The 144,179-nt window shown below is 35.2% G+C and overlaps 2 protein-coding genes, 3 long non-coding RNA genes, 1 other non-coding gene and 2 pseudogenes across 7 annotated transcripts; 3 read left to right on the top strand and 5 right to left on the bottom strand.

Annotated features, from left to right (window-relative positions):
• The first annotated feature begins 27,903 nt into the window (after positions 1–27,903).
• LOC140021788 (uncharacterized) lies at positions 27,904–28,762 on the top strand. The gene is made up of 2 exons (XR_011825768.1): positions 27,904–28,028; positions 28,505–28,762. It is a non-coding gene; the product is annotated as an uncharacterized lncRNA (long non-coding RNA).
• A 4,751-nt stretch (positions 28,763–33,513) lies between these two features.
• LOC113694307 (phenylcoumaran benzylic ether reductase POP1-like) lies at positions 33,514–35,251 on the top strand (annotated as a pseudogene).
• A 9,798-nt stretch (positions 35,252–45,049) lies between these two features.
• On the bottom strand, positions 45,050–47,174 carry LOC140021331 (replication protein A 70 kDa DNA-binding subunit B-like). The gene is made up of 7 exons (XM_072072094.1): positions 46,839–47,174; positions 46,215–46,388; positions 45,862–46,132; positions 45,574–45,783; positions 45,404–45,482; positions 45,179–45,308; positions 45,050–45,055 (listed from the first exon to the last, which is right to left on the bottom strand). Exons 1-7 carry the CDS (start codon positions 47,172–47,174, stop codon positions 45,050–45,052), a joined length of 1,206 nt encoding a protein of 401 aa, XP_071928195.1.
• Positions 47,175–49,758: 2,584 nt separating this feature from the next.
• LOC113693039 (uncharacterized) lies at positions 49,759–54,635 on the bottom strand. Its single transcript, XM_027211626.2, has 4 exons — positions 54,443–54,635; positions 54,241–54,326; positions 52,596–53,010; positions 49,759–52,403 (listed from the first exon to the last, which is right to left on the bottom strand). Exons 1-4 carry the CDS (start codon positions 54,633–54,635, stop codon positions 49,759–49,761), a joined length of 3,339 nt encoding a protein of 1,112 aa, XP_027067427.2.
• A 34,645-nt stretch (positions 54,636–89,280) lies between these two features.
• Positions 89,281–90,656, bottom strand: LOC140021010 (uncharacterized). The gene is made up of 2 exons (XR_011824971.1): positions 90,624–90,656; positions 89,281–89,516 (listed from the first exon to the last, which is right to left on the bottom strand). It is a non-coding gene; the product is annotated as an uncharacterized lncRNA (long non-coding RNA).
• A 5,261-nt stretch (positions 90,657–95,917) lies between these two features.
• Positions 95,918–96,024, bottom strand: LOC113694375 (small nucleolar RNA R71). Its single transcript, XR_003449331.1, has one exon. It is a non-coding gene; the product is annotated as a small nucleolar RNA R71 (small nucleolar RNA).
• Positions 96,025–106,149: 10,125 nt separating this feature from the next.
• Positions 106,150–110,847, bottom strand: LOC140020993 (uncharacterized). Of its 2 annotated transcripts, none has more exons than XR_011824950.1 (4): positions 110,557–110,847; positions 110,328–110,372; positions 108,067–108,440; positions 106,150–106,415 (listed from the first exon to the last, which is right to left on the bottom strand). It is a non-coding gene; the product is annotated as an uncharacterized lncRNA (long non-coding RNA). The 2 variants fall into 2 exon arrangements; XR_011824951.1 differs by having other exon boundaries at positions 108,067–108,161.
• A 9,775-nt stretch (positions 110,848–120,622) lies between these two features.
• On the top strand, positions 120,623–122,050 carry LOC113693042 (disease resistance protein RPM1-like; annotated as a pseudogene).
• The last annotated feature ends 22,129 nt before the right edge of the window (positions 122,051–144,179 follow it).

Raw genomic sequence — 144,179 nt, 5'->3', positions numbered from 1 at the left:
TTAAGCTAAAACGAAGATCCCCTCCAACAAGTAGTCCTCTTGGGAGTCTTATACTCCCCCCTGTTTTGGTATATCTGAAATCCAAGGAAGAGATTTCCTATTATCGGAAATAGCCATTTAAAGAAACAAAAACTCCCGGAATAAAATAAAATAGAATCTATTACAATTTAAATAATTTCTTCAGCTTCTCAAGCGGGCCCCACTATTTGAAGTGCCCCACGCACAACCAATCCTCTAAATCTTGATTTTAAGCACTTTTCAGCATCAAATTTGACAATTGGCATCAAAACCCTATCTGAGTAAAATCCAACCAATTAATGCAAGATTTAGTCAAATAACTGTGCAAATAGACCCCAAAATACCCCACTAAAATGCACCCTATCAATCCTTTATATTAATATACTTCAATTTAATCTCTTTTGCCTTGAAAAGCAAATTTACTAATAAGCTATAAATCCAATTCATATATAGATGTCCCTCTATCAAACACAAAAAACTTCTGCAAAAATGCTAACTGTGACGCCCGAAAGAAAAGAAAAGGGAAAAATTTTCTTCAACCAGAATTTTTACAGAATCCGGCCGTATATCCGGCCAGTTTCTGGCCGGATACTTGGCCGGATTGGTGGGCTCATTTGAAAAAAAAAATTAATTTCTCTTCTGCCCTAAATCCGGCCTAGAATCCGGCCAGATTCCGGCCAGATTGTGACGTGGCATGGTCGACAGCCAGGTTTGACTGGGTGTTTTCTTCATTCTTATCTTGCTTTTAGTTGAAAATATCTTCATTTCTTTCCTTGGCCTGGCCGAGCTTCAAGAGGGAGAGAAGAGAGAAAGAAAACTCCAACTTCATTCTTCCATTTCTTGCTTACATCTTGAGATTTCACCGATGGTTTTGGAAACCACTCCATACAAGTGTGTGTTTAAGAGGTTTAAAGCTTTTGGTGGAGTGATCTTTGAAAGGGAAACTATAAGTTGCTAGCTTTCTTGAGTTATGAGGTAAGTTGCTTGGAAAATTCCCTCGAACACTCTTTGTTCGAATAATGGTATATTGGCGGTTTGTAGAGGTTAGAAATGCTATTTTGGGAATGATTTCATGATTTTAATTAGAGTTGGACCAATTTCTGATTTATTGGGGTATTTTATGATTTTATATGATTATAGTTCGTTGGTCATGAAACGATAACTTGTTGTGGTATAAAATGGAGTTTGTATACGTTGGATACGATTGTTTTAGGAAAATTTCTAGTTAGTGCGGAAATTTCGGTTTTAGGGTTTATTTTGGGGCTTTCTTATTGTGGGTTCCTGAGATCTTAATTGGTTAAGATTGAAGAGTGTTTGATAGCCTATCATGTATATGTGCTATTGTGGTTCATAGTTATGGATTTGGTGAATGTTTGTAGGTTGGAAAAATGAACAAATTAAGGGGAAGTGCTGTCCGAATTTTGAGAGTGTTTGATTGCTTTGAATTTGTGATCTAGGGCTTGGACTTGAGCAAGGCAATGATATATGATGGATGGTTCCTGAGCCGTGATTGGTGAGTGACCCCAAACTATTTTCAAAGCTACTTATGAACTCTTTGTTGCATTATTTACTCGATTGCATATCATGTGTGCTTGCATGTGAGTTCATGACATGATTTGGCTTCAATGAGTTCTTGGGAAGTCTTGTGCTGAACACCAACGTCTCCATCACTGTTTACTTGGAGTGGCTCCCTATCACTGTTTCACTGTTACTGGATCAATTTGAGCGTTGGGTGTTTAAGTACAATGATTTCCCTGGCTCACAAGAGCAATAAACGTATTTTTGATTACTGATTCATGACATCATTGAAATGAACTATTCTGAAACTTATTTGATTACTGATTTTACTGGTTACTCGCTGAGTTTCTAACTCACCCCCAAATGTTTTTCCTTCCCACAGGGCTCGAGGCAAAGGAAGTGCTTGTATTACGTTATTTGTGGGACTGGATGGCATATATCTTGTACAGTTTGGAGTTGGATTCATTTTGTGTAAAAGTTGGGCTAGTGTGACTGGTTGGAATTGAAGTGGATGTATGTGTACGTTCCACGCTTAGAATCAGTTTTCGCTTCGCTTATGATATGTAAATTTGAGGAATATTTGATGTGTATTGGAGATTTATATTGTAATTGAATTGAGGACTATAGTGAGTAAGTGAGTCCCGGCGAGAGTTGGGCAGGCGGTCCGCCGAACCCTTTGGTTCGCCTTAGGGGGAGGTGGGGTTGTCACACTAACCATTATTAATCCTACTATTTTTCAATTTCTCTGCGTATAGTTGCTGAACAAATTATACATATAATTTTAAAACCAAAAAGTATATAAGTATATTATTAATTTGTACACTGAATTAAATTTGTTAAATGAAAAATGTAGACAATTATAAATCCAGTGACAATGACAAAAAAATGTATATTTGAAAGCTATCATTAAAAGAGGAAAAAAAAGCATCTTAATGAAATGTAATAAAGACATGTATATTTTTCTCATCAAATTTGCATGCTATACTTGGTGGTAATTTCAGTTAACATTAATGACTCATATTTTAACTAAATATTAATGTATTAATGACTCAAAAGAAAATTGACAAAAAAATGACAAAGTTCATTTGTTCAAATTTAAATATTGATAACCCAATTTCTCTCCATTTCAGTAATATACATATTTTACGTATACTTTCACACATGACACTCTACTGACAAACATTCCATCAAATTTTGCTAACCTTAAATGCTTCAAGGTGGGCACTGCATAGCCAACCCTTACTAGTATATATATATATATATATATATATATATAAGGAATATTAAATATACAAAATTATGTCAAAAGAATTAGAAGGACAAATCTTGGTATGAGCAAATTGAGTTCCTTTGAAAATGTATTAAGTGTTGATAATGTTTTACTACTATTTTCCATATACATTGAATTAATTGGATATATGATTGTTGAAAAATTCTTTGTTTTATATACTTTTTAATGAATTGTTACTGGTTCCTGTATAGTTTTAACGTTGTGGTTCTGTGGCTATTAAATTAGTTTAAAACTTAATAATTATAGTAATTATAGTAAGAAATTAAGGAGTTATAAGTGAGCTTGAGTTAAATCAGAATTAAACTTATAATCTGGATATTTTGTGAGTCAAGTATGAGTTTCATATTTATCACTTCAAATCTCATAATTCAAAATCCAAAAGTGGTACTAACTATATAGGCCAAATCTATGTTTGTTAAACCTCACTTCAGATGGCCCAATGACAAGCCCAAATCCTTCGCTTTTTGATTTAAATGAAATTAAATTTAAACCTAATGCATTACATGAGACTTGATAAACTTTCATTCTTTGTTATTTTGGACTTGATGAACATTTTAATAAGCAAAACATTTTGGTGGCTTTTAAACTATAAAAAGGTTGAAGCTAAAAGGAGAATAAATAGATCAACAATTTCAAATACGCATCTATAATTATAAGAAGCTGACGGGATTTTTTTTATATCAATGCAAGTTTAAATCCGATTTTTATACCCGTTAGCTGCAAGTGTACAGGCCGAAACTGTAATGTAGGGTATGTATCAGATCGATCCCACGAGGAGTAATTGAAACAAGTACTAGACCCTTATTTTTCTCTATTATTTAGACTTACAATAAATTTGAGCAGAGAAGTTTATTGCTATATTCTACAAATCTGATCTGCAAATCTAGTTTAACAAATGCTAAATGCAAATGAAGAATTCTTACTCAAGAAAGACTCTAGGGATGTAGATTCCACTTATGGCATAAACAGCACAAATGAATGGATTTACCTCTTGTTATTAGTCTTGTTTAACCAGAGATTCATTTCCAAATTTACCAAGTCTCATTCTCATGATGAAATGGCCTAGAGTAGTTCAGTTTTCCCTATTTTCATGGTGAAATACTACTACTACTCTGTTTTCTTTCATGAAATGCTAAGTAATCCACTTAAGTGTATCTCTATTTTCATGAACATACAACTTAAGCTCTACTCATGTGTTTCCATTGTTACTACCAATTCTCACTGAATAATAACAACTATAAACATGCTATTGGTGATCAATCAATAACAAGTAATCACAACTACACAAGTAGACAAGTTAATACAAGATATAACAAGTGTAAATCACATTCAATTAGTATTATTTAGCCATAAGTTTCATTTACTCCCTAATTTAAGGAGTTTAGCTACTCATGAATGATTTAACAATCAAACTCACAAGTTTATTAATGCAAAACATCATGAAGTACAAGTACAAAAAAGATAAAAGAAAGCTTAGCTAATTGATGGTGAAGCTCTCCAATTCCTGCTATGCTCTTGCACAATATGATTACAAGTGAAAACTCCAAATGCTTCTCCAAGAACTCTTAGCTAGAGAGAAACAAGTTACAAGAAGGAAAACTAGCTATGTATATGATATTTTTCTTCTCCCCTTGTGTCTCTGCATAAAAGGTGGTAGAAAGTCTATTCCTCTCACTTCATAATTTCCTCCACTCAGATTTTTGTAAAAAGAAGTCAAAGATATGATATTTCCTTTTGTCTACAACTCATTTGGTCTTCTCTTTTGTTGCAGAAGCATGTGCCACCGATTTCTGTCCCTCAAAATAGCTGAAAAAGTTGTGAGAAAGGTAAAGGAAAACGGCTAGGCCACTTGCTGAAGAAAGAGACAGATCCGAGGGGTGAAAATTGATCCGAACTCGGATCTTCAGGATCCGAGGACTTCCCATAATAGATCCGAGGTCGGATCCTCTGACCTCGGATACACTCCTCCAGAAGTACAAACGAGGGATCGGATCCATCTTTGCTCTCACGGATCCGAGCTCGGATCCGTGCCATTAAATTTTCAGTTTTTTCAGTTTTTTCCTTTTTCCTTCATTTTTGCTCCTAATTTCTTGTGTACTTTATCCTCTGGACGATCCTTACATTCCCTTCATCTCGTGCATGAATTTCATACATCGATATCCTTCACAATTTCACAAAATTAACACATTAATCCACTCATTTATCAAGTTTTGAACACTTAAACAATATTTAAGCAATTATCACCAAAAGAGTTCAAATATGGCTTTAATCTTCTCAAAACATACCAAAAGTTCATGCCAAACTTGTACAAAAAATACGTTAAATATTCACTTATCAGAAGCAAAGAAATCCTAAATAAAGAACATTCAAGATCTTGACAGGCAGCATATAACATTCCAAGTTGGGTAGAAAATTGGCGGATGTGCTGGGTCTAAGTCCACTCGTCAACGGAAGTCGTGACCCACCGTGGAAAATTTTTATTTTCTTGTGGACAAAATCCTTAGAGGCATATTTTCTACTGACTTAATGGAAATTTTGAATCTCTATCAGTTGGTTGTGGAATTGATTTTCTGATTTATGACCCTCATGTTTGCAATCTAAATTAATTTAAAAATGTTTGACTTAAAATCACCAAACCTATTGAAAATTTGTCACATATCCTAAATTTGATACGTCTATGTTAAAGAAGTAGGTAAATAAGGTTTCCATGAGATGAGAACAACAAAATCTAAAGCATGAAGGACAGTAGTCTGCATTTCGTGTTGGATAGTTACAAAAAAAATGGTGCACATTTGTCAAAAAATTTTTGTATAGATTTTGAATTTTTCTTTTAATGTACTTGTTCATTATCAAAATTTGATCTTTCAAAAGTTTATATTGTTGAATAAGAGGTCTGAGCTCTCAAAAAGCATTTATACTTAAAGCAAATTATACACAGTGCGACAAACAGCTTAATTGGATGACCTCTATTAGTTTCTCCTGAAGGGCATGTAAGCATAGAACTCCCTTTTTTTATTGGTCTTCTTTAAGCTAATCTATATTTCTTTCTCCTAGGAAGACACTCTTTGACATTAATGTGGCATTATAAAGTTTTTCATAAGTAAAACATTTTCGTTGCTTTTAAATTATTGAATGCAAATGGGCCTTCAAGAAGAAAGAAGGTATCGCATGGGTCGAAGATGCAAGGTATAAAGCATGATTGGTTGCAAAGGGTTATAATCAAGTACAAGATGTTGATTTTAATGAAGTATTTTCACCTGTTGTTAAATATAACTCTATTTATACTTTACTTGTTTTAGTTGCCATGTATGATTTGCTATTGGAGCAGTTTGATGTTAAAGCAAATTTCTTGCATGGTAAACTTGAAGAGAAAATTTATATGAAACAATCTCAAGGATTTGAAATTGAAGAAAAGGAAGACCATGTTTATTTGCTAAAGAAATCTTTATATGGATTGAAATAGCCTCCAAGATAGTGATATAAGAGATTTGACACTTTTATGTTGGGTCATAGTCATTCAAGGAGTATGTATGATTGTTGTATTTACTTTTGAAAGTTAGATGATGGTTCTTTCATTTATTTGCTACTTTATGTTAATAACATGCTTATTGATGCCAAAAATTTGTCAGAAATTTATATTTTGAAGTTGCAGTTAAGTAGTGAATTTGAAATAAAACATTTGGGAACAGTTAAGAAAATTCTTGACATAGAGATCAAGAGAGATCGAGGAGTTGGAAAGTTATTCTTGACCCGAGAAAATTACCTTGAAAAAGCCTTGGAAAAGTTTGGCATGAACGATGCTAAACCTGTGATTATTCCTCTTGCTAGTCATTTTCGACTATCTGTTGCTCAGTCATCAATGTCAGTTGAAGAAAAAGAATATATGGCATGGGTTCCTTATTCCAGTGCAGTCGACAGCATTATGTATGCAATGGTTTATACTTGTTCAGATATTGCACAAGCAGTCAGTGTGGTTAGCAGATATATGTCTTGTCCTGAAAAAATACATTGGCAAACTCTGAAGTGGATTCTCAAATACTTGCGAGAGATTTCAAACCGTTGTTTGGAATTTGGGGGAAATAATAACGCTTTGGTTGGTTTTGTAAACTCTGACTATGTCGGGGATCTTGATAAAAAAAAAAATCACTTTCAGGTTACGTATTTTGTATTGGCGGTTGTGTAGTTAATTGGAAAGCTACTTTACAACCTACTATAACTTCATCTACTACGGAGGCAGAATATATGGTTATGACCTAGACAATCAAAGAAGCCTTGCGGTTGAAGAGTTTGTTTGACAAACTTCTTTTATATCAAGGTATTACTACTATTTACTGTGATAGTCAAAGTGCCATTCATTTGACTAAAAACCAGATGTATCAAAAGAAGACGAAACACATTGATGTGAAATTTTATTTGATTCGAGATATTATTGTTCAAGGAAAAATTCTTGTTTAAAAAATCAGTATCAAGGAGAATCCTACTGACAAATTCACGAAACCTCTTCCAGTTTACAAGTTCAAGCAATGCTTGGACTTAGCTGGTATTCATTGTTGGTGATTTAGGCCCATTGGGGGTTTATGTGGAGAAGGTGGAGCAGATTTGCTATTGTCGGTGTTGGGGACACGCTAAGGTGGAGATTTGTTAAACTGGCTTTGTTCCACATCGTTTTTTATATAAAAGAGTCTTTCCCTTAATTGCCTATAAATATAGTGGGCTTGTGATGGGATTTAGTGCACAAAATCAAGAGAGTTTTAGTGGGTTATTTGGGTTCTTGAATCATTAAATCTTTTGTTTAGTAAAATATTTTGGGTTCCCTTGTATTTTAAGTATTAGGTGTTTTGGATTTAGGAACACTTTTTTAAGACATTTTTGTACTCTCTTGTTCATAGTAAAATATTGCTCCTCCTCCGTCTGTGGACGTCGATCAATTTAATCGAACTATGTAAATTCCTGTTTTCTTATTTTATTTATTTTTGCTTTGTTTTTTGTCTTTTTTGGGTTGTCAAAAATCATTTCATCAATTTTCTGGGTCAGACCTAACAAAATTTACTTTGGTATTGGTCATCTATAAAGTAATAAATGTTTGTAGAAATTGTAGATAAAGTAAGTACGACTGAAAGTCTTCATGGAAAGTCTGTAGAGTGATGTTTTCTTTTATCAATTGGTATCAAAATTAATGGCATGACCACTTAATTAATGGCTGGTTGAATTAGTCCATCTCCGAAATAAACCAACCAAAATTTACAAAGTAGGATCAACATTCTTTGCTAAGCAGATGATCCGGCAATGTTCTTCATTAAACTGGACGATTTACACGTAAAAAAGTTTTAAACTTTATGTCATGAAAACTCTTCGCGATATTTGTATGAATTTATATCTCGTTCTCGGGTGAAAACCGTGTTTAACACAATACGTGGGACTTGATGAACTTCCTTGCTTTGGTTTTTTTAACTTGATGAACTTTTTAATAAGCAAAACATTTTGGTGGTTCTTAAACTATAAAAAGGTTTGAGGCTAAAAGAAGAATAAATAGATCAAGAGTTTCAAATGCGCGTTTAAAATTAGAAGAAGCAAAGAAATCCTAAATAAACAGCCATCAAGATCTTTGGCGGGCACATGTAACGTTTCGAGTTGGGTAGAAAATTGGTCAATGTGTTGGGTCTAAGTCCGCTCGTCAATGAATGTCGTGACCCACCACGGAAGAAGAACTCTTATGCTGAGATTCTGCATTATCCTTAGATGTTGAAGCAAATCGAAAGCACAGGCTATCTAATGTAGAAGCTACATTATGAGACAGTGTTCTATGTAGATTCTGATTATGGAGTTGAAGTTTGTCAACGCCTACTATATTACCACCGTGACTATGAGTGGCAAGTAGTTCAGAACCAGGCGTCCAAACACCTGTTTCAATGTGACCTAATTGTGTCTTAGTAATATAACTTTGCCGCTTTCTTTTTACTTTCTAATCTGTGCTACAACTGAAGAACCTGAGTTTTCAACCTACTTGGCTTGCTTTTTTAGATCATAGGATTCTCTACACAAACAAAATAAACCCGCAGCCACTAAAAGTGCGATACTTTAATCTCCAACAGGACATGATATAATTACCACTGTCAATTAAAAAGACTAAATCTTATATATACGGACGTTATATGCATTATCACTATTGGATTTATGATACATGTATAAAAGTTGAATTTCAAATTCAAATTTTGCACAATTATTATTTGTCCAAAACTAACAGCATACACATTATCAGTGTAAAAGAGATTAATCCAAAAAAATATGCAAACAAGCCTCACACTTCTAGCTTTCTTCACTCAACCAAAATGGCAAAACAAAAACTCACGTGCAAACCATAACCAAATGGAGGACGACGAAAATCACTAGAAAAGTTCCTTAGCCACTTTGTATATATGTACATGTCTCTGTGTGTGTGTATATATAATAAATAATTGAAAGTTCTATGTATGGCTAATGATGTGTACATTTGTCAATTATTTGAGTTCTATAATATGTCAAACATTTGTTGTTAACATTTACAATTTGTCGTATAAGCATTAACATCCTACTTAATTATTGGAGGAATAAACTTGTACACAGAGAACCGTTGGTTCGTGCATGACTTTTCCTTAAGTTAATATTTGCCCCTTGCTTTATAAAATTATTTCTGGTAGCTGAAATTTGAAAAAGAAAAAACAAAGGTATGTTTGTTTGGTATTAGCGGATGAATAGAACGAATATGGCGAGACTTGAGTCAATTACGGGTGTCAGATACTTTTGAGAATCTCCTCTTTTTTGTTTTTCTTTTTTCAAAAACTAACATTTATTAAAATTTATTAATAATAGTATATCTTCATAGAATTGGGAGTACCGTTCCAATAATAAATTGTGAATATAGGACATTTGAACATTGAGAAGCTTGTCATATATCCACAGATTTTGTGATTATAGTGACAATGTCTATGGATCAAAACATGGCTAGCGCAAGGGAGTGCCAAGGAAGGATGGAAGGGTTCAGTCATTATTTCCAATGGTATATTCATGTATCGATTGAAAAGGAATTGAAAGACAGAAGATAGTGGTAATGGGGGAAGTGCAACGTGAATTAATCAATTTTTTAAAAAGAATTTGAACTGCTAAGTGAATTGGAGGAAAATTTTATGTCGATCATGCCTAATAATTGTTTCTGAACCAATGAAAAAGTTCCATGAGAACATACAAGGGTTCTACTTGATTTTATATAACATGCCAAGTGGATTCCACTTAACATGTAAATTAGTAAATAAGGTCCTCATATATCCACTTGGAACTTTTCTATTGTTCCTGGATCATGCCTAGTAGTTGTTTCGAGCAGATATAAAATTCCTCGTGAAGCAAATGATAAGTTTTTGGTTTAGTATTCAACTCCAGTTCAAACATTTAATTGTAAAAGAGAAAAGAAAATTAGTAAATCGGTTCCAGAGTTTGGATTTTATTGGTTGTGGCCGGTTTCATTAACTCTATGAATCATCCGATATATTAACCACTAAGGTGCTAAAAATAGGAAAGAGATGCCAAAATAGTAGTTGAAAAAGCAGCCAGCTTGAAGTTATAGCGTGGACTAAGTAGAAGTTAATTGTCAAATGAGCATATGAATCAACTTGGCCATAGCAAACATATACAAAAGCTCTAAGAGCAACTATTAGTAGAAAATATTGATCTTTGACAGGCAAATTAAACTTTACCCTCCCGTGGTATAGCTAATTTTTACATAATTCCCTATAGTTTTAAAAGCTATATATAATCCCTTATAATTTGGATTAAAGTGTCAAAGTGACGGAAGTGATCATCCGTAACGGAACCTATAAAAATGTCAAAATTATTTTTATTTAAAAACTAAAATAGCTGGAGTCACCAAAATATATAAACATAATATGCATGACACTCTAACCTCGTATGATTTTTATATTTTAGCATATAACCCTTTTATGGTTTAGTGTTTTACCATATAACCCCCTTATGATTTTCAGTATATATACATAACCCCCTGTGGTTAATAAATAATTTTCAACTTTACACAGGGATATTTTTGATATTTCAGTTGACTCCATTATGGATTGTAAATTCCGTCATTTTGACACTTTAATCCAAACTATGATGGGACTATGTATAGCTTTTAAAATCATAGGAGAGTTATGTAAAATAATAATAATAATAAATCATAGGGGAATAAAGCGTAATTTGCCCATCTTTGACACTAAAACTAATGATTCACTACACTCGTGGCATGAGTCTCTTCCAATTGTTATCTACCACTTTTGTATATATCTCATTTTTCAGTCATTTAAAGAAATATGGGCACATTTAATTTTAATCACTTTTCCAGTGATATATTGTCCCTTTTCAATGCCAACATTTTTTTTTAAAAAAAAATTCACAAACAATTATGAGAATTTGTTAAAAAGAGTAAATTGATTTGATTCTCACTGTTTTCTTTTCCATTGGACAACCATGTCATGTCCAGCTAATTTCTGACCTTACAAGATAATATCTTGTAAGGTCATGTAAGGTCAGAAATTATCTTGTAAGATAATATCTTGTAAGGTCAGAAATTAGTATTATATCTTGTAAGGTCATGTAAGGTCAGAAATTATCTTGTAAGATAATATCTTGTAAGATCAGAAATTAGTATTATATCTTGTAAGGTCATGTAAGGTCGGAAATTATCTTGTAAGATAATATCTTGTAAGGTCAGAAATTAGTATTATCTTGTAAGGTTAGAAATTAGCTGGACATGACCTTACAAAACATTGTAGAACCAAGAATCGAAAGTTGAATGTGACTTTTTTGTTTTTTCCTTTCAAAGCCAACTTCAGTGGGCTAATTTCTTAGAATATAGGTAAAAAAAAAAATTGTCCGCCAATTGTAGTTCTGACTCTTGGTACAAAACTACAGCTACCGTACCTAATCAATACAGTAGCAAATATATATTTTTTAAAGTGTCAGGCTATCATGCTGATTGTGCACGGGAGCTCACGGGTGATTTTTTTTTTTTTTCAAACCATCTACCGTGCACAATCAACATGATAGCAAGCAGCAGATAATTTATTTTTAAAAGTGTCAGGCTACCCTGCAGCGGAATTGATGATTCAGTTGTACATATTAGTAGGGGTGGTAATTCTTGATACGACTCGAAAACACGACACGAACCTAACACGAAATTAATGGGTTTGAGAGGTTCGGGTCAGAATTGGGTCAAACTCGATGAACCTGAAAAGAAAACATGTCGATTTCGGGTCAACCCGTGGTGACCTGATATGACCCGTTTACAAATTAAAAATAATTTAATACACATAAAAATTATTTGATCTAACTAAACTAAATCATTCTTTTTTTTCAAAGGCATTAAATCATTAATCACTTAATCCTAAATGAATTTAATTAACTTGTGTAAAGTTGAAATTATTATATTTAGACAAATAATATATTATATTATTTTTTACTTTTATGCTATTTTAATTTATTTTATATTTGGTTTGGGATAAAACACTTTTACGGTGTTTAATTTATTTTAGATTTGGTTTGAAATTATTTATTTAAATTTTTATTACTTGATGATGTAATTAATTTTGTAAGAAATTGATTTTATTAGAAATTACAGTGATAAATTAATAAATTAAAATTAAGTTTCGGGTCATTTTGGGTCGGCCCGTCAACCCGTCAACCTGAAATTTTCGGATTCGTGTCAGGTATCCTGATCCGTTTCGAATTGACGGGTCAAGTTCGGGTCAGCGGGTTTTTTATTATACTTGGATCTCAACCCGACCCGCCAACCCAAAGCCGACCTGATTGCCACCCCTACATATTATGCTACTCGGTAAAAATTTTCAATCATTTCCTCCAAATAAAGAAAAAGGAAAAAAACATTCAATCAATTAAATTGTTCTCCACTCACGGGACGTCGTCATTATTGACGGTTGGCTTGCTTTGGGCATCTACCGTCATTAAGGAACTTGTCTTTCCTACACTCAAATCTTCTTTTTTTTTTTTTTAACCCGGAACATGTCTCGATTCAAATTCTTAGGATCCGATCTGACACACCAAATCGAAGGAGTGTGCCACGGTCCCACGCAGCGACCCCGGGCGAGTTATAGGGGTTCAAGTCCATGATAAGAAATCTTTTCTTTACCTAGGTAAAGAATGAAATTATATGATTCTAAGTTGAGAAACGGCAGACCCAGACCTCACAAATTAAGTCCTATCCAGTTGAACTCCATTCATGTAATTCCTATGATTATTAGTGTTACTCCTTGAATGTAAATTTGAATTTGTCAACTAGTAGAACTAAGTTGATGATTGTACAAAAACTGTATGAATTTAGTAATAAGAATTATAGGAATCTATTTGAACCGGATAGAATTTAACTTTTAAAACTCCTAGTCTACTGAAAGTTAATCAAATTCTCTCTTGTTCTCTCTCATACTCTACAACATCTTAACCATTTTTATTAGTATTTTTCCTCATAAAAATTCAAAAATCCTCATGAAATTAAAGAATACCTCCAGAATCCAAATATTTTGCCAAACAAAATCCAAAAAAAAAACCTTGATCAGAAAATTCAAATAAAATTTATAATGTCCGGATAGGTCATAATTTGTTGCTAAATTTATAATTATTCTCACCTTGATTTTAGCCAAATATTATTTTAATTGTCGGATTCTACTTATATTTGGTATTTTGTGCTTATTTCAGGAATGGGAATGAAAAGTGCTTAAATGAAGATTTTATAGTGAAAAACATCTGATGGTTGCACGGGGGCATGCCTAAGTTCACCGCTCAAAGCCGAAAAGTCGGGATTGATATTGGGCAATCTCCAAATCTGAATCAATTTCATAATTTGATAGCTATCAGGACCTTCCTGATTTCGCGAGATCATTCTCAAGTGATTGGGAGAGTTTTTAGGAAATTAAATTGTAATAGGAAACTCCTTAAGAATCTGATTGGTACTAGGAAACCAATCATTTGAAAAGTCAGCAAGTAGAATCCGTGGGAGAGACCCATCTGTGGCAACATAGGAATTTCTTGTCTTTTCTTTCCTTTGCACGGATTTGAGGAGGAGCAAAAAGCCGGATCCTTGATTTTCAGCAAAAAGCGTGGCAAATTCGGGGAGTCTTGGTTTTCTTAGGAAGCTAAAAAATAGGAATTGAGGGGACGGCAGCCGCGGGGGGCTCTCTTCTCCTCTGAGTAGTTTTTTTCTATTGTCAAACATTGACGCAATTTCCTTTAATGGAAATGCATGAGTTACTCTCAATGGAGAGTAACTGATCTTGTTTTCTAGTAAAGGGGACAACTGAAGATTTGGTTTGACAAATACTATGTGTCGCGCTCCATTTTTTTGAAAAAAATAAAAATTAAATGTTTTAGAAAACATGAATTTTTGATTTATTTGATTAAAAAATGAGTTTTTGGTTTTTGATGAAAATGAATGAAGAAAAATGAAAAGGGGCCTAAATGGGGTTTAAAAGTGCGACGACTTGGACCCAAATTATAGTTTAAAAAGGGTTTTTGAAAAAAAATCGGAGTCGCCACTTGATATTGAGTTAAGATGTACCAAGTCACCTAAAAATGAATTTTTCAAAGAAAAAAGTAGAAAACCCTTTTTAAAGACTCTTAGTCGACGAAAATCAAAGAAAAAGGTTCGGGAGTCACATTTGAAGAAAGGAAAGGCAAGGATAAAAATCCAAGACACCCTTTCGACCTAACCAAGGCTAGTTACGTGATTTAGCCAAAAATTTTCTTATTTTTACCTAAAAATCTATCACATTTGGATGTAATATATGAATGCAAACTCTAGAACTAAGAGGGTATCGAGGGGTCAAAATATCTCTTCAAAACTTAATTGATGCCAATCACAATAATTGTGATGCGAATAAGGATTCTTTGAAGAGGTCACGAATAATGCAAAATATATGAGACTCTAAGAAAAGAAAGGAATAAAATAATTATATAAATACAAATATACATGACCTAAAGGAATGCATCATGTCGGGTACGGGGAACTAATGTTCGTGACTCAATTTTCCCTTTAATAGAGGGAATACGAGCATGCTAAGGCTAGAGAGCCAAACTCGTCCATATCTCATACTCAAGGGATAATTTCCCTATCTAATTAAGCAAATGTACTACCCTAATTCTAATTTTCTCTATATGAAATGCAAATCTAATGTCATGTCTTATGCATAGGATTATATAAAGGAAAATATAAAAATAGGGGATATGGATATAAGAGGGAATATGGGATAAGGGATGTGTGTGTAAAGGGAATATGGGAAAAATTACGTATATATAAAGGGAAGTATAGGATAAAGGTTATATTATAAAGGGAACATGCAAAAAAAATGATAAAAGACCCTAGAAAGTGAAAAATATGAAATGAAATGATTTTATCATACAATCATAATCTAACGCTCGAAGGGCTCCTAAGGGTCTAGCGTTGGATTAGTCCATATTTCTACTTCCTCACTAGCGTTGGACTAGTGAAAAATCGAATAAGGAAACCACAACTAGCGTTGAACTAGTGTGGCATCGGGAAATGAATCACTACTAGCATTGGACTAGTGTGATATTACATCATACATTAATTATAACTAAACCAATAATATAAAACAAGTAAACACATAATATCACATAAACATATAACACATAATCATGATATCTAGATGTGAGACCCTAAGAAAGCGGATAACACGTAACACATAAGCATGCAAGACATACTAGGCAAATAAAGCAAACAAGCCCTAACTATTACATTGGGGAGGGCCCTACTACAATCTAAAAAGGGAAATAAAATAAATAATTAAAAGAAATACCTAACTATTACAATTGTGGCATTTAATTGCCTTCCCAAATAATTACAAATTAAAATTAAATAAATATTAAAAAAATTGGAATAAATAAAGCATTAAAGAAATGAAATAAAACATTCAAAAGGCATGTAATTAAACACATAATGTCACATAAGTGCACATAGGGTCAAGTAAATTAGAAATAAGGGATAGAGTGTACCTCCCTTGAGTTGGGACCTTAATGACACGAATTTATCATTTATCCTCCAAAATAGCAAAAAGGGTCAAGGCACCACTTTAATTAACAATAAATGAAATGAAAACTAAACACGAAATGAAATTTAAACACAAAATGGAATCACTTAAGGTATTCACATAAAATAAACCATTCAAGTATTAAAGCAAACAAAGTCCTAAGTAGAAAGTTTTAAAAGTTAAAAATGAAATACTAAAATTGATGGCTTAAGATGAGACTTATCAAAATCAAATGCTAAAATTCACGAAAATAAATCAAAAATCACTTGTGGCAATTAAACAACAAAATACTCAAAAATTTCACTAAAACCCAAATCAAAATAATAAATCCCTCAAAAATTATTAAACCTCAAAATTTCATTCTAAAATCCACTAAAAAATTTATCCAAACGGTATGTTAAAATGTACTAAAGGAAAATTGGAATTCAAAAAGACAAGGTTGATCAAATTTCGAATTATTTGGGTCATGATAACAGCACTTTAAGACAACAGGGAGCAAAGTGCAATTCTTGGAAGGTTTTCATGCAACATGCATGCAAATGCTACGAAGGAAACAAGTTTCTGCAACAAAAAACTTTCAACAACTCATGAAGCTTTCGGCAATGTTCTGCTGCATATCTGCAGCATCAAACCACGCGAATGAATTGCCCAAAAAATGCACAAAAACTCATTTTTTATCAACGTAACTCACACACACGTCTCCACTCATCCATCAACTGAGAAGATCCAGGCCAGGAAAGCGAGGAAACACAAGAAATGCAACAAAACACTTAGCAGCTTTTCGCACCGAGAGTCTCCAGAAATAATCCAAGTACAAACCGAAAGGACATGAAATCCAAGCCAAATTTGTGCAGCTGATGCCTTTTTTATTTCGAAAACTAACGTCCAAGATACACAAGACAGAAAAAAGGCAAGAGAATCATCAAAGAGCAAACATGATAAAGCTGTGGAACAAGCTCAGCAAACCAGCGGCCAAAAGGTTTGACAGTTCATGCATCTTCTTAGCAGGAACTTCCTTTTCTTTCGCTGGTTTCTTGAGCTACAATTTCTGGGTTTTTGAATGCAATCATTTCCATCTAAACATTGCTAACGACTCAACCAACAACAGCTTGGGCCAAAGTAACAAATTCACCAAGCATTCTCTCCACTTTGTGACCCCAAAAACTGAAAATTTCATAGAAGAAAAAAAAGGCATGCGAAATCTGGAAATTTCTCCAACTTTCAACCATGGCATTCTTCCATTTCATCACGCAAACAAGTCCAACGAATATCAAAATTTTGGGTCAAAACAAACGAACAATACAAGTCTCAATCATCATCTAAACCGAATACTATGTTTTGTTGCAGGATTAAAGCAGAAAACCTGGGTTGACTGACAGTAAAAGAAAGAGAAAAAAATGCAGCAGTTTTAACAAGAAATCCAATCCCAAGTACTTGTCAAATTCCTAAACCCATCACCAAGATGTGGTGCTAAACATCTAAAAGGAAAAATCTGAATTGAGGGACTTGCAGGAACCCAGATTCATTCATTGGTTTCAAGTTCTGGGTTTTCATGTCAAAATCAAACAAGCACCAAACTCTCAAGACAAAACAACAATCAAACCCAAATCTTGTACTTTGCCCGCCTTAGAATTCGTCAGACCCAAATTACACACACAAACGAGAACCAAAATGCAACCTTTAGTTTATTAACTATACATACTTCATATACACAAGAAGTGAGATGATTGCATATGCTGGTTACTAAACACAAGAGATGTTCATGACTTCTAAATTGGATTCACAGTTAAATGGACAAAGAAGCCGACACCAAGCCTATCAATTAGCGCAACAACATCACAAAGTATAATCACAGTCATTGTCAACCACAGTCATGATCATTCATTCGAAAAAAATGCAGCCTAGACGAAGCTTTTTCTGCTGCAATTTTCTGAGTTCTTTCTTCCGCAACTTCATCATTCGACAAGGATGTCTATGCGAAATAAATCAAACCAAGCCTACTGATTCATTTAGCCAAACCCAAATGCTATAATCTCAAACCCACATTGTTAACTTCACCCAAAATACGATTGCCCATTCCCAGCAGATTCAATGGTGCAACTGAACATGAAAGCGCAGCAAAGACAGAAAGAAAGAATCTTGCGCTAGACATGTACATGGAAAACCAGTCAAACAACAAACAAATCACGAACTTCAAGCAACCCAAAAAGAAAAATGACCCCTTCGACATGGCTGTAACTCTGGATAAACAAACAGAGGAGATTTGGATATAAAAAAAACAAAAGAAACTGGTTCTGCCTTTTGAAAGCAAAGGACCGGACCTGGAGATTAACAACTGTGTAGCCATGACATCAAGATCTAACCTCTAACCATGTCTAATGCTCTTTTAATAAATCTTTTAGCCATTAAAACACAGATCTTTGAATCAAAAGAGATCAGGAAAAGGAGCTAACAGATAAAATATGAGTTGGCTAGATCAAGATGCATTTGTTACCTCCTGAGTCTCCTCTCTCGGCTTGTTCCAGAGTCTTCCTCCCCAAGCTCTCCTTTTTCTCAGCTTTTCCGTTTCTCAGCCCGTAGCTCTCTGTTTCCTTTCCCGCCGCCACTCTCAACTGCTCCCTTTCCTTCCCAAGTTCTTATCATGTTCCGCCCGTAACCTTTCTTGCTCTCCACACCTTTCTCTTCCTCCCTCGTTTCTTTCTTTTCCAGCTTGGCCGCTCTCTCTCTCCCGCTTAGGTTCTCTCTCAAAAACCCCCCCGTCACTTTTCCTTCCTTCGTTCTCTCTTTCTTCTCAGTTTCGTCCCTCAGCCACCACTCCTCTTACTTCTCCAAAATTTTTTAGCCGTCACACACTATCCCCCTCTTCTAAAACGCTTAGTTTTCTATTTATACCAGATTCAAACCCTTAAAACTTCATCTCGATGGTTCATAAACAATCTCAGCTCACCGCCTCTCTCTTAGCCCTTGATTTTGTTTCATTTCTAGATTCTTCTTGGTTGTTAGATGGAAGCCAAGTAGAATGAGGTTTGCATGATCCAACGGTGAAGGAAAATCAATGGAAAAAAGGATGGAAAATGGGAAGGAACTGAGCGCTGCATTTTCTGTACTTCTCGCATGCTGCTGTTTGGAAAATGTTTGTTTTGTTTGCAGCTCGCGCACGTGAGTTGCTTCCTCTTTTTTTTTTTTTTTTTTAATTAACAACAATAATATGGAAACAACAAATCGAAATAAAACAAGAACAACAAAAGTCAAATAAAAGCTAAAAAAGAAATTTTTTGAATTTAATTGATGATTTTTCCTTTTATTTTACTAATCTTCACTTAATTTAGATAAACAAATAATAAATTTTTTCTTAAATTGAGTCTAAAAGAAATAAAACATATCTTTTGTGAACAATTTTCTTCTTCTTTTTTTTTGAATAAATTTTAATGCTAAAATGTCTCAAATAAAAATTAAGAGACTCATGAGCGAAAATGAATAATAATTATCATTTAAAAAATAAAAATAAATAAATAAAGCTAAATTAAAAATTTGGTATCTAAAATGCTAAAATGTCTAAAACAAAATCATGAGATTAATAAGTAAAAATAGCTAACAATTATCAATAAAGATAAAAATAAATTAAAATAAAATGAAATAAATTAAAATTTGGTGTCTACACTATGAGATCTAAATTATTTTAATTGCTTTCTCCATTTATTGGTATTTATATGTTTTCTACTTTTAATTGTTATAGCTCTTGTGTATGATTGATTAGTGCGCAATAATTAATTATTCACATAGGCTATTGTGCTAATTAGGGGTAATTGAATCCGTAATTGTTCGATTATCTCCATCCCAGTAGCAACTGGCGTAATTAGATTTATGTCAGAGAAACATACGATCTAACTTAAACAAACTCTCGTAGCATGTTTGTTAGTTAGGATTGGGCCTTTCTAAATCTTAATGCATACCAGAAATTAAATCCTATGGTCGTACCTAGGGTTGTTTCCGGGTTAGAAAAATAGTTAACGGTCATATCTTAACTATCAAGAAATTAAGGAAAGGTTGGTTGTTTATCGCGTGCATGACAACTAACCAATCTATTAATAAATGTTGGAATTATCTGTGAATCGATGATTAGTGCATGAACCATTTCTGAAGTGTACCCTTGGCTAGAGTTCTCACAATTATTTCTTTTAATTAATTATTTTCTGCATGTACTTTATTTAGTTAGCATTTAATCTTGAAAACCCCCATTTATCTTGACACAGAAGGAAATAAATTTTTCTCCAGTGCCTGAGGAGACGACATTGCTTGTCATTGTCTACTAGTTAGTGAATTTAGTCAGATAATTAATTCAGGTATATCGGATTAAACAAATTCTTCAGAAACAGGGTGAATCACATAACCCATTGCACACCTATAGTCCCTGCTCCAGTACTTAAAATTGATTATTGACTGCTTTTGGTGATAGTTAGGTTTTATTTATTATTATTGCACAGGTTCGGCACCTATCAATTTTTGGCGCCATTGTTGGGGATTGGTGCCTGATTAATTTGTTTCTTTTTGAGTTCATCTTGTTTTCATTTTTTTTTATTTTTCTCTTATTTTTTTATATATAGTTTATGGCTGCTAACATTCCGTATTTTAGTAATAGATTGAATTTTATTTCTAGAAGGGGTTATGAGACTCGTACTTTTTCTAATGATCAATAGGCTGTTGTAAATTGTGGAACTTATTTTGCCTCAGATCATTCAACCGACATATGCCATACATTTCAAGATGGTCTAAGTACTCAAATCGATATTTTTGGAGATTTTCCACCTCAATATCAAACGTGGTATGACTCTTATTCAAACGGGTATGAACAAGGATGGTGGGATGATTCTAATTTTAATTATGAACAAAGGCCAATAGATTTTCAACAGCCAGAGTCTCAAGAACCGTCATCCATGTCAGGTATGTCTATTGAAGAAATAGTTGAATTAATAGCTACTAACACATATCAACTTTAACAGGAGATACATCAACTTCAATAGGAGACACATTAATTTCAACAGGAGATACATCAATTTCAACAGGAGACACAAAGGTTGATTAAAGAGATGGAAGATGGAAGGCGTGAATTGGCATCTATAATAAGCAAATTGGTTTCTCCATTTTATGAAGAATTACCCTCACAGACTAACATCGATTTTAAAGAAGATGAGAATATAATTATCCTGACAAGTGACATGAAATTGCAAGAGTCTCAAGAAGAAGAATCTAAAGATAAAGTTGAAAAGGAAATTGAAGTACAAGAAATGGAACCCCAATATCAAAAGGTTCAAGCGAATGAATCCAATGAACAATCTCCAAATACGATGACATCTTCTCCATTTCTTAATCAATACTTTCGTAACTCTTATTCTTCAATTTCTGTTAGTGAGATTGACTTTATTATACCAGAAGATTTTGAATTTCATGACAGGAATAAGCTAAGAGTTGCGATGGTAAAATATCTCGAACCAATAAGTGCTCGTGATGGAGGAGTGAGTGAAGAATTAAGGTCATTACTTGCTTGTTTGGTGCCATCTACTAGTCCATTGAAAACCATACCTCGTGTGCTCAATGATTACTCTATTTACGAGGGATATCAGGACTACACAAAAGATGAAGCACTGAAACGAGCTACACGATTTTATCCTCCGTGAACAAGCATGGCAACGTCTAGCCAAAGACGTTAAAGAAAGGAGCTGCTTGGGAGGCAACCCAAGGCCTTTGTTTTAGTTTTCTTATGTTTTTAGAGTTTTTGTTAAGTGTTAGTTGCATTTAGTGATTTATTGCTTTTGTTGCAGGGAGCTGGCAGTTAGACGTGCCCACGCCAAGTGGTCACGTCTAAGGAAGGAGGTTTTAATTTGGCGGACAGAAGACTACTTAGTAGTTAGATGTGCCCACGCCAAGTGGTCACGCCTAAGGAAGGCAATTTGCGTTTGTGGGCAGAAGACTCTCCGTTGCCGTTGCCAAAATGTTAGGAAAAAATGTGCTAATAGTGAAAAATGTGGAAGTGTTTGAATGAATTATTAGTCCGCTGATTCATGAATTTTAATTTTGAGATTTTGCTTAATAGTCGAACCATTTGCTTATGGATGCTGGTTGAATATTTTATATTCTTAGATTAGTTAGTTATAAATTAAAAGAGTTCTTGATCTTGAAAGTTAACTGGAGAGATATTGCTTGAAAATTGCCACTAATACTTGACATATGTTTTAATTGCATCTTGACAATAGAAAATTTGAGTAATAGCCATTGTTTGAATTTGATTGCTTAATTTGTTATTCTCATGCTTGAGGACAAGTATGGTTTAGGTATGGAGGGAATTGATAGGGTATAATTTGTTATTAATTTTATGGTTAATTTTTCTCTTTGTCCTTGCCAAATATTGTTTTAATTGTCAAAATATACTTATAGTTGGTATTTGGAGCAAATTACAGGTAATGGAGCAGAAAAGTACTAAAAAGGATGATTTTCTTGAGAAAATCCCGTGCACGTGGGAAGCCTTGAGAATCCTTGCAAATCCGCCACCAAGATGTGCTAAACCAACGTCTTTCCTTTCGTGACTAGTAGTTTACTAGCATTAGGAAACAAGAAAGAAGGAAACTTCAGTAGTTGCCTTATCTCTTTGTTTTCCTTATTTGGTGGAAAAACCGACAAGATGAGAGACTAGTCATTGTTTAGATTGAGGAGACTTGTTTTGGGGTCTTAGTAGTTTTCTTCTTCTATTAGGTATCTATCATGTGCGCCGCAAAGGCCATAGAGGGGAACATTTAATTATCCCTTTGGCTTGGTAGTTTGAGGAATAATTCTTATTCCATCGAGTTTTCTTCCTTCGAATTTGGAGAAGAATGCTGTCAACTAATATTTCTAAATTTTCGCATGGATTGTTCTCCATTGATGGACAACGAACTTCTTATTTCTAGTCAAGGGGGCAACTAATGATTTGGTTCGGCAATCACTGTGAGATCTAAACCATTTTTAATTGTTTCCTTCATTTATTGGTATTTATATGTTTCCTACTTTTAATTGTTATAGCTCTTGTGTATGATTGATTAGTACGCAATAATTGATTATTCATATAGGCTATTTTGCTAATTAGGGATAATTGAATCCGTAATTGTTCAATTACCTCCATCTCAGTAGCAACTGGCGTAATTGGGTTTATGTCAAGGAAACATACGATCTAACTTAAACAACCCCTCGTAGCGTGTTTATTAGTTAGGAGTGGGCCTTTCTAATTATTAATGCAATCTAGAAATTAAATCCTACGGTCGTACCTTGGGTTGCTTCCGGGTTAGAGAAATAGTTAACGGTCGTACCTTAACTATCGAGAAATTAAGGAAATGTTGGTTGTTTATTGCGTGCATGACAACTATAACCAATCTATTAATAAATGTTGGAATTATCTGTGAATCGATGATCAGTGCATGAACCATTTTTGAAGTGTACCCTTGGCTAGAGTTTTCACAATTATTTCTTTTAATTAATTATTTTCTGCATTTACTTTATTTAGTTAGCATTTAATCTTGAAAACCCCCATTTGTCTTGACTCGGAAGGAAATAAATTTTTCTCCAGTCCCTGAGGAGACGACCCTGCTTGCCACTGTCTACTAGTTAGTGAATTTAGTCAGATAATTAATTCAGATATATCGGATTAAACAAACTCTTCGGGAACAGGGTGAATCAAGTAACCTATTGCATACCTAGAGTCCCTGATCCAGTACCTAAAATTGATTATTGACTACTCTTGGTGGTAGTTAGGTTTATTTATTTATTATTATTGCACAGGTTTGGCACCTGTCAATATGCACAAAGATAGGCAAAAATTGGATAAAATTTGACAAAGTCAAACAAAAAATTCCAACAAAAATGTCTACACTTACACTTTTTCAATATAATACCACTATACTACTCCCCCTCCCCCCACACCTAAATCTTATATTGTCCCCAATGTAAGCAATAAAGAATAAAATACAAAGCAAAAAGGGACAACGAAACTTCCCTGATCGTCAAAGGGGGGTCTCGAGCAGCTATGACATAGGTGAGATTGGTAGTGTGAAGCCAACATGGTGGATATTTACTGCTCCCAAACCAAAATAGGAGATGCGCATAGATAGTGAAAATGGAGATGATCATGGGAGGTGGCTAGCAGCGGTAACATGGTGTGGTAGCAATGATGACGAGCAGAAACGGCACGAGCAGCGGAGTTTGAGGTCCTAAGGTTGTGGTCCTGTGATTGGAAAAGGAAAGAAAGGAAGAAAAAGGAAAGGGAGAGAAGAAGAAAAGAGAAAGAAAGAAGAAAGAAAGAGAAGAGAGAAAGAAAGAAAGAAAAAGAAATGAAATGAAAATTTTTTTTGAACCACTACGTTAGATGTGGGCACGCCTAGCTACCCTTGAGTCTTCTAACTAACCCACGGAAATTAAGATATTTCCTCCACACCTAAATCATGCTTGTCCTCAAGCATGAGAACAACAAATCAAGCAATCAAATTCAAACAATAGCTATTATTCAAATCTTCTATTGCCAAGATACAATTAAAACATATGTCAAGTATTAGTGGCAATTTTCAAGAAATATCTCTCCAGTTAGCTTTCAAGATCAAGAACTCTTTCAATTTATGACTAACTAATCTAAGGATATAAAATATTCAACCACCATCCATAAGTAAATGGTTTGACTATTAAACAAAATTTCAACATTAAAATTCATGAATCAACGGATTAACAATTCATCCAAACACTTCCACATTTTTCACTATTAACACATTTTTTTCTAAAATATCCCCACACTTAATTGATTTTTTCTTTCAGGGGGACTGTTTAGTTTTTAGCCATTCAAGCGTTTTGATGCGAACTATGACATTGGCCACATGAAAGAGCCCGATTACTCAGCCATCATCGCTTAAAAATCACATACTCATAGTTATCGTCGCTTTTTGACGCGAAAGTCGACACTTATGGTGAAAACCTCATGTTACTAAGCAACAATACTAGTGGAGTATAGCCGAATACTATTCATAAATAAGCACCAAATTTAAATTAAAAATCACACAAACCCGCTTCATTTCTTAAATATGGAGAACTAAAATTAATAGTTGAACCAATTTGCATAAAAAATGCTGGACAAATATTTACCATACTTAGAGAAGTTAACCAAAAGGCGCAAAAGTTACAAAATCTCAAATATTCACCAAAAAAGATATCCTTAAATTTAACCATGTCATACTTAACACCTTAGAGTGTAAAATCTTAGCAATAAAAAATTTTGAGACATCTAACCATCGTTAATCAGGAACAATCACACATATGCACAAAGATAGGCAAAAATTGGATAAAATTCGACAAAGTCAAACAAAAACTTCCAACAAAAATGTCTACACTTACACTTTTTCAATAAAATACCACTATACTATGTCCCCTATAAACTTTTTGAAATCTAATTAAACCCATTTCGGAGAGATATCCATCTATCAATCAAAATTAAAATGGGTACAAATGACAAGTTTGGGAGATGTAATATCTCCATTTACCAATCATCTTCGTCTTTCCATATCTCACTCCCTAAAATCTTCCTCATTATTCCTTATCTTCTTCACCAAAATCCCAAAATAAGGAAAAAGAGGAGGCCTGGGGGTTTTGCAGGAATGGTGTTGGTGAATGGGTAGTGAAGACCATAGGTTAATAAATCCATAGTTAATAAATATAATGAAGATTTCGACTAATGTTTTTATTGAGATATATGTTAGAACAAGGCCTTATTTATTAGAAGAGTTAGACAGAGAGCAAAAGGGGACAAAAGGCAGGACCAAGGAGCAATTTAGCTTCTTAGACAGAGACTGAATGGAACACATAAGGATTGGCTGTCCGAACATCAGTCAGAAATGATCAGAAGATCTTAGTCCTTTTTATTTTTATTTATTTTTATTTTTTTTTACGGACAACACGGTAGCAGCCGGTCTTTTGAAAAAAAAAAAAAAAATTGGCATGAGGCTACCGTGCACCTGACACTTTTAAAAATAAATTATTTGCTGCCTTACAGCATAGTAACAGGAGGCCTTTTCTAAAAAAAAAATTCGCCTGCAGGCTATAATTTTGTACCAAGACAATGGCAGAGTTACATTTGGCGGATAAATTTTTTTTTTTTACCTATCCTAAGAAATTAGCCACTTCAGTGTGATGATGAGGAAACGTGTGTGTGAAATAATGTCTCTTGTTCAATGTGGCCATGCAACCATTCCTTTGGTTTACATTTGCCACTTGCAATTTTTATTATAAAACATGAATATTACTCTAGCTTTTGGAACCTGAAGCAATTATAATAGAACGACTTTGGCCAAGAACACTGACAATTGTAGTTGACACTCAGAATTTAAAAAAAAAAAAACAAACAGCATATGAATTTATAAGGAAATAGAATATGATGCTTCAAGAGTTTGATTGAGCATTTATTTGGTACCGTAGGCATCCAATGACTGAGTCGTCCAATTGAAGATCAATATGCTTGTACAGGGAAATCCACTTGCAAAAATTAATGGGAAACTTTTGACCGCGGAGTCTATTTCATTGTCCCTTGCATTATTGGAAGATACAGCAGCACAACCATTCCTTTTTCCATTGACCATTTGCCACTGTGAAGTCTTGGCCTGTCGGCTTAGGATAAGAATCCAAGACATCCAATGGTTGGTTAAAAGAAATCCATGAAATATTTATTTCTCTTGTTATATTAGGAATTGGTTAGTACAAAGATTATTCTTATTTGAAAAGATATGAAGGGGACAGTTTTATGACTCATTACATAATTGATCAAGGACCAATAGTGAAAAAATATACAAAGAAAACAAAAAATTGCCCTTTTCATTAATTGATAATCCACAAGAATTTAGTAGCTTAAAGTGTCTTCGGTCTGTGGTAATATTTGTGGTAATATTTGGGTATGAAGATCCTCTCACAGCTACATTTTTATCCAAGTTCTTAAGTGGTGATCCCAAGTTGCTAAAGGTGTTGAAATTGGATGGAGCTGAATTGGACAACATCCCAAAGCATGTCTTCAAACTATTTCATCTCAAGTATCTTAATCTCAAGGGAACTAGAGTTAAAATTATTCCAAAATCTATTGGGAAGCTTCAAAACCTTGAACTTATAAATCTGACAAGAACCAATGTAACAGAGTTGCCTGTGGAAATTCTAAAGCTAAGAAAACTCCGTTCTCTTTTGATAGGCGGATTGGGAGATTATTCAAATGAGTATGCAATTTGGGGCTGTAAATGTCCACTTGGAATTGGAAAGCTTATTTGCTTGGAAAATCTGACTAATATAGAAGCAGATAGTGATAAAATAGTAAGGGAGATTGGAAACCTCATGCAGCTGCAGCGATTATGGATCACAAAGCTGAGAAGAGAAAATGGAAAAGAGTTGCTCTCGTCCCTCTTGAGGCTGACCAACCTTCAAGAATTGGTCATCTCCTGTATTGAAGAAGATGAGACCCTTGATCTCCAACATTCCATCTCTCCAAAGCTTGAATTCCTCACATCTCTGAGATTGAAGGGGCGTTTAGAGAGAGTACCGCAATGGGTGACATCACTTCAATCCTTGAGAACCTTACGGTTGGACAATAGTAGGTTGAGAGAAGATGAGAATGTAATAGGCTCCCTCGGACATTTGTCCAATCTGATAACACTTACTCTCCGTTGTGCTTATGAAGGGGAGACAATATGTTTCAAGGTTGGAGGATTTCAAAAACTCCAGCGCTTAGAGTTTGTGCAATTAACAAGACTGAAATGGGTGAGAGTGGAAGAGGAATCAATGCCTAGTCTGAGAAATCTGCAATTAATTGGTTGTAAACTGATGCAGGAGTTGCCTACGGGCATCCAAAACTTGACCGGACTTCAATTTCTTGGGTTCTTTGATATGTCTGATGAGCTAATGCACAAAGTACAGATTTGGATAAACAAAGTGCAGATTATCAGATAATTTCTCATATCCCCGAAGTTTGCACTGGTTACTGGATTGATGGTCGGTGGGAACCCAAGTTCCTCTAAGAGAAGAGACAACTCTTGCAGTTCTCAGCGCTATCTGATATGCAGTTAACTCATCTCTTCAAAGTACGAAGTCGCTTACTAGCTTTCCCTTCTGTTTCGTTGAGTTCCCGTTTGCTTTTTCCCTTCCACTGCTTGTCATACTTGTATCAAATCATATCATGAAATATCAATTCCTCAAAAATGTGTATGTGTACATATATAGATTTAGATATTTACCAAAAAAAGAAAAAAATAGATTTAGATTTTCTTTTCAAAGTTACTTCCATCAAACATAGAGCAGGTCTTTATTCCAAGTCCTATATAATGCGCTGTTGGAATAGTTTACTTATAATAGTTAGGGAAGAGCCAGAGAAGAGTTTTTAGAGTTTTTTCCGTTGAATTTAATTCAGGTTCTGAATCGTGAGTATTATAATTGGGACTGTTTATTCATAAATTTGCATGTAGTTTTTTGGTACTTAGAGTTGGATTTATTTAGAGTAAAGTGTTAGTTTAAAGTAAAAATCTCTAGTATGATGATGATGGATTGTATTACGCCTCAGTTGTACAGCTGAGCAAAGGAGCAAAAAGAGGGAAAGATACCGTGAAGGACGGGTGTATGGAAAGGGGGTCCCACACCATGTGACTGATGTGTAGGCTTCTGTTTATCTCGGCCGTTGGATTGGATGAAAACTGGGGTCTGCGTCACATCCAAGGGTCCAACTGTAAAGTTTTTAAAGAAACGAGTAATTGATTGTTTTGTTGATGATGGATGCTGGTGCTCTTTCTAATTTCTATAGCTTTTTCTTGCCGACACATAATGGTAGATCTGGTTATTTGATCGGCTTCGGCTGTCAATTTTCTTCATTTTCATTTTAGAAATTTTCCTCTCCAAGATTTGAAACCAAAACTTTTTGCCAGAAAGTCACTACTAGTAGTTAGTTTTGTTCTTGTCCTAAATGTGGGATGGTCTCTCAAGTTTTGATAAGTCAAAAAGAGAGTAGTAAATAAATAATAAATCGAAACACTATATTCATCTCCTACATCAAACTATTTAAGCACAAAAAATTAAACCTCTATTTTTAAGTTCAATATATGATTGGGATTGATACACATACATCTCGCATATCTTATAAATTACTTCTTTGTTTTTGGGTCAATCCACATTTTTGTTTCTTCTGTCTTTTGCAAGTGTGGTCCAAGTAGGGCGAGTCAAGTAGTACTAATTTTTGTACTATATTAGCCAATAATGAAAATCATGTAACTGAGTTTAAAGATCATGAAAAATCATATAATTGAGTAACTTTAACCACTAAATTTGGGTTAAAGAACTGGGGTAAGTAAAAGGGCGGCTTGCAGGGATGGGATAGGCTTAGCCTCTTATATTGGCCAAAGATAACCGATAGTCTTATAACTCATACGGTGACACAGATGATCGGCAAGTAGTGATATAGATAATCTATGATGATCTACAAGTAGTGACATAGATGATCTACGAGTACCAAGCAAATATTTAAGTATTAATCTGTCTAACGGGGGCTCATAGTGTACTCGTTAAGTTATGATAAGATACATTTCAGGTGTTATATTTTTGATAATATAATATTAATTTGGAAAAACAAATAAATATAAGGGGTAGTAGGCAAGATTAAATAGAAAAATTATATAAATATAAAAGAGAATAATAATTGTTAGTATATATATATATATATATATATATATATATATATATATATATATATATATATATATATATATGACTTGGAATAAACGAAATAGAGCAGGTCTTTATTAAGAGGGCAGTCTTCATTAAGTTAATACTGAAGTGTACGAAGCATAATAGATGGAGTTAATGAAATTAGTGAAGCTTCGATAACACCTTTTCAAAGTCCAAACTTGAAGGTTCAGTTGCATTTTTTTTTCCCTTCTAAATTCTCGGTTGTATGCATATTTTTCACAAATGCTTGACTGTAGAATATATATGATTTTATTCTTCAGCAAGTTTCTCAATTGTGGATTTGCAAATGAAAGAATTTTTCAAAAAAAAATAAGGGATATGTCAATAGAAAACGTGCAAAATAATATCATAAAACTGTTTAAACTTATTTACAACTTATTCCTTTCTAATGAAGTGAAATTACAGTCACCTTACTCAAAGGAAATTATAATACTTTTCTCTATCACACAAAAAGTTGCAATCAAGAAAAATAAAAAAAAAATAATAATAAGACCACCGACTTGAAAAGAGAAATATAGAAAACAAAACAAAACAAAACCCAAAGGGAAAAAAGAAGGAAGAAAGTGAAGGGTTTCATGTAGACGATCATGTTCTTGTATCAAATTTTGCCATGATTTATCCATTTTTTGTTGGCAATTTAAATGTAGTATGATGTGCTTGTTATCATATGCCAAATTCGTACACTTCAAGATTGTAAGAATTTGATTGTCATTCTCATGACAATCTCAAGATTGTCTTTCCATGCCAACTTTCTCCTCTGCCGCTGGTTTTATTTAGCCTCATAGCTATAAATTTTAGAGACAATTAATTGGAACAACACAAAATGGAATTCTAAATTACCCAAGAATGTATTGTTGGATTGTCTGTGAGAGATACCTTTTTTTTTTTTTCCCAACTTAGTAAACCAAAATTTCATCTGTGTCATTCAAAGCATAAATGGATATTTATTCTTATTTAGAAAGTGCACGCGCGCGCTCGAAACTTGTCTGAATTATGATCAACTAAGATTAGCTATTTTGATTTTATGAAATCAAAGTATAATGAATAAATAATAACATTACAATTAAAAAAAAAAGCAAATTTCATGGAATTAAAAGATGATAAACCAAAATTGATGGAATGACATTGCCCGAACTAAGGTTTGATTGAGTAAGGTGTCCTCATGGCTTCTACTTTTTAATCCTCCTAACAATTATTGCTACATTTTAATTGTCATCGAGGATTTTTCTTAGTGATTTTATGAAATGTAAGGGATAAAAAAATTCATTTTATTAAATGTGAAGGACTATCAATTAGATTATGTGAAATATGATTTGACAATTTTTTCCCTCAAACATGATCACGTGCAGGGCACGTGGTGAATTCCGAAAAAAAATTAGTTGGAAACCTAGGTAGGGACAAAATTTAACTGATATGAATTTATAAAAGACGTAAAATTACTTTTTTAGAATGAGAGACATAAAAAATCATTTTACAAAAATGTGAGTAACGATTTCAACGATTTTCCCTATCAATTATATTAATTGCATTGTCCGGATTCGTTGTACCCAAATGCCTATGAGTACAAGCTTCTACCAGTATACGATGAATATATAAAAAGAAAAATAATGTTGTTCTTTTCATTTTTTTCCTAGCACATTGTAATGTTTCCTATATATATAAAAAGGAGTTTGTAAGTGATTGTTGAAAAATTTTCATCTGTTATCTTTAGAGATAATTTAGGTAGGAAAAAAAATCAAATACAAGTGATTGATCCAAACGTGCAACATTATAATGTATAGTTGAGTTGGGTTTGACTATTGTGTTCTCCCATTTACAATTGGCTTATATTCCACGTGATTATCAAGCATTTAAGTGGTGTTTAAACCACTTACAAATGTAATTGCAATCCTCTCCATCTTCTTTTATAATTGTTGGGTAACTTTTATAACTACAATAATAAAGGGTCTTAATGCTAAAGATGGTTGGTTCAGGAAGCACTTAATAATCAACATGATTGATTTTGGTTCATATTTTCAATCCATTACAAGTATAATTGTAGTGCTCTTCAACTTGATAATAATTGATGCTTTAAATATTGAAGAATGTTGCTTCAAGTGCATGTGCTCAATTTTTTGTTGCGGGTGTTTAGATAGATATGCTCATTTACTTTTTCTCTTTCTAGAGTTTTGGTTGTTTAGCTAATATAATAAAAACTGTGAGTTTTCTTCTGCAATATTTTCTCAATAGCTATTGTGTGAATATGGAAATTTCTTTATGGAATACTTGATACATACATACGAATATCCATAGGAAACTTTTTATATCTTTTAACTATATTTCCAAAATCCGATGTTCGTGGCTGTAGGTGGTTAGACTGTGACTAAAGATTATCTATTGACTACAATTTCATGACCAAGGTAGGACCTAAATTTAACCTTATAGTTTAAGTATGTTAATTGTCGATTGAATATGGCTATGATTATGTTATAATGGTATAGGGACAAGGATAATGATATTTTTGTTATTGTTATTATGGTATGGTGTGATTATCTACTACAATCCTATTTCTTTTACTTATAAATTTTTTTCCTTTATAAGTTTGTTGATTTGGCCAATTTACTTATAATTTCATGCACTTCAATTGATTCAATTAAACTAATTAGCATGCAGTTCTAATTAAATCAATTATTGCATAGGTCAAAACTCCTGTGCTTAGCGCGGCTTTCCCCCTAGTAATACACCGGATTTTGTCTACAAACCGGATTTCGTATAAAAATTTTATTCCTTTGCTGGAACTTGAACCTTTGGTCCTTGCAGCAAGGCGCACACCACCAAGCTACTTCACCATTTGTTGATTAAGTAGCTTACTCATAATATATAAACGTTTTGTCAACTTTATCTTTTTTTTTTATTTCTCTAAAACAAATTTATTTGGAATCTTTTAATAAAAATTTATGACCCCCAAACTCTATAAGTTATAAAATGGACTTCAAAAATGACATATTACATAATTCATTTTAAAGACAAATATTATTTTTAATAATTTTTTGCACTTAAAATTCATAAATAAGTTAGATAATTACACTAAACATAGATAAAATTTTATACTTGAAATTTGGTATATTACTAAATAACTTAATATTGTATTGATTCTTATATGAATTAATTATTTTATAGCAAATTAAATTATATGAGCATTTGCTATGACATTATTTCTTATAATTTATATCATATATCTTATATCAAAAATTATAAAATATAATATTTAAATATATTTAGTGATCCACCGGTTCAACCACTCAGCCACTGGTTAAACCAGTAATCCGTTGACCCACCTCGTTCGCCGAGTTCCCTCCTGGGTTGGGTTTAATAACTATGGTACTAAGTTTATGCTCTTTTTTTTTTTTTTTGTCTTAACGGCACATGTCTAACCTACTCCTACTCTTATGGAGCGGAAGAGAGGGGAATCTACTCTATGGGAAGGCCCAATTGAGCCGGGTGCACCACACACCCATATGAATTTAGAGCAAATCACATATTGAGGCACATTGATGAGAGACAAGGTTTGAACCCTTAACCTCCCACCCCACAATTAATGTGGTGGCCAACATTATGCTCTTCTTGTTCACTCCAACATTTTGTTCAACATCAGCGCTTACTTCAGGTTTGGTCATCACTGATTTGGGGACGAAATCCTACCGCTGTATGTCCCACATGAGTAGTTTCACTTCACAAGGACATTCAATTGACTTTGAGCACCTTTCTCTTTCGCAATTGCCAAGCACCCCAAGACATTGCGCATCTTGGCCAATAAGACTCCGTTAGTGCTATGGCTTTTTAGGAAACCTCGTGAGAATGTTCAACTGTCTAATCTTCCGTTGATTGGTTCTTGGAGCATTTTAGAAATTTCAGAAGCCGATAAAGCATCAAAAGGAAATTGCAGCGACAGGGCTGCCTGCCAGTTTCAATACTTTTTCCTCTATAAATTAACCGTGCACGAAGCTGCAGCCTATAGGCACATTTCTGCATCTGTTCAGCTCATCAATTTACGGTTTCCATCCAATTTTGCAGCAGTAGTCTACCATCCTAGAGTTGGAAATGGATGTGAATAGCAAGATTTTGATCATTGGGGGCACTGGAAACATCGGGAAATATGTAGTGGAAGCAAGCGCAAAAGCTGGGCACCCAACGTTTGCACTGGTCCGAGAAAGCACAATTTCAGATCCTAAGAAGGCAGCCATCATCGAGAGTTTCAAGAGTTTGGGAGTCATATTTCTTCATGTGTGCTGTTATTTCTTTCTTCGTTGTCTAAATACTGTTTTAATTTTTTTTCAAAAAATTATAGAAACTACGCATGGACTGAACAGGGAGACCTACACAATCATCAGCAGTTGGTAAATGCAATCAAACAAGTGACATAGTGATCTCTGCAGTCGGGGGAGATTTGGTAGCTCATCAAGTTAAGATTATTGAAGCAATTAAAAAAGCTGGAAACATCAAAGTAAGCACAATACAGTGTTACAAATTCTTTCTTGATTTTTATTTTTTGCGTTTGTCCCTTTGTGAGTTATGACTTCCATATTCCTAAAGAAGGAGCAGTCTTTGGTTTCAGAGATTTTTACCTTCTGAATTTGGGGGTGATGTGGATCGTGTGCATGCCGTTGAGCCTGCTGCTAGCTTATGCAGGACCAAGGTTGAGATCCGCAGAGCTATTGAGGCAGAAGGGATACCTTACACTTATTTAGTATCTAATGGATTTGCTGGTTACTTGAATTATATCCTCAACAACTTTGGAGACTCTGGTTCTGCAAGTCCTCCCAGAGACAAAATTGTCATTCTTGGTGACGGAAATCCAAAAGGGATCCGAAAGAAGCTTGTCTGCTGCATTTCTTGATTGGTTTAGTATCATGTTTTAGAGTTCATCGTTCTCAATTTTTTCTTCAATTTTATGTTTCGTTGCAGTTGTTTACACCAAGGAAGAAGACATTGCTGCATACACCATCAAAGCAGCAGATGACCTAAGGACTCTGAACAAGAGTCTGTACATTTCACCACCTGCCAACACTTTGTCCTACAACGAAATAGTATCATTGTGGGAAAAGAAAATTGGCAAGACCCTCGAAAAGACCTACGTTCCAGGGGACGAAGTTCTTAAGAAAATTCAAGGTCATCTAACAAAAAGAAGAAAGTGCACAAGTTGCTAATTTTAATACAATAGCATCTACTATTATTAACACCTATTCCGCGTTCTAATCAAATTGGTTTCTTTTCTTGTATCTTTCGCAGAGGCTTCAATGCCATTAAAATTGCTCCTGTCTTTGGCATACACAGTTTTCGTGAAGGGAGAACTAGCCAAATTTGAGATCAAGGCTTCTTTTGGCATGGAGGCAACGGAGCTCTATCCTGATGTTAAATACACCACACTTGATGAGTACCTCAGCCAGTTTGCATCAAATTAGCTTAGATGCTTTCAGATTAGCTCTACCAGATTTTTGCAGCAGTTTCTTGTGTACTACTAGATTTTGTTCTTCTTCCAGATGAGGATTGTCATGAATGTGATCGAAATAAAATCTGCCCTTAATTTGTATCCCGTCTTTTGTGTACTTGGGTTGAATTCTTCCAACTTGAAATCATCATCTGGTTGCCTCTGAGTATCCTTTCTTGATACTTACAACTACATAGTCGAGAAAGTTGGATAACGGTGCTAACCACCTGCCTTATGATTTGGATCCCTTTTTGGCCGAGGCTAAATTCCGGACAATGTAAGGCAAATTATATACTCCTCGTCTCCTTGGTCCCGGAATTGCAGAAAATATTGAGATACACAGGCATAGTTGTGCTCATCTGATTGAGCTCTTTTGAGACCTGAGTTTTCAGGAAGTGGACCATTTCTCATCTAAACAGTTGCCTAAGGCCAAATTATCATAAGAAGCACACAGAAAACAAATTTGTAGCTATTTTGAACTCTACTAACTTCCGAATTTGAGTCAAAAGTCTTGTGCTTGATCTTGATGTTTCTCCACAGTCGCGATTTGATTTGGATTTCTATTTTTTTTTTTTTTTTTTTTTATAAATTTTGAGATTGTATGTTATAAAAAAAGATCAACATGAAACATGTTTTGAGGTTGTAACCTATTTGTTTAGGAATTAAGATTTCTTCACCAAAACAAAAAAGAATATGTCATTACTAAGCTATTAAAGTCATGATTAAGTTTCCCATCACCTAAAAAATGATATATAAAAAATAATTTGAGAGCATGAGAGCATGTGTATTCGTTTTGAGCTGATAAAAAAAACTATAAATGACCCCCCCAAAAAAACAATACCAAAAAAAAAAAATATATATATATATATAGAATAGCAAAAGGTGATATTCATACATTCCCCATGGTTAAGCACTTTTTAAGGTACACGGTTTGTAGCTACACATCCTCATTAGGGATGGCAACGGGGCGGGGTTGGGGCGGGGGACCCCTCCCCCATCCCCTGCCCCGCCCCTGCCTCCGTCCCCCGCTCCTCCCGCCCCGCCCCGCTTCCCCCGCGGGTGCCCTGTTGGGCTAATAAAAGTTTGTTATATAATTTTATTATGGTTAAATTTTAGCAAATAATCAAGTACTAAAATATCAATATATCATCAGATTATTATTTATTGTAATTTTACAATTGAAACTTATAAAAACAATCAAACAAAAATTATTTGAATACAATCCAACATGATGAAATAAATATAACTAAAGTAGTCAAGTTTTCACTTTTGGCGCAAATACAATCACTAATTCATTATTGTGCTTGTGCTTTTTTTAAGAAAAAAATGTTATTGTATTAAGTGTAATTAGGGATTTAGTATAAATGTATTAGTAAATTTAGTATAACCAATTAATAATTTGTATTAGTACACATATATAATTATTAGTATAATTAATAATATCAATTATATTATATATACTAATAGACATTATATAATACATATAACTAATAATATCATTATCATAAGTTTGTAACTAATTAAATTATATATTATATATATAATTATATACATATATATATTTTATATATTTATTTTTTTAAAGCGGGTGGCGGGGCGGGGGTACACTCCCCCGCCCCCGGCCCCGTTTCTAAGAGGGGGGAAAAAATCCCCCCTGGCCCCGCCCCAACCCCCTCCCCATTAGCCCCCCGCGGGGGGTGACCGTCCCCATTGCCATCCCTAATCCTCATGCTTATTCTTGTCATCTACCTCTGTTTGAGTAAATACTGCAGCAACAGGGTCAATACAGAAATTAACATGCCCCCCAGGCTTGATCTCAAGTCACTCATCTAGTTCCTTGTTGGCAGAAAAACCATGTTCCTTTGGTATACTAAACAGCAAAAATGGCAAAGATGTTTAGTATATACAGTATAGTTGATTCGGAAGTCCTTTGGTACACTAAACAACAAATGATCAAACATCCGAGTTCATCAATTTCCCAAATGCCAACCATGAATATGTGCAATTTCAGAACTGAACTCAAAAAACCTTCCTCACCACGGACCACTACATATGCACATCTACTTCTGATTGAGGGAATACTACATCAACAGCGTCAATATAGAAATGAACATGCTCCTCTACCTCGAGTTCAAGGCTTTCGCCTAATTCAATGATGGAAACAAAACAAGATTCCTTCTTCATCTCCTTCCTTAAGTACCATCTTCCTTCTTCCCCTGCCGAAGAGGAGTAGCAGATTGCTCCTCCACCTCAAGCGGTGAAGTGGTGAACACACTCAACCTAGCACAATGTCGTGGTTTTTGCCCCACAGTTGCGAGCCGAAGGGTAGCAAACTTATTTGGGCCAATCCGCTGTAGGGGCATTGGACTATGACCATGATATTGAGGAGGAAAAAAATGGTCAGGCAACCCCTCAACTTTACCACAGAATGGAGCATGTCCTTGAAATAAACTCCTGTAAAATACACGATAGGCAAAAACGCTAATGCCAAAAGTTGTGAACAAGTAATTCCCTTCCACACAAAAGGGATAATAATGAACCAATCATGATCGTCGACAAAACTTGAACACATTGTCAACCTCCGCATTGTAACACACAAGAACAAGTTGATCCCCAGCACCAATAGGAAACAGGATGCCGCTAAGAGTCAAATTTTTTATCCAAGGGAGGGAGGGAGAAAATGAAATTATCAGTGAGCAAATGAAATTATTATTGCATCAGTGATTAATAGAGTGAACCATTTTTGAAGTTATTTCTTGACTAGAGTTTGTTTAGTATTGATTCAATTTCAATTAATTATAATTTAGTCCTTTTTATTTAAGTTGTTTAATTATTCCCAATTTTATAAAAATTCCCCGTACTCTGGGCTCTAGAAGAAACGAATTTTTTCCAATTCCTGTGAATTCGACCCTGCTCACCGCTATATAAAAATTTATATTTTACTCGAGTAAGTATTTATTATTGCACAGATTCGACACCTATCACTGACTAAGCTCCATTTCCGCAAATCCTGTCTCATGTCCTTGATCACTTTTAATATGTAAAACCATATGCATGGTCCTAATTCAAAATTGTGAGGTACAGCATAGAACAACTCAATGGAAAGCTTATGATTTACCCATTTAAACACTAGGAGATATTGCAAAAAATTGAAATTTTAAAAAAATGCAAAACTTTGAACTATGTTACTAACTTTACCAAAATTTTTTGGTGCAAATTATGCCTAAGAAATTCAGTGTCATTTAATTAATTCAGATGTGTAATTTTTGGTTATCAAATGCATCTGAACATGTTATTATCTGAATCCATTAACTTTAAGTATTGAATTGCGTTATCAAATAAGGCCTAATATTTAACAATTCAACTATTAACTTAATGGAATTCAAACTTCAGACTTCAATTTTCAAATTTTAATTTTATCAAACGCATCCTCCTTTTACCCAAATTCTACCAAACAGAATTTTTTCTACATATTACCACCCTCACAATTCACAAAGTCATTTTAACAATTGGATTTATTAACTAATGTCAATCGATTTGGATCGTTGTGTGATATGGTGAAAAAAATCGCATGTGTGCACAAAAATAAAACAAAAAAAAGGTGCAGATTTTTCTTTTGGAAAAACGGAGAATTGTAGTTTTAGTCTCCAAGTTTTAGCATATGTGCTAAATTAGTCTCTAATGTTCCGACCAAAAATAAATTTGGTTCTCAAAGTTATTGGTAGTAGGTACATGCAACAATAACGAAAACTCAACAATGACTAACGGTCAAAATTTGATTGATGTTATTTAACAATTTTGATTTTGTACTTTTAGACCATAATGTTTGAAATTTTAATCATTTTAGTTGCTTAAGTTTTCCATAGTGGTATTGAGGGTATTAGAATAAAATAAGATGCGAATTACAACACAATTGTCTTAAATGGGCACTAGCAATTATAATTAAACTTTTTATTTTTTACTTCATTTATTCATGCCACTAATGTCTCGTATACTTCTTCCCTTTGGTATAATTGGTCTCAAATTCGGTATTGAATATGTAATTATTGTTTTATTCTATTAGTAATTAATTGATAATTAACCCATAATGAGTAAAAACACTTCATATTAGTATTTATGTTTGCTAGTTTTTATAACAATTCCTAACTATAACAATTTAAGGCCTATATGCACAAGCCATGCAAGAACTAGCATGAATGATAATAAATTTTATATTAATACTAGAATTTTCCTTTTTTTTAATTTTATATATTATGTATATATTGTCATTTGATTGTAACTTATTAAAAAAAAAATCTTTAAGTTCAACGATGTTATTATGTTGATATAAAGTGTTTTTTTGAAATTTTATAGGAATTTAGGATGACATTTGTCATATATTTAATTCAATTCACATCTTTTTTTTTTTCATTTTAAAACCCTTAACTATAACTAGAAACTTAAGAGACCATATTGATTGAAACTTCAAACATTAGGGACTAAAAATGTAAAGTTAAAGTCAAAAAACTTAGAGACCAGATATGTTTTGGTTGATACATTAAAAAACAATTTGATATATAGGTCAAGCATTGAGAATCAAATTTGTGTTTCTCTCTTTGGAAATTTTTGAGAAGCAGTAATAGAAAGATTTAAAATTCTTAAAGACGTAGAAGTTTTGGCAAATTCACATATTCCTAATATCTAATAAATTATTTGCCAAAATTTATTTGCTTACATCATTATTACAATTTCCAACACACATTTTTATCTTTCCAATTACCTTTTTATCTCATATACATCACATCACAAAAAGTGCTACAACAAAAATCTGAGAGGTAAATTACCAACCACACTAATTTACAATCCAAACGCACTCAAAATTACCAAATTAATCTATCCAACCAAGCAAGCCCCCACTCTAATCATCTTATCCCCAAATTCCCTTTCTTACTCATGTTGAGAGGGAAATGAATTAGCACAAAAATATGAGGCAATCCTTTTAGGATTGTCAATGGGGTCGAGTCAATTTAAATTTGGCTATGAGAAAAAGTCTAATGAGCCTGACCATTCATTGAGTTGGGTTAAAATTGGATCTAAATATTAGTCCTGAATTAAATATTACTAGAGTTTGGATCTTATTAGGGTCAAACTTGATATAGGCTCCATCCTTTGATATGCAGCTATATATATAATTATATATAATATATTCATATTTTGATATACATATATATATATAAATAGATAATACTAATGCTTATGAGTTATTTGTCAAAATATCTTACTATAAGATAAACAAAAGGCTATAGTTATTGTAGTAGTCCCCTTTGCTGACACGTGGCACTTTGTCTGAATTTTGAGCTTTCTCTTTTGCTTTCTTTATAGATTTGGCATTGCTTTAAATGTGCTCAATGACCCAAAATAGATTGCATCTTTCATTTCTTTATAAGGTTGAATTATTTTTAGTAGACTTTTCAATCACTATATTTTGAACAGATATAATTCAATTAGAATTTATATTTATTTCTATTTACATTAACATTTCAACTTATATTTGATAAATTAACTTAAGATTTAATTATTTCTAGTCGAGTTTTCAACCTTACATTTAAATTTAGATTTGTCAAAATAAGTTATCATTTAAAGTTAATGTAAAGCAAAAGATTATTTAAAATTTATTCTATCCTATAATAAGGAATATGATTATTATTTCTACTCAAAGCAATGTACATTTTTCTGTGTCAATTTTATTTTCATTTTTTCATGTTCAAATATTTAGTAACATTTGACTTTATGTTTATTCATATTTTTATTGCTTGAATTTTGAGCTTTCTCTTTTGCATTCTCTATGGACTTGCATTGCTTTAAATGTGCTCAATAATCCAAATTCAATTGGATTTACCATTTCTTTATAAGGTTGAATTCTTTTGAGTAGGCTTTTCAATCTCTATATTTTAGACATATATAATTCAATAAGAATTTATATTTATTACTATTTACGTTAACATTTCAACTTATATTTGACAAATTAACTTGAGATTTAATTATTTCTATTCGAATTTTCAACCTTATCATTTAAAATTATATTTGTCAAAATAAGTTATCATTTAAAGTTAATGTAAAGCAAAAGATTATTTAAAATTTATTCTATCCTATTATAAAGAACAAGATTATTATTTTTGCTTAATGCAATGTACATATTTCTGTATCAATTTTATTTTCATTTGTTCATGTTCAAATATTTAGTAACATTTGACTTTATGTTTATTCATGTTTTTATTGTCATTTAAAGTTATACAATTGAACTAACATATTGCCACTTAATAAATTCCAAGGAAAGAGATTCCTGTGCTTTGTGAAGAAAGCAACTCCAAGAGAAAAAGCAATCAAAGGAACAACTTTTAAGATTGTCACAAGTTATGAAGCTGAACAAGTCCCAGCTGGCCAACAGACTTAAATGAACCTTCACAATGATTACGCATAAAATTAGTTTCCAACAATATAATGCTTATGTGCCTCAGAATTGAACTACTTGTGTTTTAATTTAATTATCTTGTATCTATTTATTGTTGGTGTTAATGTACTTTGACTTGGTTGCTTTGACTTGCTACCTATATATGTTTTAATTCTGTTATCTTGTATTTGTCTATCCTTTATATTAATGTACTTCAATTTAATCTCTTTTGCCTTGAAAAGCAAATTTACTGATAAGCTATAAATCCAATTCATATATTAGATGTCCCTCTATCAAACACAAAAAACTTCTGCAAAAATGCTAACCATTATTAATCCTACTATTTTTCAATTTCTCTGCGTATAGTTGCTGAACAAATTATACATATAATTTTAAAACCAAAAAGTATATAAGTATATTATTAATTTGTACACTGAATTAAATTTGTTAAATGAAAAATGTAGACAATTATAAATCCAGTGACAATGACAAAAATATGTATATTTGAAAGATATCATTAAAAGAGGGAAAAAAAAGCATCTTAATGAAATGTAATAAAGACATATATATTTTTCTCATCAAATTTGCATGCTATACTTGGTGGTAATTTCAGTTAGCATTAATGACTCATATTTTAACTAAATATTAATGTATTAATGACTCAAAAGAAAATTGACAAAAAAATGACAAAGTTCATTTGTTCAAATTTAAATATTGATAACCCAATTTCTCTCCATTTCAGTAATATACATACTTTACGTATACTTTCACACATGACACTCTACTGACAAACATTCCATCAAATTTTGCTAACCTTAAACGCTTCAAGGTGGAGCCAATGGAAGTTGTAACTAAGAAGCAATACGAAAATAGTAGATAACCACACCATAGTATTATAAACAACCATAGCTTAGATCAGAATGTTTGAGTTGATAACCATACGCACAGGAATATAGGCCTAGTGATAGTTTCAGATTTAGATTAAATGCTCAGTGGCTCCTTTTGTAATAAGGTATAATAGACCACCTTGCACTTAACCTAATTTGAAACAGTCTTATTTTAGATACTTCTAGTTACATAGAATAGATAAAGGAAAAGTTCAGCCAAGATTGTTTGTTAAAGTGGTAGTACTTAGGAATAGTGAAGATCCATTCTCGAAGGATATAACTTCAAGGATGGGCTTTGGCAGTTTAGGTGCGGTGTTTTTTAGTGGGGTTGACTCTGAGTTTCATTGGGGCTGCTGCAACTGCTGCTTTTTTCTTCTTATCTTCTGTGTTAGAAGGACTTAGTTGATCCACTCCTTTGCTTTGTGCATCCCCTTCCATTATGCTGTCAACTTTTTCTATTGCCATATCTTCAGCCATGTCGGTAACAATCTTTTTGGAATGTTCTTCTTGTGCTGCTCCCCAAGTGGATGCTGTAGCTTTGTAGTTGGTGATATATTTGCTGATGACATAGTTTTCTGCTGCAGTAGCATTGTTGATATGGGCAACTATGGCATTGTACTCTTCTGAGCTCCTGGAACTGTGGATTGTATTTGATTTCTTGACCACGCAAACTAAGTTTTTGTGATTGATGAAATCTGCTATAGTGGCGTAGTGGACATTTCCCTATAGGAATAACAGAGACTTTAAGTATTTATTTGAAGTGAGTAGAATGTTGCAAAGTAGTTTTTAGTTTGAATGTACCTGCTGCTCTTGCTTTTGGATGTCACTTATGCGGAACGGGAGGAGTTGTTCAGCATCATTACCACTCAGGTCAAGAGTTATAGCACCACTCATATCACTAATTTGCACTGTTAGTCTGCAGCTGTATTTGGGTTCATGTTATTAGAAGCTTTTTGGCAGCAGTGGTTGTTAATATTAGATTAAGGTATATGTTTACCGTGGAGTGAGACGGATGCGCTGGTAGCATGAAGTGCAGGTGATCTCATAATCTGGCCTTGCTCTGATGTATTTGTAGCAGTGTGGGCATGAATGGTACCATAGCTTTTGACTTGTTTCTAGAAGTTTTGGTATGCCTCTAATCCAATAGGGCCTTGCCTGCAATGAATGAGCATTGTATTAGTACAAGAGCTAGGAAAAGTATACCAATTTTGCTAATGGTAATAGAAGCTAAAGTAGATAATAAATTTTGTAGCACTGTTAACCTATTGTGTTAATGGTTTCGGGACATGGAGTGCTGAAGTTAGACAACAAATAAAGTAAGCTAATATTACTATATATCTATGATTTCTGCTTCCAGAGCCTTCTTTCATCTAGAAGAAGTGATCATAATAAACTAAGCTTCACTCTCCATCAAGCTCCCATAGGAGTAACCTGCCCTCCAGCAAGCTCTAATAAGATGAGAAGAGCAGTAAGCTTTTCTTGGCACACTTTTTAGTTTAGTACAAGGATAAGATCAAGAAATATCAATAACAGGCCAAAGTGAATAGTACACACGTGAACAGTACACACAAGACAAACTTTCTAATCCTTAAGTATGACTGGCATCAATCTATGACAACCAAATTAAATATATATGTAAGGTGGTATCTTGTACTTGATCAGTCATGCACGATCATCTATTTCGGTCCTCCGCAAATAACAAAGCTGTCTTACTTTTCAATGCCATTTCATAATGTCTAAGAGGATTTACCACTACGAGATAAGTGTATTTGAAAGGAAATTGGAACCTTTACGGTTCCTGAAGTACTTTGTATGTAACATTAGCTTAAGTGTAAGGTATAATATAACTGGTTATAGAACTTGAATTTAATAAAGGTGAATTAACAGGTTTTAAAAGACAACGAGTTGAAGAGTCAGAAAGAAAAGTACAAAATTATGGTAAGAGGCTGTTAATGGATCATAAGTGTTGAACATTTGATACAAATAAAGTGAAATTACTTATTACGCTTCCAAATGGTATGCTAATGTCAATGCAACCGCCATTTGTTAACGTGTATTAGACCAAGCAAGAATTATATTAGGCCCAGAAGACCCTTTTATAAAAGATAATGCAAAGTGTATGAAAATTGAATTTCACGTGGGCGTGAGTTTCATAATAAAACTATAGAATCCATCAAGCAATTAGAAAGAATTAAAAAGGCTTTACGCAACAGTGAGGTTCACAAGAGAGAAAGAACAATTTGACAAGTAAGATAATGAGTTGGGGAAAAAATGATAATTACTCAGTAGCATTAAAACATAGAATTCCACCTACAAAGTCACGGAGATGCAGAAATACGAAGAAATGGGAAAAAACAAGTAAATAAAAAATTACTGGGTAAAATCGGAAAACAGGAGTGACTAATTTCAATAACGAGGACAAAATTACTGTATGCAAGGCCGTATTCCCGGAAAAACCAAATGAAAGGGAGCATTAATTAGTACTACAAAACACGTATGGATACAATGAAAACAAAACTCAAGACATTTTTGCCCAAAACATTCAAATCTCATTACCAAACAATCAGGATAGTAGGGAAGGATAGTTCAAGCCTGTAGTCAGTATAATCCAATTTGATAACCCACAAACCAATTTTGTAATGAAAGAGACTACAGACTTTTTGACTGTTGGCATGCATACAGAAATAAAGGATTGTGAGTGAGTTATATATGTACCTCAGCCACAGCTGTGAGGTCACTGATAGTTATAACTCTGTCATCATCTGGTATAGGTAGCAGTTTGAGACGATCAGTATAAGTCCGCTCAGCAATGAAGTGCGTGATTTCCTCTTGATTTTGACTGCACCTAATATTTTGTTTGTTGTAATGTAAAGGATAGTAAGCCTTTTTGGTAATGAATGTTAAATAATTCATAATTTAACTATTTTAAAGTAAAGTTACCAGTTACGCAGGCCAGTGGCTTGCTGAATTGGAGGGTTGATTAGAATGCTGCTGGAGTATTTGGTGGATAGATGCATGGCTACAAAGTTGGCAATAGCAACATAAGTTTTTCCTTTTTTGGTTTCACTCAACTTTGGATTTTCGTAGATGGTTTTTAAAAGAGTACTTACTATGGTAAGATGTCACTCGGACTCGAAGCGCTGCAACCACAGGTTGGGTGTGGATCATATCAGCTATGTCTTGTCCCTCTTCTGATTCATGCTCTCCCCAAAGGGTCAGGACCATTGGGTGCGACGTATGATCTTTAAGAATGATGTCCCTAGTTGGTGTTCCGCCTCTGATTGCTTTCGAGTGCACGTGAATTGCTATTCCAATAAGATCTAATAACCAGAGTTTGATATTAAAAGGTGAAAGTATTACAGTGTAAGTTGTATGCTAAGGTAAATCGGGAATGGTACCTATTTCATCAGTTGTGTCAATGTGCTGATAAACTGAATTATAGTTAGCAAAGTTGAACACATTAGGTATCAGAGGGGGGTCCACTTCATCGATTTCTTGGACAAGCGTGGAGTTGTCAATGGTCCATGAGCACTCATTTGGGTAGGTACTGTACCTTGGCAACACATTTTGAATCCTAGCATTCGATACATAATATCTTCTATATGGTTCAAAGTACTTCCTGAAGAACATTATATCTCCAGCATAAATTAGAGCTTGAGCGGTTTGACCCTGCAATTTTGAATAGAGTAAGTGCTATGGTAATTAATTAGTTGTGTATTGTGCCGAAGGATGCAATGATAAGCTATATTACCTGACTATCAACAAACACCAACTTTTGGTAGCGTTTTCCATTTCTTGAAACCTGAACCTTTTGCTTTTCAATCACTTGAACAATGGCAGTCCAGTTGTCCATGAGAGGTTGGAGTTCTGTGAAGTTTACCAAGTTGCTTTCCATTTTTTCACGTTTGAAGAGTGCTGCAGACAACTACCACAAAATCGAAGGATTCCAAAGACAAGAGTTACACTCTGAAGTAGTAATTTCGCAGAATTTAAATATAATCTATTACTAAGACATTTACTGGTACTTTATTTGCTATTTACATATAACAGAGTACAGGAATTATTGACAAGATAGCTGCAATACGTCCTTGTAAACTATATTAGGAGTCACATAATCTAAACTTGAATCATATATAGGAGGCGTGATCAAAATTTTAACAGATTTGCTATTTTTAGCTCTAGATAATGCAACATACGGTTGACCATGTGAAAAAACAGGTTCTCGCAAATAAATGCCAACATAATCTAAAGTTTGCCCTTGAGCTTTATTAATGGTCATTGCAAAACAAAGTCTTATAGGAAATTGCATTCGTTCAAAAGATATAGGAGAATTAGGGTCATTTTCAACACGAAAGCAAATTCTATGTAGAAATACTTGCTTGCCAGCAAATTCGCCAGAACTTATGACTGCATCTATAATATTGTGTTTAAGTGATTTGCATAGAAGTCTTGTTCCATTACATAGACCTTCTGGTGGGTCAATGTTTCTCAACAACATTATTGGTGCATTTTCTTTCAATGTCAATCGATGTGGAGGAAAACCATTTGGAGTGTGGCTATTCATGAAGTCCTCTAGAATTGCTTGCTGCGAATTATCTAAACATTTATCTCTGCTTAAGTAGTCAAATGGGGTTCCGAGAAATTCCTGTATCAGCTTTTCATTGATCTGATCTACAAAATCATTTTTTGTAGTTAAAATTGCTCTATTCATTAATGAGTATGTATTTTCAGAAGGGAAAAATGCACTTTTCATCCTCAAAGTTTGGGTTCTTGACCAATATCACCTCAAAGTTTCACCCAAAACACATTTCATCCTCAAAGATCTGCAATTTTGATCAATCAAGGACAATTGACGGAAAATTAAGGACAACTATTTAATTTGAACGGAACTTTGCATGTGAGAAGCATGGTCTGTCAAATCCAACTCTATACTCAACCAAAAACGGGTCAAATAGAATGGAGCCACTTTCATAATTACTTGCATGTTGGTCTTAGATCGTGGTTAAAAATTTCCCAAAGTTTGACTTCTTGTTTCATTGGCTCAGAGACTTATAATAGATGAGGCCAGAATTGACTTGACTATTTCCACAAAACTTGAACAGTATCTATACTTGTCTGTTTGGAAGATAATCAAGCAGCTACTATATCTTTTCCAGTCCATATCCCCACTCGACAAGAATCATCTCCTTATTCTCAAACAAATCCCATAAGAAAGTGTGGAAATCAAATATGAACTCAGTCACCAATAAGGATAGGCAGCTGATGGAAGATCAAGCTTCGAGACAGAAAAGGAAGATAAGGAGCTACGTCTTTTTCATCATCTTATTCACGGTTATCATCGGTTCAATCATCACAGTTTCCATAGCTCTCATACAAGAAAAAGAGTCTGAGTTACTCTCCGCTTCAACTCCAGATAGAGCAATTTGTGCCATCTGCAATCTGACTCCAAAACCAACCTCATGTTTTGACTCTATATGGTGCCTCCGCATGAATTTCTCCACCGATTTAGGCGAGATCAAGACCACCCCATCAAGAATTTTCACCCTCTCTCTCCGTGCTGCTATCAATCAACTAGAGGACTTGATTTCAGCTAATGAAAAGGCAATCTCTGAGGTCGAAGATTCAAGAACTTTGACAGCTTTGAAAGACTGCAATGTCTTGTTCAAGGATTCTTTAAGGCTTGTAAACGCGTCTGTGACAGCAATGGGAGTCAAATCTGATGACAAAATCTTTAAGGTCGCGAAATCTGTTGACGACATGAATGAATGGATGTCAAACTCTGCTGCAACTATAGACAAATGTTTCCTTCTTCCTCTCAGTCACTCTGCTAATAAGGCCTCCAATAATAAGCCTCCACTTTCTGCTGCTGACTTGCATCATCAAGATAGTGCTGCGTCATCCTTTTCCAACAATAGCGTGAAGAGGGAGAGAGAGCTCGGTAGCAGCGAAGAGGTGGAGATCGAGACAGTTTCCTCAAGAGTAAGTGACGAAGATGATGATGGTTCTAATGGAAGGAAGAAGCTTTGCCTCACAAAAGCTCAGTCTGCTCTTTTGGAAGAGAGCTTCAAGCAGCATAGCACTCTCAATCCGATAACATCTCTCTCTCTCTCTTTCTCTCTCTGTGGCTAGCTAGTTGATTTATTTTCACACGTAATAGTATAACATTCCTTGCTCTTTTTTTTTAACATTTGAACAATCATTTCACAGGGCAAATTAAATCGTGTGTATATACATACATATATGCTGATTTTGCAGAAGCAAAAGCAAGATTTGGCGAGGGAACTGAATTTAAGGCCTCGACAAGTTGAGGTGTGGTTTCAGAACAGAAGAGCCAGGTACTTGCTTCTTCATCCCTCATTCCCGAAGATTAACAATGTTGAGGAAAAACAGAATCGATCGTGCGAGCCAGTTTTTTGAGATATGCATAAAGTTTGTCTATTTGAAATAATGGAGGGGGGCTTTTTTCTTGGCTATACGCAGGACGAAGCTTAAGCAAACGGAAGTAGACTGCGAGTTCTTGAAGAAATGCTACGAGACGCTGACGGACGAGAACAGGAGGCTGGAGAAGGAGCTACAAGAACTGAAAGCGCTAAAACTAGCGCAGCCCTTGTACATGCATGCAATTGCCAATGGCTACACTGACCATGTGCCCTTCTTGTGAAAGGGTCGGTAGAGTTGGTGAAAACTCTTCCAGTAAGAGCCCATTTTCCATGGCCCCAAAACCACACTTCTTTAATTCCTTGACCAATCCATCTGCAGCTTGTTAGCTAGCTTTTAATGTAGCGAAAGAGATAATAGCGTGAGCATTAGGCATGAGGGTACTGAAAGGGTCGTGGGTCATTAGGCGTGAGGCGTGAGGCATGAACGACAGGGGTGAGATAGGTGCGGAGAAAGAAAAGAACGGAAAAATCCCTAAAACTCATTTCCCCTTCCCTCTCTCTCACTCTCTGAGAGAGAAAGAGCAAAGAGAGGAAGGAAGGAAGGATAGTGCGGTGTGTGTGGATCATAATGAAGGAGAGGGAAGAAGGAAAAGAATGTTGGTTTTTGTCCGTTGCAAATTATTGTTCCATTAAAAAAATGGCTCCATTCAGTTTTACCCATTTTTGTTGGGTTTAAAGTTGGTTCTAACGGCTCACATGCAAATTTCCGTCAATTGTCCTTAATTTGACAAAATTACGGATCTTTGAGGATGAAATGCGTTTTTGGTGAAACTTTGAGGTGAAATTGGTCAAGAACCCAAACTTTGAGGATGAAAAGTGCATTTTTCCCTTTTCAGAAAATATGTTGAAGTTTGGTTAGACAGTTGTAATCAATTGATTTATGGATTCTTCTTCATTTGTATAGCGAAGAAGCAATGCTTGAGAGATGTGAATACTTTCATTTTTAACTGTGTTTTCTGTTCCATTACCTATGCGAAGAAGGTAGTTGCTAAAATCAGGATCTAATCTTGCTCTCATGTTTTCCTTCAATTTTAATTTCTGCAGATGAGGCCAAATATAAGATTTTATAAGGCTAGCTTCGATAAAGTCTGATTTTGACCCTTTTACAACTACTGGAAGAACTTGCCTAAAATCACCACCAAATACCATCACTTTTGACCCAAATAATTCAGAGTTATCCATTAGGTCTCTAAGCAAACGATCTACTCCCTCAATTCCTGCTCTATGTGTCATAGGCGCTTCATCCCAAATGATCAATTTGGCTTGCTGTAATAACTTTGCCAATGACCTTTGTTTGCTTACTTTGCACATGTTGTTAGGATTCATGTCTAAAGGAATTTTAAATCGTGAGTGGGCTGTTCTACCTCCAAGTAAGATAGAAGCAGCTACTCCACAAGAGGCCGTTGCCAAAGCTATACATCCCTTTGATCTAATTGCAGCTAGTAGTGCACGGTACAAGAATGTTTTCCCTGTTCCCCCAGGCCCATCAATAAAGAAACTCCCTTTGCAGTGTACAAAAACAGCATCTATGATAGTATCAAATGCTACTTTTTGATCTTTATTTAATTTAGAGATAGCAGCAATATCTTCTTCATTGACTTTAAAGTTTAGCTCAGAATTTGTGTCTCTTGTACCTCCATCCAGTTCATCAAACTTTAAGATTCGTGGTACTAATCCATACATATTAATGTTTTTTCCCATTGATTCTAAAAACTTGCTAATCTCATAGAGAACTTTATGTTGTACCTGATCGCTTGACAAATTCAAAGTTCTATTGAAATCTTCTGACAGAGATTCTTTGAATTTTAACCATAAACTTCTTGGATCAGCAGGAGTGAAGTAAACTAATAGAGTAGCAAATAGTCTTCTAAAGCTATATGGCATGTGGTATAAAGCTGCTTCTTCTAGGCACTGCTCTTGAGGGTTATTGGATTCAAATAATCCTCTCATTATTACTGCTTCTCTAAAGGTATTAACATAAACACCATCGACAGTTTTCAGGTCATCAAATGATGTTGGCCCTTTTACATTCAATAACAATAATCTTAAGAAGTACCTCTCGCCCTCACTTGGATTTGCTGTAACAATTCGGCCTATTGAACCTCTCTGCTGCCTAATATCCCATATGCGTTTACCAGGTTTCCACACAAAATGTTCAGGAAATTCTTTGTATGTGCATTTCAATGTTTTGGCTCTCTCATCAGTAGCATTCATAAGGAAAAATTCAGTTAGCATACTTTTCTTAGCAAATTTACTTTTCAAAAGATCTCTAAGATCAGCATCATCTTTGAAGGTCAGAGATTGATAATTTTCAAGATGTAGCTGAAGGTTAATGACACCAGGATGTGTTTCAAATAAGGGAAATCTGTAAATTCGCCAAATGGCTTCAATAGGAGTAACCCATCTTGCTGATTGGTACTCCTTAATTTCATCTATCTCTTTAGATCTGTCATCTGAATTCACAGCAAAGTGTATTTTATCATGTCCCTTATATATGTACTTATAAGTATACTTGACTACCTTTATTGTTGAGCAAATTTCAACATTCATATGGCAATTGAATTTTGCTAACAAGTAAGGATTATATGGAACCACCCATCTATTATCCAATTCATGGCCTCGAACTTTTACCTTTTCTCCATTGTTCCTCCGCCTATATGTTGGATAAGAATTTTCAGATTGTGTAGTCTTTTCTGCCCACTGTTTAGGATAATGAGTTTTGCATTTTTTAACAGTTGTACCTTGCATACACACGTTATCTGCATTTTTATTGCCACAAGGACCATGTATCATGTGTTTGCGAACCATTTTAAACAAGTGTGGATGCTCTTTCTTGTCAGGAATCTCAGCAGAAACAATGTGATCATAGGATTCCGTTGAATATAATTTAGACGTTGGGTGTAAAATTATTAAGAAATGTGCATGCGGCAACCCCCATTTTGGGAATTCAACAACATAGGTGTAAGCAGCTACTTTACCCAATACCTCTTTCTTAAACAACTCTTCTTTTAAAATTTCTAACTTGGCATGAAAAACTCTAGCAGAAAGATCAACACGGTTTTGAGACTCATCAGTGGGCAGTAAGTTTTCTTTGATTTCTGGCCATGATGGGTTACAAGTCATTGTTAAAAAAATGTTAGGTTTTCCGAATTTTTGAACTAAGGCCATAGCATCAACATACCTTCTTTTCATATCACGCGGGCCTCCTATAAAAGATGCTGGCAAAATTACTCGTTGCCCTACTTTTGAACCTCTACATTGGCCCTCAACTACAGAATCCATAACACCCTGTAATTGCTCAGTCCTAATTTGTTGTTGCCTATGCCGGAAAAAATCAAGCCTTTGACTCTCAATTTTTACGTACATGTCCACTACATACTGTTGAAATGCACGGGCAGTATTAAGAATATTTGGTTTATTTTTCTCCCTCATCTGGAACCTATATGCATAGTATTCACGCATGGACACATTCTCCTTTGAATTCTCAAAGTTTTTGAAAGCTGTTTCAAAAAATTTTAAGCTTCAGTTTACATTTGGTAAACTAAAATTCTATTCATAAAATTTGTATTATATTTAAAAACAACTAACCTTTCTCTTCTGATTCTATTATATCTTCGGCAGATTTGAAGCTTGTTAAAGTTGCAGCCTGTTGATGATTTCTAATTGATCTTTTTCTTTTTTTTTTGGATTACCAGTGCCAGATCTCTGAATTCCAGGTTGCCACCCTGTTTCGCCAAAGGGAAATAGAAGTGGATACTGCAATGGATCATAACAGCCATAGTAATATTGAATTCTACGACTGTGACCCTCTTTTGTGTATACTTGAATGTGTCTAGCATAGCTGTCCTGTGAGTTTTCACCTTCAACCCACGGTGCAGCTACTTGGGATACTGTTGGCTTGTTAAAGACTCGCTGATCAGTTTGACAGTAAGATTTCAGGACTATTTGATAATTGTCCAAGTCTGGAACATGTCTCAGGCTTCGGAAAAAGCAAGCATAAGGGTTACTTTTCATGAGTTCCATGAGTTTCACCACTATGCTCTCAGTTAGTTTTGTTGAAAAAGCCAATCGATTTGCGATTTCATGTTCAGTATCATGAAAGTATAACTGCAAAAACATTCCTGATCCTTCATGGGGAATCAATTGATTTATAAAATGATACATTTGGCCCTGAATTTTAAAAGTATATATTCCGTTTCTTCTTTGGCAAAGCGATTTATCATAGTTAACTCCAAAAGAGGTGAAAGCAAACATACTATTGTATGTTCTTACATAGGTTCTGAAACAAATTGCTTCTTCAGTTTCACTAGTAAATAGCTCTATTAATATGTCTGGCATTTTATTCTCTTCTAAGACTACTTCTCCATCAGAGCAACAAAAGTTTGCAGACTCAGAATAAAATTTTTTAGCTCCGCAGTACTTGCAATTCTGTTGTTCTGGTAATCTATCAGCTTCCAAGCTTATCGAAGATAATGCCTCGATTCCCTTCACCACCCTTTTACGTTGTTTGCGTACCTTGTTTTGTTTCCTAATCGAAGCATTTTGGTCTTCCCCATAGCTTTTAACTACATGAATGGGTTAAAAATGTCATTAATATGGTTTTTAATATGTTGAAGTTTTACAACTTGTTTTAATATGTAGAAGGAATAAACCTGAATTCTGTTTACACCTTCGTCTTGACATATGTTTAGCTTCTCTTGAACGTTTAGGTTCAACTGAATATCCTATATGTGCAACTTTAAAACATTATTATATACAAAGTTGTATCATATATAAGGTTAATGGGATCGCCACTTTTATGTGATCAACAATGGTGATCAGTTTTTTAGCTAACCTGTTAGATCCTCCATTGCTTCAGAAAGCAAGCTATAGCAGGAGTTGCAGATGGGTGGTTGGTCTACAATATTGGCAAATAAGGTGATCACTTTTAGCTAGTAGCTAAGGAGAAATCTAGGTTGGTAATGTTTGTTTCAAGAGGAAAGAATAATTAAACTTAGCAGCAGGAAACAATAACTAAACCTGAAGATTGCGTCACTTTAGAATGTTGACACTTCTTTATCCATCGACCTGTAGAAGTAGAACCTATACATTTTCCACAGCATGTTAACTAACATATTTTGTAGGTCTCTTTTAATATATCTTTGGATATTTGTGAATTAAAAATGTTTTTAATTCCATGTGGTTCACCTTTGTGATATGTTGAAAATTCTGAAACATGCTCCTTCTGCCTTCGATTACTATCAGCTTTGTCTCCAAGAACTAAATAGATTGTGAAAATGTTATGCGTATATGACATCACAATAGCTTAAAGGAAAAGGGATTACAAAAATAACCTACCTCACGGTGGTGCTTATGACCACAGTTAGGTTCACAAATGCGAAAAGCCTGCTGTAACAGTTGCTTATTACTGGTGTGCTCATCATCTGAGCATAGAGATAGAGGAAAAGGTTGTTTAGTTTACAGCCATACTTGTTAGGAGTTATTATAGAGGTGGGTAGGTCTGTAAATATTCACTATAATGTAGTATACAGTGCGATACCTTTTCCTCTCAATACTAATGAAGACGTAAAAGTAGTCTTTGTCTTTTTATTTTTACTTTTATAGGCATCACGGCGTTTTTGTCGTTGGATTTCTTTCTGCTCCTCAGTTAAAGAGGCATATCTTTGTCTAGCCTTTTCGTTACGCCGAGCTTTTCGGTCGAACATTTTAGAAGGAGCAATGTTTCGATTCATAGTGATTTGCCAAGGAAATGTCGGGCCAACTAACAAAAGTGGTTGGAACTTGAGGTATACACAAACTTGAACAATTCGAATGAATCCTAAAACACAATGGATCCTAAAACACAAGCTTATTTGTAGTATATTTCAGTACGGATTCAGCCTACGAATATTAACCACTTTTTGCTACAGAATGAACTGCAGCTCTTTTAAAATAAGGAACAACTACAATACTAATTGCTTATGCTTTCATGTAGATACACGTCATGAAATCTATGAGCGATGAAAGAGCAAAAGATTTTTTAACTGCACCACATAATACTCAAATCCAATCCAATGTAAACAAAAGAAGATTGGCAAACAAGCGTAAATTGTAAACTAACGGAGATTTCCAAACAAGCATGAATTCAATGGTAAACACAGTCCACAAATCATGTTTAAAAAAAACAAAACAACTATTCCAGCAAGTTTGGAGAAAAGCAGAAAATGAACTAACCTTTTTTAAAAAGAAACCGATAAAACTTGATCTTGATGAGAAGAGTTTGAGCCTGCATGACAAAAAAATAATTAACTTTGTATGAAAGGCCGAAACTAATAAACGGAAGAAGGATACAGATGAGAATAAAAAAAAACACCCATCCCCCTAATGACATCCCCATGGTAATTCTTTTTTGAAAGCAAAAGCCAAAATCAAATGGGCAAAATTACTTGTATACGAATCTCACCTCAATTCAAAGGAAATTCCATATCAGGGACCAAACATATCATAGAGAAACAACTATATGTAGCAACATATTTAACACCAACTAATCATAGGAGGAAAGGAGAGAAACGGAAGAAGATGGAAGGCTATGCGTGTAGCAAATGCGGAAGGAGGAGGAAAGCCATAGGGGGCAAACTTGGAGGAGCTGATACTTCATCTGGTGGTTGTTTAATAATTAGAGCCATTAAGAGGAATAAAGTGGAAGAAGAAGCAAATAACCGGAAACCAGACCTAATCAGCCAAGGAATTAAACAAACCCAACATGATAAGAAGAAGAGAAACTGACATGGGTGGCAAACATGGAGAAATTAAGAGACCGTTTAACAGAGGGAGGTGAAACTGGTGGAAGTTTAATTAAAAACCTCTCATAATAGTCATCAATAATCAAAGGGGCTTCGGTGAAATTTGCAAAGTGGCAAATGAGAAAACGGTTTGGTTGGCAGAGGAAGAGTAACAGGGGTCTGAGTATTTAATGTTAGATTTGATTAATGAACAGGTGGGGTCCCTTATTCAGTGTTGTGTAATTAAGTTGAGCACCGGCCACTTCAGGATTGGCGTACGAACTGGTGCATTTTACTTAGGAATTAGTATTCTAGATCTGGGCTCATTTGGTAATATGAGCCCCTAAGCAATTAAGAAACACTTATGGGACCCATCAAAATAATAAGAGCAGACCAGTTACAATGCGTGATAACGTTGCAAGCATCATGGATAAAATAGTCATATTAACACCAACCATTGCATTAACAACTTGTACAATATCAGCTCAACATCTCTACCTTGTCCACTAAATTGACAATGATATCCAAAAAGGGCGGTTGAAACTTAAAGCTAAAATGCACAACGAAGATTTTCTTATATATGTATAGGATACACACACACACTAGCCAACCCTTACAATCTTATGATTTTAAACCTTTAAAACTAACAAATTCTATTTTGCAGGAAAAATGACAAACTCAAAAGCAGTCGACAGTTGGATACCTCGCAACCTTGTTAATAATCCTATTGCTAGCGATTATTATTCTTACAAACAACAATGCAGGGAGGATAGAATCCAATATTTCGATGTTGTATTTTACAACACCGAAACCGGACAACGTATTCCTCCATGTCTTCGGAACCAATACGACAACATTGCTTCAAAATTAACAAACTATACAGTTCGCAGCCTGAAGGATCATAGCTTTATAAGACGAAGAAAAATTCAGAGATTAACCCTTCACAAACATTGGATTAAAACCCAATGGGGAGTACAAGTACCTGAATTTGACAAAATGATTTAGGAAACAAAACAAGAGTTATCTGCAACAATCTGCTGAAGAGTACAAACATACATTCAAGCTGGCTCAATCGGAACAAAATTCAGAAAAAAAAATCATTTCTACTGTAGCACCGGAAGCACTATAGCAATCCGGCAAGTTACTGTGCAAACACAGCAACAAAAGACAAACGTTGCACTTTAGCGCGCACTGTAGCAAATCACTGTAGTGGATACTGTAGCACTACGGAGATTTTTGCTATAAATACCCCTCAAACCCAACACCATTCTTACACCATTCTAACACCATTTCTTCAAGTCTCATTCTCTCTCTAGTTTGAAGAAACTCTCCTCCCTCTCTCTACAAACAAGTTCTTAGTTTTTATATTTTAGTTTTTAGAATCAAACAAAAGAGCTTGCACAAGCTTCATATCCTTGTAAGTTCTCTTTTATTTTTATATTCTGTTATTCAATATTCAATCAAATGGTCAGCTGAGCCGCCTATATTCATATCCATTTATTTGTTTTTAAAACTAACAAATATATATATATATATATTTGTTAGTTTTAAAACTAACAACAATCATATATATATATATATATATAAGGAATATTAAATATACAAAATTATGTCAAAAGAATTAGAAGGACAAATCTTTGTATGAGCAAATTGAGTTCCTTTGAAAATGTATTAACTGTTGATAATGTTTTACTACTATTTTCCATATACATTGAATTAATTGGATATATGATTGTTGAAAAATTCTTGGTTTTATATACTTTTTAATGAATTGTTACTGGTTCCTGTGTAGTTTTAATGTTGTGGTTCTGTGGATATTAAATTAGTTTAAAACTTAATAATTATAGTAATTATAGTAAGAAAATTAAGGAGTTATAAGTGAGCTTGAGTTAAATCAAAATTAAACTTATAATCTGGATATTTTGTGAGTTAAGTATGAGTTTCATATTTATCACTTCAAATCTCATAATTCGAAATCCAAAAGTGGTACTAACTATATAAGCCAAATCTATGTTTGTTAAACCTCACTTCAGATGGCCCAATGACAAGCCTAAATCCTTCACTTTTTTGATTTAAATGAAATTAAATTTAAACCTAATGCATTATATGAGACTTGATAAACTTTCATTCTTTTTTTTGGACTTGATGAACATTTTAATAAGCAAAACATTTTGGTGGCTTTTAAATATAAAAAGGTTGAAGCTAAAAGGAGAATAAATAGATCAAGAATTTCAAATGCGCATCTATAATTATAAGAAGCAAAGAAATCCTAAATAAAGAACATTCAAGATCTTGACAGGCAGCATAAAACATTCCAAGTTGGGTGGAAAATTGGCGGATGTGATGGGTCTAAATCCACTCGTCAACGGAAGTCGTGACCCACCATGGAAAATTTTTATTTTCTTGTGGACAAAATCCTTGGAGGCATATTTTCTACTGACTTAATGGAAATTTTGATTCTCTATCAATTGGTTGTGGAATTGATTTTCTGATTTACGACCCTCACGTTTGCAATCTAAATTAATTTAAAAATGTTTGACTTAAAATCACCAAACCTATTGAAAATTTGTCACATATCCTAAATTTGATACGTCTATGTTAAAGAAGCAAGTAAATAAGGTTTCCATGAGATGAGAACAACAAAATCTAAAGCACGAAGGACAGTAGTCTGCATTTCATGTTGGATAGTTACAAAAGAAATGGTGCACATTTGTCAAAAAAGTTTTGTATGGATTTTGAATTTTTCTTTTAATGTAATTGTTCATTATCAAAATTTGATCTTTCAAAAGTTTATATTGTTGAATAAGAGGTCTGAGCACTCAAAAAGCATTTATACCTAAAGTGAATTATATATAGTGTGACAAACAGCTTAATTGGATGACCTCTATTAGTTTCTCCTAAAGGGCATGTAAGCATAGAACTCCCTTTTTTTTTTATCTTCTTTAAGCTAATCTATATTTCTTTCTCCTAGGAAGACACTCTTTGACATTAATGTGGCATTATAAAGTTTTTCACAAGTAAAACATTTTAATTGCTTTTAAATTATTGAATGCAAATGGGCCTTCAAGAAGAAAGAAGGTATCGCATGGGTCGAAGATGCAAGGTATAAAGCATGATTGGTTGCAAAGGGTTATAGTCAGGTATAAGATGTTGATTTTAATGAAGTATTTTCACCTGTTGTTAAGCATAACTCTATTTATACTTTACTTGCTTTAGTTGCCATGTATGATTTGCTATTGGAGCAGTTTGATGTTAAAACAGCTTTCTTGCATGGTAAACTTGAAGAGAAAATTTATATGAAACAATCTCAAGGATTTGAAATTGAAAAAAAGGAAGACCATGTTTATTTGCTAAAGAAATCTTTATATGGATTGAAATAGCCTCCAAGATAGTGATATAAGAGATTTGACACTTTTATGTTGGGTCATGGTCATTTAAGGAGCATGTATAATAGTTGTGTTTACTTTTGAAAGTTAGATGATGGTTCTTTCATTTATTTGCTGCTTTATTTTAATAACATGCTTATTGATGCCAAGAATTTGTCAAAAATTCACACTTTGAAGTTGCAGTTAAGTAGTGAATTTGAAATAAAACATTTGGGAACAGTTAAAAAAATTCTTGGCACGGAGATCAAGAGAGATCGAGGAGTTGGAAAGTTATTCTTGACCCGAGAAAATTACTTTGAAAAAGTCTTGGAAAAGTTTAGCATGAAAGATGCTAAACCTCTGATTATTCCTCTTGCTAGCCATTTTCGACTATCTGCTGCTCAGTCATCAATGTCAGTTGAAGAGAAAGAATATATGGCATGGGTTCCTTATTCCAGTGCAGTCGGCAACATTATATATGCAATGGTTTATACTTGTTCAGATATTGCACAAGCAGTTAGTGTGGTTAGCAGATAAATGTCTTGTCCTGAAAAAATATATTGGCAAGCTCTGAAGTGGATTCTCAAATACTTGCGAGGGATTTCAAACCGTTGTTTGGAATTTGGGAGAAATAATAATGCTTTGGTTGGTTTTGTAGACTCTGACTATGTCCGGGATCTTGATAAAAAAAATCACTTTCAGGTTACGTATTTTGTATTGGCGGTTGTGCAGTTAATTGGAAAGCTACTTCACAACCTATTATAACTTTATCTACTACGGAGGCAGAATATATGGTTATGACCGAGACAATCAAAGGAGTCTTGTGGTTGAAGAGTTTGTTTGACAAACTTCGTTTATATCAAGGTATTACTACTATTTATTGTGATAGTCAAAGTGCCATTCATTTGACTAAAAACCAGATGTATCAAGAGAGGACGAAACACATTGATGTGAAATTTTATTTGATTCGAGATTTTATTGTTGAAGGAAAAGTTCTTGTTTCGAAAGTCAATATGAAGGAGAATCCTGCTGACATATTCACGAAACCTCTTTCAGTTTACAAGTTCAAGCAATATTTGGACTTAGCTGGTATTCATTGTTGGTGATTTAGGCCCATTGGGTTTTATGTGGAGAAGGTGGAGCAGATTTGCTATTGTCGATGTTGGGGACACGCTAAGCTGGAGATTTGTTAAACTGGCTTTGTTCCACATTGTTTTTTATATAAAGGAGTCTTTCCCTTAATTGCCTATAAATATAGTGGGCTTGTGATGGGATTTAGTGCACAAAATCAAGTGAGTTTTAGTAGGCTATTTGGGTCCTTGAGTCATTAAATCTTTTGTTTAGTAAAATATTTTGGGTTCCCTTGTATTTTAAGTATTAGGTGTTTTGGATTTAGGAACACTTTTCTAAGACATTTTTGTACTCTCTTGTTCATAGTAAAATATTGCTCCTCCTCCGTCTGTGGACGTCAATCAATTTAATCGAACTATGTAAATTCATGTTTTCTTATTTTATTTATTTTTGCTTTGTTATTTGCCTTTTTTGGGGTTGTCAAAAATCATTTCGTCAATTTTCTGGGTCAGACCTAACAAAAGTTACTTTGGTATTGGTCATCTATAAAGTAATAAATGTTTGTAGAAAATTGCAGATAAAATAAGTACAACTGAAAGTCTTCATGGAAAGTCTGTAGAGTGATGTTTTCCTTTATCAATTGGTATCAAAATTAATGGCATGACCACTTAATTAATGGCTGGTTGAATTAGTCCGTCTCCGAGAATAAACCAACCAAAATTTACAAAGTATGATCAACATTCTTTGCTAAGCAGATGATCCTGCAATGTTCTTCATTAAACTGGACGATTTACACACGTAAAAAAGATTCAAACTTTATGTCATGAAAACTCTTTGCAATATTTGTATGAATTTATATCTCGTTCTCTGGTGAAAACTGTGTTTAACACAATACGTCGGACTTGATGAACTTCCTTGCTTTGGTTTTTTTAACTTGATGAACTTTTTAATAAGCAAAACATTTTGGTGGTTCTTAAACTATGAAAAGGTTTGAGGCTAAAAGAAGAATAAATAGATCAAGAGTTTCAAATGCGCGTTTAAAATTAGAAGAAACAAAGAAATCCTAAATAAACAGCCATCAAGATCTTTGGCGGGCACATGTAACGTTTCGAGTTGGGTAGAAAATTGGTCAATGTGTTGGGTCTAAGTCCGCTCGTCAATGAATGTCGTGACCCACCACGGAAAATTCTTATTTTCTTGTAGACAAAATCCTTAGAGACATATTTTGTACTGAATTAATGAAAATTTTGATTCTCTATCAATTGGTTGTGAAATTGAATTTTTGATTTACGATCCTCTCTTTTTCAATCTAAATCAATTTAAAAATTTGTGACTCAAAATCACCAAACCTATTGAAAATTTGTCAAATATCATAAACTTGATAGGTTTACATTAAAGAAGCAAGTGAAATTAGGGAGGTCGTCCGTTTGCTATAGCGGAGGGGGCGGATTTTATGTCTTTCATGGAAGAGGCTGAGGTTTTCGATGTAGAATTTTCAGGAGCTAGTTTCACGTGGTCTAATAATAGGAGAGGTAGAGCCAGGATTTCTAAGAGGTTGGATAGATTTTTAATTAATGGGGATTGCTAGGATATCTCAGACGCTATTTCTGTGCTTCATCTGCCAAGACACCCTGCGGATCATGCACCGTTGAAGATTACGTTTGCTGCTAGGTCAGATAACAAGCTGAGGCCCTTTCGATTCTTGAATGTCTGGACGACCAAACCAGAACACTTGGAGGTGATTCGCGAGTCTTGGATTCAAGATGTGGATGGACCTCCGTTGCGAGTTCTGTGCTCTAAACTTTTGGCAACCAGGAGGGCTATTCAGGCCTGGAACAAACAACATTTTGGGGATGTATTTGATGTTGTTCGATTTGCAGAAGCTGCGGTACAATGTGCAGAGGAGGCTGTGGATCAAGATGCTTTGGAGGAGTGCCTGATTGAACTCAGCAAGGCTCAGGCGAAATTGCGGCAAGCATTGTCAATTGAAGAGCAATTTTGTTGCCAAAAGGCCAGGGAAAATGGCTTCGACAGGGAGATCGCAATTCAAGTTATTTTCATGCTGTAGTAAGACAGAGAAGGGCTCAAGGAATGATACACCGCATTAAAAATTCGAATGGTGATTGGGTGGACACGACTATTGATATAGCAAGTCAGGCAATCACTTATTTCTCTGACCTATTCACGGGCTCTTTGCAGTCGTCTCCTGATATGAGTCATTTAATTCCGTCCATGATCTCAGAAGAGGAAAATGGGAAATTGGAGGCAGTACCTACGATTGAGGAGGTCTATCGAGTTGTAAAGTCAATGGATGGGGACAGTGCTGCTGGACCAGATGGATTCACAGGCAAATTTTTTACATATGCATGGGAAGTGGTCGCCCAAGATGTCTACAACGCGGTAATCAGCTTCTTCTGTGGTGCAAAGTTGCCTCGATTCATCACCTCTACCTCTATTGTGTTAATTCCAAAAAAGCCAAACCCTCAGGATTTTTCTCAATTTAGGCCCATCAGCTTGTGTAACTTCTTCAACAAGTTCCTATCCCGGATTTTAGCAGAAAGATTGGCTTCTGTGTTGCCAAAAATTATTTCTCCCCAACAGACAGGTTTTGTCAAGGGCCGAAATATAACGGAAAACTATCTGCTAGCACAGGAGTTAGTATCCAGTATTGGAAAAAAGAATAGAGGTGGAAATGTGGTAATGAAGCTTGACATGTCAAAGGCGTATGATCGGGTGGCATGGGATCATATTATTGGTGTTTTGAGGAGATTCGGATTCGGGGAAATATTTATCAATATGGTATGGCGATTGCTCTCTAATGTTTGGTTTTCGGTCATTATAAATGGGTCATCGTATGGCTTTTTTAAGTCTACGAGAGGACTCCGTCAGGATGACCCATTATCGCCAGCGTTATTCATTATAGGGGCTGAGGTGCTGTCTAGAGGATTGAATAACCTCGTCATGCAATCAGGTTTTGTGGGTTTTAAAGTCCCGTATGCATGTCCTTCTATAACTCATTTATCTTTTGCGGATGATGTTCTCATATTTTCAAACGGATCCTCACATTCTTTAAAGAACATCATGCAAGTGCTTAAAGAGTATCAAATGTGCTCAGGACAGCTGATAAATGTGCAAAAAAGTTGTTACTTAGTTCATCCATCAGTGTCACTGGCAAGACGACGGGTGATCGAACGAATCACTACATTTGCCTGGAAATCATTCCCGATACGTTATCTAGGGTTCTCACTCTACCTTGGGAGGTGCAAATCATCATATTTTGGGGAAGTATGTCAATCTATCCTAGCAAAGATTATGTCATGGAAATCAAGATTACTTTCCTTTGGAGGCAAGATAGTTCTAATCAAGCATGTATTGGCTTCAATGCCAATGCATCTGCTGTCAGTGGCGGTGATACCGGGTAAGGTATTCAGAACCATAGAACAGGCTTTCTCTACATTCTTATGGGGGTCAACACAAGAGGAGTCCAAGTTTCACTGGATACGGTGGTCCCAGATGTGCTATCCCGTAGACGAGGGAGGAGTCGGTTTCCATAGGATACAAGATGTTTATAAAGCCTTTTCATTCAAACTTTGGTGGAACTTCAGAAAGGGATTGTCACTATGGGCGATTTTCATGAAAGCAAAGTATTGCAAACTTCTTCATCCTTGTCAGGTACAACTCAGGCCAATGGATTCAGCACTCTGGCGGAGAATGGTGAATGTGAGCCGACTAGTGGAGCTCTCTATGTTATGGATAGCCAAATATGGAGCCTGTCATTTTTGGTACGACAATTGGTTGGGAGATGGTGCTTTGTTCCTCCGAGCCACGGTTGACACAAATTTGACGTTCGGTAATTTCATCATCAATGGGCATTGGGATGTAAACTTGTTATATCAGAAACTGCCAAAAGAAATGGTGCCCTCCATTTTAGATCACCCAATCCCGGAAGAAGGGGGTGAAGCTGAAGTGATTTGGATGACCACGACTTCTGGAAAATTTTCTCTAAACTCAGCCTTTCAAGATATTAGGCGTGCCCGTAACAAGTCGTTGGTGTTTGAGAGGATTTGGCTTCCTCGTGTCCCTTTGAAATTCTCATTTTTCATGTTGCGATTGTTGCTCGGTAGGTTGCCGATACCGGATAGATTATGCAAACTTGGTTTTCACTTACCTTCAAAATGTTTTTGTTGTCATTCGGCATCACAGGAATCAATTGAGCATTTATTCTCCAATGGACGTATTGCCTCTGAAGTTTGGAATTATTTTGGAGGTGTATGTGGTATGGACTTTCCAGGACCATCTTTACGTCCCCGCATAGTAAGTTGGTGGTTAAGTTCACATGATTCTGAGATACAACGATTTATTGCACACATTCTCCCCGGTATAGTTTGTTGGCAAATTTGGAAGGCAAGAAATAAAGCAATGTTCGAGGGTTCCCAGATGCGATCTTCTGCCATTTGCAATGCTATTTTTTTGGAAATACAGACCATTGTGAGGATTCACTTCAAACAAGTGTGGCGAGTACAGTCATTTACTCAGTTATATGATTGGTCGTATTCATCTACAGTTACCCTTACATACAAATTTGTTCGTTGGGAAAAGAAGGAAGCAAATGGATATACACTTAATACGGATGGCTGTTCAAAGGGTAATCCAGGAGTGGGTGGAGGTGGTGGAGTTCTTCGGGATTCAAATGGCATACCCCTGATAGGTTTCTCAGCATATTTTGGAGAAACTACATGTCTCCGTGCAGAGGCTCGGGCACTCCTTCTAGGTCTTCAAATATGTGTACATAGGGGTTTTGAAAACCTATATGTGCAATCTGATTCTTTGGCATTAGTTCGAATTCTTCAACATTGCACTTATTGCCCCTGGCACATTCGACTGGAGGTAAGGCAAATTTGGAAGTTAGTCGAAGATCCGGATCGTTTTTCGCACTGTTACAGGGAGGCTAATACAGTTGCTGATGTTTTGTCTAATGAGGGCGTATCTCATCCAGAACAGCAAGTCAAGACATATGAGACTTTCAATACATTCCCACCACTGGCTCGGGGGGCAATTCGGCTGGATAGATTAGGAATGCCTTCAATCCGGAAAATTAGATCCAACTAAACTCCTCGTGTATCGATTTTTGTTGCTATTCTAATAGCTGATCCCTATTTATTAAAAAAAATAAAGAAGCAAGTGAATGAGTTTTCCATGAGAATAACAAAATCTAAAGCTCGAAGGACAATGCTTTGAAAAAAAAAAAAAAAAGCATGAAGGACAAAATTAATGTTTAAAAAAGTAGTCTGCATTGCATGTTGGATAGTTACCGAAAAAAAAAGTGCACACTTTATCAAAAAAGTTTTGTATAGATTTGGAAACTTTATCAAAAAAGTTTTGTATGATATCTGTTAGTTTCTCCAAAAGAACATGTAAGTATAAAACTCCTTTATTTGCCTTTTTTGAGCTAATCTATATTTTTTTCTCAATGAAGGCATTCTTTGACACTAATGTGACATCACAAAGCTTTTCATGAGTAAAATATTTTAGTGGCTTTTAAATTATAGAAAAGAAGAAGCTAAAAAAAATGAATAGACCAACAACCTAGAATGCAGATATCAAACCAAGAAAAACAAAGAAAAATTCGTAAATGTATAGCCTCCAAGATCAAGACGTCCACATATGGCGTTTCAAAGGGGTTAGAATAGTAGGTTTGGTGGTCCAATACTTTCATTCATTGTAGGGGCCTCAACCAAATTATGATCTGTTCATGTCAGCAATTATTTGGGTCATTTTGGAATAGCGCCAAGCCACCCTATTGGGCAATGACGTTAAATTCAAAATTCTATCCAAAAACCAATCCATGTATGGCCGACAGAAAAAATTACGTATCAATTGTATACAAGTTGTTTGGGAAAAGTCTCCAATTAGGTGGAGATTCTCTGCAATATTGCATAATGCAATTCATCTTAATCCATGGAAGTTAACCACAAGACTTTGAAAAGTTTACGAATATAAATGGACACAGAATTAGCTTCAAAATTTGACTTAAGCTGATGATATCTTTTCATCCAGCCTGCATCTCAAATTTATTTGTGGTAAAAATTAAACAAAGAAAAATCCAGTAAAACCAGCATTTTTAGTGGGGATTTAATTCGATCAACTAAAACTTGGCCTTTATATGCCACATAGATAAGCCATCAAGAGTCTGATCTTCAACGACATAATTATATTACTAGGTTGTCAGTAGACTGATTGATATCACGTTTAAATGGAGAAAATGGGAATCCATGCTAACTATATATATATATCTTTTTCAAGTTGAATTCCAAAATAATATTAATACTTTTTCAAAACTATTCCTCGATTTAATACTTCTTGTGAGTTGTAGACTTGCAGCAGGTGAACAAAAATATAAATTATATTGCAAAAGTTTGTAATTACAAGGACATGCTGACACAACATTTCCTCAGCCTTTTTCTATTTTACTACCTTGTTGTCTAACCTCTATGCTTTCTAACTTTATGCCACTACCAGTTTTTCCATCTATTCATTACTCTTGAATATTTCTCATCCTGCACTTTTGAACATCTCTCACCTTTTTTTTTGGGTTTATTCTAACTCAAACGAATATTGTCTTCTCGATGAAGTACTAGTACTTGGTAAAATGCATAAGTTTTTATCACATAATTTCTAATGTGATTATTACACTTTTTTATTGTTAAATTACGATATACTCAAGGTGATTGCAATTCATTTGCAATTCACTGAGGACAAAATTGTGATAGTATATTTGGTGCAACTGATAGTAAGTTTTTGCACAAAACAAGTAACTTTTATAATTTATGTAACTTGCTATCTAAATATTAAATCTTACTGGATTTTTTCTAGCTAAAATTACCTTTTTTTTTTTTTCAAAAACTCGGCATTTTTTTTAACATAAAACATACTATCTTTCAAGAAAAACTTATGACTTCATTAACAAATCTTACCACTTTTTTAGTAAAATTTACTATATCATTAACAAAATCTTCTGAACTAATGAGAGTATCTAAGTTTGGTTTCGAGTCCTTGTTTAGTGTTTTCCCGAATGTCAGCTCTCTTACTTTCACCCCTTGGGCTTGGTCAGTTTTCGAGATGTATATTTGCCCTGAAGGTGATGAAATTAGGTCTCGGATGAAGGGGTTGAAAGAGATTACTGCATGTTTAGAGATTCATGATTTTGAGACTACGCTGTCATGCATTTTCTCCATTTTGGACAACTGCTCTAACCTGTTCGAAATGAAGTTATTTATCCACCGTGATGTCGTCTTTCATGTTACAAACACTCTTATTTCAAGATGTATGATCCGTTATCCAAGAGTTATATGGAGATGGGGAATGTGGAAAGAAGGTACAGAAGATGCTTGGATTCTTGATGGCGTCTTATAAGCTTTATGGGTCCCGAAGGCTTAGTTGTTAATGTCTGATTCTGGTTGGAGAATATCTGCTTTCACGCTGGTACATATTTTATTTTACCAAAATAATAAGAACTGGCTACGCTTAGTGTATGTGGCCAAATTAAACATCCACTTTCAGTGTGACATATTTGTGCGGCTTTGGTGAATCAAGATAGGCTTGTATTGGAGGGGACGTGAAGTTGGGGAGCGATGCAGCGAGGGTTCCACCTGCTTTGCATCATCCATCTGAAACTTCCTATTTTCACCACAAAGAAACTTCCTATTTTTTGTTCAAAACTTCCAATTTTTTCAAACAAAATTAATGACTTTGTTAATAAATTTTAACTTTTTTCATGTACAGTATACCAGTAAAGATCTAAATAATGATAAGCTTGGTTAGTGCTGCCAAATGGGAGTTGGCTGGTGACTTGAATAAGAACAGTAGCAATAAACACGAATAAATACCAAGAAGACGCCCCATTGGATGTTTTTTGGTACTGGATATTTGATAAAGCTACCCCACCCTAGATGCGCGGTTCGTTTAAATGCTAGTAGAAATTGCTGATAAAGACGACTACATAAAAGTCTTCACGGAAAGTTGATCACTTGCTCTCGAGTGATGTATATATTTCATTTTTCATCAGAATTATCAGTATGGACCAGTCCATCGACGACTTGGGACAGGGGTAGTTGTCAAGTTAACTATCTTGAACGGTTTTTGTTAATATATTGAATAATAAGTTAGGTCATCAATGAAAGTCCGGATACTCCGTGGAAAATCTGTACGTTTTGTGGGAAAAAAAATCCTTGGAGACCAATTCTAGATTCAACTAATGGAAACTTTCATTCCCTATCAGTTGGTTGATTTACACATTTATGCTACCACAGAACTTCCACCCTCTTTTTTACAATTTAAATTAATATAAAATTTTTTATAGAAAATCACCAAACCAATTGAAAATTTGTCAAATGGGAATAACAAATGTTTTTTGGGGTTTGAACCATTTTCATCTTTAAAGTTTCCCTGAAGACATATTTAGACCTAACAGTTTCAAATTTTCATCAATTTTGTGTAATTGATGACAAATCAAATAATTTGGATACCAAAAAAGAGAATTTGGCAAATAATGAATTAAGTTTTTGTATACTGTCAGTGTATATATTTTTCACACTAATAGTTGTAGATGTATGCTACTTTTGAAAAAACTGAATTTCAAATTTAAAATTAAATTATGTGGCATAATCCAATACAACTCGTGCATAAAAAAAAAATTACACCTTAGCAAAAGTATCTTTAGTCGCCCATCTCACATTTTTTCTCATTTAGTCCTTTTCCTTTTTCTCGAACGCAAAGTAGTCTTTATTAATAATTTTAGTTTCTTCCACCATCAAATCCAGCAGTGCTAAAGGGTGTGACCAAAATTTCAACTAGTCTCTTAAAAAAAAAAAAAGCGATCTTTACTGTCTTCCCATTTGTTTTCATTTTTAACTATGTCTCTCCTTTTTTCTTTTTTCTTTTATTTTTTTGTTTTCACGTTCATCAACAATCCCACTAGGGATTGGGTTACCAAATTAATTTTCATCGAAAGGGTTTCGGTACCTCTAGCCTTATACCCTCCTTCTAGGGGTGAGCAAATTTGGTAATATGATTTTAAATTCAATTTGGTAATTTAAAATCGGATATTTGGTAATTTGGTACAAAAACGATATTTAACAAATTCATTAAATTCTAATGTGGTATAAAATAGGTAATGAGATTTTCAATTTGGTAATAACCGATTTCGAATTCAAATTCGATAAAATAAAATAAGGTACCATATTACCAAATTCAAATACCAAATTAGTTTATAAAATTATATAATATATAGGTAAATGTATATAGTATTAATATATTATATAAGTAAAGGCCATTAATAATAGATAGTATATAGTATTATCATGCACCTATAATAATAAAAATATATAATGATGTACAATATATTATTTTAGTATTTGTTATATGATTATAATAATACAAATATACAATAATACATAACTATAATACTTATCCTTTGATACATAACTAGAATTAGATAATAAGTATAAGTATAGTACTAAATATTACACGTAATTAGTAATTAGAATTTAGACATTAGTTCATCATTCATGTTTAGATTATTAAATATTTGAATGTGTAACTTTTAACTTACAAGTATTAGTATACTCATTTTTTTATGCAAACAAATTAAATTTACCAAAATTGGGATTCACAACTTATAAAGCCTAAATTTGACTTGGAAGTCTATTGGCAGTGAAAACTTGACAAAACCCAAGAGATAGCTTTTGCCATTAGACTGTGTCTTAATTTACAATTTTCAAGTTCTTTGCCTCTCATTTTTTTTAAAGAAAAATAGCCTGTTATTATTGTTATAAGAGATCCAAAGTACATAGAGAGAAACACCACCCCCAGCCTACGTGACCGATTAAACAAAGTTACCCTCTATATCTAGCCCTACGGAAACTAGGACAGCCCCACCTATCTAAAGTAATATCTCCTGTAATCAGCCCCAAGCTTAGCAAGTCTATCCACAGGTTTATTCACTTCTCGAACACAATGTGATATCTCGATGTAGTGATGACTATACTGCACCAATTCTTGTAACTCCCGCTGCACCACCCACAGACACTTAGCTCTCCCCTGAATAATCTGGATAAGAACCAACGAGTCAGACTCCAAATGAAAATTGGCCAGCCCTCGAGCTATTTCTAACCGCACCCCATGAAGCAGCGCTTTGACTTCCGCTTGTAAACTAGTCATCTCCCCAAAGTAATAGGAGAATGCTAACAGGACCCTACCATCACTATCCCTGAACAGACCTCCCCCTCCACTCCTCCCAGTGTTGCCTCTTGAGCATCCATCTGAATTTAACTTCACGATTGCTTGCACCGGACATTTCCACCTAACCTGTACCACATTCACAACACTTCTCAACCCAGCTACTGCATCAAAGAAACTAGGCCACGATGAACAAGGAATACTAATTTCCCGAAACTAAACGCCGTGGAAAATCTGCACGTTTTGTGGGAAAAAAAAATCCTTGGAGACCAATTCTAGATTCAACTAATGGAAACGTTCATTCCCTATCAGTTGGTTGATTTACAGATTTATGGTATCACAGAACTTCCACCCTCTTTTTTGTAATTTAAATTAATATAAAATGTTTGATAGAAAATCACCAAACCAATTGAAAATTTGTCAAATGGGAATAACAAATATTTTTTGGGGTTTGAACCATTTTCATTTTTAAAGTTTCCCTGAAGACATATTTAGACCTAATAGTTTCAAATTTTCATCAATTCTATATAGTTGACGACAAATCAAATAATTTGGATACCAAAAAAAAAAAAGAGCTTGGCAAATAACGAATTAAGTTTTTATACACTATTAGTGTAAATATTTTTTACACTAGCAGTTCTAGATGTATGCTACCTTTGAAAAAACTGAATTTCAAATTTAAAATTAAATTATGTGGCATATATCCAATACAACTCATGTATATATTGATAGTGCATAAAAAAATTGCACCTTATCTAAAGTATCTTTAATCGCTGGTCTCATATTGTTTTTTCTCATTTAGTCCTTTTCCTTTTTCTCGTACACAAAGTAGTCTTTTTTAATAATTTTAGTTTCTTCCACCATCCTTCTTCTTCTTCCATCTCAAGTTCTTCAACAATTCCTTCCACTACGGATTGGTTACCAAATTAAATTTCATCCAAATGGTTTCGGTACCTCTAGCCTTATACCCTTCTTCTCCTTGTTCATATTAATTCTTGGGCTTGGATAATTGAAGAATTACAACTAATAATATGCATCAATAAATTTATTTATTTATATAAATGCAAGATTTTTGTTTAGGGATTATAATTTATAGCTTTCTTGTTTCCCTGGCCAGTCATGCAAGTAAACTTTTTTTTTTTGTGCAAGTAAACGATTAAGTATTCACCTAATGACAACACAGGAAAAGCAATCTACTTAAGATGCAAAAGAACAGGGGTAAATTATGATTAAACAACCTCAAGGGGCTAATTCCTAATTTAATAGAATTGCCAATCCCTTGTGTTCTTGATGTGCTGGGAGGGTCTGGTCGTGACTCGTGAGTCATGACTTAGCATTGGAAATTCTTACGCCGGAGGAATGTTTATTAAACAAATTTGGTTTTAAGGAAAAAGATTCCCACATGGTGCTTTTCTGGATAATTTCTGTGATATCTCAAAACAATTGCCAAAATTGGAAAAAAAATAAATTTTAATAGTTGATTTGGTTATGATTTTATTGAAGGTAATTAATGTAGAAGTGGATGTAAAAGCCATAGTTTGGAAAAAGATGTGGTTTCTTTGGGCTGATAGCATACAGCTTATGGATTCCCGGAGCATCTCTATGTGTTTTTTTATTTTGGGCAAAAAATCTCAGCAGCCACTAAACTATTACTCAGATCATGTTTTGGCCATCAAACTATTTTTCGTCAATAATTGGCCACCAAACAACTTAATCAGTAAATATGTGACCATTTGATCGATAATTGCTATTAATAGGTGAAATTAGCACTACCCACAGCAAAACACAGGGGCAATTTTGTCCAGCAACTAGTTGTTGCCCCGCAACCACAAACTCCTCAAAACCGTGGAGTTGCCGCTGCCCACAAACTCCTCCAAGTCCACAACTCCCCCATTCTCCTCAATCGTGGAGCGCAAGGCCATCTCCACCACCAAAATGGCCCCGGACTCGCCTACAAGGTCCCTGAGCGTAGCCTGCTCGGCGGGCATGGCGGACTGATCATTCTTGAGCTTCTTCAAAACTATGGAAGAATCAATTGTGGTAAAGGGCACCCTCTCGAGCAAGCAAATAGCGACCATGGACCTGACAAGGGAGAAGGGCCCAACGGCGTCGTTAATGAGAAACTTGTCGGAGTCGGAGTTAGGGACCTGAGAGAGAGAGTTGGAATGCGAGGGGACAATTTGGAAGGTTGAGGTTGTTAGGGTTGGGAAGGGGAGAAAAGGGGTGGGAGTTGAAGGAAGAGATAGCTTTGAGAGAGAGGTTGCGAGAGGAGACGAGGTCAGGGACTAAGTTTTGGAGAGAGGCGATGAGGTGTAGCTGAGCATTGTGTAAGGCCTCCGCATGGGATTCTAGCTGCTTTTGGACCTGTTTGACGGCAGTCACGGAGTCCTTGCTGCTGCCTTCAGATGGCGTCTCCATGTTATGTTTTTCCTTTTCTCTTTTCTTTCTTCCAATCCTAAGGTGAAATTGCAGTATTAAAATGGAGATTGGGCTTAATTAAGGCGTTTGTGGTCAGCTCTGCGTAATTGCTGGACAAAATTGCCCCTATGTTTTGCCACGTGTAGTGCTAATTTCACATATTAATAGCAATTATCGATCAAATGGTCACATATTTACTGATTAAGTTGTTTGGTGGCCAATTATTAACGAAAAATAGTTTGATGGCCAAAACATGATCTGAGCAATAGTTTAATGGCCGCTGAGGTTTTTTGCCCTTTTATTTTTGTCTTTCAACATATTAGTAACAGGGATAAAATTGTTAGCTATGGCTCTAGTGGTAGAAAGAAAAGAGTACTAGAGAATTTTCTATTACTTTCATTTTCCCTCTGGGCTCTGGTTGCTGGCCCGTGGGGATAGTGGTAATAGAGGTAACCTTGGCGGTGGTTGTGGAGGTAGAAAAATGGTAGTGTTGGTGAATTTTGGTGGTAGAGAGAATAATATAAGGCAACATAATTACCATTCTTAAAAAAAAGAATGGTACCAGACGGGACGAGGGGTTAGCCCCTTAAACCAGGAAAGTAAAGAAAATAAAGAAAGTAAAAAGCATAAGAGTTAGGAAGTGGGTCGTAGTCGGACTGCCACTAGTTAGTATAGGCGGTTGAACCAGCCATGTATAAACAGAATGTAAATAACAGAATATAAAAGTTAGTAAGTTAGATCAGGCGGTAATACCGGCCATAGATTGTTAGAATAAACAAAGTAAATAAAAACAAGTAAATGAATATGAATATCGACGGCTCAGCCGACCATTTGATTGAATGATATTGAATATGGGAATAAGAAAGGACTTACAGATATGAAACTCGCACAAGGCTTGCTCCTTTGTTTGAATCTAAAAACTAAAATATAAAAACTAAGAAATTGTTTGTAGAGAGAGGGAGGAGAGTTTCTTCAAGTCTTGAGAGAAGTAGTCTTGAAGAAATGGTGTAAGAATGGTGTGAGAATGGTGTCTGGAATGTGTTGGGTTTGAGGGGTATTTATAGCAAAATTTTCGTAGTGCTACAGTACCCGCTACAGTGCCGCTACAGCCCCGCTACAGTGCAACGTTTGTCTTTTGTTGCCGTGTTTACACAGTAACTTGCTGGATTGCTACAGTACTTCTAGTGCTATAGTAAAAATGATTTTTTCTGAATTTTGTTCCGATTGAGCCAGCTTGAATGTTTCTAGAAGCATTTGTTCGGCAAATCATTGTTGATAATTCTTCTAATGCTTCTTTGATCCATTCCTTGTAATGTTGTGTATTGGTTCCTCGTTTCTCAAGTAAATACTTGTTGAGAACCATTCTTTGTATATACCTTCTTTGCATGAAACATTGTTCCTTCAAAGTTTGTACGGAATAGTTTGATTCTTTTACTCCGACATGATTGTTTCTGTGTATATGGTAGATAGGAATTCTTTCACCAGTGTCTTGGTTTAAGAATATACTATCAAAGTTTCTGATCCTGGACTCTTTGTGCTCGTTTTTCAGGTAGTGATATTCTATCCAGAGTTGAGAGAATTTATCATCTCTGAGTTTGATTTGGAAGGATTGAGTAGTAGGATCTTCAGGAATTAAAAATGGATTTTCATCCTTTTTTGTTTCCTGAATCCAGTTTATTGTTGAAAGCTCATCAATTGCATGGAATTGATTTGAGATTGTTTCATTAGGCATCTAATTTGAAGTAGATTCCGCAGGTATCCAGTTTGAGGATGATTCCTCAGGGATCCACTCCCAATTAGCGTGATTCTGATTTGATGATGTTTGACACTCATTAGTTTGATTGCTAGATATTTCTCCGTAGGAATTCTGTTCCCAAGTAGAATACCCATCGAAGAGACAGTTTTTCTCTTCAGAATTGTATGCTGATGAACTTCCTTCACCTGCCATGTTTCTGCAAAAAGAATTAGTTAGTTCAAAAAGTTGGGATATTATCCCTTTATGGATAATTTGGAAAGGAGCCAATTGATTGAGAAATGATGCTCCTAAGATGATATGGCTAGTCAAATACTCAGTCAAAAAGAAGGTATCTGAGAATTGGTCTTGTGTATGTGGAAATTTGAATTCAATATCAAGTTTAGGATTATTGGTTATTCTAAGGAATTCTAAAAGTTGGATTGGAATAAGGTTTTCAGGAATATAGTTTTGGTCTGACCCTGTATCAACTAGGGCTTTTGTTTTGATTACATAATTATCAATAATTAGTAATCGCATTTGGATCGAATATTCCCGAATTAACTGAGAATTGTTATTCAGGTTTACAAGGTTGGTTTGAGGATTCTGAATTGGGGATTTGTCAAGGATTTCGTGGAAACCATGAGTTTTTGGTCTACAAGAATTTTGTCTAGGGATTTTTTCTAGAATGTCAAAGAGAAGACCCTTTAAAGGATCTGAAATTTGGTTCAAATATGATTGTCTTGTTTCAAGAATATCTTCAATGATGTTGAAAAGAAGGTTTTGATTTTTAATCATATGTCCTTCTTTTTCATCTTCATCGCTGATAGTTGGGGAAGAAGAGGTTGAAGTATAATCTTCCTTTTGTTCAGATTTGATAATATTTGAATCGATCAGAGGATTTGTCAGTTGGGCTATTTGTTTTGGTTCATGGGTTTTGAGAATGGATAAGGCTGGTTGTTTTGTAGAAGGATAAAGGGTTTTGAGATTCATAGGTTTGGGCTGCTTATTGGGCCTTGTACGGTAGCTCAATAGCCCAAACTGTTTGTAAAAGGATCCAAGATATCTTCCTTGGAACTGATCTTCTGTCGGTTTGGGAAACCAACTTGCTCATTGGTCTTGTCCACAAGTTGTTTCTTCCCAGGGCTTAATCTTCTTGTATTGGGATTCAAGAAGGCCCTTGAAGAAATCTTTGTTGTGAACTTTGTCTCTGTCTGATTTCATCAGGAATATATGTTGATATCTTCAGGAGCTTGGGAATAGTTTTGATGAATCCTCTTGGGTTATTCCAGAATCATCATCAGATGTGTATATGTCCAGAATATATCCAATTGATGTGATATTGAATAGCATTGTTTCCAGGAGGATGTTCCTGTCTTGTAGATCAAATTCATCCTTGTTGGTTGTGACTAGAATGTTGCGAATAATATTTCTGTCTCCAATGATGAGATGTTTATCCCACCATTTTTTGAATTGCCCAATAAATCCTACGAATAGGATATGAGCAGTCAACTGATTGTAGCCATAGGGTTTGGTAACTAGTGGCAGTCCGACTGCGACCCACTTCCTAACTCTTATGCTTTTTACTTTCTTTATCTTCTTTACTTTCCTGGTTTAAGGGGCTAACCCCTCGTCCCGTCTGGTATCAGAGCCAGAGGGGGAAGTAGGGAGATGGCTATCTTTCTTTACTTATTATGATGTTGGTAGTGTAGATCTACAAGTTTATATCTTTCTGATGAGATTTATTAACTTCGTGATTACCATCTTTCTTTATTTATGCTACTGATAGTGTAGATCTACAAGTTTAGATTTGATTAGATGAGATTGGTTAAATTCGTGATTACTATCTAATGTATTCAAACTTATTATAATTTTGCTAGTATTGATTTCATGACTTTGGATCTGGTTAAAGGGCATGGAACCAGTATGTGCTAACATCCGGTCCAAGTAAGACCATGAGGGATTTGGCTCTGTAGGGGTGTTAAGGTTCTTGGGGTGGTATGCTCCAGGACGGGGAAGTGTCAAGAGATCAGATCCAGGGAAAATGTTTTTTTACTATCAATTTTATGATTTGTTTGGAAATATAGTCATCATGCATAGTTAATCTTTCTCAAAAAATTTAGATCTATTCTCGTAGGTTTATTTTTACTATCTTTATTATGATGGAAATATGGTCATCATGTATAGTTAATTCTTCTCAAAAGGTTAGATCTTTTCTTGTAAATTTTCACACTATCCTTTATAATCTGTTTAGAAAAATGGTTTATCCTCCATGGATCCCGAAGGATTCTGTGCCAAAGGGAAAAGGATTATAAGTTTTTCAATTCATTCACGTGTTTAGTTTTTATTTATTTTCTTGTCTTTATTTATGGCTTCATCTGTCAAAGCATACTTTATTTCTCCTAGTTCTTCTTTAAACAACAAACCTTTAAATGATCTTCAAACTAGAATTGCTCGGATAGAGCAATCAATCCTTATTCAAGAAAAACTAGAAAACAAACCTTCTGAATTTCAAATTGATGAACAAAAAATTAGATCTAATTTCTATGCAAACCACAACTATTTTAAAAGAAAATAATTTTTTGACAAATATCAGGGAGAAACCCGAAAAAATATACAAGCAAACTTTTATGACTTTTTAAGAAAAACAAAACAAAACATTCATTTCTTTGACTGGTATGAGTCTCAAACATCTCAGGTGTTCGCACCAGATTTCGATAATCCAGCCCAAAATATTTCAAAAATTGCATCCTCTATGTCAAAAACTATACAAACTCAAGTTTTTACACCAGATCTTATAGATCCAATTCAAACTAAGCCAAAACCCTTAGATCCCTCCATAGATTTATCTCAAACAAATCCTATACTAGAATCTTCTCATAAACTTTCAGAATTCTTAGATCCATCAAAATCAATATATAGAAATTCAGCAGATTCCCCAAAACCTTTTCTAAAATCCATACCAGGATCTATAAACCTACCAAATTCGCAAGAAGATTTGGAAAAATTCATAGGTCTACCAGATTCTCCCGTAGATCTATCGAACTCAATAGATTTACCAAACCAAGAGTCTATTGACACTTCAAAACTTTTGATATTAGGTCAACCAATAGATAATTCTGATAATTCTACTAGTCTTGATGTAAGAAAAGACATAGGAAATTCCTTAGACAAAGGACATTCCACAATAAATGTCTTAACTAAAACTCAGGCCAGTATTAAACCTATAATTTTCAAAAATCTTCAAGTGGAAATTACTGAGGATAGAATTCAATCAATTATTCCTTCTCAACCTTTTACTAAAATTATGGCTATTAAAGATTCACAAACAAATATTATTTTTTCTAAACAAGAAAACCAGTTAGTTGAAACCCAATCAACTAAAGGTATATTTCAGAATTCTTTACAATTACCTATCTCAAATTTGTCCTATGATTTTCCTTATAACAAACTTATTCCTCGGGAAAATTCAAAAGAAAATTTTGCAAACAATAATCAGGAAGAAAATCCTAGATTATCTATACATTCTTTCATAACTTACAAACAGTTGCAGCTTGATAAGCTAAAGGTACTTAATATCGAGTACCCAAGCCTCAAGGTGGAATCTTATACAGAGGAAACATGGTTATCCAGCAAATACAAGGGACAAACTGAGGAGACATGGATCTTCAACAAAATAAAGAGACAACCTCAAATACAGGGAATATTTGAAAAATCAGATCTATCAAAACTGGCTAGATCTCGAATCGATATTCCAAGAGCCATCAGACCCATCAAATGGAGTCAGAAAAATTAGATATTCAAGAAGAATCAATATCTGATTTCCGTCTGGTATTAGAGCCAGAGGGGGAAGTGGGGAGATGGCTATCTTTCTTTACTTATTATGATGTTGGTAGTGTAGATCTACAAGTTTATATCTTTCTGATGAGATTTATTAACTTCGTGATTACCATCTTTCTTTTTTTATTTATGCTACTGATAGTGTAGATCTACAAGTTTAGATCTGATTAGATGAGACTGGTTAACTTCGTGATTACTATCTAATGTATTCAAACTTATTATAATTTTGCTAGTATTGATTTCATGACTTTGGATCTGGTTAAAGGGCATGGAACCAGTAAGTGCTAGCATCCGGTCCAGGTAAGACCATGAGGGATTTGGCTCTGTAGGGGTGTTAAGGTTCTTAGGGTGGTATGCTCCAGGACGGGGAAGTGTCAAGAGATCAGATCCAGGGAAAATGGGTTTTTACTATCAATATTATGATTTGTTTGGAAATATGGTCATCATGCATAGTTAATTCTTCTCAAAATGTTAGATCTTTTCTTGTAAATTTTTACACTATCCTTTATAATCTGTTTAGAAAAATGGTTTATCCTCCATGGATCCCGAAGGATTCTGTGCCAAAGGGAAGAGGATTATAAGTTTTTTAATTCATTCACGTGTTTAGTTATTTATTTATTTTCTTGTCTTTACTTATGGCCTCATCTGTTAAAGCATACTTTATTTCTCCCAATTCTTCTTTAAACACCAAACCTTTAAATGATCTTCAAACTAGAATTGCTCGGATAGAGCAATCAATCCTTATTCAAGAAAAACTAGAAAACAAGCCTTCTGAATTTCAAATTGACGAACAAAAACTTAGAATTGAATTCTACGCAAACCACAATCATTTTAAAAGAAAACAATTTTTTGACAAATATCAAGGAGAAAACCGAGAAAATATACAAGAAAACTTTTATGACTTTTTGAGAAAAACAAAACAAAATACTCATTTCTTTGACTGGTATGAGTCTCAAACATCTCAGGTGTTCGCACCAGATTTCGAAAATCCAGCCCAAAATATTTCAAAAATTGCATCCTCTATGTCAAAAACTATACAAACTCAAGTTTTTACACCAAATCTTATAGATCCAATTCAAACTAAGCCAAAACCCTTAGATCCCTCCATAGATCTATCTTAAACAAATCCTATACTAGAATCTTCTTATAAACTTTCAAAATTTTTAGATCCATCAAAATCAGTATATATAAAATCAACAGATTCCCCAAAACCTTTTTTAAAATCCATACCAGGATCTATAAACCTACCAGATTCACAAGAAATTTTGGAAAAATTCATAGGTCTACCAGATTCTCCCATAGATCTATCGAACTCAATAGATTTACCAAACCAAGAGTCTATTGATACTTCAAAACTATTAAGTCAACCAATGGATAATTCTAATAAGATCACTAGTTTTGACATAGGAAGTTCCTTTGACATAGGATATTCCACAATAAATGTCCTAACTAAAACCCAACCTATAATTAATCCTCAAGAAAAAGTCCAAACAGTTATCTCTTCTCAATCTCTTACCAAACCTATGGTTATTAAAGATTTACAAACAAATATTATTTCTTCTAAACAAGTTGGAGTTCAGAATTCTTTACAATTACCTATCTCAAACTTGTCCCATGATTTTCCTTATAACAAACTTATTTCTTGGAAAAATTCAAAAGAAAATTCTGTAAACAATAATCAGAAAGAAATTCCTAAATTATCTATATATTCTTTTATAACTTACAATAGTTGCAGTTTGATAAGCTGGAGGTCCTTAATGTCGAGTACCCAAGCCTCAAGGTGGAATCTTATACAGGGAAAACATGGTTATCCAGCAAATACAAGGGACAAACTGAGGAGACATGGATCTTCAATAAAATAAAGAGACAATCTCAAATACAAGGAATATCTGAAAATTCAGATCTATCAAAACTGGCTAGATCTCGAATCAATATTCCAAGAGCCATCAGACCCATCAAATGGAGTCAGAAAAATCAGATATTCAAGAAGAATCAAAACATCCAATCTTTATATTCTTGGAAGGATAGGATTGATCATCCCTCCGCTGAAAATACAAAAAAGCAAGCTATCAGACGCATCCGATGGAAAATTAGACGCATCGGGCAAAAAACTCAGACAAGATCTTCTCTGAACAAATCAGTCACCAAACAAGAGATTTAGGCAGAATCTACTTCAACAAAATTGGTCATTCATGAAATTGAAATCAGGATTGATCAGGAAGCAGCTTATACCCATACCAAGAAGATTCTTACAATCTATCCAGAAAAATACATTTTCAATCTTTCTACCCAATTCATCCCAAAAACTCTTCTTCCAAAAACCTACTTCTCAAACTTGTTTTTCAAACCTTAGAAGACCAAAAATTTTGGATTGTACAATACTTTCCAAATCCTTTACCTAAACAAGAGTTCGAAATTCAAAAAACTTCCTTGATCAATACGATACAAAACTTTCAAGGGTCTCCTACCCTAAATAAATCATATTCAAACCCTTTTTTACAAAATTATACTCCCAACCGGAAAAACATCCAAAATCTATACCACCCTCAAATGATTCATTCTGATATTTTCAGAATAAAATCCAATATCCTTTAACACTCGAACAATAAGGAAGACATCTATGAACGGAGCATAGATGAAATGCTCAGATGCAATCTTCCTATGACATCTCAACAGATAACAACCACAGCTATGTTTAATCAGATATTACATGGCTGCAATCAACTAACTGCTCATATCCTATTCATAGGATTTATTGGGCAATTCAAAGGGTGGTGGGAAGAACATCTCATCATTGAAGACAGAAAAATTATTCACAACATTCTGGTCCCAACCAACAAGGATGAATCTGATCTACAAGATGGGAACATCCTGCCAGAAACAATATTATTCACATCAATTGGGTATATCCTAGATATATTCATATTTGATGATTGTGAGAACCCGTGGATTTTCTTATTTTCTAGACTTTGTTTTATTTAATTGCATGCTTTTTCTATGTTTTTTTATTAGGAAAAATTTTTTTTTAGATAATTTTTATGAGTAAATATAGTTGTAAAATTATTTTTCTTGTATTAATTAGTTTTTGAGAAATTAAGAGCGTATACCGGTTGTAGGACTCACTAGTGCGGTAAGTTTGATAAAATTCGGCCAATTAGGTTAAGTTGTGTATACCGAGTTTAATTTATTAGATGTTAAGAGATAATTAGAAGTTACCTAGATGGATTATTATTGGAGAGACAAAAGGATAGAGATGTATTAAATGGAGTGACAAGTGTCACTTGGAGGTTAATTCTTAACTTAGTCAATTTTGACCAACTTTCTTGCATTACCAATTTAAGTAAAAATTTCCAAAAATCATCCTCATTTTAAAGCTTCCTTGGCCGAACCTCTTGCTCCAAAAAAAGAAAGGAAAAGCTCTCCAATCTCTTGCTCCAAACTTGCTCAATCCAACAAACCAACCGTTTAATCTTGCATTTACTCCATAAAAACCCTTAAGTGAGTGGTTGTGAGGTGATTAGTGAAGTTGTTTGGAGGATTAAGGTGCTAAGTTTCTCTTGTTCTTGGGTTGTTAAGGTGAGTAACTAAGGGACCTTTCTTGCAACTCAATAATGCTTAATTATTGACATGTGTGAGGTGAAGTGATGATTTTAGGTGTTGTTTCATGACTTTTGGTAGAATTTGGTGCATTTTCTATTTAATCATGATTTTTTCTGTTTTCATATGATTACTATTGTGTGGCCATGTATGAAGGTTGGAAATGATCTAGAATGAAGCTAGAATGCGTAAATTGTGGTTGTTTGCGGAAAATTTCCGCATTGAACGGAAAAATTCGGATTTAGGGTTTCAATTCAACCATTTTGCCTGGTACTGTTCCTCATAGTTAGAGGCCGAATTAGCCTTGGTTTAAAACATGAAAGTTGTGGAGAATGATATTTTAGAGTTTTCTCCAAAATTTCAGCTCAATCGGAGTAACGTAACCTGTGAAAAGACCGAAATACCCCTACTGCCCTGTTTCTATCCGAAACTGATAATCAGCTTCTGTAATTGGTTATTTTGACCGGGAATAATACTGATTTGGTGGTTTATGTCTTCTTAAGAATTATAACCTTGTATCTTAGCTTTCAAATGGCTTTGGAATCACTTGAATTGGAGTTGTATGTGCTGAGATATGACTGAATGAATCAGGACTGCCACAGTAAACTTTGAACTGGAAAATCTGGGGTTGTTTTGGTAAATTTTACCTAGTTAGGCTGAGAACTGGACTAAGTAGTCTTCATCAAAGTTATAGATCCCTGTCTCAGCTTCGAAATACCATAAGATTCGTCTTAATCTGATAAGCGTAACTTAAGTTACGATCAAAACACCGAGACACGTCAAACCTGCTTTTAGGCCTATTGTCTTTCAAATTGGTTTTCGGTTGCATTATTAACCTTGTGTTGTAATTGACTATATATGAAGGGTATTGTGACCCTAATTAGATTTTTTTAATAGCTTGTGAATTATATTTGAGGTTGTGGTTGATTTGGGTTGAATTTGGTGTTGAATTGTAGGGTGAAAAGTAAGAAAAACAAGGGGAAATGCTGTTAAAATTTTCGCAGGAACCCCGGAGCAGTTCTAGGAAATCTACAATATTTGGATGTCGAAATATCGGAATTGAGTTCCGTTTCTTGTGTTTTAAACTAGATTCATAGGGCTATGAACCGTGTAAATTTCAGTTTCTGGTTTGGTCTGTGGGATTTATGGTGATTTTTCAAAGTTAACTGAAATCATATACCTGCTCTGTCTTTTTCTGGTTAAGACAGCAATTTGAGGCTCGAATTTGATTGGCTTGTGATCTGAATCTTCTAAATATGTCTTCTGAGAAATTTTACCCCTTTGAGTCTATTTTCAAACGGTATAAATTTTACTAATTTCGGACTTAAGAATCCTAAGATATGATTTTTCAATCAGGGGTGTACAAAACTGAAAAAAAATCTGTTTTCTTGGAATTATTCTCACTTTCAATTTCACCTTGAGATATGAGCTAGTACATCATTGTAAGTATGATTTTGAGAGGAGTGAGGGGTTTTGGGGTCATGTATGTCCTTAGGACCAACCGTTTTCTTTTATTCTTAAGCTGTCTTTTATTTTCGTACTAGTATATAACTTGGAGAGGTACCTGACTAGTAATCGAACCTCATTTGTGCATCCTATTTACTCGGTTTTGGATGAAGAACTGTCAACTGTTTTACCTTTGTTATTCTTAGGGTTTCACGGAGATTAGGCCACTTTGGGTGGAAATTTTCGGAAGTACCTGTACTTGAACTGGTGAGTGTACCACTCCCCTTATTTGTTACTTAACTTGATTTCTGTACTTGCAAGCTGTGGTCTGAATGACTGTACTATCTGTTTATTCTGTTTGAGACGAGGGTGTACTTTATCACACTCGCTCTCTTGTCTGTCCATATGCCTATTTACTGTGTATAATCTGTTAACTGTATCTGAATTTGTTCGAACGTCGTTCGGAGGCTGGTATCCAACGACCTTTCTATGACCTCTGAGCTCAACACCTGTGGCTAGTGACTCAAGTCGGGCCGGCAAGGGCTTGGTCGATTAGATAACGAACCACAGTAGTCTGTTCTGGGAATCTTTGGGTATTGAGACTCTTGATTCCGGTATACTCGAGTATTACCATTTCTGTACTGTATGGAGTTCGGGCCCGGTAGGGGTATGTTTGGTGGACGGAAATTGGTGTAAAGTGGGGTCTACGGACATGTTGGTTCTAATTACGTTGACGGAGAGTCAACGGGTTCGGATCAAGTACAGCAAATGGAAATCTGGCTCCTGAGAGCCACCCGTATCCTTTCCCTTTGAACCATGGTGTTTAAATGCTTTCCTTTATATCCGGTATATGTATCTGATTGATTCAACATGAAAGGCCATGATTTTACCTCTATATGTTTGGTACCTCATTGAGCGTAAGCTCACCCCTTTCTGTTACCTTTGTTTTCCTTACAGGGAACCACTTTTTGGAACTGTGACTTTGAAACCTGAGTTGAGTTAGTTAGATATTTTGTATTGCTCCTCAATGGTTGGAAACCCTAATTGTATTTGCTCTTTTGAAAACGAAGCCCTAATTGTATTTTGTGTAGTATAAATACCTCGGATTGTACTGTATGTTAATTTGTTCAAGACTCCAATGAAAATATATGTAGTTTCCGATTGTTCGTTTTCTTTGGATCCTATCGCACGTACTATGTTGGGTTTGTGTGAATGGACTCCGTAGTCCTGGCGAGAGTTGGGCAGGCGGTCCGCCGAATCCTTTGGTTCGCCTTAGGGTGAGGTGGGGCTGTCACAATGATGATTCTGGAATAGCCCAAGAGGATTCATCAAAACTATTCCCAAGCTCCAGAAGATATCAACATATATTCCTGACAAGATCAGATAGAGACAAAGTTCGCAACAAAGATTTCTTTAAAGGTCTTCTTGGATCCAAATACAAGAAGATTAAGCCTTGGGAAGAAATAACTTGTGAACAAAACCAACAAGCAAGCTGGTTTCCCAAACCAACAGAAGATCAGTTCCAAGGAAGAAATCTTGGATCCTTTTACAAACAATTTGGGCTATTAAGCTACCATACCAGGCCCAACAAACAGACCAAATCGATAGAAAGATTGGAAAACCCTTTCTCTTCTACAAAATAGCCAGCCTTATTCAATTCCAGAACCCATCAACCTAGACATATAACCCAACTGTCAAATCCTCTAATCGAATCAGATATTATCCAATCTGAACGAAAGGAAGATTATGACAAATATATCTCAACATCTTCTTTCCCAATCACCAGTGATGAAGATGAAAAAGAAGGACATGTGGTCAATAAGATGGCCAAAAATTAGAACCTTCTTTTCAACATCATTGAAGATATTTTTGAAACAAGACAACCATACTTGAACCAAAATTCAGATCCTTTAAAGGGTCTTCTCTTTGACATTTCAGAAAAAATCCCTAGACAAAATTCTTGTAAACCAAAACCTAATGGTTTCCTGGAAAATCTTGACAGATACCTTATTCAACCTATGACCTTACAAAAAGAAACCATTAACTCTGAAAACCTGAATAACAATTCTCAGTTATTTCAGGAATATTCAATCCAAATGCGATTACTAATTATTGGTAATTATGTAATCGAAACAAAAGCCCTAGTTGATACAGGATCAGACCAAAACTATATTTCCGAAAACCTTATTCCAATCCAACTTTTAGAATTCCTTAGAATAACCAATAATCCTAAACTTGATATTAAATCCAAATTTCCAAATATACAAAACCAATTCTCAGATACCTTCTTTTTGACTGAGTATTTGACTAACCATATCATCTTAGGAGCATCATTTCTCAACCAATTGGCTCCTTTCCAAATTATCTATAAAGGGATAATATCCCAACTTTTAAACTAACTAATTCTTTTTGCAGAAATATGGCAGGAGAAGGAAGTTCATCATCATACAATCCAGAAGAGAAAAACTATCTCTTCGATGGATACTCTACTTGGCAACAAACCTCCCACGGAGAAATATCTAGCAATCAAACCAATGAGTGCCAAACATCATCCAATCAGAATCAAGCTAATTGGGAGTGGATCCCTGAAGAATCATCCTCAAACTGGATATCTGCGGAATCTACTTCAAATTGGGTATCCAATGAAACAATCTCAAATCAATTCCAAGCAATTGATGAAACTTCAACAATAAACTGGATTCAGGAAAATGAAGAAGAAGAAAATCCATTCCTAATTCCTGGAGATCCTACTACTCAATCCTTTCAGATCAAACTCAGAGACGATGCATTCTCACGCCTCTGGACAGAATATCACTACTTGGAAAACGAGCACAAAGAATCCAGAATCAGAAACTTTGATAGTATATTCTTTAACCAAGACACCGGTGAAAGAATACCTATCTACCATATACACAAATACAATCACGTTGGAGTAAGAGAATCAAATTACTCCATACAAACTCTGAAGGAACAATGCTTCATGCAAAAAAGATACATACAAAGAATGATTCTCAACAAGTATTTACTTGAGAAACAAGGAGTAAATACACAACATTACAAACAATGGATCAAAGAAGCATTAGAAGAATTATCAGCAATGATTTGCTGAACAAATGCTTCTAGAAACATTCAAGCTGGCTCAATCAGAAATTCAGAGAAAATCATTTTTACTATAGCACCGGAAGCACTGTAGCAATCCGACAAGTTACTATGCAAACACGGCAACAAAAGACAAACGTTGCACTGTAGCGCACTGTAGCAAATCACTGTAGCGGGTACTGTAGCAGTACAAAAATTTTGCTATAAATACCCCTCAAACCCAACACATTCCACACACCATTCTTACACCATTTCTTCAAGACTACTTCTCTCAAGACTTGAAGAAACTCTCCTCCTTCTCTCTACAAACAATTTCTTAGTTTTTATATTTTAGTTTTTAGATTCAAACAAAGGAGCAAGTCTTGTGCGAGTTTCATATCTGTAAGTTCTTTCTTATTCCCATATTCAATATCATTCAATCAAATGGTCAGCTGAGCCGCCGATATTCATATTCATTTACTTGTTTTTATTTACTTTGTTTATACTAACAATCTATGGCCGGCATTACCGCCTGATCTAACTTACTAACTTTTATATTCTGTTATTTACATTCTATTTATACATGGCTGGTTCAACCGCCTATACTAACTAGTGGCAGTCCGACTGCGACCCACTTCCTAACTCTTATGCTTTTTACTTTCTTTATTTTCTTTACTTTCCTGGTTTAAGGGGCTAACCCCTCGTCCCGTCTGGTATCAAAAAAAAGAATGGTAATTTAGAATTTTTATGTGAAATTTGTGTCTTTTCAAAGATCTTGTTACCAAAAAAAATAAATACTAGAGTGGTTAGCGTAATTGTTGAATTTAAAGGGGAGCTAAGTGAAATCTTCAGAAATATTAGAAGAAGTTTCAAAAATTTTCCCCTTTTTTTTTCACTTTATCCTTGTGATATTGTTTAAATATTTTCCCTTGAACTTCTCATTTTTCCAATAGTCTCCCTCTACTTTAATTGTGTTGTTCGTATTTATCCTGATAATTGGAAATTCAATGCAGAAGGTGACAATTGAAAGACAAAATCAATATTCTAGAGTACAAACATCAGTGTTTTCTAATTTCTAAGAACTTTTATGCTAGTAACAAATAGAAATAATGGGTATTGTTTGTCAAAAGCATTTGCGGAAACATCAATGTTCTTAAGTTGTGGTGTTAAAATAAAAACCAAAATATCAATGTCCTAAAATCGCTTTTTACAGATGAACTTGAATAACGTTACCTTTTACCTCCCAGTTGTACATGAACCAAAAAAAAAAAAAAATTCCTCAATTGGGTTTGAAGTCACATTGGGGGATGGCAGCAATTGACTTTAGATGATTTGCAGCTGAACCGCCAACTAAAGATTTGGAATATTTTCTGGAATTCCAGGCCCATGAATTTTCGGCTCCATATAACCATAATGAGTCGATTGGCCCAACCTGAACAAGGCTTTACACAATCCTCCTTTACACTCAACTGCATGGGCCCTAAACTCTATGTCAAAACTACTAAGGTAATGATTTCGTCCTTTTCTTTTATTAATTACTATCGATAAATAAATAAAATGGTAAATCATGTAAATGTTGGATAACGGGCCTCACAAGAAGCAAATTTTGTTTAGTTCATACTAGTTCGTGTAATTATTAGGATCACTAGGTGAGGCACACTCTATGTACACGTGTATTTTAGGAAAAAGTAAATAATGAAAAGGATATAGAATAACAAACTAGTTAGAGCAAAAGAATTAATTATAGAATAATGGGATTTTTTTAAATTGAAGTTAGGTGGAAGACTTGGATAGATATAGTAGTGTTGTATAAGTACAGAACTTAGAAGCAGCAATTACGTCAACGTGGACGGTTTGGAGTATGAGATGGCAATATAATACTTCGTCATGTAAGGACAAAATTGGAATAACAAATAATGACAATTTTTTTTAACACAAATTATAACTATTTGGCAAAAAAAACTCTTGAAAATACTTGCAAAACCTCTGATATTAAATTGCACATAATTAGTAACATAATTTAAGAGTAATTACATTTATCAAACAATTTTACAATCTCTAGTTATTAGAGGGGGGAGTGATGGATTGGATGGTAAGAGGGAACGGAGTACAAATAAGAGGTCTTGGATTCAAGACTTTCTACTTACATTAAAATAGAAAAATACAATAAAAATAAAATAAAGTAAGAAAATCTCTAGTTACTATGTTTGATCAAACAATGTTACAATGGCGCAACAGCATAGTTTGTTTACGATGGGAAGTTTTAAAGAAGTTGACGGTTGATTTTTTTTCTTCTTTCCTTTTTTAGATAGAAAAGCGTATTTTACGAAAATCAAAGCAATTGATAAATGTTCACAGTAAATTTTGAGGTAAATGGGGTCTTAAACTTAGCAATTCAGCTATTTAATTTTTATACAAGATATTGGGCAATTCCTTTTTTCTTTTAAATGCGTTTATGAGCATCAAAAGCAAGTGGGTTGAAGATGGCATTGAAATTGTGAAGACAATTTTGGTTAAAGATTGGGAGTCAAATTATGTTCTACTGAATTGTGAAATTTGAGAAATGAAAACAAATAAAGTGAATTCAAGATTGATTTCTGTATTGCTACATATTTTCCTTGACAAATCGATAATCCAAAACATAAGAACTATTTTTCTGGAAATCATTTTGCTTACCTTACTATTTTCCATTATTAACCAAACCATCAAAAATTCAGCATTTCTAAGGAATTGCAAAGCCAACAGCAAAACATGGAGTCTCTTGTTTTAATTATTCTGCATAATTTTGTTTAGTTTATGGAAGTCTCTTGTCAGGCAAAACAAAATAATAAAATTTTTTAGGCAAACTATTATAACTTTTATTGACATACAATTCATAGCAAATAAAAGGAGGTCTAATTTTCATATTACATCAGCAGATGCCAATCAAAACAAAAAAACAGCAAGCACTCAAAATATAATCATACAAAAATACAGTAAAACTACAACTGCTTCTCAAATCACATAGAAGAAACTGCTCATTCTGAGAGCCAAACAATAGCAGCAGCAAGCACTTGAATGATTGTGGGCCTATCAGATTGGAAGATAACAAAGTACTAATATTAGTAAATTTTCTCCAGCAAAGTGCCAATTTCATCTATAACCAACCCAAAAAAAAAGAGATATATATGAAAAGGCAACATTGTCTGGTCTAAACTATAAAAATTGCCAAATCTTTATTCCTTGCAGTGGTGGAGGAGGTAGAAAACTAATCTGGGAAGGGCAAAATATATATCAGCATTACATGATTATAAAAATTTATTCATCTAGAATAATCAATGGTTCAAAAGTACCTAAAAAACATTAATTAGTAGTTTGTAAGAGTTTTTGGGAGAAAAGCTAGATTGTAAACCAATTAGAAATTAAATAACTACATCAACTATTAGCATAAATTACTATAGAATTATTCTAAAGCATAAAACCGTTGACAGAAAATTAGATCAGTGAACAAGATAAACAATCTAAATTGTTCGACATCGAATATTTATTCCGTTCAAATGCTAACAGTAAAATAATTATCTTTATAATCAGTCGTAAATAAAAAAATCAATGAGATTCTTATAATATCGATTTTAACGAAACATAAGAAAGTGTAATGTAAGTATGAATAATATAAGAGAATTATTAGATTTCAAACTTTTGAGAGAGTTGAAACAATTGCTGGTAGAAAAAGAGAAAGGTTTTGGGATCAAAAATTTCAAAAGGTAAGGAAAGGAAATATTTGGTTTCCAATCACATAATAGTTTATTGGGAAAAAAATTCCTTCGAAAGCTATTGATTTGATGTTAGAATCATCTTGGTTTAGTTAATTGGTAACAGGCACCTCCTAGTTTACGTTACAGTTGCTACGTTATTCTTTGTTTTAAAAAAAAAAACTTATTAAGCTCTATCATTTTCCCATTGGATAGAATTGGGCAAGTTGGGATGCATAAAAAAAAATCTTTAGAAATATTTGGAAAAACAAATTACAAATTACAATAATTTTGCAAATTATCAATGTTAAGTTCTAATTAGTCCTCTGCAATCAACATATAAAAGTAAAAAGAATAAGCTAGATGAAGGCAGGCCTACAAAAATGTGAAATTTTTCAAAGAGCAAAATGAAAAACAGAGTATAAGTGCTTTTATAGGAACTTACTCAACGGAAATTCCTCCTCAGGCGAGTAGTCTTCAATGCGATCATTACCCAGATTTTGTCACAGGTACTTTCTATAAACTTGAAGTATGCATAGCGCCATGACTTCTTGAAGAGAAGGATTCCCAGAACTCCCAAGAGCCCGACAGCAAAACCCGGTCCCATTCCAGCATAAAACCAAGACCAATCAGATTCGTTGTGGCCTTCATCATCATCAACAGGCCCATTTTTGGTAGGCAATTTGTGTTCCGAGCAGTTGTTTGGGAGCGGGTTTCCACAAAGTCCACTGTTTCCTTCATAGATGGATGGATCGGTCAAGGTCTGAAGCTGATTTCCGGATGGTATTGGCCCTGAAAGTTTATTGTGTGACAAATTCAGAGAGTTCAATGAGTACAAATCAGATAAGCTTTCAGGGATTGCACCGAAGAGTGCATTCATTGATAGATCAAGTGTTTCAAGTTGCTTCAAGTTGCCAATCTTCTCGGGGATCCTTCCAGTCAAATGATTCTGTGAAAGATTCAAAACATGCAATTGAACCAGCTCCATTATCCCATCAGGGACCTCGCCAACTAAATTATTTGCTGAGAGGCTTACGGATTTAACAAACCGAATGCTTTTTGGTGAATACTCAACTTCTCTTCCTCCCTTAATGTCTTGAAGGCTTACTTGTGCATAAATGCCGTAACGAATGTCATATGCTGATACCATTAAGGCACTAATGTTGTTAAAGTAGTGAGGAATAAATCCACTCAAGTTCAGCATTGTCAGCGGCGACCAGCAGTTGTCGAACTATCGCTCGATCATGAGCCTACACCCCAATGGCGGCGATAAGACGGTGGTTGTGGAGACTTACGTAATTGATGTGGCCGAGGCCAACACGAAAGAAGAGACATGTGCCTTTGTGGATACGATCGTGAAACTGAACTTGAGTACCCTTTCCAGAGTTGCTGAGGATTTGGCGGGCAAAGCGCAACAACAGGTTTGAGATTTTCAATTTCTTTCGCTGGTTTTTTTGTTTATTAGCTAAGTAATTAGGTTAGTAGCTAGGAAGAGAATTAGAAATTTCAAAAAACAACGAAAAGACAAAAAAGACAAAAAAAAAAATTTTAAAAACAAAAAGATTTTGGTTTCCTCTTTTTTTTTTTCCTTTCTTATTTGCTGAAAAAAACATTGAAAAAACAAAAAAGACAAAAAAAATCCAAAAAAGAAAAAAGATTTTTGCTTCTTTTTTCTCGTTCACTTTTCTTTAGTTGGAAAAGAATTTTCAAAAAAAAAAATTGAAAAATCAAAAAAGTGAAAAAAGATTTTCGTTTCTTTTTTTTTTCTTTTTTATTTGCAAGCAAAGAACAAAAAACATTGAAAAAAACAAAAAATCCAGGAAAAGCACAAAAATATTTTGGTTTCTTTTTCTGTTTACTTTTTTTAAGCATGAAAAGCATTTTTGAAAAAAAAGCAAAAAAAAGTGAAAAATGATTTTGGTTTCCTTTTTACTTTTTTATTTGCAAGTAAAGAACGAAAAATTGAAAAAACAACAAAATCCAAAAACACACAAAAAGATTTTGGTTTCTATATTCCTTTACTTTTTATTAGTAGGGAAAGAAATTTTTTTTTTTAAAAAAAAAGCAAAAAAATGTAAAAAAATGAAAAAAAAGACATTATAGAAAATTCGCTTAGCTCTACCTAACCTGTATCCATCAACTATGCAAGAGGTGTTATTGTTTTCAAAAGGAAAAAAGGGTAATGCATAATTTTAAATCTGCCACTTTAATGTCTCATAAATACTCTACAAGATCAGTAATTAAATTTCTGTCCTTTTGTTAACTAAACAGCACTTGATTCTTTTTTGCCCTATTTAGCCTGCCTATAAACGCTATCTTCTTAACTTTTTAACTGTTAGTGAACATTTTAATAGCCACTGATGATCACTTGAGTTCCTATTAGTATGTCTAAGTGAGTTCCCTATAAATTTGCCTAAATACCAGAGGTGAAAATGATAGGTACTTCCACTTTCAAGCGTCAAAGTCAGCTATACTTGGGAATCTGTCTAAAGCTACTTCACACGCCTTTGCACGTATAACAACTAGCCCCGTAATTGTGTGATAATGCGATGGTATAGCTTTTGATGTGAATGAAATACTAATTGGCCTCTTTCCATTTCTACCTTGGCTTAGAAACTGAAAAAAGTACAAGTTAAAACTTGAAGTCTGCGCCTAGTGATTGGAGTTGACATCTTAATAAGTTGGTGAGGTGATAAAGCAATCAAGGTCAAGTTAGTGCCATGTATCTGTTGTGGTTCCCTGTTCGGTTGTTGCAGAGTAAGCCAAGTCGGGAGTCTCGCTATACCAAATAATAAGTGAGCGTGCAGTTGTGATTCACATGCCAAACATCTCCCGAGTGAGCCAGTTACATTCTCAGGAGACCTAAAAATGAATAAGTGCAAAAAGAGCACAAAATAGCACAAAATAGCACCAAAAAAAAGGTGCTTCTGAAAAAAATTGGGATTGCAATTGCCACAAGAGGGACAGCTTTGCAGTCGAAAACAAAATCTATTAACAACCTGCAGCCAAGTCCTTGCACTCACACAGCGAGGGACAATTGGGGGAACCCCACCGCAACTACAGTGCAGGCCAACCACTATCGTTACTAATGTTAACACCCTGGTTCTGGTGAGCAATTCTAGATCTCACTTGGACCTTCGACTTTTAGGTATATTGGGATTTTAAACCAAAAATCTTGGTTGCGGATGAAAAGTTGAGACGAGTCTTTTGGACGTTTTTAATCCAATTCCTGTGAGCACACCATCTTTCTTTAATATAATTGTCATATGGGCCAGTTAGTATTGAATTCATATCAAATTGTTATGCTTGAACAAATTCCTTTTACTAGGCTAGATGACATTTCATCCCTCACACATGCTGAAGACCGGGAATTAACCAATTATTGCTATTTGATACAGCCTGCTCTATATGTTTTTGAGTGGGAGTATTCGTTAATTTTTCCTTGCATTCAATGCCATAGGGGGTATTCATTGTCCAAGGTGACTTGTCTATGATCGCGAAGAGATGGCTTATCATGCTTGGCACTAGAGACATGAAGTTTTTAACTCCACCTGTGTTGACACAATACATCACACAGCCGGTCCCAAGTCCGGATGAAGTAGGAGGATTTTATGCTTTAGAAGGCAGCTCTTAGCGTACGTTCTCAAAATCCTTTTGTGTAGATTATGTATGAAAGGTTGGTGAATGTGAATTTTTTTTTTCATTCTTCTTGGTAGTGCTGAATTTCTGGTCTTCATTTCATAGTTGATCTGGATTTTAGCATCTATCCCTGATAGGTTGCAATTTTATCATTTATTTTATTATTAATTTCTCCTATTACTTGACCTGATATGGATTAATTATTAGATTTTACTCACTTTTCATAATTTGCATTTATTTCAGGGAATAGAATGAAAATATGATAACAAGTGTCAATTTGACAGAAAAGGAGTCCAAGGGGCAATGTTGGCAACGGAAAAACTGGGGCCTATTTCGGTAATTGCTGAGGAAAAGAAAGACGGAAGTCTTCCTGACCGTTGGGCAAGCCGTCGCACGAGAGCTTCAAAGGCTACTTAGATAGAAATTGAGTAGAGGACTTTTTCTTTTTTTTTTAGCTTTTGTTGACTTTTCCCTGAGACCTTTTCTTTTGCTTTTGATTCTTACGGATGTCAGGAGCACTTAGAAGATTCAATCACTCTATTTAAGTTTCGTCCCCTTTTATTCGTACGGATGAATTGAATTTCCCCAATTTCCAAGGACAATGGCTGCGGCTTTCTTTACAATTTCCTGTGGGTTTTGTTCATCAAATATGAACTGATTTCCTCACTCTAGTCAAGGGACAACGGAGGCTTTGGTTCACCTAAAAATTGTGAAATCGATTTAATTTTATTTTTTCCTTTTATTTATTGGTATTCGCATATTCTTTGATTGCAGTACTTATGATTATTTAATTAATTGATTGTCTTGGATCCGGATAATTAGTTAACTTGATAATCTATTGTCAATTAGGGCATTAAATCCGTAATTGTTTAATTGCCTTGAATTAGTGACAGCTGACACGATTGGATTTGTGTCAGGGGAATACGCGGGCTAATATGAAATAACCCTGGTAGTGTGTTATTTGGTTATAATAGGGCTCATCTAATACGTAAGACAATTGGAGAATTAAATCTTATGGGCGTACCTAGGATTATTTCTCAATTAGAGTAGTGATTAACGGGCGTACCTTGATCACCGACGCAGTAAGGAGGGGTTGACTGTCATCGCTTATTTGGCAGTTATAACCTATTTATTAATAAATAATTGGAATTGCTTGAGCATCGATAATCAATTAGGTGAACCATTGCTGAAGTTATTTCTTGGCTAGATCTTTAATTATCACCCATTTGATTTTAGTAATTTGTTATTTAATTTTTAGTAGATTCTTAGATTTTATTTGAATTTCTTTGATTGTCACCTTCTGCACAAAAACACCCCCTTTGTTACTGTAAATTTGAAAAGAAACAGTTACACCCAATCCCTGTGGATTCGACCCTACTTACCACTATTTACAAAAATTAACTTTAGTTGAGTAGATTTTTATTATTGTACAGGTCCAACACCTGTCAATTTTTTGCGCCGTTGCCGGGGACTAGTGTCAGTTATTTATTTCTTTTTAAATTCATTTTTGCTCTAATTTTCTGGTATTTTTCTAGTATCTGCCTCGGTCATCTCGTACAGGTGAATTGATTTTTGACCCTGAGGTAGAAAAGACTGCGCGTAGAACGAGAAAAGAGACCAGACAACTCAGAGAGGAGCAATCAAGTGCTGCATCTTAGAGACTTGAGCCTGAAGTTGAACCAACAGATTCGTTTGGTGACACTTCGAGTGACTCGAATCAAGAAGAAGTCACTATGACTAATGCACAAACATTAAGGGAGTTGGCTGCTCCTGATTTAAATCAGCAGCCTTTGTGCATTTCCCAAGATTAAATGATAACACTCCATTTGAATTAAAATCTGGTCTAATTCATTTTTTACCATCTTTTCATGGTTTGCTAGATGAAGAGCCGTATAAGCATTTGCAGGAGTTTGACGTCGTGTGCAACAGTATGAAGCCCCGGGAATTACAGAAGAGCAAATAAAAATGAGGGCATTCCCCTTCTCCTTGAAAGACTCTGCAAAGGATTGGTTGTACTACCTACCACCAAGTAGTATCATCACGTGGGGCCAGCTGAAGAAAAAGTTCTCAGACAAGTACTTTCCTGCGTCTCGAGCTGCAAGTCTAAGAAAGGAGATTTGTGGTATCAAGCAGCACCCAAGGGAGTCACTCTACGACTACTGGGAGCGATTCAAGAAATTGTGCATCAAGTGCCCCCAGTACTAAATAAGTGAGCAGTTGCTCATACAGTATTTTTACGAGGGGCTCCTTTTCAGAGACAGAAGCATCATTGATGCTGCGAGTGGAGGGGCACTGGTGAACAAGACCCCTCGGGCAGCGTGGGAACTAATTGAGGGAATGGCGGAGAATTTGCAGCAATTTGATATGAGGGAGGATGTCCCGATACGCAAGGTAAATGAGGTAGAGACATCCTCTATCCAGCAGCAGTTGACTGAGTTGACTTCTTTTGTTAGGCAACCGGCTGTTGGAAATTCATCACAAGCCAAGGTGTGTGGGATTTGCACTGGTATGGGTCATTGTACAGGACATGTGCCCAATGATTCAAGAAGAAAGTGCAGAGCACGTAAATATGACTGGTCACGCGCCTGCGCCCGCGCCAAGAAAGGCCTACGACCCGTATTCGAACACATATAACTCGGGCTGGAGAGTTCACCCTAACTTCACCTATGGAGGAAATTGGCAAATCCAATTTTACACCAAACAGGCAGCAAGGGCATCAACAGCAGTATCAGCCGCGCCCACCACCACCCCCCTCTTCAAACTCAAGTCCGTCTTTGGAAGAAATGATGAAGCAATTACTTGCTAATCAACAAAAGACGGACTCTAACGTGCAAAGCATGAGGAATCAACTGGGACAAGTGCAATCACTGCAAATTCAAGTAAATCAAATGGCCATCGCAATCAACCGTTTGGAGTCCCAGGTTTATGGAAAATTGCCGTCTCAACCTGAATTGAACCTGAAGAACGTAAGTGTGATGACTTTAAGGAGCGGGAAGAAAATTCAGGGACCTGACCTCACTATTTCAAAGGACAAGGATGAGGAAAAGATCGAAAACGAGCTTGAGAAGGGCAGTAATGGCATAAATTCAAAGGTACTCCCAGACCCAGCCATTACAGTAAAAACTAACTAGCCTCTCTTTCCTAGCAGGTTAGAGAAACCGAGGAAGTAGGATAATGAGAAGGAGATCCTGGAGGTGTTCCGCAAGGTGGAGATCAATATTCCTCTATTAAACGCCATCAAACAAGTGCCGAAATATGCAAAGTTTTTGAGGGACCTGTGCGTCAATCGAAGGAGGCTGAGGAGAGATGAAAGAGTCATCGTGGGGGAGAATGTGTCCGCAGTTTTGCAGAGAAAACTCCCACCAAAGTGCGGGGATCCAGGTAGGTTTACTGTCCCATGTAGGATAGGTAATACTTTGATTAGGAATACCCTACTGGACTTAGGAGCATCGATCAACGTAATGCCTAAATCTATGTATGCTTCTTTGAACCTCGGTCTATTAAAAGAAACTGAAATAATAATTCAATTAGTTGACCGAATAAATGCATACCCTGATGGGTTGGTCGAGGATGTGCTGGTTAAAGTTAATGAATTGGTATTTTCAGCTAACTTTTATGTATTTGACATGGATGATGATCATTCCCCTGACCCCTTACCTTTGCTGTTAGGTAGACCCTTTTTTAGTACAACACAGACAAAAATTGACATTAATAAGGGTACATTGTCCATGAAATTTGATGGAGAATTAGTCTATTTTAATATTTTTGATACAATGGAACATCTTGTTAACTCTCACTCTGTGTTTGTTATTCATGCTATTAATCTCTCTGTGCAAGAATTTTCTGAGTTTGTTTGTAGGGGCAAATTCAAATTTACTGAGAACAAATATAAGGGGATGAAAGCAACGTATGAGGTGAAAAGGAACAGGAAGTTAAGAAAGAAGGCTGCACTCAAAAGCTATTTGGATCCTGGAGGAGGGCCACCGATTACAAAGAAAATTGAGTTACACCTAGATTGAAGAGTGGTGTTCAATGTCTAGCCAAAAACATTAAAGAAAGGCGTTCATTGGGAGGCAACCCAATTTCTTTTAATTGTTTGTTCAGTTTTGTTTGATAGTTTAAATATGTTTTCCTTGAGTTTGACTGATTTCTGGCTTCAATTTTCGTTTTTGATGATTCGTAGGTATCTCTCTGACATGACGCGCCCGCGTCAAGTAGTATGGAGAGCTCATGGTCAGAAGAGTTCTCGCCCTCATGACGTGCCCGCGTCAAGTCGTATGGAGAACTCATGGTCAGAAGGGTTTTTACCTTCTTGACGTGCCCAAGTCACGTTCGCGGGAAAGATAAGTATTCAAAACTCGAGAACAGTTTTCGATTTCCTGTTAATCTCTAATTTTGAATTGCGAAAATAAGTTTTGTTAATAATAATATTCAAAAAAAAATAATAAATAATAAAAATAACAAAAAAAATTTTTTAAAAAAATGGGTCTTTCCGTTTAGCTATAACTTTTAATTTTCAAAATTAGAATTTATAAAAAATCTAAAAATGAAAAAAAAATGCAAAAAAGAGAGAAAAAAACAAAAAAAAACTATTTTGTTTTTTTTTTCTCTTTTCTTTTTTTTTCGTTCTTTTCTTTTCTTTCTTTGCTTTTTCTTTCTTTGCTTTTTCTTTCTTTCTTCTTCTTTCTTCCTCTTTTCCTTTCTTTCTTCTCCCCTGTTTCTTCTTCTTGTTCGGCCGAGCCACTGCCGCCGCCTCTCGTTCGTGCGCTTCCCCCTGGCCCCACCACGCGCGCGCCAATCTCTTATCTCTCTCCCTTCCCGTTCGCGTCTCTCCCTCCCTCGTGTGTCAATTTTCACCAACCGCCGCCACCGCACTTGCCCACCCTGGTGCCAGGTTGCCACTTTGGATGTTAGAGTGAAGAATATTAACGCCAATGTGGCCAACATTGCCCAAAATCTAGGGGCATTTATGCAGCACGCCAGTTTTCCTCCTCCTTTTGGGCCTCACCCGTCGATGTTTTGACGATTTCAGGGAAATACCGTTGCCCTTCTTCTTGCTATTACTGTTTATTTGTCACATTGAGGGCAATGTGTCATTTAGGTGGGGGGACAGCTGTGGTAATAGTATTTCTAGTTTTTAATTTTAGATGTTTTCCCTTTATTTTTAGTTTGTTATTTGTTCATTTTCGTTCAGTCTCTTTCTTTCTTTCTAGTGATGAGCTCTCATGTGAATGCCAAAGTTTGATGTTGGATTGTTGACTCTAAATCTACTATTGTCAAGTTTTAATAATAAAAGTATATCGAGTTAATGTGGTTGAGTCCAAAACGTCTCTTTGGTGAATATCGGTGACTGCTTGACTCTTTTGATTTCTTTGTTAACTTTTCTAGGCATAGGGAATGACTGTTGGCATTTTCATGTGAATTGGTCCAATATTGACCTAGTTCTTCATGTTTGGCAATAATGAGGCTAGCTGCTCCTAAATTTTGTTTTTAGCGGTATTATTTTACATTATTGTATTATTTGGCTGTGAATAAGTTTGGCTGTACGCTGCTATTAGTTACTACTGAGTAATCGGGAATTCTCACCTAAAAGTGTCGATTCTCGCGTCAAAAAGTAGTAATTTCTGAATACGTGGTCGTATAGCGATAGGAGCTGAGTAATCGGGTTTCTTCATCTGAAAAATGTCGGAGTTCGCGTCAAAAGACTCCAATGACTAAAGACTAAGTCTTTTGTGCTATCTAAAAAAAAAAGAGAAAAGAAAAATAATAAATAATAGAAAATGTGAAAAAAAGTGCAGGTTGTGTTAGTGTGAGTTAGAGGTCAGCTTGCCGATTATGGATTTAATATGGAGATTTTGGTTAATATTTGGACCATTTGCTGATAAATGTTATGCGTCATTTCTTTTTCTTAGATTAGTTAATTTGGAATTGAAGAGGGTTGTGGTTTAGAAGCTAACCGGGGTAATGTTTCTCGGATTTCGATCACTAATGCTTGATATATGATTTTTCTTGGTATCTTGGCAATATGGTAGATAGAGCAATAGCCATTGTCAAATATTGGTGTTTGTTAACTGTTCTTATGCTTGAGGACAAGTATGGTTTAGGTGTGGGAAAAATTGATAGGTTGCAATTTTGTCATTTATTTTATTATTAATTTTCCCTATTACTTGACCTGATATAGATTAATTATTATATTCTACTCACTTTTCATAATTTACATTTATTTTAGGAAGTAGAATGAAAATATAATAACAAGTGTCAATTTGACAGAAAAGGAGTCCAAGTCACAGAATAACCCCAGGGGCAATGTTGGCAACAGAAAAATTGGGGCCTATTTCGGTAATTGCTAAGGAAAAGAAAGACGGAAGTCTTCCTCACCGTTGGGCAAGCCGCCGCACGAGAGCATCAAAGGCTACTTAGATAGAAATTGAGTAGAGGACTTTTTCTTTTTTTTTAGCTTTTGTTGACTTTTCCCTGAGACCTTTTCTTTTGCTTTTGATTCTTACGGATGTCAGGAGCACTTAGAAGATTCAATCTCTCTATTTAAGTTTCGTTCCCTTTCATTCGTACGGACGAATTGAATTTCCCCAATTTCAAAGTGTGTGAACCCAAAAATTTTCACATTTTCTAACCAATATTTTATTTTCTTGCCTATATTTTATACTGTCCTTTAAAATATTAAAATTTCTATGTACTTTATAGGTAAGTACAGTTTTAAAATTATTTTCCTAGTATGAGTTAGTGTACATTAGTTTTAAGTGCGTTATAGACGTGGGACCCGCTCGTGTGATATAATTTTGGTGACTAAGTGAGGTTGGTGCTAAGTGTTATTATTTACTAGGTGTTTAGAGATAATTAGAAGTTACCAAATGGATTAGTGTTGGAGAGACAAAATGATAAGTTTGAAAACAAAAGGTGCCAAGTGTCGCGTTTTGGTTGGTGTTGGACTTTGACTATTTTTCCTCCACCTTTACTAAATCCAAAATTTGACTAAGATCATCTTCATTTCCTCCTAGAGCTGGCCGAAATTTGGAGAGCAAAAGAGAGAGAAAATCTTCATCTTTCACTTCAATTTCTTACCCAAATCTTGAGTTTCAACCGATTAACTTGCAAATTACCCCATAAAACTTACTTTCCAAGTAGTTTTCAAGGTGTTTGTGAAGTTATTTTTGGAGGACAAAGCCTAAGCTACCATCTTTCTTAGGGAGATAAGGTAAATTGTCAAGAAACTCCTTCTTTACTTCAATTAATGGGCAATTTGTGGTTATAGTTGTTGAATTAGTAATTTTGTGAGAAAATTATATGGGTTGAAGTAGGTTTATGAAAATTTCAGTTTCTTGGTGAACTTTCTGCCCTAATATGACGATTAATGATTGGCTATGGTTTGATAGCTTTGATATGTGAAATAGCTAGTGTTTAGATGTTAGTTTACTTGGCCTAAAGAAATTTCTAGTTTGTAAGCATAAATTCCAACTTGGATGATAACCTGCCCTGCTTCTGCCCGGTTCTATTTCACCATGTTAGAGGCCGAACTAGCCTTAGTACAAAACATGAAAGTTGTATAGAATGATGTTTTATAGTTGCCTGCAAAATTTCAGCTCAATTGTAGCAACATAGCCTGTGAAAAGACGGAAATACCCTGACTGCCATAGGATTAAAGTCAGTGAACAGTTTTGACAGTGCACCAATCTGATCGTGTCTTTTCACCTTGATACATACTTAAATAGCATTTAGTCAAAACATTAAAGTTGTAGTGCTATGTCTTAGTTTTCCAACGCCCCTGGAATCACCTCGTTTGGACTTTGGTAGCCTGAGTTATTGTCGTTTACGCATAAGGCGGTCAACAAGCCCGAATGTGAGATGCTGGTTCTGTTATTTGAGATTTTGACTTAGATACACTACAAACTGGACTGAGTGGTCTTCATCAAAGTTATAGGCTTTTGTCTTAGCTTCAAAAAGGTACAAATTTCACCCCAATCCGATAAGCGTAGCTTCGGTGGTATCCGTTATGCAAAACAACGTCAAATCTGTCTTTTGTTTTCCAACTTAAACTTCATTTCCGCACATGCTCCTAGCTTGATTTTGTACTTGTATGACTTGGAGCCTATGGAATGGCTATTGAAATGAGATGATTTTGTATATGACTTTGGGTTTGATTGAGGAAAAGAATGAAGTCATAAATGGCTGGAAAATAGGTAAATACAAAGGGCGTGCTACCCAAATTTACGCTCGAGAACTAGGTCGATATACTTGCGACTTGAGTAAGGCTTGAGAGTGAATACCACGCGAACCATCTAGGGTATTTACGTTTTCTTTGCCACTTCGACTCAAATAGCGATTTTAAAATTTTACAAGTGAGTCTAAGTTTACAAATATTTTACTTATGTTATTTGGTTTCAATGTACTCTTTTCACTACCAAAACCATATTTATACTTTGTACTAGTACGTATTCGACTTTTCTTTAACTCACTTACATCTTTGATGGTTGAAGTATAATATGTTCGTTTGATTATATTAGGATACCTTGGTGATTGATGGTGTATCCGGAAGGAAACTTTGGACGTTATTTTGCTTAAATAGGTGAGTGTTCCTTGTTGCTATATTTTCCTTGACTTCATAGCTTGTTGTTATTGTTTGGTAATGTGTTAATTGCTCTTAATGATTGCCAAAACGAGTTTTCTAGGCGAGTGTGTACTTTATCGCACTCGACCTAAATGATTGTGAAATTTTCAATGATTGAACGATTATATGCGCATGTATGTAAGCCTTTTGGCTGAACTGAGCCCTGCCCTTCGTTACCGATCGACTTGAGCCAGAAGCGGATTCGGTCGGGTGATATGGTGACCCTGGGTGAATTTGGTATACTCGAGTATTACCTTGAATTTTGGTGGAGCCTGGCCAACGTCCAGGAAGGGGGTGAACGAAATGAATGAACGAACGAGGGTTTTACTTACATTTTCAAATGATTGGAGGAATAAGGGGAAATGACAGGAGAACGAATGACCGAACGAATGAATGGCTCCCTATGAGCCCGTATCCTTTTAATGAATGTGTTTATCACTTTATGTTATACATATATCTTAGATTATTGGTGATATGTAGTGAATGCATTGGATTTATTGTTTGCCTATGTGTTCGGAAACTCACTGAACTTTTAGCTCACCCCTTTAGTTTTGTTTTCCTTAACAAGGGGATGCGAGTAAGGACGAGAGCCCAGTGTAGGTTTGCCTAGTCTAGTTTTTTTGGTTTGTAATGGTTCTCGCCCTAGTGCTTGGCACGGGCTGGATGTATGACGAATTGAGAATCTTTGTATATTCGATGTTTGTACTCCCTTTTGAGATAGTAATGTACATAAGTTTTGTTTTAAGTTTTGGATCGTCGTTATATTTATTCTTGTGGGTTTATTCTGGCTTTGTTTGAGGGTTGAAGTGAACGACTGAATCCCGGCGAGAGTTGGGCAGGCGGTCCGCCGAACCCTTTGGTTCGCCTTAGGGAGAGGTGGGGCTGTCACACAAAGGACAATGGCCGCGGCTTTCTTTACAATTTCCTGTGAGTTTTGTTCATCAAATATGAACTAATTTCCTCACTCTAGTCAAGGGACAACGGGGGCTTTGGTTCACCTAAAAATTGTGAGATCGATTTAATTTTATCTTTTTCTTTTATTTATTGGTATTCGCATATTCCTTGATTACAGTACTTATGATTATTTAATTAATTGATTGTCTTGGATCCGGATAATTAGTTAACTTGATAATCTATTGTCAATTAGGGCATTAAATCCGTAATTGTTTAATTGCCTTGAATTAGTGACAGCTGACACGATTAGGTTTGTGTCAGGGGAATACGCGGACTAATCTGAAATAAGCCTGGTAGTGTGTTATTTGGTTAGAATAGGGCTCCTCTAATACGTAAGACAATTGAAAAATTAAATCTTATGGGCGTACCGAGAATTATTTCTCAATTAGAGCAGTGATTAACGGGCGTACCTTGATCACCGACGCAGTAAGAAGGGGTTGACTGCCATCGCTTGTTTGGCAGTTATAACCTATTTATTAATAAATAATTGGAATTGCTTGTGCATCGATGATCAATTAGGTGAACCATTGCTGAAGTTATTTCTTGGCTAGATCTTTAATTATCACCTATTTGATTTTAGTAATTTGTTATTTAATTTTTAGTAGATTCTTAGATTTTATTTGAATTTCTTTGATTGTCACCTTCTGCACAAAAACATCCCCTTTGTTACTGTGAATTTGAAAAGAAACAGTTACACCCAATCCCTGTGGATTCGACCCTGCTTACCACTATTTACAAAAATTAACTTTAATTGAGCAGGTTTTTATTATCACACAGGCCCGACACCTGTCAATCCCGGGTTATGATCCATTCATATTTCTTTCATTCTTTTACTTTGCTTTATTTTACAACCGCACTTTACTTTTTCATAGTTTGTATACTTGTTCACATAAATCTGTTATGTGTTAAGAGCTGCCAATGAACTGTTTTTACCGTAACTAATCAACATGCACTAGTACGTTTGGCATTGGAAATTGACAGGAACTTTTAAGCTGGTTCTCTTCTGTTCATTGAGTCACCTGAATTGTGTTGGAATATGTTCTCAAGCTCACTTGCTGTTGCAAAGGTAATGTACTTTGTTTTATCTCATGCTGATCTTTCATACATGTTTAGGTTATATCGGCAAAATATGATACTAAAAAAAGGTTACACTACTGATACTTCAGACACAAGCTGCACTATTTGGTGTGGCCAAAATCTGACTGTAGAGTGGCTTTCCTATCTTGAATTTCTTTCCCAAATTTGTGTGCTATAGGTAGATTTGCAGCACCATTTTAGTCAGAATAGATGTTTAGAGCAAAGTGATGCTGATTACTTTTTAATTTTGCAATTCTTGGTAGGGATAATTCTATGGGATCAATCTAATGCAATTTTGTATTGTTACAGTTTAATTAAATGAACAAGCTTTTATAGAACTCGTGGGCTCACATTGGATTTGAAGTCCTGTGTAGATTAGAAACTCTGAGAGTGGAAAGTATGTCTTTCAGGCAATGTTATTGATTTTGGAATTTGTGGCACGGTCTCCTGTTGGTGATAGCCTGCAGGAATTTGTGGTTACAACTGGCATTTTTGGTGATAGTTCTTTGCTTTTCAATCAACAATTCAAATATTCATCAATTATGATAGTTTTATGTGATTATAGATGATAATGCAAATACGGTATGTGATGCAAGATCAAAACTCTCATTCAACTACTTGCAGAAGATTTATACATTTCTAGGCATTGTTTTGGTGCTGGACATGACCCATGAACTATATAGTTTTCGTTCACTCCAAAACTGAGCCCCATTTTAGTATTAGTACCACAAAATGATGGCCATTTTCCAGCTCCAATAGTCCCAAAAAAGTTCATATGCCAATGTCACAAATCTCATGCATAAAATGCAGGTTTTAAAAGAACTATTTCACCAAATAAACTATTCAAATACTCAGAACACTTCAGCATATTGGGCCAATACAAGATTAAACAATGTTTTAGTCCAGCTGCAATATTGGACCAAATTAGGGGTGCAAATGAGTCGAGTCGAGTTTTAGTCTAATCGAGCCGAGCCTTCGGTTAATTTTATGAAACTCAAACTCGAGCTCGAGCTCGACCTGCTCAAAATATCAAGCTCGAGCTCGAGGTTAAAAAATAAAAAAATAAAAATTATTTTATTTTTAAAAATGAATAAAATAATAATTTTTTAAATATATAATAAAATATTAGGAATATATACGTAATTTTACTATTAAAATAAAAAATAAAAAAATATATATAATCGAGCTCGCGAGCCTTAATGTTTTTGAGCTCGAGCTCGATTTGATTAGTTCAAACTCGATTCGAGCTCGATATTGACCGAGTTCGAGTTGAGTTCGTATTCGAGCCGCTCGCAAGCCGATTCGTGAACAGCCCTAGGCCAAACTATATATAACCAAACATTACAAGATTTTCCAATGACTAATACTTTAATAACTTCTTGGAAGAAGAACAGTGAAGGCAACATATACTCCAAAGAGGAGGATGAGCAGGCCAGTGAAGTTGACTATCAATGCTTCTTGCCCTCTTCTTAAGCCCGTGAAGATGAATTTCTCAATCAAGCCCGTCACAACACTCAATATTGCCATGAAAAATATAACCATGCCAAGCAGGACATGCCATGGTGCAAAATTTGCTCTAGTCTAGTTGTGGAGTCTCTGGCTCAGAACCAAAAGGTGAAGAAGCCAAACAGCCACTGACTAAAAAAGTTCGGAATCTTCCATTAGATTCTGGCTCTAGTTGTTTTAATAAACTTGTTCTTATTTTTTCATGCATACAAGTTGTATTACCTGTTCTTACAGACAAATCCCAAGCCTCTTCATTTTCTTTGTAAATTTGCAGGTCGTTATACATGTTAATTTGCATTATCTGTACGAGCATGTGTATAAACTAAAATACCAGACTTAAACTATTACCAGGTTCTCCAAAGTCATCGGCCACATCTTTCCTCTCCAAACTGTTGCCAAGTTCCTCCTCTGTACTTACTGATATTCTCCTCTTCTTAGCTGACATATTCACATCCAAACTTTCAGAACTTTCAGCATTTAGAATACTCAAAGATTTGACATACAGCAAAGCATATTAAATCGTACTAACTGGTCAACATCTCACAGAACATAAACGCGACTTGAATTAACTTATTTCGTTTTACATACACAGCAAGGTATGTAAGAAAATGTACTGCAATTACAGGTAACAAGACACCAAGCTGATTTCTACACTTTACACACCCTTTAGATGCAAGCAGGTTTCCCATTGAGATGGTTCAGATATACGAAATTGGATGAATCAACCAGATCATCTATAAAAAAATAAAAAAACAAAGAAAAGACGGTGAAGAAATATCATGCATGCTGATTCTGTACAAGTTCAGTACCATAAGTATATAAAAGCCATAGGCTATTCTCTTCAAGAATTACATTTCATTAAACTGCAATTTCTCTGCTAATAATCATATCAAACAATTATGTCGGAATTGCTCCCAAACTCGAGTATTCCGCCCCAAGACCATCTGTTGTACAATCAATTTCTTATTATCCTTGTGCTAATTGTCACTCTTTTAACCAAGATTTCATAAACTAATACAGCTATCAAGATTGAACCTGGTTAGCAAAAAAGTTGTAGAAAGAAGCATTCTTCTAAGATCAAAGTGCTAAAGGTCAATCAAATTCTATAAAAAATTAATGAAAAGAAAAAGTAAAGAATGACGATAGATCACCACCAGCTAGCCAGACTCACTTCATTTCTCCACCAGTTCCATGAGAAAACAGTTTACATAGAATAGCCAGCAAGAAAAGATTATCTATATTTGACACATAATTCTCTTTATCTCCATAAAAGGATTCAAAGCGACTCTCATCTTTAAAAGTCAATAGTTCGATTGGTCGCAGATATTTCTGTTCTCATGGAATTCTTCAGCTTTCAATCAGCAGTCAGGATATAAAGTCTTCTATAGTTGCAACTGATGGAAGTAGAAGAATACAGATAGTTATTGATGCATATGAAAATACATGAGATTTGGAGAATATGCAAGGTTGTCCACTGTAGGAGTGATGTATCAGATCTCTATGTTGGCAGTTTGAAAAGGAGAACTGGTACAAAATAGTATCCCTATGGACGCAACAGTTTCTAAATTTCTTCTTCCCTATTTCTGTTCTAATTTTCTGCACCCATTGTATCCTAGAGCCTTATTTAGTGCACAAATTCAGTAACTCACTATTCCGACAACATAGAGCATGCTTCAAGCTTTAGACCCATGCCCAGTTAACAAAGCACTTCCCCAGCTTTTGAATCCATTAGAAGTATACTAAAATAGCTTCTGACTTACACAGGCTGCTGATCAGTAAAAATGTCCTGAACTCTTTTAACTGATAGTCTTAAAAGCAGCAAACACATTCATACAAAATTTGAACACAAGCTTTTAACACTGAATGTTATTTGACAGTGGGGAAGACAGGTTGAACTCTTACTTTCTCATTGGTGTATATTCAAGAACAGGAAAAGAAACTACCACATGCAATGGAAGATGAGAGTAAAAAGTCAGGAAGAAAGCCACAAATGACACAAAGGTTTAGGACATCACTTCCAAGACAAAGATGCATAAAAAATTCACCAATGAATAACTTAAATAACTCCTTCATGGATGGCCTAACAAACCTGGGTCTGTACCGGGCTTCAGCTCAGCCTTGGGGACCAGAACATCTCGTGACAGGAAATTGAGGTGACGAATCCCAACATTTCAATTAAAAGCCCTTCCATCAAAATCAATGAATAAGCCTATGGTCTCAAACAACGGCACGAAGTGTCCTCCACTGTCAGTTTACCCAATACCCATAACACGTAAAATACCAATAAGCTAGTAAAGCACCATAAATTTTAAGTCTACTGAAATATGTAGAATTTAAATTTTTAATAAATAATCGAGATCCTAAAAAGATTACCCATTCTTCAAAGTGGGTAAATTGGATCTTCAGCCAAGTTCCCAAGAATATTAAAATTTACTCTTCCCTTAAACTCTTCATTGGTTGCATCTGTCATGAATATTGATGGCATTCATAAAAAAAGAATGGAACTCATAATGTATCAATGTATCAACATCAGTTTGAAGCCCGAAGAAAACATTCAGCACACACAGCTTTTATAAAAACTCGGTGAAGTCAAAAGAATAGAATCTTGCAAGCACCAGATGCACACCTCCCCATTCTCCACGTTGGTTCATTATTTGTCTTCCTTTTGCAACAAGAGAGGTCCAAGAAATAAAAATGATACAGGCTTTGGAGAGGACTTCAAATATAACTGAAACTCATTCATTTCTTTCACATAGTGATAAGCCTCAGCAATGCCTAGCTTTTGGTGTAAATATATCCAAAAACAATTCCAAACAAGTTGTCTGCCACAAGATTTTATGCTAATGCTAAATTGTCCACTTATTATTTGTGCCCTAGAAGAGTGCAACATCTCATGCCTATACCTTTAGGTATGAATAAAAAAACAATTATCCAAAGCTGCTGCAATGAAGAATGCCTTTTTAATGTTAAAAGCAAAACTGAAGCTTATATATCTATTTCTTGAGAACTCAAAATAGATGATTGGCAATCAGCTATGTATTTCATGCATATAATATCTGATGTCTCAAATGCCTAACAAAATTGGACTAATGGTCTTCTCCTTCCAGAAATATGATCACTTAAGGCCATGTCATTCTTTACAGAAATATAACCATGCACTTATTAAATTGCTTTTATGTTTAAAATTTTTTTCTTACGGCAGAAAATATTGCATATCTTCTATCTATTGTTTCTGATTTATTTTCAAAGAAAACAATGCAAAGGTTCCGTATTAGTAAGGTGAATTTGTGCTTAACCTGTATGAGTTATGTGTTCAAACTTAAGCTAAGGTTACTATGTATCCATAAGAAACTTCAAATTCAAGGAAATTGGTAACTCATATATATATATATATATATATATATATATACTGGAAAGCTGTGAGTGATAAAGAATTTAAGCAGTGTTGCATTTTGGACGTCGAATCATGTCATTACTCAAGAAGGCACAGCAGACTTAAGCAGTCATTCTATTGAACCAAGTGACAAATGACAGAGTGTAAGCAAAACAAGTTGAATAAGACTTGTAAACAAGGACTAAACCATACTAATCTGTGACCTAAAAATGCACCGGCTACAAATAAATAGATGAAGTGGAAGATCATAAGCAAAAAAATTTGAAGCCAGCTACTAGACTCAGAAGTTAATAACCTATTGGCAGGATAATTGACATCTTATCCTTCTGTTTGTCTGCAAACAGAAATCTTAATCGAGTTTAGAACCCAAAAATCATAAACGTTTTTCCTAGACTAAGTTCAACAGATGGAAACAGTGTTGCGTGCATAATTTTGCCATTATTCTCACAAATGAAGACCATTAGCATTACACTTCATTTCCAAAAATTTATCACGTTTAAAACGGTAAACAACTTTAGTTTGTTTGTTCCCCCCCCCCCCCAACCACCACCACCACCCAATTACCTAATGCATTTGAACAACACAACATGCCTGCTCACCAGTTTTATCAATTAGTCGCCATCCCATTCGGCGTTTACTTATGCTTAATCATTCAAACATCTCTTTCTTTAGAAACCAATTCCGTAACATTGCTACTCTTCATCTTAAACCAAAACAATTACAGCAGCGAACACATTATACCAGTAATTCAAGTCCGTTACAGTCTTATTCACTTACAAGTCCCCCAAGTTCCCAACCTTGATCAGAATTTTAGAATCCCATAAAACCAAGTTCACTAAACCAATTTAACTGTCCTGATTCTCAAGTCAGCATGAATTTTCTTTATGTCTAAAATTTCCTTATTTTGATATTATTCCAGAGAACTGACAAGAGACAAAACCAGCAGAATTCATTACCTCTTGAAGAATTGACATGGCTTCTTTTGTTGCACTCTTCTCTCTCTATATATAACAAAGGAAGCATTTTTATAAATCACCACACTGCCCAGACTATCCCAAACAATCAAATTGAAAATTTTCAAAAACCCAGATGCAAATTACATAAATAAATGCCAATAAAGTATTAAAATAACAAAAAAAAAGAACATAACTTTCTGGACAGAAGAGATGGGTTGAGAGGCCTTACTGATGGGGGAGGTGATGAGGAATCCGGAGTGGGAATGACTGAGGAGAGAAGAAGGGGCGTTGTAATGAAAACGAGGAATGGTGATCACAGCAGAGTGCTGCTCCCAGGGCTTCAGCTCCTTCTTGGTTTTCAGTCCCACTTTCATTGCTTCTTCTTCCAATTCTTTTGCTTTTTCTTCTGTTTTTGCTGTCACAAGTTTTTCAGCCATTCTTTTCTTTCGGTGTTTCATTCCCAGTATTATTGAGTTAATGGACTGTAATTTGTATGGCAAATGAGATTTATATTTATATTTCGCCCCCTCTTTTGTATGGCAAATGAGGAGGTTTTATACCCTAGTTCTTCCACTTACTTTACTAATAAATTGTGATTTATACTAAATGATTTAGACACTCTTTGATAACCCAATTCAATACTTAAATTTAATGAGTTTAGATCTGAATTTTTCAGAAGCATTTGATAACCTAAAATAGAATATCTAAATTAATTAAGTAGCATTAAATTTTCTAGACAAAACTTGGTCTTAAATATAAGTGATAAGTTTTTCACTTACTCTAAAATACATTCAAATATATTAGCTTTAGGGTGTGTTTGATAAAATTGAAATCTGAAAACTGAAATCTAAAATCCAAAATCCGAAGTCTAAATTAATTAAGTTATTGAATTGTAAAGTACCAAATGTGATACATTTGAGTATATATCTCATTAAATGATAAGTGAATAATTTATCACTTATTTTTTGGAGTAGGTTTTGTCCAGAAAATTCAATGTCATTTTATTTTTTGAACAAATTTTGCTTAGAAAATTCATTGTCATTCAATTAATTTAAATGTGCAATTTTTGGTTATCAAATGCGTTTGAACATGTTAATATATGAATCCATTAATTTTAAGTATTGAATTGAGTTATCAAATAGAGCCTAATACTTAACAATTCAACAACTTAACTTTATGGAATTCAAACTTCAGACTTTAATTTTCAACTTTAATTTTATCAAATACACCCTCCTTTTACCCAAATTCTATCAAATAGAATTTTTCTACATATTACCACCCTCACAATTCACAAAGTCATTTTAACAATTGAATCTATTAACTGATGTTAATTGGTTTGGACCATTGTGTGATATCAAAGGTAAAAAATATTAAAAAAAAAAAAATCACATGTGTGCAAAAAAAAAAAAAAGACAAAAAAAGGTGTAGATTTTTCTTTTGGAAAAAGGGAGAATTGCAGTTTCAATCTCCAATTTTTAGCATATGTGCTAAATTAGTTTCTAATGTTCCAATTAAAATAAATTTGGTTCTCAAAAGTTTTTGGTAGTATGTACATTCACCAATGATGAAAACTCAACAATGACTAACGGTCAAAATTTAATTACTGTTATTTAACAATTTTGACTTTGTACTTTTGGACCCCAATATTTGAAATTTTAATCATTTTAGTCGCTTAAGTTTTCAATAGTGATATTGAGGGTATTAGGATAAAATAAGATGCGAATTACAATGCAATTGTCCTAAATGGGTACTAGCAATTCTAATTAAACTTTTTTTTACTTCATTTATTCATGCCACTAATGTCTCATAAAATAAATTTGGTTCTCAAAAGTTTTTGGTAGTAGTTACATTCACCAATGATGAAAAGTCAACAATGACTAACGGTCAAAATTTAATTACTGTTATTTAACAATTTTGACTTTGTACTTTTGGACCCCAATATTTGAAATTTTAATCATTTTAGTCGCTTAAGTTTTCAATAGTGATATTGAGGGTATTAGGACAAAATAAGATGCGAATTACAATGCAATTGTCTTAAATGGGTACTAGCAATTCTAATTAAACTTTTTTTTACTTCATTTATTCATGCCACTAATGTCTCATATATTTCTTCCCTTTGGTATAATTGGTCTCAAATTTGGTATTATATATGTGATTATTGTTTTATACTATTAGTAATTAACTGATGATTAACCCATAATGAGTAAAAGCACTTCATATTTGTTTTGCTACTTTTTATAATTACAATTCCTAACTATAACAATTTAAGGGCTACATGCACAAGTCATGCAAGAACTAGCATGAATGATAATAAATTTTATATTAATACTAGAATTTTCCTTTTTTTATTTTATATATTATGTAGATATTGTCATTTGATTGTAACTTATTAAAAAAAAAAGCTCTTTAAGTTCAACGATGTTATTATGTTGATACAAAGTGTTTTTATGAAATTTTATAGGAATTTAGGATGACATTTGTCATATCTTTAATTCAATTCATACCTTTTTTTTCATTTAAAACCCCTAACTATAACTAGAAACTTAAGTGACCATATTGATTGAAACTTCAAACATTAGGGACTAAAAATGTAAAGTTAAAATCAAAAAATTTAGAGACCAGATTTGTTTTGGTTGATACATTAGAGACCAGTTTGATGTATAGGTCAAACATTGAGAATCAAATTTGTGTTTCTCTCTTTGGAAAGTTTTGAGAAGTAGTAATAGAAAGATTTAAAATTCTTAAAGACATATAAGTTTTGGCAAATTCACATATTTCTAATATCTAATAAAGCACAGTTCATAATCAAAATTACCAAATTAAACTATCCAACCAAGCAAGCCCCCACTCTAATCATCTGATCCCCAAATTCCCTTTCTTACTCATTTTGAGAGGGAAATGAATTAGCATAAAAATCTGAGGCAATCCTTTTAGAACTATCAATGGGGCCGGATCAGCTTGAACTCGGCTTCGAGAAAAAATCTAATGAGCTTGACCTTTCATTGAGTTGGGTTGAAATTGGATCTAAATATTAATCCCAAATTAAATGTGAGCAAAGTATGGGCCTTATTAGGATCAAACCTGATATAGGTTCGACCCTTTAATATGCATATATATATATATATTATTCTATATACTATTTTCATATTTTGATTTTTATATATAATTATATATCTAAATATATAATACTAATATTTATGAGTTATTTGTCAATATATATATATAAGGAATATTAAATATACAAAATTATGTCAAAAGATTTAGAAGGCCAAATCTTAGTACAAGCAAATTGAGGATCTTTGAAAATTTATTGACCGTTGATCATATTTTATTACTATTTTCCATGTACATTGAATTAATTGGATATATTATTGTTGAAAAATTCTTGGTTTATATACTTTTTAATGAATTGTTACCGGTTCTTGTGTAGTTTTAATGTTGTGGTCCTGTGGCTACTAAATTAGTTTAAAACTTAGTAATTATAGTAATTATATTAAGGAAATTAAGGAGTTATAAGCGAGTTTAAGTTAAGTCCGAATTAAACTCACAATCCAAATATTTTGTGAGTCAAGTATGAGTTTTACATTTATCAATCCAAAACTCATAGTTCGAAACCCGAAAGTGGTACTAACTATAAAAGCCGAACCTAAGTTTGTTAAACATCGCTTCAAATGGTCCAATTGACAGACCTAAATCCTTCACCTCTTTTGATTTAAATGAAATTAAATTTAAACCTATAGTTTAGTACTCATATTCTTTTGTACCCAAACAGCCTTCTGACCTTTGAAAAAAGTTACTCAAAATACTACAAGTTATCTTCACCTTGATTAGAATTATTTCAAGTAATCAGGAAAGTCAAGTCACATAATCGATTTTGTTGTCTAGGTTCTATTTTTCTTTTTTAGTTTTTTTTATTCTAACAGTTAAAAAAGGGTTCCTAATCGCAATACCACTATGAATGATCATGCAAGTATATTGTTTGGATTGCATTTTCTGGAAGGGTATATTGTAACACTTTTTTAGATGTGATGTGTATAAAATAAAAAGATCATTGAAAAATGTGTCAAGGAAATATTTCCAAAAAACATGAGGTTTTTGTCCAGAGAATGGCAATCCAAAAAAAGCCAATATATTGGCATACTACTGCAAATTGAACTCTTTTCTACAAATATATTATTTTTTTAACTTCAACTATCCAAAAAAATCTCTAATCAAAATATTGAATTGTTATGTTTAAACTTGTAACATATATGCTTCTAATAAAACAAACAAAATAATGAAAAAGATCAATCTTTAAAAATATTACCTATGGAAGATAGAAGCAATTGATAAATTTAAGGAATTCTTCCAGACTTGTGGCTTTTCAAATATCATTGATTTCCTCCAGTTTCATGTGATCTAGTAGGCCCTTGCAATTTTAATCTTTTGCCATTGCTAGAAAATGTACAATGGTAGGGAAAGAATGGTTTTGGTAGTGAAGAAATTAAAAGAAACTCTTCTATAGCAACTGTGAAGACTTTAGGGCAATGGCAGTAGTTGACAAATAGACACAACTGATAAATGGGCAATATTGCCTCTTTACACAGTAAAAAGAAGAGAAAGAGTGCGTGAGACTTTTTTTTGGGAATGCTAATATTATTTGCCTTTTGAAAACTCCAATTTTGGGAAAGAGTGGTTTCAACTTTCCTTTTCTCATTTGTTGCTATTCAGAGAACTCCAATAGGCACTGCTTTGTTACACAATATGAAGGGTTGTTTTTAGGTTCTTCTTATTGTTTGCATTGTAAGTATTGAATCTGTAGCTAAAACTCTACTAGATTTTGATTAGTTGGGATTTACAATGTGTTCATGCGTTCTTGATTCTTGGGTTTCTTTCTTTGCATCTTAAGTCATGATTATGATAAGAAGATTTAGTTTGATTACTTTTGAGGCTATAGGTACGCAAGTTTTAGTAGGGTTTAATGAAGAAACCTTTTCTTTTTAATTGAGATTGGTAGTTCAGAAAATTGATGAAAAGAATTTAAGCCTGACATGAATATTCAAACATTTCTCTTCTTTCCATTTTTAAATGAAGTTCTTTCTTCGCATGTAACGAAAGAAAAAGTAAGTTCAAGAAGTATGTTTACCATTGTTTAAAAAATCAATTCAAAAGATTTATTCTTTTGAGAAAATCAAAGAAGAGATAGTGAAATAAGGAAGAAACGGATTTTTGATTCCTAATGTTTAGCTTGTGCACCAAAATGATCCTTAATATTTTGACTTAAAAAAAATCTTCTCCCTAAAATTTGTGATTTTAGGCAAATATAGAACAATTGATGAAAAATTTCAATAATTGATGGGCAAAATTAAATTGGTTTAATCCATTGACAGGCATAACTAACCCATGACCACAATCTCATAGTCCATTTCTTCAAAAGCATCTTCATTCAATTTTTTTTTGAATCTTTAGCAACTTGTTGGTCAATGTCATCATTATTTTGCAGATTCTGTGCCTAAAAACTCAAATGCTAAACATTGTTAGAAAATGTACGAAGTTACAATAGTGACTTGTCAAACTAATATAAGATTAAGTGATTAATCAAGTTTTCTTCTTACTTGCACAGTGCTCGTTGATGCATGTTGATGTGTTATTGAACTCAAAGACACCACTTCATAACCTTAGTAGAAGTTGGGGTCCAAAGTCTACCAAAACAAATAGAAAAACACACAAATAAATAAAATAAATTAACTTGCAAATCTATTATACCAAGAAAAAATTAAGATAGCTAAGAAACTACATGTAACTAACAGTTCATATTATATAAACGAAAAGCATGCTGTTTATTTGTGATAATTGTGCCATATTTCTAGTACTTTGCTCATATACTCCATCACATTTTTTTAAAAAACAGAAAAGAAACTCCATTGCAAGTTGCTTGCAAACGTTTATGGTAGATGGGCTCAGGCAAATGCCTTTACCTGTTGAAGTCTTAAACTGACTGGTGGTTATGATAAATGTGGCTTTGAACACTTTTGGACTTTTGAATATGCAATTTTCGTGATCGGTGGACATTGAGGCTTTTAAGAGAGATGGGGCAACGAGAGTGGGATGGAGTGGTGTGAAATATGAAACAGATGTTTGAAGCTAGTTTCTCTATAGTAAACTCGAATATGAAAAACTTTTCAGCCGAACAAGAAAAAATCTCATCTTATAACTTGGCAGACATAATGCTACAGTGCAAAATCAAGATCCATAATTAGCATACAGGGTAAATAACTATGCACTTAGTGTGGTTTCATCTATCACCACATTATTCTTTTAAAGTTTAACCTTTCAAAATATTCACATAATCCCCACTATAATTTTATATAAAGTGAAAATTTGACATAAATGAGTCTTCCTACAATCGTTATTTGAAATATTTGGGGGAGGGAAGGGGGAAGAGGGATGGAACAACTTTTCATAAAATTATTGGGGAATTTTGCAGATATACATGAAATAATAGACAGATTAAGTAAATATTATAACTTCATCACACGAGTTCCTGGAGTGCGTTTAGGTCATTTGTTATGACTGGAGTTACTTTCTTCTCATTTTCCATATGTGATTATGTATGAAATAGAGAGGGGGGGGATCTTTCTGCAAAAAAGCACGTTCTTGTATACAAGTTTTTCTGCAACTGCCTATAGATGTTTTCCTCAATTACACTCCAAATATTTCAGTTTCCAATCTCCATTGGCATTTGAAATGAAATATGATGTGGTTATTATCATGCTAAAATCCTTATAATTTGCAGATCGTCTTTTTCATGTCAACTTTTTCTTTTCAGCCGGTTTTAATTTGAACATTTCTCAAGATTATTGTTAGATTGACGATGACAAATACCTTGCTTTCCAACTTAACTAATCAAAATTTTGTCATTGCCTTTCTTAGCATGAGAATATGTGTATTCTAATAAACTTGGCCCATTTCTTAGGTTACGTTCAATATGCTTTTCGTTGCAGGTAGGCAAGCCTTTCTTTGTTTCATTACAATGACTTTATGTTACTTTGCAATTATTACCGAAGTGCCAATTTCAAAAATGATCTTCTTTGAAATTAGTATCATTCTTGGATTGGCTAGATCATGTAAAATGCATCCTTTACAGACCAAAAAAGAAGGCATATTTTTTCCCAATGCTTGAAAGTGAGAAGAGATAAACGGAAGGCATAAGAGGCAAATCAAGGACTTTACGTTTATCTGACTATCATCCTTACCAAAGTAAGTTGGATTTTGGGGACATCATATTCTTTTCTCTATCTATTAGTTTGATAAGAAGATTTAGTTTGATTACTTTTGAGGCAAGGTATGCAAGTTTTAGTAGGGTTTATTGAAGAAGTGTCTTCTTTTTAATTGAGATTGGTAGTTCAGAAAATTGATGAAAAGAACTTAAGCCTAACACAAATAGAAGTTATTCAAACATTTCTCTTCTTTCCATTTTTAAATGAAGTTCTTTCTCCACATGCAAAGAAAGAAAAAATAAGTTCAAGAAGGATGTTTTCGATTGTTTAAAAAATCAATTCAAAAGGTTTATTCTTTTGAGAAAATCAAAGAGGAGATAGTGAAATAAGGAAGAAACGAAGTTTTAGTCCCTAATGTTTAGCTTGCGCACCAAAATGATCCTTAATATTTTGACCAAAAAAAATGTTCTCCACAAAGTTTGTGGTTTTAGGCAAATATAGAACCATTGATGAAAAATTCCAATAATTGACGGCCAAAATCAAATTGTTTTAATCCATTGACAGGCATAACTAACCCATGACCAGAATCTCATTGTCCGTTTCTTCAAAACCATCTTCATTCAATTTTTTTTTCTTTTAATCTTTAGCAACATGTTGGTCAATGTCATCATTATTTTGCAGATTCTGTGCCTAAAAACTCAAATGCTAAACACTGTTAGAAATTGTATGAAGTTACAAGCATTGCTCATTTTAGAGTTGGGAGCGGGACTTCAGTTTCAAATTATGATTTTGAACATCTTTTTGATCTCATAATTCCGTGCCAGAAGAAAAAGAAGTTTGAAGCTAGTTTCTTGATAGAAAATTCACTTATGAAAACTTTTCAGCGGAATAAGAAAATGCCTCATATTATAACCTGGTAGTTATAGTGCTGCATTGCAAAAACAAGTTGCAAACAAGACCAATAACTAGGATAAAAGGTAAATAACTATGTACTTCATGTGGTTTTGTCTATCACCACATGATTCCTTTAAAGTATAACCTTTCATAATATTCACATAATCCCCACTATAATTTTATGTAAAGTAAAAATTTGACGTAAAGGAGTCTTCATAGAATCGTTATTTGAAATGCTTGTATTGCACTTATTCAAGTATGGAATAAATTTTTGGGGGGGAGGGGGAGGGGGAGGGGGGAAGGGGAGGAACAACTTTTTTGTAAAATTATAGGGAATTTTGTGGGCAGACATGAAATAGTAGAATGATTAAATAAATATTATAACTTCATTACAACGCTCTCTTAGAGTGCATTTAGCTCATTCGATATGACTGGAGTTACTTTCTGTTCATTTTCAATTTTATATAAAACTATATAGATTTATATGATTATGTGATCATTTATGAAATCAGAAAGAGAGAGAGAGAGAGAGAGGACTTTTATGCAAAAAAGTACGTTCTCATATGCAAGTTCTTCTGCAACTGCCAATAGTGAGTTTTCCTCATATACATTCCAAATAGTTCAGTTTCCAATTTGCATTGGCATTTGAAATGAAATATGATGTGGTTATAAATTGTATCGTCTTTTCCTTGTCAGCTAGTTTTTATTTAGAATCTTAGCTACACATTTGGAAGCCAATCAAAACAACATAGAAGGGAAGTTGAACATTTCTCAAGAATATTATTGTTAGATTGACTGTGAAAAATACCTTGCTTTCAAACTTAACTAATCAAATTTTATCGTTGCCTTTCTTAGCATGAGAATAGGGTTAAATACCAAAAATCCCCTCTGTGGTTTGACTAATGTTCACTTTACCTCCCTATGGTTTGGAAGCCTACAATTTGACTCCTCGTCGTTTCAACTAAAGTAAAAGTCTGACAGAAAACATCTAAACTAACGTCTGAAAGAAAAATGTCAAAATTGCCCCTCTATAAGTCAAACCCTTGGAAGAATGTTTCGTGCATTTGAGAAGGGGTAAAATACCAAAAACCCCCTGTGGTTTGCCAAATGTATACTTTACCTCCCTATGATTTGGAAATCTACAATTTAACTCCCTGTCGTTTCACCTAAAGTGAAAGTCTGACAGAAATACCGTTATTGTAGATGTTTTCTGTTAGACTTTCACTTTAGTTGAAATGACAGGGAGTTAAATTGTAGATTTTCAAACCATAGGGAGGTAAAATGAACATTAGTCAAACCATAGGGGTGTTTTTGGTATTTAACCCCATGAGAATATGTGAATTCTAATATGCTTGGCCCATTTCTTAGGTTATGCTCAATATGCTTTTCGTTGCATGTAGGCAAACCTTTCTTTGTTTCATTACAATGAATTTGTGTTACTTTGCAAGTAATGCCAAATGCCAATTTCAAGAACGATCTTCTTTGAAATTAGTATCATTTTTGGATTGATTAGATCATGTAAAACGCATCCTTTATAGCCCAAAAAAATACATATTTTTTCCCCAAAGCTTGTAAGTGAAGAGATAAAGGAAAGGCATAAGAGACAAATCAAAGACTTTACCTTTACTTGATTATCATCCCTATCCCTACCAAAGTAAGTTAGATTTTGGGGACAACATATTTTTTGCTCTATCTATTAGTTTTACTTAGAATCATAACTAGCCGTTTCTTTTTGGAGCAAATTAAAAAAAATATTACAAGAGAACTGAACATTATTTGAAGATTGTTAGATTCCACAACACAAATACCTTCCTTTCCAATTTAAACTATCTAAAGAAATCCCAAATTTTCTCTGTGCCTTTCTTAGCTCAAGAGAGTAGTTATTCTTTACCTATTTTTTTAGGTTATGCTCTATATACTTTTTCTTTTGAGTTGATTGACATTTCACTTTTTGACTACAATAACTTTTGATACGTACTACCAATTTGCCAAATAGAACTCCTCGTCTACACCACAAAGGGAAAAAAAACATATGTTCCCAAATTCATATCATTCTTAAATAGCTATTCTTTCAAATTCTTATAATTCTCGAATTTGCTAGCTCATATAAACCGCATCCTCTATACTACAAAAGAAAGAAAGAAAAAAAAAACCATATTTTTTGATAAGAAAACCGACTCTTGAGAAATTTGATTGAGCATCATGGCAGAGAGTGTTGCAGGTCTTTTGATTAACCAGCTCTCAACCTTGCTTTCCCAAGAGATCACACTTTTGGGGGGGCTTAAATCAGATGTTGGATCCATCAAAAATGAACTCGAGAGCATGGAGGCTTTCCTCAGAGAAGCTGAAGCAAAGGAAGACAATTCTGAACTCCAAGTATGGCTAAAGCAAGTTCGAGAAGTTGCTTATGATACAGAGGATGTTCTCGATGATTTTACCTTCCGTTTTGCTCGTGGTTACATGGATGGATTCTGTGGCAAGGTTGGAAAGACCTATAACTCAATGAAGAATCTGAAAGCTCGCCATCAAATTTCTAAGAAAATAAAAGACATCAAGACCAGAGTTGGAGAGATTTCAGCAAGGCATCAGAGGTACCAATCCCTATATGGTACTCAACAAAGAAGCTTCAGCTCTTCTCGTCAGGTGAATGCAGATTTTGGCATTCGTGCTCAATCACTCTTCATTGAAGAAGCTCGACTTGTTGGGATTGATAAGCCAAAAGCAGAGCTCATCTCAAAAATCCTTGATGACCATTCCCAATTGAAAGTAGTTTCGATTGTGGGAATGGGGGGACTCGGAAAGACTACCTTGGTGAAAAAAGTCTATGATGACGCTGCAGTGAAGAAACGATTTCAGAGCCATGCTTGGTTAACTGTTTCTCAAACTTTTTAGTTCAGTGACATCATCAAGAACCTGATCCAACAGTTGTACAACGAAATCAGACAGTCGATCCCTCCCCAAGTGGAATCCATGGATGTTCTTACGCTGAGTGAATTTGTCAGAGACTTTCTCCGAGAAAGAAGGTACATTCTTGTCCTTGATGATGTGTGGAGTATAGATGCCTGGGAAGCTATCAAGTGTGTGTTACCTGACTACAATATCACTAGTCGTATTGTATTGACAACACGAATAGTTGATGTAGCTTTTGCGTCCTGTTTAGGATCACTTCACTTCATCTATAAGATGAAACCTCTTTCTGATAAAGAGTCTTGGACTCTGTTTTGCAATACAACATTTCAGAGCAATGACTGTCCTCCAAATCTAGAAGAAGTTGCTAAAAAAGTACTGAAAAAATGTGAGAAACTACCACTTGCAATTGTTGCAATAGGTGGTGTTTTGGCTCTGAAGGACATGGAAAAGACAGATGAATGGGAGATGATTCTTCATGGTTTTGGTGGTGAGGCAGATGGCAATAGAATCAAAAGGGTACTCTTACTTAGCTACAATGATTTGCCTCACTATCTTAAAAGCTGCCTATTATATCTAAGCATCTACCCTGAAGATTATCCAATTGATGTGGGTGATATACTTCTGAAATGGATTGCACTAGGATTTGTAGAAGAGAAAGGAGGAATAAAATCCACCGATATTGCTATGAGTTATATGAAAAACTCGTCAACAGAAGCTTAGTCCAAGTTAAATCCACATTGGACGATGGCGGATTGGAGACATGTGGTCTCCACGATTTTGTGCGTGAAATCCTTGTTTCAAAATCTAAAGAGCAGGACTTCACGACTGTAGCCACCAAATATTACACAAGATGGCCTAAAAAAGTTCGACACCTAGCAATCCACAACTTCACTGATAATCCACAAGAATTTAGTAGCTTAAAGTGTCTTCGGTCTGTGGTAATATTTGAGTATGAAGATCCTCTCACAACTACATTTTTGTCCAAGTTTTTACATGGTGATCCCAAGTTGCTAAAGGTGTTGGATTTGGATGGAGCTGAATTGGACAGTATCCCAAAGCAAGTCTTCAAACTATTTCATCTCAGGTATCTTAGTCTCAATGGAACTGGAGTTAGAATTATTCCAAAATCTATTGGGAATCTTCAAAACCTTGAAGTTTTGTCTCTGATGGAAACCAATGTAACAGAGTTGCCTGCAGAAATTCTAAATCTAAGAAAACTCCGTTCTCTTTGGTTGGGCGGATGGGGTGATTATTCAAATGAGTATGCAATTTGGGGCTGTAAATGTCCACTTGGAATTGGAAAGCTTATTTGCATGGAAAATCTGACTAATATAGAAGCAGATAGTGATAAAATAGTAAGGGAGATTGGAAAGCTCATGCAGCTGCGGCAATTATGGATCACAAAGCTGAGAAGAGAAGATGGACAGGAGTTGCTCTCCTCCCTCTTGAGGCTGACCAACCTTCGAGAGTTGTCCATCTCCTGTATTAAAGAAGATGAGACCCTTGATCTCCAACATTCTGTCTTTCCAAAACATGAATTCCTCACATGTCTAAGATTGAAGGGGCGTTTAGAGAGAGTATTGCAATGGGTGACATCACTGCAAACCTTGAGAACCTTAATGTTGTTTAACAGTAGGTTGAAAGAAGATGAGAATATAACAGGCTCTCTCGGACATTTGCCCAATCTGGCATTACTTAGTCTCTATGGTGCTTATTGTTAGGACTGGCCCAGGAATAAACAAACTAAAGTTAGCACAAATTAGGCAGTATAACCGACCATATAATGTTTAGGCGGTAGACACCAACCATATAATAATTAGGCGGTAAAACCGACCATGTAAAGGCGGATAACAAAGCAAATAAAAGACACAGAAGATTTACGTGGTTCGGTCAAATTGACCTACGTCCACGGGTGGAGGAGGAGCAATATGTAAGGCCCAAAGACAACCTAAGAGGGGGGTGAATTAGGTTGATTAAAATCTTAATCAAATTTATGCAATTTTTTTGCTTAATAAAAATTTACCTTCTTTTCTAGTAATGATCAATCAAGTAGATTAGAAGAAGAGAGCAATATTGATTCGAAAAACAAGTATAGATAAGCAATGAGAATTTTATTAAACAAAAAGAATAAGATAGAATATCAAACCGATTGTCTACCAACCTTTCCTCAAACTTGAAGACCAATCACTAGGTTGAGCAACTTCTCTTTGATGAAAGATGATCAACTAGATGTACAATGGAGGGAGCACTTCCTCCTTGCCCTAAGCCTCACTTAGTCAAGCTAAGAAGTTTTACAATCACTCAGATAACCCTCAACAAAGCTACACTAAACAACTTTCAATCACAAAAGAAATGCTCACAAGAAATTCACACCACTTGGAGAACAAATCTAGTTTTGGAGACTATTTTCAAGCTAAAATATCTCTTGAGATCTTGTAGACAAAGTGTGCAAAAGTCCTTATCTGATTCAGAATTGTTTGTATTTAAAGGGAACCAAAAATAAGCTTCATTAATACTTCCAACGGATAGAAGACAGATGAAGAGTCAGCTAGCCGTTGGGGCTGTCGGACGTCCGACGGCTTAGTCATCGTCCGATCCCATCATCCGAAAATCAGTCAAGTTGTTGTTCGGACGTCCGATGGGATTTTATTGTCCGAGCTTCTGTGTCCGAACGTCGTCCAGAGAGTTATCAAATCTTCGTGGAATTTTTAGGACGTCCGATGAGATTGATGTGCGTCCGAAGCATGCGTCCGATCCTTCAGGACGTCCGATGCTTCCTTACGAGCGTCCGACAGAGTCTTGGCAGAGAGTCATCAACACTTTGTGGAATTTTTAGGACGTCCTACATGTTCGCTGTGCATCCAAAGAGTACGTCCGATCCATCCGGACGTCCGATGCTTCCTCACGATCGTCCGACAGAATTTCCTTCTTGATGTTCTTCATCCTTTCGGACGTCCGACATGAGTGCCCTGTTTTTGCTTCTTCTTTTGGTTGATTTTCATTTCTTGACATATTCGTACCTGATTCTTTGATAGGCAAAAAATACTTATATTTGAAGAGAGTTAGATAAACATTTCAAAGTCCTTTGTGATCATCAAAACCAAGAATAACATTCTCCCCCTTTTTGATGATGACAAAACAAAGGTTTGAAATGAGATTTGATGATTGCAATAAAAACTCCCCCTTTCTCAATAGACAAGAACTCCCCCTTACTTAGTGAATCATAAAAAAATTTGAAAAACTCCCCCTCACTTGGCTGCCCAACCGAATTAAACAATTATCCAAAATATGACAATTAAGCAGCAAACATCCAACATTTTACCAATTCAATCCATCAGCCAATCCAAATTTAATCAAATCATCAATCAATCAATCAATCCAACATCATCAATCATCAATCAATCCAGTCATCTCCCCCTTTTTGTCATCACAAAAGGGCAATCAATCACATCCATCTCATCCACAAACACATTCATCAATGCAAACTAAAAAACTCATTACATCCACACAATCATCATTCAAAATACTTAAACATCTATCAAACAGTACCAAAAGAAACATAACCAAATGTTGAATTCATCTACATATCCATTGTTGAACACCACAAATACATGAAATAGACAAACAAAATGCAAATGTCCTAAATGGTGAACTATGTGGATCCAGGTGTTCTTCGAGAGAGTTGATATTAGGAGAGGTCCTCCTCTTCAGTTTCTTCATCATCTTCAGCAGCCTCTTCAACTGGTGCCTTGCCTTTATCTGATGTGGAAGGGCCATGAGGAGTCACAGGAGTTGATGAACCAGGGTCTGGAATTGATGAACTTGGATCAGTGGGGCGTGGCTCTTTGCCATGTGAAACTTCCTCAACCACAGGTGGGGGAAAAAGAAGGTTCTTTTTGTCTAGGAAGGCTGTTTGATGTTCAGAGGACATGGTGAGCATTAGACCATGTTCTAAAAGAAGAACATGCTGTTTGAGTTCACGAAGGAGCTCAATCACTTCATCATTGGAGGAGGAAGATGCCTTAGTGGCAGACTTTCTGGGATGAATGGGAGTGAGTGCAATAGATGAAGGATCATGTGCAGCCTTAGACCTATGTTCACTAGATGATGCCCCCTTATAAGCCCATAGATTATCCTTAAAGACAAGATTTTTCCTTTCAAAATATCCTTTGGTAAAGGCATAAGAAGATGCTTCTTTGGGACAAACACCTAGAATTGGTACTTTGTAAAACTCAAAAATCTTTTGAAGAAATTTTCCATAAGATAATTTTCTGGGAGAATCAGTGGCATAGCGAAGTAAAAACTTGCACATGACAAAACCAAAATCAATACGAATTTTTTCTCGAAAACAGTAAAAGAGATACAACTCCATTTTGTTTGCATCAGTTCTATGGCCATCAGTGGGTACAAGCAGGTTTGAAATGATTGAAAAGGCAATTAGATTCACAGGAGCAAGATCATTCAGTTTAGCATCAGCAGGGGAGGAAAAACTTCTTTTAAAATAAGTCAACATTTTAGCCTCATCAAAATGATTATCAGCAGTAGGGTGCTCTTCATAGGAAAAGAAATTTACAATTTTATCCTTGCATCCACGTTCAATGGTAGTATTTAAAATGGAATTCACAGTTTCAGAATCAAAGACTAAGTCTACCCCATTAACCCTGGACATGATCTCAGTTTGGTCAGTGCCTTTCCTAAGATTGGCAAAAAATTGATGCAGCATTTCAGGATAATAGACATTGGGCATAGAAATGAGATGTGACCATTTCTGGAAAGCAAATAGACTCAGAATAGATTCTAAACCTATGTGGCGAAATTCAGAAGAGTTTACAGTTCGTTGAGGGATGACACCTTTTTGGGATATCCAGGAGTGTTTGTCTTTTGCAGCATCATCAAAGAATGTAGGGAGTGTGGCTAATTTTGGAGGCGGTTGAGAAGAAGTTCCCTGTCCAGATTCAGGCTGAGAGGTGGGTTGTGGAGTAGGCCGTGACATTTGACCCTTTACGGCTCCTCTCTTGAAGCGTTTGGATGAACGTTTGACCGTAGGAAGATCCTCATCCTCATCCCTGAGTGGATGCTTGCGTCCGGCAGTAACCTTTCCTCCTCTTAGATTCACCATTGTGCGAAATATGTGGAATGAAGGATGCAAATGATGCACACAGTAGTAGGGAAGTGAATCGCACAGAAATTTTGGGACAAAAAGGCCTTGAACAAGATTTGACAGAGCGGTTATGAGAAAGTAGGGTTTTGAGGGAAATTTGGAAATTTGCGAAATGTTATGCGATTCGGTGAAATGATCAGGAGAAACGAGTCGCAATCGATCAGGAAAAGTTTTGGTTGAGTCAATTTGGGAATGAGAGCTTCAGAATGGTATGAATTTGAGAGTGAGAGACGAGAGAGTTTTCGTCCGAGAGGAAATAGAAAAAGAAGAGTTTGAAGCAAATGAGGAAGAAAGTTACTTTAAAAAGTGTACCGTTGCACTGTCGGACGGCCGAACGAAGTCGTGCGTCCGACATCTTCGTCCGAACAGGTGTTTTCTGGAAAAAATAGCTGAAGAACATTATCGGACGTCCGTTCATCTTCTTTCGGACGTCCGAAAGCTTTGAAAAATTTTAAGATGATTTTTTGATTATCCCTAATTTTGATCTTAGATGAATGAACTGATCTAATGGCAAAGCTTTTGTAAAAATATCAGCAAATTGATCTATAGAACAAACATAATTTACACATACTTCACCTTTTTGAACAAGATCGCTAATAAAGTGATGCTTTATATCTATATGCTTTGTCCTAGAATGTTGAATTGGATTTTTGATCAAATTGATAGCACTAGTATTATCACAGAATATAGGCATGCAGTCATATGATAATTCAAAATCATTCAAGGTATGTTTCATCCATAAAAGTTGAGCACAACATGCACTAGCGGCAATATATTCCGCTTCGGTTGTAGACAAGGAGATTGCATTTTGTTTCTTGCTAAACCAAGAGACTAAGCAATTACCAAGAAAGTGACAAGTTCCACTAGTACTCTTTCTATTCACACGACAACCTCCAAAATCAGCATCCGAATATCCATATAGTGCAAACTCACTAGATCTAGCATACCAAAGACCATAGTCTAATGTACCTTTCAAATACCTAAAAATCCTTTTAACAGCATTCAAATGTGATTCTTTTGGACAAGATTGAAATCTAGCACACAAGCAAACAGCAAACATAATATCAGGTCTACTTGCGGTTAAATAGAGTAAGCTTCTGATCATACCTCTATAGTGCTTTTCATCCACATGATTACCTTCTTCATCTTTGTCAAGTTTTGTAGAAGTGCACATTGGAGTTTCAACTTGCTTTGAGTCCTCCATGCCAAAATTTTTCAGCAATTCCTTGGTATATTTTGCTTGATTTATAAAAATTCCCTCAAGGGCTTGATGTATTTGAAGTCCAAGGAAGAAATTTAATTCTCCCATCATACTCATTTCAAATTCACTTTGCATAGTGGTGGAAAAATCCTTGCATAGATACTCATTAGTAGCACCAAAAATAATATCATCAACATATATTTGCACAATAAGAAGGTCATTTAACACTTGCTTAGTAAACAGTGTGGTGTCCACAATACCTCTTTTGAAACCATTTTCAATCAAGAAACCACTTAATCTTTCATACCAAGCTCTTGGAGCCTGTTTTAAACCATATAATGCTTTAGATAGTTTAAACACATGACTTGGAAATTTTGTATTTTCAAAACCGGGGGGTTGATCCACATATAGTTCTTGATCAATAAAACCGTTTAAGAAGGCACTTTTAACATCCATTTGAAACAATTTGAAACCTTTGAAACAAGCAAAAGCAAGAAGCATTCTAATAGATTCTAATCTCGCTATGGGAGCAAATATTTCATCAAAATCAATTCCTTCTTCTTGTGCATATCCTTTAGCAACTAATCTGGCTTTATTTCTTACAACAACACCTTTATCATCTAATTTATTTCTAAATATCCACTTTGTGCCAATGATAGGTTGATTTTGAGGTCTATCAACAAGTGTCCAAACCTTATTTCTCTCAAATTGATTAAGTTCCTCTTGCATTGCCAAAATCCAGTTATCATCCTTTAAAGCATCATTGATATTTTTGGGTTCAAAAAGAGAAACTAAAGCAAAATTGTCTATCAATTTTCTAGATGAAGAACGAGTCTTTACTTTTTCGGATGGATTACCAATTATAAGCTCTCTTGGATGATTTTGGCTGAATTTCCAAGCATTGGGAAGGTTTTTGACTGAATCATCATTCTCATCTTCATCACTCTTTTCTTGATCATTATGAGCTTCATCCATCATTTCCATTGCTGCTGGTTTAGAAATTCCTTCATCACCAATTTTCAGCTTTTCCATTCCTCCACGAACACCTACATCATCATCCTCACACGACCTTTTGGAATTATCATCATTAGTTTCATCAAATGTTATGTGAATGGCTTCTTCTATCACAAGAGTCCTTCTATTAAAGACTCTATATCCTCTTTTGTTCTCACAATAACCCAAAAATATTCCTTCATCAGATTTTTTCTCAAACTTACCAAGATGTTCCTTTAAATTTAAAATAAAACATTTACAACCAAAGACTTTGAAATATCCAACCGTAGGTTTTTTATCAAAAATCAGTTCATAAGATGTCTTATTCAAAATGGGTCTCAAAAGGATTCTGTTCATCACATAACATGCAGTGTTTACCGTTTCAGCCCAAAGGTATTTTGGCAAACTACATTCACTTAACATAGTTCTAGCAGCCTCTTGTAGTGTCCTATTTTTCCTTTCTACAACACCATTTTGTTGTGGAGTTCTTGCAATTGAAAACTCATGTGTTATGCCATTATGATCACAGAAATTTGGAAAATCACAATACTTGAATTCCGTTCCATTATCACTTCTAATCCTAATAATTTTTAAGCCAAGCAGATTTTGCACTTTAGCAAACAATGAAGTGAAATTCTTGAAGGCATCATCCTTATGAGCAAGAAATATCACCCAAGTATATCTAGAATAATCATCCACAATCACAAAGCAGTATTTCTTACCTCCCAAGCTAGTGATTTGAGTAGGACCAAATAAGTCAAGATGCAAGAGTTCTAAAGGTTTAGAAGTTGAAACACACTTCTTTGGTTTAAAAGAAACTTTTGTTTGCTTTCCAAATTGACATGCATCACAAATTTTATCCTTTTCAAAACAGATTTTTGGCAAGCCTCTAACCAGCTCCTTTTTCGAAATTTCCTTTAGTAAATCCATGTTAAAATGACAAAGTCTCCTATGCCACAACCAAGGATCTTCATTTGAAGCTTTAAGACATTTGAAGCTAGAAGAATCAATTTTATCAAGAACCACAATATATATGTCGTTAAACCTCTTACCTTTGAACACAACATTATATTTGGAATCAAGCACAATGCATTCATGCTTTTTAAACAACACATTCAAGTCTTTATCACACAATTGACTAACACTAAGCAAGTTATAACCTAAATTATCAACTAAGAGCACATTATGAACAAAAGTTTCACCATCCTTACCAGCATCACCTATTCCAATTGTCTTAGCTTTCACATCATCACCGAATGTCACCTTTCCACTTGATTTTGATTTTAGCTTTATGAACAAAGAGGGATCACCAGTCATATGCCTTGAGCAGCCGCTATCAATAAACCATTTGGACTTGTTTGAGCCTTTTTCCTGAAAAGAGAAAATGTTTGGTACCCTTTTTAATTTTTGGGTCCACAATAGTTAGCATTGTATCTCACTAACCAAATGCATTTCATCTCTTTGTTCAGATTTCTTTTCACATAGCAATCTCCTTTCAAATGTCCTTTTTGACAACAAAAATCACACATAATGGAAGAGTCCTTAACATGTACTGGTTTGACATATCTCAATCCACTTCTTCTAGATGTTGTGAAATCATGTGCATTTTTGTTGCGTGCTAATGTTCTTTGATGAGCAGTAAGAAAGGTAGATGACATATTCTTTTTGAGAAAATCTTGTTTTCTTGCTTTCAAAGTCTCATCCAAGTTGTCCATTCTTTTCTTCAAATCACCATGTCTTTCCTTCAGCATTTTACAAATATTTGTCTTTCTATCAAGCTCATTTTGAACATTAAATCCAGCTCTTACAAGACAATCATTGTCAGTCTTTAGTTGTTTATTTTGTTGAAGAAGACTTGTATTTTCATGAATGAGAAAAGTAATTTTCTGTTTTAGCTGCTTGTTTTTATCATAAGATTCCTTCAAGGCATAATGCAGTTTTTCAACAAAGGATTCAAGATCATCATCTTCTTCATCATCACTTTCAGATTGAGAGTGTATGGAAGTTACCTCATTATCTCCAATAGCCATGAAGGCCATTGGAGCTGATTCTTCCTCTTCTTCAACTTCCCATTCAGAGTTGCATTCATTCCAAGTAATCTGGAAGTTGTTGAATCTTGGCTTTCGATCAGCTTTCCCATCTTTTATTTTCTTCATGGGCCATTCATTTGCATAGTGTCCAGGCTGTCCACATTCATAGCATTTGTCCACTAGCTTCTTGTTGAATTCTTGTTTTCCTTTGTTCCTTGCATTTGATGAATAATTTTGAAATTGATTGCTAGGTCCTCCCTTTCTAAACTTCCTTTTATCCAAGATTCTCTTGAAGCCTCTTGTGATGAGAGCAAGATCATTATCATCACCATCCGAGTCTTCATCATCCAAGTGAGCTGGATCATCTTCACTTTGAGTAGTCTTTAGAGCAATATTTCTCTTTGCTCTAGCATCCTCTTCCTCCTGCACTTTAGATTTCAGTTTCAACTCATAAGAGATTAGTGAATTAATGAGAGATTCAATAGGCACAGAATTTAAATCCTTAGCCTCCTCTATTGCAGTCACTTTATTTTCCCATTCTTTGCCCAATGCATTGAGAATTTTCCTATTCTTCTCTCCCAAGGTGTACTCTTTGCCCAACACCTCGAGATCTTTGATCAAGTCATTGAACCTGCAATACATTTTGTCAATATCCTCAAGAGGTTCAATTTTAAATGATTCATACTTTGTGACCAAGATAGCCTTTTTCTGTTCTCTCACGTTGTCACCACCCTCATGGATTTCTCTTAGCTTATCCCACATTTCTTTGGCCGATTTACAACCTTTTACTCTAATTGATTCATTTGAATCTAAGGCACTATAAAGAACATTCATGGCTTTGGCATTCAATGTGAGATTAGTCCTATCTTGAGCATTCATTTCAGCTCTTCTTTTTGGCCGAAGCAACCCTGTATCTGCATCAAGAAAGTTAGGTTCATGCTGTCCTTCACTCACAATAAACCATAGCTCAATATCAATAGATTGCAAAAAGATAACCATCCTTTCTTTCCAGCTAACATAATTGGAGCCACTGAACATGGGAGGCCTAGTAACAGATTGCCCCTCAACAAACATAGCATGACTGGTTGTCATCTTTACTCCAAGCCGTTTGAGCTTAATTTCAAGGAGACCAAGCTCTGATACCAATTGTAAGGCCCAAAGACAACCTAAGAGGGGGGGTGAATTAGTTTGATTAAAATCTTAATCAAATTTATGTAATTTTTTTGCTTAATAAAAATTTACCTTCTTTTCTAGTAATGATCAATCAAGTAGATTAGAAGAAGAGAGCAATATTGATTCGAAAAACAAGTATAGATAAGCAATGAAAATTTTATTAAACAAAAAGAATAAGATAGAATATCAAACCGATTGTGTACCAAGCTTTCCTCAAACTTGAAGACCAATCACTAGGTTGAGCAACTTCTCTTTGATGAAAGATGATCAACTAGATGTACAATGGAGGGAGCACTTCCTCCTTGCCCTAAGTCTCACTTAGTCAAGCTAAGAAGTTTTACAATCACTCAGATAACCCTCAACAAAGCTACACTAAAGAAACTTTCAATCACAAAAGAAATGCTCACAAGAAATTCACACCACTTGGAGAACAAATCTAGTTTTGGAGACAATTTTCAAGCTAAAATATCTCTTGAGATCTTGTAGATAAAGTGTGCAAAAGTCCTTATCTGATTCAGAATCGTTTGTATTTAAAGGGAACCAAAAATAGGCTTCATTAATACTTCCAACGGATAGAAGGCAGATGAAGAGTCAGCTAGCCGTTGGGGCTGTCGGACGTCCGACGGCTTAGTCATCGTCCGATCCCATCGTCCGAAAATCAGTCAAGTTGTTGTTCGGATGTCCGATGGGATTTTATCGTCCGAGTTTCTGTGTCCGAACGTCGTCCAGAGAGTTATCAAATATTCGTGGAATTTTTAGGACGTCCGATGAGATTGATGTGCGTCCGAAGCATGCGTCCGATCCTTCAGGACGTCCGATGCTTCCTTACGAGCGTCCGACAGAGTCTTGGCAGAGAGTCATCAACACTTTGTGGAATTTTTAGGACGTCCGACACGTTCGCTGTGCGTCCGAAGAGTACGTCCGATCCATCCGGACGTCCGATGCTTCCTCACGATCGTCCGACAGAATTTCCTTCTTTATGTTCTTCATCCTTTCGGACGTCCGACCGATTCCTTCGGACGTCCGACATGAGTGCCCTGTTTTTGCTTCTTCTTTTGGTTGATTTTCATTTCTTGACATATTCGTACCTGATTCTTTGATAGGCAAAAAACACTTATATTTGAAGAGAGTTAGATAAACATTTCAAAGTCCTTTGTGATCATCGAAACCAAGAATAACACAATATTTCTACTATGAAGAAGAAATACAAAAGCCGTAGGAAAGTGGTTCCTAGGCCAAAATGGCACTTACAAAAGATTTAGGAAATATTCCTAAACTCAAAACAAGAGAGTCTAAAATATTTGACTAAATGGGCTAGATGACTCAAGAAGTTAATAGCCCATATAACTCTCTTGAGTGGTGCAATTGAAACTAACCCAAGGCCCCTATATTTATAGTTTTCAGCAGCCGACTTCTCCTTGGCATTGTTCAATGTGGGACAAAGCAAAAGAAGCATCGGTCAACAAATGCGGCTTCAACAAATCTCCACCTTGATGAGTCCCCAACATCGAGAGATTATAAACTTGCTCCACCTTCTTCACATAAGTCCCAATGGGCTTAAATCACCAACAATGAATACCAATCAAGTCCAAGCACTGCTTGAACTTGTAAACTGGAAGAGGCTTTGTAAACATATCGGCTAGATTGTCCTTGGTATTGATTTTCTGAATAAGGACTTTTTCCTCAACAATGATATCTCGAATGAAGTGATACTTCACATTAATATGCTTCGTCCTCTCATGATACATCTGATCTTTAGTCAAGTGTATGGAACTTTGACTATCACAGTGAATAATAGTAACACCTTGATGTAGACTAAGCTCGCTAAATAAACTGTTCAACCACAAGGCTTCTTTGATTGCCTCGGTCACAGCCATATATTTTGCTTCTGTAGTAGACAAAGTTACGACAGGTTGTAGAGTTGCTTTCCAACTAACAGCACAACCGCCAATGCAAAATACATAGCCTGAAAGTGATCTTCTCCTGTCAAGATCCCCAGCGTAGTCTGAGTCTACAAAACCAACCAAAGTGTTATTATTTCTTCCAAACTCCAGACATGCATTTGAAGTACCTCGCAAGTATCTGAGAATCCACTTCACAGCCTGCCAATGTGCTTTACCAAGGCAGGACATATATCTGCTAACAATACTGACTGCATGTGAGATATCTGGACGAGTACAAACCATTGCATACATGACACTGCCGACTGCACTGGAATAAGGAGCCCGTGCCATATAATCTTCCTCTTCATCTGATTGTGGTGATTGAGCAGCAAATAGCCGAAAATGGCTAGCAAGAGGAGTAGATACTGGTTTAGCATCTTTCATGCCAAAACCTCCAAGACTTTCTCAAGGTAATTGTTCTGGGTCAAGATCAACTTTCCTACTCCTCGATCTCGATTGATATCCATGCCAAGAATTTTCTTAGCTGCTCCTAAATCTTTCATTTCAAATTCACTACTTAATTGCAGTTTCAAAGTGTGAATTTCTGACAAATTCTTGGCAGCAATGAGCATGTCATCAACATATAACAATAAGTAAATGAAAGAACCATCATTTAACTTCCGGAAGTAAACACAACTATCATTGTGACAGCCCCACCTCACCCTAAGGCGAACCAAAGCGTTCGGCGGACCGCCTGCCCAACTCTCGCCAGGACTCAGTCGTTCACTAAAATCCTCAATTAAAATCGGAATAAAACCACAAGAATAAAAAGGACAATGATCCAAAACTTAAAGCGAAATTTATATACATTGCTATCCCAAAAGGGAATATCAACATCGAATATACAAAGGTTCTCAAGCCTTCATACGTCCAACCCGTGCCAAACACTAAGGCGAGAACCAATCCAAAAGACACAAAAGAACTATACTGGCTAGTTTATATCGAGCCCACGTCCGTGCTCGCCTTCCCCTGTTAAGGAAAACAAAACTAAAGGAATGAGTATAAATTTATAGACAAGGAAATAAAATAATGTCTAGAAAACATATAAAATTTTTTCGGGTTCTCACACTCTCTCCCCCTGAAGAAATTTCGTCCTCGAAATTTTTACCTTCATTTGCCTCAGACGAGTCCGGAACTGTTTGGTTGCCTAACGCATACACTTTTGCTGGTACTCTTGTTCGGTTTTCTCTTTCATTCACTTGTCTTGATTTGGCTCCATCCAGTTGCGGAGTATTACCTTCACGTGGCTGTCTCCTCGGACAATTGCTCACCTGGTGGTCACCACTTCCGCCCTTTCCGCCAACAAGCATCCTCGGTGTGATTAGCCTTCCCACAGTAGCCACAAGTCAAGCGAGAAGCCATCTTTTGGTTGTCTTGAGTAATCTCCTCTGGTCTGATTTGGCTTCCTTTAGTAGACCTTTCATCTACCGCCGCTAACGTCCATGGTGGGCGGAGTAACGGGTTCATTTTCTACACTTTAGGAGGCACTATTGTTCCACTCAATTCACCCGCTATACTATCCGATGTACCCCTTTTTCGGGTCTGGGAGGCCTTTAATTGTGCCTTTGCATTCTCTATTCTTTGAGCTTTCTCAAGGGCCTCCGTAAACGTATTCACTTGTACCGCTGCTAATGCTTCTTGAATTTCTAAATTCAATCCTTGTATAAACCGTCTCACTTTTCTCGGTTCTGTGACTACTAATTTGGAAGCAAACTTGGATAGTTTGGTGAATTTCGTTTCGTATTCAGCCACACTTAAGGTCCCCTGGCGTAGCCCAATAAATTCGTCCTCCCTCCTTTCCTGGACTAAAGGTGGGAGGTACTTCTCGTTAAATTTTCTTAGGAAGTTAGTCCACGTCCATACGGTCCGTTCTCTTTCCCACTTTGCTCTAATTACGTTCCACCACTCTCAGGCCGGTCCTTCAAATTGAAACACTGCAAAGTTTACTTGCCTTTGCTCAGTGTAGTTCAAAACTGTGAAAATATTCACCATGGCCTCTAACCATTGTTCAGCGATATCCGGATCAGGCCCTCCAGCGAATTTTGGAGGTGCAAACTTTTAAAACCTCTCAAGAGCCCGATCTTCTCCTATTTCCGGGTTTTGGGGTTGATTTACAGGCATTTGACCTTGTTGGTCCACCAACCTTGCTAAGATGTTTGTCATTTGTTGAATTGCCGTCACCATTTGGTCCCCGATTTCAACTCTCGGTCCTTACTCTTGTGCAGCTGTTGTTTCCCTTTCCTCTCTTGGCTCTTGAACTCGTTTATTCCCACGGCCACGTCCACGTCCACGACTACGTCTCCCGTCCATCTATATGTTTTTCCTCTCTCTTTTCTTTTCCTTTCCCCCCTAAAAGGTAATTTAGTGCATAAATACAGTAAATTGACTAAAGTAACAAATTCCAACATACCAAATACACAGTTAAACATAGACACACATAACACACCATATATCAAGAAGAAAGATGATCAAATTACACAAAGGCATATCACATTAGACTGAATAACCCCGTCCTAGTTTCAGTTGAATAACCCCGTCCAGTCTCTCCCGTCACTTTCTATCCAAACCAGATATCCATTGACCTCTTGTGCTCATCCTAGCCAAACAAAGCCTGTTCATGTTCCAAAAATACAAGTCTCAAGTACCTAGTAGCTAGCATCGCCTCAACTCTGGAGTACTCGGGCACGAGAATCCGAAATAAGATAATTTACATCTCGAGCTAGCCAGTCCCAAGAGTAAACCATCTACAATCAAAATTTCTACCAGACGTACCTATCTATGGTCCTCAAATACCACAAGAAAATTTATGACCTATAACATCCACAATTTATAGCTTATACTCGAACGAGCACTTATTCCTTCATACCTATTCACCACTCAGTCCAGGCTCACTCCGCGCAGAGACCACGCGAAGCAGGCTCTGATACCAACTGTGACAGCCTCACCTCACCCTAAGGCGAACCAAAGGGTTCGGCGGACCGCCTGCCCAACTCTCGTCAGGACTCAGTCGTTCACTACAATCCTCAATTAAAATCGGAATAAAATTACAAGAATAAATAGGACAATGATCCAAAACTTAAAGCGGAATTTATATACACTGCTATCCCAAAAGGGAGTATCAACATCGAATATACAAAGGTTCTCAAGCCTTCATACGTCCAGCCCGTGCCAAGCACTATGGCGAGAACCAATCCAAAAGACACAAAAGAACTATACTGGCTAGTCTATATCGAGCTCACGTCCGTGCTCGCCTTCCCATGTTAAGGAAAACAAAACTAAAAGAATGAGTTAAAAGCTCAGTAAGGTTTCAAATACATAGGCAACAAGAAGTTCAATGCATTCATTACATATAACAAATAATTCAAGATACAAATACAAAATAAAAAGATAAACACATTCATTAAAAGGATACGGGCTCACAGGGAGCCATATATTCGTTCGTTCGTTCGTTCTCCTATCATTCCCCTTATTCCTCCGGTCAATTAAATAAAATGTATTTTTGGTAAATAAAACTCTCGTTCGTTCACCCCCTCCTGGAAATTGGCCAGGCTCCACCAGACTACAAGGTAATACTCGAGTATACCAAATTCACCCAGGGTCACCATATCGCCCGACCGAGTCCGCTTCTGGCTCGAGTCGATCGGTAACGAAGGGCAGGGCCCACTTCAGCCAAAAGGCTTACATCATGCGCAACTAATGTAGCAATCATGAAATCATTGATAATTTCACGTTTCATTTAGGTCGAACGCGGTAAAGTACACGCTCGCCTAGAAAACTCATTTTGGAAATCCTTGAAAGCACTTAACACATTATCAAACAAGAACACAAGTCATGGAGTCAAGAAAAATATAGCAAACAAGGAACACTCACCTAGTTATGCAAAATAACGTGCAAAATATCCTTCAAGATATGACTCTCAGTCACCGAGAAAACCTAAAATTTAAACGAGAGAGAATATTACAGTTCATCGAACAAACAAGTAAGTGAAATCAAAGAAAAACCGGTAAATGATAAGTAAAACGTATAAAGACGCCTTTATAGTGAAAAGAGGATATTTGGATTGGAGGACGGAAATAACTAGGGTTTCTAAATCAAACGCAAAACTAACTCAAACGGGTTATAAAATGTCCGGCGGAAAACACTTGGACCAAAGGCAACTCGGACTCCAACGAGATAGGCTAAAAATATTGTTTTCGGAATCGTTTAGATAGTTCAAAATCAACTCATACCCAAGAAGCTAGTATAGACTAAACGTCATGATAAAAATCATGTGAAAAGGAGGACAATACTACCTTACGTTCACACTTAAAACCTCACTTAAAAGTGGTTCACTTGTGGTCGAGAAAACCCTAAATCATACCTCTATATTTTGGGAAGGAGTAAGTAGCATTTGAAGTTTTAAACTAAAGAGGTATCATGTTTTAAAATGGAAAACCGGTCATGGTATTGGCCAAACAAAAGTATACAAGTTCAAATAGAAACTTAGCCCTCGAGCGAAAATTTGGGCAGCACGCCCTTTGTATTTACCTATTTCCCAGCCATTTATGACTTCATTATTTTCCTCAATCAATCCCAACATTACACACAACATAAATAGCCACTCAATAGGCTCAATATCATATGATTACCAAATCAAGCTAGGACATGTGCAGAAATGACGTGTAGGTTGGAAAACAAAAGGCAGATTTGCTGTTGCTTAGTGGAACTAACACAACTGAAGCGACACTAGTCGGATTGAGGTGCAATGTACACCGTTTCGAAGCTAAGAGAAAGGGATACAATGTTGAAGAAGGCCACTCAGTCCAGTTTGCAATGTATTTAGGTCAAATTTATCAAAACTACCCCAGATTTTCCAGTTCGCAATTCAACTAGCAGTCCTGATTCATTCAATCATATCTCAGCACATACAACTCCAATTCAAGTGATTCCAAAGTCATTTGAAAGCTAAGATACAAGGCTATAAGTCTTAAAAAGACATTGACAACCAAATCAGTAGTATTCCTGGTCAAAACAACCAATTACAAAAGCTGATTAGCATGTTCGGATAGAAACAGGGCAGCAGGGGTATTTCAGACTTTTCATAGGCTACGTTGCTCCGATTGAGCTGACATTTTTTAGGCAACTACAAAACATCATTCTCTAAAACTTTTATGTTTTAACCCAAGGCTAATTCGGCCTCTAACTAGGAGAAAAAGTACCAGACATAATGAGATTAATTGAAACCCTAATTCCGAAATTTCCTTTCAAAGCGGAAATTTTCCGTAAATAGCCACAATTTACGCACCCTAACTTCATTCTAGATTATCCCAAACCATCACCCATGGCCACACAATAATAAACATATGAAAACAGAAAAATTCAAGAATAAATATAAAAGTCACCAATCTCAACTAAAAGTCATGAAATCTTTCACAAAATCACACTTATAACCACCACAAGTCATGAATTTGACATTATCAAGACCAAAGAAAGAATTCCCTAGCTACTCACCTTGAAATACAAGAAAGGAAGCAACTACACACCTCTTTCTTTCAAACCACTTCACCAATAACCTTACTACTACTAAGAGAAGGATTTTTATGGGGAAATTGCAAGTTTAATCGGTTGGATTGCAAGCTTGAGCAAGATTTGAGATGAAAAAAGTTGAAGATTTTTTTCCTTTTCTCCCTAGAGTAGTTCGGCCAAGAGGGAAAGAAATGAAGATGATTTTTTGGCCAATTTTGATTAAATGATAAAGTTATGAATAGTGGTCAAAACTTAAAATGCCATCACAAGGTGACACTTGTCACCCTTATTAATGCATAGTTATCCTTTTGTCTCTCCAACTCTCATCCATTCGGTAGCCTCTAATTATCTCTTAACACCTGATAAATTAAACCCGATATACAAAACTTAACCTAATTGGCCGAATTTTATCGAACTTACCGCACTAGTGGGTCCCACGTCAAACTACACTTCAAATTTAACGTACACTAACTTATATCAAGAAAATGATTTGAAAACTATATTCACTTATAAAAATGTATAGAAAATTAATATATTGAAGAAAAGTATAAATTTATAGACAAGCAAATAAAATAATGTCTAGAAAACATATAAATTTTTTTCGGATTCTCACAATCATACATGCTCCTTAAATAACTATGACCCAACATAAAGGAATTAAACCTCTTATACCACTATCTTGGAAACTGTTTCAATCCATATAAGGATTCCTTCAATAAGCAAACATGATCTTCCTTACCTTCAATCTCAAGACTCTGGGGTTGTTTCATATAAATTTGTTTTTCAAGTTCGCCATGCAAGAAAGCTGTCTTAACATCAAGCTGTTCTAACTCCAAATCATACATGGCAACTAAAGCAAGCAAAACACAAATAGAGCTATGTTTAATAACAGGTGAAAAAACTTCATTAAAATCAACACCTTGTACCTGACTATAGCCCTTTGCAACTAATCGTGCTTTATACCTTGCATTTTCAACCCTTGGAATACCTTCCTTTTTCTTGAAAACCCATTTGCATCCAACAATTTTCTTAGCTGACGACGGCTTTACAAGAACCCAAGTTTCATTCTGATGAAGAGATTCAATTTCTTCATTCATCGCAATCAATCACTTTGCAAAATCATCACAAGAAACTACTTCTGAATAGGTGGAAGGCTCACTAACTGCATCAATTTCTTCTGCAACAGACAAAGCATATGCAACTAAATTTGCATATCTTTGTGGCGGTCGAATGTCTCTCCTTGCTCTATCTCTGGCTATGGAATACTCTTCTTCTTCTGAACTATCTTCAACAGTAGATTCAGGTGCATCTACTGGCATTTGTTGAATAGAAGATTTGGTCTGAGAAGGACCAGAACTGCCAATATCAAGCTCCACCTGCTTCTGTGTACTATCAGTAGTACAAGGACTAGAAGGCTCCTTCTCGGAAGATAACATAGACAATTCATCAAAAGTAACATCTCTACTGATCACAAATTTTGGGGATTTGGGATCAGGACACCATAATCTGTATCCTTTCACCCCAAAAGCATACCCAAGAAAAATGCACTTTTTAGCCCTAGGCTCCAATTTTCTATCATTCACGTGCATGTATGCTAGACACCCAAAAACTTTTAAATTGAAGTAATCAGCAGGAGTATCTAACCAAACTTCCTCAGAAGTTTTGAAATCAAGAGATGCAGAAAGAGAACGGTTGACAATGTAACAGGCCATATTGATTGCCTCTGCCCAAAAGTCATTTGTCAACCCTGCATTGGAGATCATACATCTTGCTCTCTCCAAAAGCGTCATGTTCATACGTTTGGCCACACCATTTTGTTGAGGCGTCATCCTGACGATGTGATGCCGAACAATTCCTTCATTTTTACAAAATCTATCAAATTCACCTCCACAAAATTTCATGCCATTATCTGTTCTCAACCGCTTAATATGCTTTCCTGTTTGTTTCTCAATCAAAATTTTTCATTGCTTGAAAGTTAGGAAAACATCATTTTTATACTTAAGAAAATATACCCAAATTTTCCTTGAATAATCATCAATGAAAGTCAACATGTACCTGGCACCACATTTAGAAGGAGTACGAGAAGGACCCCATAGATCTGAATGAATGTAATCAAGAATACATTTTGTCTTGTGAATTGCTAGTGAACTGAAGCTGACTCTTTTCTGCTTCCCAAAAATACAATGTTCACAGAATTCCAATGGCCCGGTACTTTGTCCACAAAAAAATCCTCTTTTGCTTAGTATGCCCAAGCTTTTTTCGCTCATGTGCCCCAAACGCATATGCCATAATTTGGTGATGTCTATATTTGACAAAGATGATGTTGAAACAGCAGCAGCACCTGTAACAGTAGATCCCTGCAAAATATACAAAGTACCAGATCTGTGGGCCTTCATAACAACAAGAGCTTCTCGAGTGATTTTGAGAAATCCACTTCCACTTGAATACCTACACCCAATAAACTCAAGAGTGCCCAAAGAGATGAGATTTTTCTTCAAATCTAGAACATGTCTAACATCTGTGAGCATCCTCACAATACCATCGTACATTTTAATCCGGATTGTGCCTTTGCCAATAACTTTACAAGCGGCGCTGTTACCCATTAAGACAACTCCACCATCAGTTGATTCATATGTTGAAAACCAATCCCTATTGGGACACATATGATACGAACAACCCGAATCTAAAATCCATTCATTGTTAGAGCTAAAATTATTTTCCGTTGCACAGAAAATGGTTCCATCATTCTCATCAGCTGCTATACTAGTTTCAGCGGATTTTGTATTTTTCTCAACAAATTTTTCTTTTTGCTTTTCTTTCTTTTTCAATTTAAAGCAATCAGAGATAACATGACCCTTCTTTTTACAATAATTGCACACCACATTTTTATGTCTGGACTTGGATCTACTTCTATTTTCTGTATTTCTCTTTTCAGATCTACCCCGAACAAACAAGCCATCGGCTTGACTCCCACTAGTTTTCTCAGTAATATCCCTATCTATCTGCTCTTTAGATTTTAATGCAGATTTAATTTCCTGATACGAAATTGTTTCCTTTCCATAAATCATAGTATCACGGAAATGCTTAAAGGACTGGGGAAGGGAACAAAAAAGTAATAGGACTTGATCTTCATCATCAATTTTCGAATCTATATTCTCCAAATCCATAATAATGGAATTAAATTTATCAAGATGGGAGAGTATGGATTTACCTTCAGACATCCGAAGCATGTACAAACTCTGATTCAAATATAGCCGATTCTCGACTGTCTTCTTCATATACAAGGCTTTCAATTTATCCCACATAGCCTTGGCCGAAGTCTCCATTGCTACCTCACGCAATACCTCATCGGAGAGATTTAAGATTATGCTGGATCTGGCCTTCTTATCCATATCGGCGAAATCCGCATCCTTTACATCTTCTGGCTTTTTCTCAATTCCTTGAATTGCCAAGTCAACTCCGTCTTGAACAAGAATGGCCTCCATCTTGAGCTGCCACATTCCAAAGTTGACATTTCGGTCGAATTTCTTGACAACCGTCTTTGTTATCGTCATTGTTGCCACAAAATCTGTAACCTGAAGTTTGTCTCAAAAAACTGGCCAAACAAATATGCAAGTCTCGTGAGCTGGTCCCACAGGGTGAGCAGGCCCCACGAGATAAGCGGGGCCCACGGGATGAACGGGCCTCACAAGGTAAGTGGGCCCCACGGATAAACGGACCCCACAGGATGAGTGGGCCCCACAGGATAAACGGGCCCCACCAGATGAACCTGTCTTGCAAAATATATCAACAAACTCGGATACCAGTTTGTTAGGACTAGCCCAAGAATAAAGAAACTAAAGTTAGCACAAATTAGGCGGTATAATCGAACATATAATGTTTAGGCGGTAGACACCAAACATATAATAATTAGGCAGTAAAACCGACCATGAAAAGGCAGATAACAAAGCAAATAAAAGACACAGAAGATTTACGTGGTTCAGTCAAATTGACCTATGTCCACGGGTAGAGGAGGAGCAATATTTCTACTATGAAAAAGAAATACAAAAGCCGTAGGAAAGTGGTTCATAGGCCAAAATGGCACTTACAAAAGATTTAGGAAATATTCCTAAACTCAAAACAAGAGAGTCTAAAATATTTGACTAAATGGGCTAGATGACTCAAGAAACTAATAGCCCATATAACTCTCTTGAGTAGAGCAATTGAAACTAACCCAAGACCCCTATATTTATAGCCTTCAGCAGCCGGCTTCTCCTTGGCATTGTTCGATGTGGGACGAAGCAATAGAAGCATCGGTCAACAAATGCGGCTTCAACACTTATGAAGGGGAGACATGATGTTTCAAGGTTGGAAGATTTCAAAAACACCAGCGCTTAGAGCTAATGCAATTGAAAAAACTGAAATGGGTGACAGTGGAAGAGGAATCAATGCCTAGTCTCAGAAATGTGCAATTAATTGGTTGTAAACTGATGCAGGAGTTGCCTTCGGGCATCCAAAACTTGACCGGACTTCAATTTCTTGGGTTCTTTGATATGTCTGATGAGCTAATGCACAAAGTACAGAATTTGGATAAACAAAGTACAGATTATCAGATAATTTCTCATATCCCCGAAGTTTGCACTAGTTACTGGATTGATGGTCGGTGGGAACCCAAGTTCCTCTAAGAGAAGAGAAGCTAAGAGACAACTCTTTGCAGCTTTCAACATTAACTGATATTCAGTCAACTCATCTTTTCTATAAGTCTCAGGTTGCTTACTAGCTTTTCCTTTTATTTCATGGGCTCTCGTTAACCTTTTCCTTTCTACTGCTTATTACATTTGTATCAAATCATGTCATGAAATAG

Source organism: Coffea arabica, chromosome 11e, assembly GCF_036785885.1.
Source record: "Coffea arabica cultivar ET-39 chromosome 11e, Coffea Arabica ET-39 HiFi, whole genome shotgun sequence".
Classification (NCBI taxonomy): Eukaryota; Viridiplantae; Streptophyta; class Magnoliopsida; order Gentianales; family Rubiaceae; genus Coffea; species Coffea arabica.
The sequence above is the reverse complement of the archived record's forward strand: the minus strand, read 5'-3'. Positions and strand labels throughout refer to the sequence as shown.

Excerpts from the sequence above, each read along its gene's own strand:
- LOC140021331 (XM_072072094.1), bottom strand. The coding sequence starts at position 47,174 with ATGAATAGAGCAATTTTAACTACAAAAAATGATTTTGTAGATCAGATC. Across the intron at positions 45,483-45,573 it reads CCGAGTGACATCTTACCATA|CCATGCATCTATCCACCAAA; the intron begins GTAAGTACTCTT and ends CCAACTTTGTAG. Across the intron at positions 45,309-45,403 it reads GCCACTGGCCTGCGTAACTG|GTGCAGTCAAAATCAAGAGG; the intron begins GTAACTTTACTT and ends ACAAAATATTAG.
- LOC113693039 (XM_027211626.2), bottom strand. The coding sequence starts at position 54,635 with ATGAATCGAAACATTGCTCCTTCTAAAATGTTCGACCGAAAAGCTCGG. Across the intron at positions 53,011-54,240 it reads GTCATAAGCACCACCGTGAG|TTATACTTTCATGATACTGA; the intron begins GTAGGTTATTTT and ends ATGTTTTTGCAG. Across the intron at positions 52,404-52,595 it reads AATTCAGAGATCTGGCACTG|CTTTCAAAAACTTTGAGAAT; the intron begins GTAATCCAAAAA and ends TTTTTGAAACAG.